Source organism: Hemicordylus capensis, chromosome 11, assembly GCF_027244095.1.
Source record: "Hemicordylus capensis ecotype Gifberg chromosome 11, rHemCap1.1.pri, whole genome shotgun sequence".
Taxonomy (NCBI): Eukaryota; Metazoa; Chordata; class Lepidosauria; order Squamata; family Cordylidae; genus Hemicordylus; species Hemicordylus capensis.
Window position 1 is genome coordinate 836,173 of NC_069667.1, and position 144,179 is coordinate 980,351.

Below are 144,179 nucleotides of genomic sequence, written 5' to 3' on the forward strand. Positions count from 1 at the left end.
AGCTGAGAAGAGTTCTCTGAATGTGACACACCAAGAGGAGTCCGCCAGGTTGGACCGGCCTGTGTGTGGCCTCCTCTTCTCCTGCACTGACAAGTGCCAGAGTCTGCTTCCACGAAGTCCCAAAGAGCTGGCGGAATGAGAGAGAGGGAAGGCGCTCAAGATGGCTCGCTTGGTCCACTGACAGTTCCGAGGAAGGGGGAGAGATGACAGGCGCCATCCATCAGCACGTGAAGGAACTGAATCCGAAGGGGCTGGGGGGCTGGGAAGGAACAGCGACGACAGGAAGGGATGGCCTGGCTGAATCCCACTTGGGAAGAAGCATGGAATGGGCAGAAGGCGTTTCCAAAGAGGCCAGCTGTGAAACTCTGGTTCCTTAACATGGGTAACTCCTTACTGGACAATGGGTCAAACAGAGAGTTTCCTCCTTTGTTCTGGCAGCGCTCCTGTGCCTCAAGCAGCTGAAGTGCAGGCAGATATCCAACAGGGGGGCCTTTCTCAAACATTGCAATGCCATACACTCTATAGAAAGGATGGGGGTGGACTGGGGGTGGAGAAGCACCATATTGTAAAGAAAGGATAGAATCTAAAAGGCTAGAAAACCGAGGAAGACCGGAGTCTTCCACAAAATCATTATGGGTGACAATACGAGGACTGAAAGGAAATGTGTAACTAGGGGCATGGTATCACCCTGCCGATCCAAACAGTGTCTGGGAGTTGCAGAAGAATATCAGGGAGCCATTAAAAGAAATACATAGCTGTAGTAATGGGTGACTTCAATTACCCACACAGACACATAGACTTGGTAAATTTACATTCAAATAATGACAAAGAGGCCAAATTTCCAGATATGCTGAATGACTGTGCCCTAGAACACTTGGTCATGGAACCAACCAGAAAGAAGGCAACCTTGGACTTAATCCTGAGTAGTGCACAGGACCTGGTGCGAGTTCTTGGTGTCATGGAACTTTTAGGGAACAGCGACCACCATGTGATCAAATTCAGCATATAAGCAAGGAGAGAATCACCAAGGAAGTCTAACACAGACCCTTTGAACTTCAGAAGAGGAAACCTCTCTAAAATGAGGAGTTTGATTAAAAGAAAACTGAAAGAGAAAATCAGGAGAGTCAATTCACTCCAGAATGCATGGAGTTTATTTAAAACCACAATAATAGAAGCCCAGTTAGAATGCATACCAAAAGCAAGGAAAGGTACCACCAAGTCCGAGAGGATGCCAAAATGGCTAACAAGTAAAGCCAATGAAGCTATAAAGGGGAAGGAGAATTCTGAAATTGGAAGGCCTGCTCAAACGAAGAGAACAGAAAGGAATAGAAACTCTGTCAAAAGGAATGCAAGGAGACAATAAGGAAGGCAAAAAGAGAGTTTTCGAAATGTTTCACTTACAGCATCAAGGGAAATAAGAAAAACTTCTTTAAATACATCAGAAGCAGGAAACCTACCAGGGATGATGATGAGAGAGTGAATGGGATTATTAAGGAGGATATGGAGATTGCAGAGAAGTTAAATGAGTTCTGTACATATATCTTCACAGCAGAGAATACTGAGTGTATACTTGTGCCTAAACTGGGACAGAGGTCCTGGTTCTCAGGGACAGAGGCTAAAAAATTGAGTCAGATAGAAGTGGTGATGGATGACATTCTAAATTGTTTGGGGAAATTAAAAATTAACAAATCACCGGGGCCAGATGTCATCCACCCGAAAGTCCTTAAAGAACTCAAATGTGAACTTGCTGGTCACCTTGCAAAAATATGTAACGTATCCCTACAATTAGGCTCTGAACCAGAGGACTGGAAAGTAGCCAATGTAACACTGATTCTCAAAAAGGGATCCAAAGGCTGGTTAGTTTAATGTCCGTGCAGGGCAAATTGATAGAAAGCATTCTCAAGTATAAAATTGTTAAACATATAGAAGAGCAGGCCTTGCTGCAGGAGAACCAGCATGGCTTCTGCAAAGGTAAATCTTGCCTAAACTTTTTGAATTCTTTGAGTGTCAACAGGTGTGTGAATAAAGGTGAACCAGTTGACATAGTATACTTGGACTTTCAAAAAGCTTCTAACAAAGTTCCTCATTACTCTTGAGAAAACTTAGCAGTCATGGGTTAAGGGGACAGGTCCATGTGTGGATTGGTAACTGGTTGAAGTACAGGAAACAGAGGGTAGGTGTAGTGACCAGGCTCCCCTCCCTCTAAAGAGTTAACTGGAAGTGAACCCTTGTCTTGATTGACAGGCTGGTGACCTACAGAGATTAGCCAATCAGTCCACTGGGGTGGGTGGACCTAGAGAACAGTTGCTAGGAATTCTGGGAACAAAAAAGGAAGAAGCTAGACTGGAGGTGCACAAGGGGACATATGGCAATGCAGAATGATGCAACAGGATGACTGGAGATCTTGGAAGATAGAACTGCAGGGGCTTGATTCTCAACAGGAGTTTGGTGAGTTCAAGGAAAGGAAGCCTGGGCTTTGGCTTTGGGAAGATTAATTTAGGGGAAAGTTTGTTTAGTCAGACTTTATGTTAGGGATGTTATATTTCTTTGTGTGTGTGCTCTGCATATTCTGGATATTGTTCTATTATAGTTTACCTGCAATTGACTGAAATAAGAAACACTAGCCTACGCTCAATACACCTAGGGCATTTCAAAAGTCTCTGTAAACATTTAAGCATGCATTAAGACAACCTATTTTTGTAATCTGACTTAGTATTCTTAACTGTATCTAAAAGCTGAGAAAGCCTCAGATGGAAGCAGTCTGTAGTAATTGAATAAAACTGGTTTTTTAGTTCTTATCTTTTTATAAGCCTCTCTGAGTTGGTTTTTAACTCAGGAAAAGTGTGTGTGGGGGGGTGTTATTTGGTGCAAACATGTCCTCAAATGTTCAGAAGCTATCAGTTTTCTCACCATGTGTAGGCTTGCACATGGAAAACATTTGTACTTGTCCAAGAGCCAGATTAAGAGAATTTTTCTTTCTGGGTTGTATCCCACCTCAAGCCCAGAGAGTTTCTGTAGACAAAAGCGGTGGTGATGGCAGCATTTGAACCTACCAATCATACAGAATAGTTTTAGGAGAAGCCTAGCCAGGCAGCTCAGCAGGGATGATTCAGCATTTCTTTCCCTCACGTGAGTTTGCTCTGAGACAAAGGTTTTAATCCGCTACAGTAGGTATAAATTGAGTTCTTGAAATGGAGGGAAGTAAGAAGTGGGGTCCCCCAGGGATCTGTACTGGGACTAGTGCTTTTAAAATTTATTCATAAATTATCTAGAAGTTGGGGTAAGCAGCAAGGTTGCCAAATTTGCAGATGACACCAACCTATTTAGGATAGTGAAACCCAAAATGGATTGCGAGGAGCTCCAAAAGGATATTGCCCAACAGGGGGCGGGGCATGGACAACATAATGACAGATGCAGTTCAGTGTTAGCAATTGTTAAGTGATGCATATTTGGGGCAACCACCCCCCCCCCCCCGCCCAACTTCACATATACGCTGATGGGGTCTGAGCTATCGGTAACTGACCAGGAGAGAAACCTGGTGGACAGCTCGTTGAATGTGTTGACACAATGTGTAGCACCTGTGAAAAAGGTCAATTCCATGCTTGGAATCATTAGGAAAGGGACTGAAAATAAAATTGCTAATATCATTATGCTCTTATACAAATCTATGGTGTGGCCACATTTCGAGCATTGTTTACAGATCTTGTTAGGAATAATTACTTATACAGAAGATTATTTCAGGAGCTAACTCACTCCCATCACAGCAGAAGTTAACAGGGTCTCTGAGGCAATAGCTTGTAAATGATAAGTAGGGAGATTCATGTAAGGTTAAACTAATCTACTTTATTCAGAAGTCCATGATGATAGGAAAAGACCTATATCGTGGCTACATGGTGCTCAGAGAGAGAGAGCTAGAAGCATCCTGGGAAGAAGAAGAAGAAGAAGAAGAAGAAGAAGAAGAAGAAGAAGAAGAAGAAGAAGAAGAAGAAGAAGAAGTGTTCCTGAGTACATTCTATCCATAGAGGGGTCATAGAGACAGAGATAAATAGTAAAAGAGCAGGAGACCCTGGCTTTCTATCTCTGTTCCCAATGCTCCTAGTGGTCACTAGGGTTACTGGTGCAAAAGGTTGATGCCATCTGGAACTGGATCTCCAACAGTTGGGGTCACCGTATCTTAAGAAGGAGATTGTAGAAGGTGCAGAAGAGGGCAACCAAGATGATGAGGGGCCTGGGGCACTTCCCTTACAAGGTAAGGCTATAACGGTTGTTGTGAAAAACCTCCCTCGTCATCATCAGCAGAACCCCGGCCACCTCTTGAGTGCTGCTGCCCTCCTCTCGCTCCCCTTGGCATTAAGCAGCAAGAGTATGATTCGTTCACTTGCTGGGCCCTGCTTGTGGTGGTGGTGGCAGCGGGGGTGTTTTTCTCTTTCCATATATCACCGACATGCCCTGCTACTCTGGAGCGAAGTCTATATTTAATCGGTCTATTAGCAGGGCTCCGTCTGCTCATCTCCAGAGTCGAGGGGCTCCCCCCACCGCCCGCATTCTCCTTTCTGCCAGCAGCCCCTTGCCATCTCCCTCACAGACTGCAGGAAGACACATGCTTTATTCATCAGTTCATTATTTATAGGGCAAGGTCTTTGGTGTGGGACTCAGACGAAGAGGCTCCTGGACCACTCCGGCTTGCTTCCCAAACACATATTTGTTTGTTGGCTGAACTGTGGCAAAGCTCTTGCCTCAGCGCCGTCAGGACAGCAAACGGCAGAGGAATTGTTTGGGCTCCAAAGGGTTGAAAAGGCTCTGCTTTGATTCCTGTGGCGTTATTGGCATTCCTCTTTCTTGGCTTTGCTCTCCAGGCCTCTTCCTCCATCCAGAGGGACAGCCCTGACCAGACCCTTGTGAATAAATGGCTTGTAGGAGGAATGACGAGTGTGTGTGTGGGGTGTGGGGGGGGAATAGCAACAAAGGAGCACAGAGAGAAGAATGCAGGAGGAGTAAAGAATTCGGAGCTTCCAGCTGGGATCTTCTGAAGGATTATGCCATCTCGGCAGAAAATGCAACGCCTGGCGGGGGTGGGGGGGCAGCCTTGTTTTATTTCTTCTAAGTGAGTCCAGACCCATGTCCAATCTTGATGTCAGCAGAAATATTTCCCCTTCTGTACCTGGGGGAGGGTTGATTTGTCTCTTCCCTGCCCACCCCCCATGGAGAACCATCAAGCCTTCACTGGCTTTTCTCTTAAGGTAGTATGAAACCTTGGGTCGTGCCAACCATGTCACCTCATCCACAGTGAGGGCACACCATGCGCAACAAGTCTCTGAATCTGCTCTGGAAGTCATGTGATACACTTCCCAATCCTGCAGTATGCACTGTAGCTGACTCCGAATTTCTTTTAAAAACACAGACCCTGAGTTTCACAATTTCCTGAAAGCAAGTGAAATTTATCAGAGGGTTCCTGCACATCCCTAGAGCTGGCAGCAAACTTCTAGACCATGTGAAATCTGAAGCAAATGACAGGGTTCTTCCCAAAGGGGATTGGCAGGGAATGTTCAAGACGGGCTTCTCTAAGGCAAATGGAACTTTCCAGGGGATTTCTACACATGCCTGGCACATGCCTAGGAAGGTGATTGTAGCACACAGATACCCTTTCTGTTCCTAGCACAATCTTATTTCCATCAGATATCAGGGCAATTCACAACTAACCATAAACTACAAAACCACAAAGAACTGCCATCAGTGAAACATGGGCCATGCCAAAGAGCTAATTTCTAAAACTTACCAAGAGCGCTAACCAACAACAATAGCACTTAAAAGCCTAGGAGAAGAGAGGAGTCTGTGTGTGGCTCCCAGCAGAAAACAGCAACGGTGCCCGGTGAGCTTCTGTGGGAAGGCAGTTCCACAGGGGAGGCACCACCGCCAGCAAGGCTCTCCAGTTGCCCCCACGAGAACCTGAGGGGGCATAAGCCGATGACCCCAGGAGATGTGCAGGCCAAGCTGGGAGCAAGTCTTGGTAGCCCTGCCTTTTGACACTGCCATCTTTAAATTTCAAAGAGATCGACCTAAGCCCTGCATGAATTGCCTCCTTTCTCACTGGCAACAAAGCAATGGGGGTTGGGGGAAGGACTCTCCCTAGCAAACTGTCCTGGAGACGGACAAGAACAAGGCTGGCTGTGTGGTTCCCCCTTTCCACATCGCTCCACCCCAGCTCCTTCATGTTCCCAGGGGCTTCGGCATGTTCTGTGGGACTGAGACATGATATTCTGAAGAGCCACTTGAGCCTAGACAAAAAGGGGCTCCCTCTCAAAATGGCCTCCTACAGTTTGGTCCCAGAGTGTTCAACAACTGGATCCTTGAGCAGATCGATAATCATTCTATGGCCATTAATACTATCTGCAGCTCCTGTATGCTGTCAGTAGAGAGGGCCATGAAGAGGAAAGACAGGTCTCATGCTTCATAGCTGGGACCGACTGACCGAGATAATATTTTGTGCTTTAGTGAACCAAGAGCATTGTGGGATGGACCATCTTCCTCTGAACAGAAGGTCAGCTGGTGGTAGCCCCACTGGGAGGATCTGGCTTGCAAAGCAGTTTTTTCCTACCGCAAGGCTGCACCACTAAAACTCCCATTATCCCTGACTATTGGTGACTGTGGCTGGGGGTTATGGGATTTGTAGTCCAGCAACAGCTGGAGGGTTGAAGTGGTGCTGCTCTGCCCTACCCTAACAGCCCCGACCAAACTTTATCAAGGTGTGATTAAATCTTTCAGCCACAGTTGCACTTGCGAGGAGAAGAACTTTGCTTGGTTTTCCAGTGTGTGATAAATGGTGCACCAGGATGGCGTTTGATGGAGCTGGTGCCTTGTTGATGTGCATGTGTTGAGTGGTATGCAGTTTAAAAGGTATTACTGGTTTTTACTCTAACAAAAATAAAATCCCTGCATTCACTCTAAGCATTGCCCAGCCAATTTTTCTGGCTTGTACACACACACACACACACACACACACACACACACACACCCCTTGCAATCAGTTGGGCTGGGATTTTGCCCTTACATCAGTACCTGAGTAAATTCATAATCATCAGCTCCCAGACATTCCAAAAAGATACATTCTTCTTCTTCCTCCTCCTCCTCCTCCTCCTCCTCCTCCTCCTCCTCCTCTTTTTTAAAATTTGTGGCTTGAAGTCAGAGTTGGAATTACCAAATTGATTTTAAACTCAGACTCCGCTGACAGACTATTGGCAACAACACCCTCAAGTCTTCAGCCATTCATACAAAATAAAAGAAGAAGAGGAGGAGGAGGAGGAGGAGGAGGAGGAGGAGGAGGAGGAGGAGGAGGAGGAGGAGGAAGTATATTGATGAATAATATACCTTGATGTGCAGCTGCTGTTTACTTAATGCAATTTATGGGCAATGCAATTCGGTTTTATCAGGGAGTTGCAGCTTTGGAAATGCTCTTTTGGCTGGAGTGTCTGATCTGCTGGGAGACTCCCCACCCCCACCCCCCACCCCCGCTCTGTGAGGATGGCACACACACACACACACACACACACACACACACACCCCATTTCCACCCATCACATTTGCCTTCAATCCTGACTGGAGCTTGAACGTCAGTCATTATTGATTCTAGATGTGATACGATCATTTCAAAGAGGCTCTTTCACATGAACCAGCAGAAGAATTTTAGGGATGCTAAAAGAGCTTCAGTAAGGAAGATCAGTGCAGCTTGATCTGGGGCCAGGAGTTCAGGTCGTCTCCCCTCCATTGCTGTCCATTTGGTTCCACGCTCAGTGCAAGGGGCGGCTGCTTTTGACCAGTGGCGGTCCAGGCGCACCTGAGGCAGGCAGGACACCAAAAGCTAGCCCCTCCCTTTATCACCACCGCTTGGGGTTTGGGGGTGTGGCACCTATATGCAGGGGCTCTGTCGTTGGGGCAGTCTATCAGTCTGAAGCACACGATGGGTGGTGGGCGGGAGAGAAATCCCCATACATCTGATTTGCATCTCAGTCCACTAAGTGGTGGGAGATTCCCTGCAGCATTTCCAGTTTTGGGCTTCAATAATGCAAGGCCTTCCTTGTCTGTCTGGGGGTGTGAGGAGTTCAGTTGAATCAGTAGTGGCAATCCAAACTCTATTAAGGCCTTTTATATGCTGCTTTTTGGTCATATGGTGAGTGACCCTCAGAATGCCTCGCAGCAAAAACCCAAACAAAACCAGCAAAAGAACTGGCATACCATGTTTAAAAACAAGTAAAATCTATTAAAAGCATACATCATAATACCACAGTGGCCCAAACCACTAAAATACCACAGCAGCAGATCAAGCCCAGCTGAAAGTTCATCCAGGAAGGCCCGTTCTTCCCGATAGAGATCAACAAAGGCTTCTCCTCGGTTTCAGAGGCTGGCATCACTGCCAAGGATGTGTCACCCCAACATCTAGTTCTTCAACCTCAGATGGGGACGGGACACTGGTCAGGAACCCAGTGAGTGGCCCGTATCTGGCGACTGCACATGATGAAACTTGAGGAGAGGGACCAGGCAAGGGAGAAGAGTCCCCTCTCCCAGCATTAAATAGACACTGGACAGGATTCCAAGCACTGGGTATCTATTTCCGTGAACCCAAAGGGGCTGCGGGCTACAGTTTCATAGTTTCACAGTTTCACTGTCTGTCAATTGGCTTGGAAATGGAGAGGAATTTCCGAGGCCATGGAGGTCTGGGGGGCGGCTGCATGGTGGTGCATGGTGCATCCAGGGGTGGGTGGGCTGCATGGTGGCCAGGCCCGCCCTGGAGATGGAGAGAGACGGGCCTGAGTTTCCATGGGGGTCGGTCGCCCAGAGAGGCCCTTCTTGGGGAGCAGGAGGAGGCAGGCACTGGCTGAGGACGGAGCTTTCCCTGCCCATGTGGTGCTCCAGCCTGGAGCTCAGGAGATGGAGGTGGAAAGAGCCGCAGCAGCCGGGCAGCACTGTGGATGCTGTTCTTGGTTTGTTGCTGGCCTCTACCGCTTTGAAGTGTTGCACTGTTTTTTTCTAGTTTCATTTGTTACTCTGAATTGTGTCATTGATTTGGTTTCCTGTTTAACATTGTAAACTGCCTTGAAGAGAACTGTATTAAAGCCAATTAGTAGAGCCAGCATAGTGTAGTGGTTAGAGTGTTGGACTAGGACCGGGAAGATCTGAGTTCGAATCCTCATTCAGCCATGAAACTCACTGGATGACTCTGGGCCAGTCATATATCTCTCAGCCTAACCTACCTCACAGGGTTGTTGTGAGGACAAAAATAACCATGTACAGAGGAAGAGCAGGATATAAATGTAATAATAATAATAATAACAACAACAACAACACTTATTAACTAACAAACAGCTTCCAGTTGAACAGAAAGGAAATTGCCCGAACACCAGAGGCACAAAAGACCAGCTGCTGATTGACAAAATGATTTCAGAAAACTGCAAGAGAAGAAAAACAAATCTAAGTGTTGCATGGATTGACTACAAGAAAGCCTTCGATTCATTGCCTCACACATGGATGCTAAAATGTTTAGAAACAACTGGTGTCAGCAAAAACATTCAGATATTTATTTTAAAAAGCAATGAGCATGTGGAGTACACAGTTAACAATCAATGGCGAGACACTTGGACAGGTTAGCATTAGAATGAAGCGTTGGCGCTTACCTGAAAGATCATTTTCTTCAGAGGTACGGGTTGCATCCGCAGCTAGGATGGGTTGTCTCGACCTCCTGCTCCTAGACAGGGCCAATCAAGAACTTCGGCTCACAGCAGGAGGGAGGGGCAATCCCCTGATCTCCAGTTCATAGCCAGCTCTAGCACTGCTCCAGAGAAACCAAGTCAGAATTCAAGGTAAAAAGAGTAATAAACAGATAGCCAGGCAGAAAAAAACCAGCGAGAACAGCTGAAAAGAACTCGGCATGACCAACTCAACCCCTGCAAGGGGTACCAGCCACCCCAGAGCGAAACTGCCCCACAGATACATAGGAGACAGGTGGGAAGGTGGATAACAGGACAGCAGGTTAAACAGCCCAGACAAAAGACAAAGCGGGTGGGGGCGGATGCAACCCGTACCTCTGAAGAAAATGATCTTTCAGGTAAGCGCCAACACTTCATTTTCCTTCAGAGGAGGGTTGCATCTGCAGCTAGGATGGGACCTACCAAAGCCCCTGATATACCGGGTGGGAGCTTTGAGGTCTGGCTCAGGGAGAAACCACCTGCTGCAATACTCTTCTCCCAAAGGCCGCGTCCGCCGAGGTCCAATCGTGGATCTTATAATGCCTCACGAAGGTGGAAATAGAGGCCCAAGTGGCAGCGCGGCAAATGTCAACCAGGGGAGCCAAGGTAGCAAAGGCAGCTGTAGAGGCTGCGCTCCTGGTGGAATGCGCAGTAATCCCCTCTGGGACTGGAGTTGCGGAACTGATGTATGCCAATCTAATGCACTGGCAAATCCAGCGCGACAAGGTAGTAGTGGAAACCTGTTTTCCCAAGGAACCCTCCCGAAACGAAACAAAGAGGGAGTCCGAAACCCGAAAGGACTTGGTGCGCCGTAGGTAGATCCTCACTGCCCTGCGCACGTCCAGCTTATGCCACTCCCGCTCCTTGGGAGAGGAGGGGTTAGGACAGAAGGAGGGCAGCATGATCTCCTGAGCCCTGTGAAACACAGAGTTCACTTTAGGGATGAAGGAAGGATCTGTGCGGAGTAGCACATAATCCGGGTAAACGAGGCACAATTCCTTACGCGCAGACAGAGAACGAAGGTCTGAAACCCTCCTTGCAGAAGTCACGGCGACCAGAAATAAAACCTTAAGGGATAAAAGGCGTAAAGAAATTGACCTCAGAGGTTCGAATGGAGCCTTGGTAAGGGCTCTCAGAACCAGATTAAGGTCCCAGGTAGGGAACCTATGAACTGGGGGAGGATTAATAATCGCGGCCCCCTTGAGGAACCTTCGCACATGAGGATGCTGAGCTAGTGAAGAGCCCTTCAGAGGTATCACAGAAGAAATGGCAAAGAGCTGACGACGCAGGGTATTAGGGCGGAGCCCTTTGTCCAGGCCTTGCTGGAGGAAGCGCAAAACCAGGCCTACAGAGGCTGATTTCAGTGATGCACCCTGAGCACTGCAACATCTTGAGAAGATCTTCCAGGTCGATTGATAGACTCTGACTGTGGAAGGCCTCCTGGATGCCAGGATCGTGGCCTGAACAGATTGAGGGTAACCACAGGCCACTAGCGCCTCCCGCTCAACCTCCAGGCGGATAGATTGAGCCAGGCCGGATCCGGATGAAACACTGGACCCTGACTGAGCAACTGGCAGTGCGACCCCAGCTGGAGAGGCGGTTGGGTGGACATCTCCACCAGGTCTGAAAACCAGGGCCTGCGTGGCCAGTGAGGGGCCACCAGAATGACCTCCGCCTGCAACATCAGGATCCTTTGAATTGTCTGCGGGAGGATTGCGAACGGTGGGAAGGCATAGATCAGCCCCTGAGGCCTCCGGAAGGTCAGAGCGTCCACTCCCTCCGCTCCCGGAGATTGGTACCTGGACAGAAAACGAACCACTTTGGCATTTTCCGGCTTTGCGAACACGTCTATGTCCGGCTGACCGAAGCTTTGGACTATGTGCCTGAAGGTCAGAGGATCCAGAGACCACTCCGCCGGGTCTATCTGGGAGCGGCTTAGCCAATCCGCGAGCATGTTCAATTTTCCGCTGACATGGTCCGCTTCCAGTGACAGGAGGTGTTGTTCCGCCCAGGTCAGGAGAAGGGAGGCTTCGTTCATCAAAACCTTGGACTTTGACCCGCCCTGCTGAGCTACGTGTGCCTTGGCTGTGGCGTTGTCCGTGCGTATCAACACATGACGGCCCTGAACTACTGGAAGGAATTCCAGGAGGGACAGGAGGATCGCCCTCAACTCGAGCCAGTTGATGGAATGGGAGCGTTCAGTCTCGGACCAAAGTCCTTGTGCCACATGTTGCAGACAGTGACCGCCCCAACCCAGAAGGCTGGCATCCGAGGTCACCTGGATTCGTTCCAGTGGGAGGAAGTTGGTCCCCCTCGATAAGGCTGGGGACACCCACCACTGCAGGGATTGAACAATCCGAGGTGGAAGAGTGATGGGGAGCCTGGAGCGGTCCATCACCTGGGACTGATATCTGAGAAGGAACCAATGAAGCGGGCTCGAGTGAAACCGGCTCCATGGCACTATGCCCAGGGTGGACACCATGCGGCCCTGCAACTGGGACAGGGCCAGAACGTTGGTCCTGGGGCAGGCAATTAGAGAGCGGCAGGACGCAATCAGGGAATTCCTGCGTTCCTCGGACAAGCAGACTGTCCCCTGTACCGTATCGATCACGGCTCCCAGGTGAAGAACCCTGGTCTGAGGGGTCAGGGAACTCTTGGGCTTGTTGACAATGAACCCATGGGCCTCCAGCATGGAGAGGGTTAATTGGACATCCTTGTGGCCCCTGTTGAGGGAGGGGGACCTGATTAACAAGTCGTCCAAGTACGCATACAGGTGGACCCCCCTGGTCCTCAAGTGCGCCACGAGTGCCACCATGATCTTGGTAAACACTCGAGGCGCAGTCGACAGACCGAAGGGGAGAGCCCGGTACTGGAAGTGGCGTGCCGAATAAGCAAACCTGAGGAAGCGCCGGTCCTGGTTGTGGATAGGCACATGAAGGTAGGCTTCCTTTAAATCTACCGAGGCTAGGAAGTCCCCCTGCTGCAGGGCCACTAGGATGGAACGGAACGTCTCCATGCGGAAGCCCCTCCTCCGCAGGAACCGGTTGACAAATTTTAAGTCTAGAATGGCTCTCCACTCCCCGTTCCTCTTGGGAACCAAGAAAAGGATGGAATAAACTCCCTTCCCTTGTTCCCCGGGGGGGACAGGCTTGATTGCCCGAATGTCCTGCAGGTGAGAGATGGCCTCCTCCATCAGGTGGTGCTTGGAAACCCTGTGAGATCGGGGGGAGGGAAGGAACCGGTCCGGCGGTTGCGCTGAAAACTCCAGAGAGTACCCTGTAGAGATTGTTTACAATATCCAGGAATCGGAACAGGTCCGAGCCCAGACCTGCGCAAATTCCCCCAACCTGCCCCCCACTCTGGAGGAATCCGGAACCGGAAGGCGGGGGCCCCGAGGGGAGTCATTGGGATTGGCTTTGTTTGAAGCCTGGCTTAGCTGACTGGCCAGACTGCTGGGACCTGCGAAAGGCATTGTCTCGGAAGGAAGATTGCGCCTTATTCCAGTTAGACCTATCGGGCCTGCTATGCCTGGGGCGAAAGGAAGACCTGTAGCCCTTAAATCCAGATGAGTAGCTCCTGCGGTCCTGACGTTGAGAGGAAGGCATGGATGGCATGGCCTTCCTATTATCCTTGGTCTGAATAAGGACAGGTTCCAAGGCTTCACCAAAAAGCTTTCCTCCTTTGAAGGCAGAGTTGGCAAGGTTAGCACGAGACTTGTGGTCAACCTTCCAGCTCTTGAGCCACAATTGGCGTCGAACTGTGATATCGGAAGCCTGCGCCCTGGCGGACAACTGGGCAGCATCTAATGAAGAGACTGCCAGAAATCTGACCGCTTTTCCTAATTTATTGAGACCTTGGCGCAGCACGGGCAGCTCAGGAGGGACCATGGGGACAAGTTCCTGCACCCACAAAACTGCCGCCCTTGCAAAAATAGAACTGGCAACCGAGGCTTTGATGGAGAGGGCATTTGCCTCATGCGATCTGCGCAGTGCAGCGTTGCATTTCTTGTCTTCTATGTTTTTTAATGTGTCTTCTCCTTCCTTAGGGAGTACTGCTCCTGTGACAAGGGAAGCCACCTCCGTATCTACAAAAGGCACCCTGAGTTTATCAGAAAGCGAGGCGCTTGGGTTGTACATGCGCCTGACAGCAGAAGGGGGCCCTTTTCCCTCAATGGGTTTGTCCCATTTGGCCTGGAAGAGGTCCAGGAAAAGCTGGGGACAAGGAACAGCAATCTCCTGACCTTTCAGGGGAGGCAGCACAGAAGGGTCCCCCTCGGTGTCCACTGGGGTGGACGGTGTCACTTCTCCCAAGCGAAGGGTTTTCCTGACCTTGTGGAGCAGGACAGGATAGTCTGCCTGTGAGAACAGCCGATAATTAGGCTGGTGAGATGCGGAAGGGTCTTCCTCATCCCCGGAGAGCTCCCCCTCCTCCCTATCTGACCCTGAATCCTCTGACGGAGTAGGGAGGTCGCGGGGTGCTGGACGGGGAACCAGCGCGACCAAACGAGGAGGAGGCGGGCCACAGGGGGATAGGGTAGGCGGACCATCATCTGAGGGAGCGGAAGGACCGGGAATAGGAGCCGGGCCCTGGGCCGCAGACAAAATGGCCACCCCCGGAGAATTGGCAGGAAGCGGCTGAGCGGGGAGCGAAAATGGCGCCGCGGGCAGTTGGGCGGGAAGAACCTGCTGCACCGCAACAGATTGGAAGGGCCAGGGCAGCCTCTGGAGCTCCTCGGCCACCACACGCCGCAGGAGCGCCACAAAGCGGGGAGGGATGTCCTCCTCCTCCTCAGAAGCGGCTGCGCTAATCGCAGCGGCGGCAACGCTGGGCCCGGTGGCCGGGCAAAAACATTTAGTGGGAGGGGCGGAAAGGGAGTCCCCGTGCCCCGATCCCCCATGCACCGCAACCCCGGGCTCACCAGAAAGATCTTCCACAGTCTCTGATCCCCGCTGCAATACAGGAACGGAGGAATCGCCCCTGCAGGAATCGCCCCCACCCCCTTCAAGTGGACTTGTGTGGGCGGGCGACTGGAGAGGAGATCGGGCCCTGGAAGCACGGGGCGCCGATGGGGCTTTTGAAAGCTTCTTGGCATTCTTTGCAGCCTTGGCTGATCCTTGGGCCCGGGTATTGAGCGCGGGAGCAGAGGCCGCAGCCCACTGAGCCTGACACACAGAGTGTGCTACCGAGTCCTCAGAGAGAGAGGGAGAAACCTCTCTCTCCTCGCGTTGAAGCTCCATCTCCGCTAGGGGTATGAAGGGAGCCGCGAGAGGAATGGGTAATAATCAGCCTGTTTGTCTTCTCCCCTTGCTCTTTACAGGTACACAGCCGAGATATAGGCAGAGAGTAAGGCCACAGCAAGCAAAAAGAAGGAGCAGCGAAGAAACGGCCCTGCTGGAGCGAGACAGGGCGAAGAACTGGAGATCAGGGGATTGCCCCCCCTCCTGCTGTGAGCCGAAGCTCTTGATTGGCCCTGTCTAGGAGCAGGAGGTCGAGACAACCCATCCTAGCTGCAGATGCAACCCTCCTCTGAAGGAAAAGAGGCATTTTCCAAGGGGATTCACTATCCCCTCTGTTGTTTGTAATCGCCATGAACCCACTTTCACAAATACTAAACAAAACAGGCCTCGGATACCAAACATCTAAAACATCAAGTCAAATCAACCATCTGCTGTACATGGACAATCTGAAGTTGTATGGAAAGTCCCAGCCGGAAATCGAATCACTGCTAAACACTGTCCGTATATTCAGTAGCGATATAGCAATGGAGTTTGGACTAGACAAGTGTGCTGCATTAATAGTGAACAGAGGAAAAATAAGAAAAACAGAAGGAATAGAACTGCCCAATGGAAGCAAGATCAAGAACCTGGAAGAGAAAGAACCTTACAAATACTTGGGCATTCTCCAGGCTGATAACATCGCACACACTGAAGTTAAAAGAAAAATTGGAAGTGAATACATCAGGAGAGTTAGAAAAATCCTCAAGTCCAAACTCAATGGCAGGAACACCATACAAGCCATAAACACCTGGGCTATACCTGTTATCAGATACAGTGCAGGAATAATAGACTGGACCCAGGCAGAGCTAGAGAAGCTAGATTGTAAGACCAGGAAAATCATGACCATCAATTGGCTTTTGACACAGTTTCTAGAGGCCGTCTTTGGTCTAAATTGGCGGCTACTTCTATGGACTGAAGGCTTCTACTCTTGCTCATCAAAATGCATGAAAATTCCTTTTTAAGAGTGCGTTTAGACCATGCTGGTAATCTTACAAACTTAGTACCCATTAGGAAAGGGGTGCAACAAGGGTGTGTATTAGCCCCTTACTTATTTAACCTTTTATATTAACGATTTGATAGTGTTTGCAGACATCTGACACTCATCCGCCAAAACTAGCTAACAAGAAAATCCCAATCCTGATGTATGCTGATGATGCAGTAATACTATCTCAAACTAGGGTTGGGCTCAAAAGAGCGTTAGATGCCTTAGCACTTTACTGCAGAGAGGAGCATCTACAGATCAATTACGACAAATCTAAAATTATGTGCTTCACCAATAAAGTAAAAAAAATTGTATGGATGCTAGATGGACATCGACTAGAACAGGTAAATCAAATAAAATATTTGGGGGTAATTTTTCAACACAATGCTGGGAAATCAGCACATATAAGTATGGTCACAGAGTCGGCAAAACGTAGCACAGCAGCAATCTTAAGATTTTTTAGAACTCAGGGTGCAGGCTTCATACCAGCTGCTTTAAAGCTCTATACTGCAAAGGTCATTCCGCAATTATTGTATGGTATACAACTAGGTCCATACTCAAGGTTTGACACTCTGGAAAGAAGCCAATCAGGGTTCTTGAGGAACTTATTTGGCACTCCAAAATGTACAGCAAATGTGACTTTAAGGACAGAGGCTGGCTTTATAGCAATAGCAATAGCACTTACATTTATATACCGCTCTATAGCTGGAAGCTCTCTAAGCGGTTTACAATGATTTAGCATATTGCCCCCCAACATTCTGGGTACTCATTTTACTGACCTCGGAAGGATGGAAGGCTGAGTCAACCTTGAGCCCCTGATCAGGATCGAACTTGCAACCTTCTGGTTACAGGGCAGCAGTTTTACCACTGCGCCACTAGGGGCTCTATTATAAAAATAGAATCTTGGGCCTGGCTTCTGATTATTTATTTCTAGTTGAAAATACATCTGCGACCAGTTGGTTTAATTCCTGAGTTTCTCTCAGTTAGTCCCCAGTCACTATGGTGTGCTACAGTAAGTATGAAACTCACCTCTCTAGGCTTAGACCCAGCTCAACTGCTGGAACTGGGTCTAGTGAATGTGAAAAGAGTAGTGAGACAACGCTTTGTTGATATTGAGATCCAAGAAAACTGGGCTGCGCTTCCAGAGTTTTATAGAGTTATAAGAACTAATACCTGCTCCCCTGCTAACTGGGCAAAGAGGCACCTTTTACCGTGGTGATTCTCTTTATTTAGCAGGGGGAGAGTAACTGGCCCTATTCACCCCCAGCACAGTACTTCCAGTGACTGTTGCTGGTGTGTGTCTTATGTTTCTTTTTAGAATGTGAGCCCTTTGGGGACAGGGAGCCATCTTATTTGTTTGTTATTTCTCTTTGTAAACCGCCCTGAGCCATTTTTGGAAGGGTGGTATAGAAATTGAATAATAATAATAATAATAATAATTATTATTATTATTATTATTATTATTATTATTATCTTTCCCCTGCAAAATATCTGTCGACAATTACTTTCGATGGATATTCACGAGAGTAAGGGTTAATTCCTTTCCATCTGCACTTCTAGCTGGGAGGTTTCAGGGTTTGCCTTTAGAAGAACGACACTGTAGTTGTGGGTCAGGAGATACAGAAACTGTTGCACATATCCGTCTCCACTGTAAACTCCATTTATATCCTAGGGAACGTCTTATTGTTCCTTTAATATGTAAACTGGTAGATCAATCCGATGATAACCTTGTAAAACATCTGCTTTCAGATAAAGATGCTTCAATTTCTATTTCTGTAGCTAAGTTTAGTTATATTGCTTTTTAAAGGTATAATGGGATATCATCCTAATTTTAAACTGTATATATATACAAACACATTTTAATGCTTACTAGTTTTTATTCTCTGTTTGGTCAATGACTGTAAATAAAACTACAATACAACAATACATGACCATCAATCATGCTCTGCATCCCCGCAGTGATGTCGATAGGCTATACCTCCCTCGCAGCTCAGGTGGAAGAGGAATGCTGCAAGCCCATCAAACAGTAGAGGAGGAGAAAAGAGGCCTTGAAGAATATATAAAGGACAGTGAAGCAGATGCACTTCAAATGGTCAAGAACAAGAAACTATTCAACACCAATGAAACAAAGCAGGCCTACAAGAAGGAACAAGTCAAGAACCGAGCAGAAAAATGGAAAAATAAGCCCCTGCATGGTCAATATTTGCACAATATAAGTGGAAAAGCAGATATCACCAAGACCTGGCAATGGCTTAAGAATGGCAACTTGAAGAAAGAAACAGAGGGTTTAATACTGGCTGCACAAGAACAGGCACTAAGAACAAATGCAATAAGAGCAAAAGTCGAAAAATCCACAACAAGCAGCAAGTGCCGCCTTTGTAAAGAAGCAGATGAAACAGTGGACCACCTAATCATCTGTTGTAAAAAGATCGCACAGACTGACTACAAACAAAGGCATGACAAGGTAGCAGGGATGATACACTGGAACATCTGCAAAAAATACAAGCTACCTGTAGCCAAGAATTGGTGGGACCATAAAATTGAAAAAGTTGAAGAAAATGAAGATGTAAAAATATTATGGGACTTCCGACTACAAACAGACAAACATCTGCCACACAATACACCAGATATAACTGTAGTCGAGAAGAAAGAAAAACAAGTCAAAATAATCGACATAGCAATACCAGGGGATATCAGAATAGAAGAAAAAGAAATAGAAAAAATCACCAAATACAAAGACCTACAAATTGAAACTGAAAGGCTGTGGCAGAAAAAGACCAAAATAATCCCAGTGGTCATTGGCGCCCTGGGTGCAGTTCCAAAAGACCTTGAAGAGCACCTCAACACCATAGGGGCCACAGAAATCACCATCAGCCAATTACAAAAAGCAGCTTTACTGGGAACAGCCTATATTCTGCGACGATATCTATAACAACAGCAACAACATTGACAATAAAATTCTGGCATCCCAGGTCCTTGGGAAGGACTTGATGTCTGGATAAAACAAACCAGTCAATAACACCTGTCTGACTGTGTGAAATAACAACAACAACAATAATAATAATAGGCAGGCTGAAAATGGGTTGAAGAAAGAATGAGCTGGAGGAGAAAGAGCCAATATGGTGAGACGTAATTTTAATAAAACTATACCGGATCGGTCGTCGCCCAGGTCAACAAGGACCGCGCCAGGTGCTATAGTCCCTGGACATCTAGTGGCAAGTGGGCAACAGGACTCAGGATCTTCAGTTGAGCAACCAGGGCTGGAGACTGCAAGGTTACTGGAAGAAATGTCGCTTAAACAAGAAATAATAGGCAGGCTGAAAATGGGTTGAAGAAAGAACGAGCTGGAGGAGAAAGAGCCACAGGACTCAGGGCATGGCTCAAGGAGCCCCTTCGGATCCCAGGCAGCCCCCTGCCCCCGCCCCTTGCTATGTTCCAGGAGTCCTGCCCTGTGCTTGGCTCCATCTCCTTCTACGGAGGGAGAGGCGAGGTGTGAACAAAGAGTTCCCTCTGGCGATTCTGCTCTCTGAGATGCTCCCACTCATCTCTCAGCACCAGGATGGTTCACTTGAGGAGAGAAAGACATTGGCATGTGTGTTCACGGAGGAGGTCCCTGGATTATGTCGACCCTTGCTGTGATAAGAGGAGGCCTGGCTCTAGAGACCCAGACACTCCCGGCCTCCTTCAGAGGAACAAGGGCACTTTATTTGTTATCCAACTCATAACAACTTATTCTCTGGGTGGCTCACAACAACACAACACTAAAAACGTTCAGTTAAAACACAGAACAAAAAATTACAATACAGGTGGGCCTCGTCACCCATGGTTCCGGCAACCGCAGTTTCACGTATCCGCAGACGGGTCCTAGAGTCCCTGTTTCTTTATCCACGGTGCAAAAATAGGTTTAAATCCATCTATTTGTGGTGAATAAGCCACCATTTTAGAGACCAGAGCCATTTTGAGGTTCTTTCTTTAAAAATTACTTTTCTTTTTGCTGAAAATTCAGCTGATGGGGGGGGGGCGTTCTGGGGGCATTTCTAGAGACCTGCAGCCCTGGAGAGCATACTGTGCAGTTCTACTGTTTATTTCTCCCCCTTCCCACCTTTTAGGCATTTTAAGGCTGCTGTCCCCTGCGAACTGAGCAAAGAGGCACCTTTTCAAAGAGGTGATACCCTTTCTTAAGCAGCGGGAGAGCAACTGGCCCTAACCAGCCCCAGCACAGCATCCCTCCAGTGGCTGTTGCTGGTGTCTATCATGTATTTCTTTTTTTAGATTGTGAGCCCTTTATGGGACAGGAAGCCTTTTTTATTTATTTATTTATTTATTTATTTATTTATTTATTTATTTATTTATTTAAATTTATTTTTATCTATGTAAACCGCTTTGGGAACTTTTGTTGAAAAGCAGTATATAAATATTTGTCGTGTTCATCTTTATGTTGTGGGGGAGAACCTAACCCCACAATCCTCATAGAGTTACGGTTTCCAGGGTTTCTGTATCCATGCTAACTGGTGGGAACAGAAGCCCCGCAAATAATGAGGGCCACCTGTATAAAATAGAAAATACAAAATGAAAGATCTATACAATCTGAAGCAAAACCAGAGTATTGAACAAAATTCAATACAAAACATTTTAAAGCTTTTTTTAAAATCAATTTTGAAAACCTTGAGTGAACAGAAAGGTCTTCACCTGGCATCTAAAGGAACCAAGGTACAATGCCAGGCGAACCTCACTGTGGAGGCTGTTCCATAGGTGAGGTGCCACCACCTCAAAGTTCCTCTCCCTAGTCGCCACCCACCTCACCTTGTTCGGCAGGGAACAGGGCTTCTGAAGAAGATCTCATGGTTTGAGCTGGGACATATGGGACAAGGCGTTCCCTCAGGCAACCTGGTCCCAGGCTGTTTAGGTCTTTAAAGGTTAAAACCAGCACTTTGGATTGGGTCCAGAAACAGACTGGGCGCCAGTGCAGCTGATGAAACTCTGGTGTGATATGAGCACAATGCTCAGCCCCAGGATAGACATAGACATAGACATAGACATAGACATAGACATAGACACACACACACACACACACACACACACACACAATCTAGAACCTCATAGTCAGCCTACGCAGCCCACTTTGCAACACTCCACGTCCCTCCCACACATTATTCTGGGTTTCCATGTGCTCAGCTAATGTCCAGCTTTCTTGCTCCTTTGTTCTAAGGGGCAACAGGCTCATCCAGTTGCAATCCCCTCCCAAGCCGGATGTCAGAAACTAGCTTATCATGGCATTCTTAAAAACAAACAAACACACTGGTTGTCGAACACACTGATAACTGCAGATTCCCCACCAGGTTGGCTGCTCACATCCTTGTCTCCTGGGAATTGACTCTGGTCAACATTCTCTGTCCTGATGCTGCCTTTTCTGCATCGGTCTGAGGGCCTCCGCCATGCATGGATTATTGCCTGACTAAGAGTCTTCTGGACTGTTGACAAGTTTTATCGTGGAGCTGCTGACTAGACTAGACAAATGGAGGCCTTTTCAGAGTCAGAGACGTGGCACTGCTCAGGCTCCTCAAGGGGAGGATGAATGGCTTTGATGGCTTCCCACAGGCCTCAGATATTGGATACCCAGGAGGGGCAGCAGGGATGCTCATCAGACCTTGCAAGGGAGGAGGAACGGATTAAGGGGAGAATGGAAAATCCCTGGACCAGAGAAGACCCAGGAGTGGGAGGCTCCTCAGAGAGAGATTTCTTTTCCAAGAAAGGGCTGTGACCAAGTTAATAGGACAATGATTAGTCTTCTGGGAGAGGAGGCAATGGATATGGCAGAGATTGGTCGGAAGGAACGGGCAGGATGAACCTGGGCAGAGATGGTTTCGGACACAAAGAATTGTTCCAGACAGAGTCGGGACACAGGGGCATCTGCCCTTCTAGATGCCCCTTCCACCATATCCAAAGTGAGGGAGCAGGAACTGCTCAAAGACTTTTGGATCAAGTAAGGAATATTGGCTAGAGCTGTTGCTTTGGAGGACCCAGAACATCTAGTTCCCCTGAAGTTTGGCTGTTCACTCTTAAGAAGGCCATTGTCAAGTATTAGTCACTCAAGGGTGGTTCTGGAGTAAGAGAACATCCTCTAGGAATGAATGGCTTGCAAAGTGTTGCAACTGCTTTGTAATGTTTATTGCCGCAACGTGTCATGTCCTAAACCCGAAATCATTCAGAACTGGAAATTCACAATGCACTAATCATTTTGGCTCCATTCCCTAAGCAAATGAGAGAGCTGTCTGTCTGTCTGTCTATCTATCTTGCTGTCTCCTAGAAGGCACAGTTGGCATGTTAATGCCCACAAGAGGCCCAAAAGGAGCACCTGCCAAGAACTTGAACATGCTGTGAGGGAACAGGCAATGTCACCCAATATGGCAGGAGGGCAGGAGTTTGGTGGGAAATCTGGAAAGGGCAACCCAGGTGCAGAGAGATGGGGAAGGGATGTGGGCAGGAGGAATGCAAGAAGACAAGAGAGAGGCAAGTTTGGCGGCTGCCCTGGAAGGTTGCCTAGAAGACTCCTCTTTGTTTCTAGATCCATGGTGAAGGATAAGGATGTCAGCATGGTGGGGGTTGGCTAGCAGGCATTAATCCACTGCTTAATGTCATACAAGATAGAAAGAAGGTAAATCGGAAGAACAAGATGGAAGGGGGGGGGGAGCTGTGAACTGCATCACCTCCATTCACACCAGTTACCCAAACACTAGCAATGCTGGATTCAGGTGGCTGCTGAAACAGCAGAGATGGGCCCACATTAGGGTCTCCTCTTGAGCAGTGGGCCTCAGATCTAGGAGGTTGTTGCTGAGAAACTGCAGGAAGCAACTTTAACTGAGAAACAAGAGTTTGATATTTATTACTGGTCATACATAGGTTAAGAAAACAACAAACTAACAGTCTCTTATGGGGAGAGAAGGAACCTTGCAGATAGCAAGTGAGGAGGAGACAAACAAGCGCCGTGACTCAAGCCAGGCACAGATACATTCAAACATTTGCAAGCATGCCCCACACCACGAACTGAGACAATGTCCATGGCAAAATCCCAACATAGGTCACATAAGATGTAGTATGGGAGAGAAAACAGGAGCATGGAAAGCAGAGAGGGAGAAAACGAGGCCCCTCCAGAGAGCAACGATGCTGGAATCTTGGTATCGTTAGTGTCATCAGTGAGGCAGTATTACGCTGGCAGTACAAGGTAAAGGTGAAGTGTGCCGTCAAGTCGGTTTCGACTCCTGGTGCCCACCCACAGAGCCCTGTAGCTTCCTTTTGGTAGAATACAGGAGAGGGTTACCATTGCCTTTCAGCATCTTCCTCTATTGCTGCTGCCCGATATAGGTGTTTCCCATGGTCTGGGAAACATACTAGTGGGGATTCGAACCGGCAACCTTCTGCTTGTTAGTCAAGCATTTCTCCACTGCACTGCTTAAGGTGTCTTAAAAACCAGGCATGGGATTGGAAGATTTAGCCCAGAGGTGGCCAACCTGAGGCTCTCCAGCTGTTGCTGGACTACAATTCCCATCACCCCCTGCAGCAGTAAATTGCTGTGGTTGAGGGTGAGTGGGCCATTAGCATCTAGGCACTTTCGTACTGCCCATCACTGACTCCAACACAAAGCTTGTCAGTGCCTTGTCCATTTACATTTGGCGACCGGCAAACTAATGTGCAATTGCAAAGAATTCAAGAGTCGTGATTATCTGCGTGATCCAGCCAAGCAGTGCCAGGAAAGTGCCAGGCCTCTCCTTGTGCGTAGCTGGAAGGCCACGGTCGTGCTCTAGCTACAAACGAGAGAGTCCTTTTGCACTGGCGCCATCTTTTCTATCCCGGTTCATGTACAAGTGCAAGACAGGGACACTCCTCCCATGCACATGTGCACACACCCACACACCCATACATGCCCTGGGAGGACAGAAGAGAAGAAGGCGTCCTGAAGCCAACAATGTCCCAAGGAAGCCAGGACAGCAGTTATTTGTTTGCTCAACATGTTTGCAGAGCAGGGGGGGGGCTCCTGGGGACTCCCGAAGACGTTCACTAAGAGGAGGTGATGATCTGGCATCAGCAGGATCCCATCGCTCCTCAGGTGGATGAGGAAGGCCCCCAGTCCTGCCCTGAGCAGTGTTAATAAGAAGCTGGGTCCCTGATGAGCCACATGGCAGCCACTGGGGCTGCTGGGCGGTGGTGGTGGTGGGGGAGATTAGCCAGAGACTGCTGTGGCTTCGATCTCAGAGAATGAAATGCACACAATGCCCTTCGACACCCCCCCCCCCAAACACAGGGATCCCTGAAGCTCGTCCCTCCCCTCTTAGCACCAGCCGTTCATACCAGTCAACGCTGGCACATGGTTCTTTCTGCGTGCGCGTCTGTCTCTCTCCATCCTGGAGAGAATCGCTGAGGCAGCCGGTTGGGGAGTTTGGAACCAATTAAGCTGCCCTTTTAAAAGAGTTGTTAATCTCCATTATTAAGACAACTTCACTGTGGAGAGAGCAGGAGGGGGTGGGGAGGATTCCCACTGGAATGTTGCAGGAGTTGAGAGATGGGGCAGGCAGGGGGCAGATTCTAACTTTGTTTAAGGCCAACGATATAACTCTCTGGTCTTCAGCACAAGGGTTTCCCATAATCAAGAACAGGAGTAGGGCCCTCCTAACCCTTCTCCCTGCCCCTCCAGCTTTTGTCCAGCTTATATGTAGCAGAGATTTTAATTCCATTTCAATCAGATTATATAGGATGATGACATTGGTAGAATGTGTTGGGTATGGACAAGACAGAAGACAGAGCATGTTGGCTGCTAGCCACTGAGGTCTTCGGCACACCATAGTAGACCTTGAGGCGATTCTCACAATCACCCCAAAGTGGGCTAAGGGAGCCTAGTGTGCTTTTGGGCGATCGTGTGCTGTAACGGGAGTTGTGCGGTTCCCGGCAGCTAGCTGCCCTAAATACCCTTAGCCTCCTGGGCTCGGGGGTCTCTTCCGGGGGCCACACTGCTCCTGATCCCCTCAGCCCCCACCAGCTCTATTATGGCGCCCCCACCGGCAGTCGTGTGCGCTGCCTTCCAATCATGTAAACCCCCTTACAGCTCCTCTCCCTGATCGTGAGACTTGCCTCCTTGTTTGTTGAACACTGGAAGAACAAAATATCTTGGGGTGTGGGTGAAACCCTTTGGAAGTCAAGAAACCTTCTAATCTAGTCCCAACTTTGAAAGACCACTAAGTATTTGTGCAGCTCCAAAGAGCTGAGGAATGGCCTTGTTCGACCTTGAGTGGCTGGAACAGGGTGGCTATCTCCAGTTTCATGGTTTCTGGCACCACTTGGGTGGTTCCCAAGCCACATGTTTTGATGGGGTTCTGACACTTCAGACACAAGCTCTGTCAGTCAGGCTCTCTCCTTTCCTTGTAAACACAGGCTGCTGCCTGCTACTTTTATATGGAAAAGAACCTGCCACCACAGTGATCAGAAAATGAATGGATTCCTTTAGAGGGAAGAGGCTTTGCTCTATGTTCTGACAAATGTGAATGTTGCTTCTTTCCACTCTGAGTCAGGCATTGGCTTGTACCAAGAACCTTCATGTCTCTCTGCCAGAAACTCTGCAGTCTACTGTGTTTGAAAAATACATGCAGCTTCTGCTCAGTGAGGGCAGGGAGTTCCACAGAGCTCCCTGCCTTCCTTGTGGGCTGGATAGGGCACTATTTCTTGCTTTTGTTTTTCATACATCAGGGCATTTTCCAGATTACACGCTGCAACGTACTGGCAACGTGTCCACTAAGTGCCCCTCTGTATGGCCCGTATTTCCACTTCAGTGTTGCTGCATTGTCAGCAGGGTGCCATTCACATTTCCCATGCCTTGATTCAAATTTTAATGGTGTGTTTTTGCCTACAACATTGTAAATGTGCTGAAGGAAAGTGGCTGCATTTTTCCTCTGTAGGGAGCCTTGCCCGGCATTTTATGCATTGTAGCGCGTTGCAGTATGGACAGTTGTCCCCATCCCGCCGAGCCGTGCTTGCTTCTTCTGTCCCCTTGCCGTAGGGAGAGAAACAGGCAGGGAGAAATCTCAGCTTTCCACTCCTTTCCTCCGCACAGATCCCAAACCCCACACTTCCCTCCTCCTCCGCTTGCTTCCAATATAACTTGAGCTTGTCAAGATGAAAGGGGAGGGGATAGCAGCTGATCAGATTTCTGAATCCAACCCTTTCTCATGTACTTTTTACTGAAGAGGAAGCCCATTTAACTAAATCATTTACTTCTGTGCAATCCCACTTGCTTACTACAAGGCAAAGGGCAGGGTGGGAGAACAGTCACTTACTTAAAAGGAAGCCCATTAAACTGAATCATGATTCACTTACTTCTGTGCAATCCCACAGTCCTCACCGGAGGAGCGCTCCCCTCCCCTCTGCGTCTTCCCTCCTATTTATTTATTTATTTATTCATTCATTCATTCCTCTGGAAGTGGGCCAGTTCCTGTCTTTTTCCCTTCCTGGCTCACCACAGGATTCCCTTTCGCCCCCCCACCCGCCACCCTTCACATAAGCAGTTCCCTTGTTTCATTACTCCAAGGGATCTCCTCATGCACCCCACTCCCCCTCTTTCCCTCCCCCCACCGCCAGTTATTGCTTGCGCAAAACTGGAATGATGCAAGACAAAGTTAGATTTTTGTTTTGGAATGGTGCTTCCCCCTGCTGGCGGAATTGCGCAAGGCAGCCGAGAAGTTACCAAAAAAATAAAAATCACATCACACAACCCCTCTGCAACTCCATTGGCCCAAATGGAGCAGGAGAGGGGCAGATAAATGCATTTCAAGAAGAATATGGACAGTCCTGCCTTGAACACATGTTGCAAAGGACAGAAAATATGAATGGCCACCAGCCTACAAAGAAGCACTGAATCATGCTTTACTCTCAGTTTTAAACCATTGCACTATTTCATCACAGTTTGCAACACTTTACGCATTGCAAATCTTGTAGTCCAGAGAACTCCCAGCTGATGCAAAGTGCCTCTGACGAGGCCCAAGTTTAGGGACTGTCTCAGTGCATCAGCTGCACTGGCCACCAATTCACTTCTGGGCACCGTTCAAAGTTCTGGTCACCTCCTATAGGCCATAAAGTGCTGAGGACTGTAGGACCTAAAACTTGCCTCCCCTTCATATTAAACCTGGCTGCTATTGGAGGTCATCTTGCACATCCTCCCTTTGCATCCCAAGACATAGCTGATGGCAAGGTGAGAAAGAGTCTTTTACCCATCTCCTTGCCCCAGGATGTGTTCCCATCCCCACCTCTACTGAGGTCCCATCGCCATCCCTGGAAGAGGATTTTCCTTGGGTGGGCCTTTCAGCTGTCTGCCACATACGTTTTGGTCTGTGTCATAAGAACCCATTTTTGGGTAAGAACATAAGAACAGCCCTGCTGGATCAGGCCCAAGGAAGCCCATCTAGTCCAGCATCCTGTTTCACACAGTGGCCCACCAGATGCCGCTGGAAGCCTACAGTTGAGAGGATGCCCTCCCTCCTGCTGTTACTCCCTTGTGACTGGTACTCAGAGGAATCCTGCCTGAGGCTGGGGGTGGCCTATAGCCCTCCAACTAGTAGCTGATGATAGACCTCTCCTCCATGAAGTTATCCAAACCTCCTTTAAAGCTATCCAGGTTGTTAGTTGTCACCACATCTCGTGGCTGAGAATTCCACAAGTTGATTATGCATTGTGTGAAAAAGTACTTCCTTTTGTTGGTCCTAAATTTCATGGCTATCGATTTCATGGGATGACCCCTAGTTCTAGTGTTATGTGAAAGGGAGAAGGATTTCTCTCTGTTCACTTTCTCCACTTTCTGTCACCTTGGCTCTTTTCATTTTCAGCTGCTGCTTTTGGTATTTAATGAATTGTTACCCTTAATGTAGATCTGGACTTGTTTTCGTCTTGTCCTATTCCTATTCTTGTTATGTTTTATTACATAAGCTGCTTTGAGTGCCTTCGCTCTGGAAAGGTGGAAAGGTAGAGCACAAGTCCTCTAATAAATGAAAATGAATAAAATTTGAGATGCTTTCCAGTGAAAGTATTTTTCATAGTTTAAATATAGTTTAATGTAGTATCTTCTGTGCATCCTTTGAATTCCTCAAGCTTATAAGTGTTGCCCAGCTCTGTGTTTCTGCCGTGCATGTTCCCGCGGTGTGTACGAGTGAGCGCTTGTGGGTGTGTGGAAGCACATATGTTTGTGCTTGGGTTACAGCTGTCACAGCCCTCTTGGCCTGGTGGTGCTTGGCAAGGGTGCTTCTTCTCCGCCAAGGCCTCACGTCATGCTTTGCATTAGCCCAACCAAATTACAGCTTCAGTCTTCTCAAGTTCAGTGTGGCTCCTTCACCTCCCCACCGGCTGGGAGCAGCAGTCACGGGTCTGAAGCGGTCCTCTCGCTCCCCGTTATTTATTTATTTATTCCCACCCACACACCCCCAAATGTTAATGTAAGGAACCACTTTCCATCTGGAGCCATGTGGAATTTTTACATTTGAGATATTTAACCTGACTTTAATTTGAGTCGAAACGTCTGATATTTCTAATAGTAATAACATGCCCTGGATATAGAAGAAAGGGGTGAGGGGAGGGAAAATACACCAAAAAGCTCTTATTGTTCATTTCACAGAAGCATTCCAGCCGGTCTCTGTTAAACGACTCCTGGCAGACTAATGCGTGGCAGACGGTAATGGAGAGGCTGATCAGATCTGGGGAGCTCCAAATCACTGGAGCGGTGGCTGAGGAAGTGGGTGTCCACAAGTCCTCTGATTTCAAATTCCCCTTCTGCCCATCTGTGCGAGCACAACACAGCAAGCTGTCTCCCTTCTACAGCAAATGGCTGCTAGAGTCAGGAGAAGGCTGGGCCACTCCTCTCACTGTCTGTGTGAAATCATCAGCTGCGGCTGAGCCCCACCCCCCCACCCCCATCACACAGGAGTGCTCCCAAACATCAGCAACTCAGGCCACACAAAGCAGAGAAGGCTTGTATTTGGCAGGCACTCCCTAATTCCATGCACACCCTCTTTTTTCACCCTACGGGCTCCCAAAGAGCACATCTAAAATGACAATAAAATTCAATTCAAAATTAAAACAGTACAACCATCAAATCAAATGACCTAAAGGAGGAGGTGAACCTGCCTCTCACCCCAGCTGTTTGCAGCATTTCCTGAAGGTCCTGAGATCAGGTCAAAGCAGGCAAAGTGTCCACAGGATCATGTTCTGCCTTCAGTTCCACAGAGATGAACTCTAGAAGTGCTAGCAAGAGCACCTTCCTGAGGTGTGAGGATTCCATCCCTGTGGTGTGCAGTGCTGGGATTCCACATGAATGCAGTAAGCTTCCCTTACTCTTCTCCCCCTGCCCTTGCCATTGTGGATACCCTTGACTGGCTCCAACAGTTTCCCCAGTGGGCCTCTTGCCTGGAAGTGTTGGGGCTGACACACAGAGAACCCATGGATGAAATCAAAGAAAGCACCAAACACAGAAATGAAGGCGGGGGAGACCTCCAATGACCATTGATTGCCCAACTTGTCACATATGAAACTCTTCCTGGGGGCAACCAAAATGGTTCCCCATGCCATCCCGCATCATCAGAGCACCAACCTTCCTGTGCCCATTTTGGTGCTCTGTGCCGAGTAAGGGCCATCCTTCTTGGCCAGTGCTTTCTGGTTGCTCCCAGCTGCTGACTGTGAGCTGGACATCATCCTTCCCTGGCCTGCAGGTTCAGCAGTGGCTGTGGCTGTCCACGGCCCCAGAAGTATCGGAACTTTCTGGCTCGATGTGAGATGCAACCAGACCGAGCAGGCGAGAGAGCCTAAGGACTGGCCCCAAGTCAGGACGCAGGGACTGCTCTTTCTCGGGACTGATCGGACTTGACAGATTGTACCAAGGGTTTATTTTTAAAAGAGCAGTGCGATGTTTCGGAAATGTATTCTTTCAGTCCAAAGAAATGTGAAGAGTTGTCGTTTATGTCTCCTTGAATGGAGACGGCATTTTACCTTGCATATATCTCACTGTGCTTTTGAACTCTTGACATCTGGGGGATTGAAAGCTGGATCAGCTTCTCAGCTAGTTCACAACATTGTTGCAAAAGCAAAAGGAGGTATGGGATTGGTGTCTGGCAGGCCGAGGGGCCCCAGGCCGGCTTTGCTGACCACGTATCACAGACGGAATGTCTGGAACTTGGGCTGACTTGCCCAAGCAGAAGGCTGAGTTGCCAGTCGGGGCCCAAGAGACCTTTGCCACAAAAGCGAGAGCTTCCACAGTCTTGCATTTTGTCCAGGTGGTTGAGACTGTTGCTCCTTTTCGGTTCCTGCCTGTCAGGGCCCAGAGCTTGAGCAGGCTCCCCTGCTTTGCATCTGTGAGATGGTCACTCATGTTCATGCTGGCCTCTGGATTTTGAGGCCAGCTGGTCATGAAGGCAAGGAGCTGCAAGGATGCTCTTGCTTCAGATTGCCAGCAGGGCTCTTTAACCCGTTGTCCTTGTAGGGTGGGTCACGTGCAACAGACATTTTGGATTGTTTTTCTGAAATAAAGGCGTGGGATAAGAAATAGTGGCTATGGAACACCAGTTGCAGGAAGTGGATCCTGATGTAGTAAAGCCTAGAAGGTGGTGGACAAAAGTACTTGGAGATGTTTCTGTCTCACACCAGGTTCCCCCTGCAGCAAGCAACAGTTTGGTCTTTTGGCTAAAATGGCCAAAGAAGGCACCCACTCCAAAGGAGATGATTCTTGTTGCTGAGCAGTAATGGACAGTGCAGCCCCCACATACCCCCACACGGGGTGTGTGGGTATGTGTGTGTCTTACAGGCTCCGATGTTAAGAGGAAAGAGCACATCTTATTAGAATCATTCCATTCAGACTGCACAGAAAATGGTTCTGTCTACCGATGCCTGACAACGACGAAGGATCAGCAAAGTCATCAGAGGATTAGTGTTTCTAGCACATGATGGGTAACCAAATGGATCTGAGAAAGCAATGAGGTGGTGGTGCTGAAGTGTAAATGAATCTGTCATTTCTCCCTGATCCTCTCTGGAATAGTGAGTAAAAACAAACTGGCAAGCATCTCTTCTGTTTTCTGGTACATGCTGCTCTAGAACGCCACATCAGGGGCAGTAGTAGTTGCTTCTTTTTCATCACTGGTCTGGAACTGGAACAGTGTGGATGGTTAAAAATACCATACAGAATCAGTTGTGCCCACAGGATGCCTTGCAAGAGTGGAAAAGCATCTCTGTCTGCCCATGCATGGTGACCCCCCAAACCTACCCCGTGCCTTCTTGCCCTCTCCTCCTCCAGTCCCCTGTACTCCATCCTACCGTGCCCTGATCCTCAAGCAAATAGTGGGGTGGGGGGAGGACAGAGCACAGCAGACTCTAGTAGTGTGTGGAAGCCCTGTTGCATGGGCAGAGTTCTGATCATGCGGCTTTGGATAAAATCCACTGAGCTGCCTTGTCAGGTGGGGCCAAAGGCAGAGTGGAAGAGCCCACAGATGGGGCCTGAGTCTTCACATTTCCTGTACTCCCCTCCTGCTCACTCCGCATTTGGCCACTTTGAGGTGACACAGAACAGCAGATTTGGATTCCACGGAGAACTCCATCCATGGGAGGGACAGCCATTTCGATGGGGATGGGCACCCCTGAGGAAATTCAAGAACCTTATCAAAATTACTTTTGCTTTGCTTGAGCAGAAAAGACCAAGGAGAGATGCCTGGAACCCTGAAAGTGGACTCTCTTTTGCTTTCCTCAAAATGCTGCGAGTAGATTGCCTGAGCAGGAATCTCTAAATTCACTTAAAACATCTTTTAAAATATTTTTTGGACTAAATTCAGTGTCAGTTGGGGATGAATTCTTAGATGTTTCTCCTGGGGAGGTACCCTGAATTTGGCTACAAATTTAACTTCTTCAACCCTACTTTACAGGAAGACTCTCGAGCGGGTCACAATAAATGTTTTAAATAGTAAAACAATAATCACATCAACAAACATCTAGCAATGGCATGGCAACATCTAGTAATCATATACCCCGGAGCCCCCTGAGTAGGATATGGTACAGAGTGTCCAGTTGTAGAGTCAGCTTGGGAGGCACCACTGACCCAGACACCTGGTGACCAGCACCACCAGGAGCCCCCAGGCTGAAGAAACCTGAAAACCCCAGTTGGTAACACCTCCAGGACCAATGAATCGGCCCTGCCCTTGGCTTCTGAGGTTGAGGAATCTCCTAGTCATGATAGAAGTCCTCTAGCACTGTCAGAGTAAATGCCTTTAAAACAGAGCAAGGCCCCTTTAAGAAGACCACACCTTACTCCTGGAAGAGACGGGGCCAAGTCACCCTGCCTGAAGAGCAGGCTATAAAAACCTTCCAGTTGCTCACAGACGCTGCTGGAGCAACTTCCAGCTCTGTTTCTGTGAACCAGCTCTGAGCCCCCTGAGGAGCTCCGGTTGTGGCCTCTTGCCCTGGGAGCTGTCCAGGGTCTGAGGCAGCCTGGCCTTTCTCCCCAAAGAGCCTGGGGCAGTGCTGGAAGTAGATACAGGTAAAGTTGCACCGTTGAGTTGGTGTCGACTCGTGGCGCCCACAGAGCCCTGTGGTTGTCTTTGGAAGAATACAGGAGGGGTTTTCCACTGCCATCTCCCATGCAGTATGAGATGATGATGCCTTTCAGCACCTTCCTATATCAAGCCGTAATTCACATAGCCATACAAGAGCATCATTAAAAATGAGGCCAAGGTTTTAACTAAATTTCCAGTTAGGAATGATCTCACCTTACCCAAACTGTTTTTGCTTCCCTTTAAAAACCCTCCAGAGTCTCCAGAATTGGGTTGGCATTTCCCCATGTTCTGGAGACCCTTGTGCAGATCAGACCCTCCATGTTCTGGAGACCCTAGGACAGAACACTTGCTTTGCAAGCAGGATGGTCCTGGTTTCATTTGCTGACATCTCCCATTAAACGGCTCTCTGGTATCAGGGCTGCAAAAGACCTCCCTCGGCCAGAGAAGTTGAAGAGTTGCTGCCAGTCAGAGTAGAACGCTACTGGACTAAAGTGTACTGAGGTCGGACCTGACAGAAAGCAGCTGCAGGCACTGATGCACAAGAATCCTCTTAAAAAGACTTAGTATTGCTACAGGGCTTTAGCAAGTTCAGCTCAGCGCTTCACATACATCATAATGCCAGTGTTAGTAGCCTGGTATCACAGAATTCTGTTGTCATGAATCCCAAGTCCGGCACGAAGGAGTCCCAGGATGAAGGTATCATGCCCCCTGCCGGAGCTGGACACCAGAGGCTCTCGAGGTGAAGTGGGTCATGACCCCTGAGCCTGACTCTGACCGAGAGAACTCACAGGACAAGGCAAGCTTTGAGGGGCCCTCAGCTCCACCAATGGAAATGCCAGCACCTGCTGAGCCCCTCAACACACCTGTGTCCTCTGAGTTGGAGGATAACCCTTAAGAGCTTAAGAAATAGGGTGCAGCCCCCTTAAGTCATTCCAGGCTCAGGTGGGGCTGCAGTGCTGGCTCTGTATTGAAGGACTCCTCCGTTTGCCTCCACCGTTTGCTGAAGCAACTTCGTTGTGGATGTGTGCGCTCCTGCTCCTGGTTTCTGACCCTTTGCTTGTTTTTGGACTTTGACTCTGCCTGGCCTCTGGCTTGTTTGACTTCGCCTTGCCTGCTGCCACCCACAGTGTATTTCCTGCCACACCTGACCTGTCAGGTATGATATCCCTCTTCTGAGGAACAGCTCCCAATGGCACCTTGTCAGCCTAGAATTTAAACAAATGATCTGTCAAAATACAATCTGAATCTGGTCACTCTGGGGGCTGTGTGTGTGTGTGTGTGTGTGTTTTGGTGAACAGAAGTTCTGAGCCAGTTTGTTATGATTTATGTATGGATGATTCTCCTTCCTGGGTCTTTGTGGAGCTCTTGACAGACACTGGTGACCAATGAGTGCCCCCCCCCACTTCCGAGAAAAGTGCAGTGAATAATTATTCATCTTAAAAGCCAAGCTGAGGGAGTCCTGCTCCTTGACCCTCAGTCATTGTCTTGCTTGCCCAACCAGAGAAAAGGCGGCAGGTGACTTGGAAGAAGAGCCCTGCCCCTTCCTTCCGCATGAATACCAAACAGGTGAAGCAAATAAGGTTTTACAAATAATTCAAAGGCTGGAAATAATTCATCCAAACTGTTCACAATGTCCTTATGAATAATGGATCCACTTGAAGAGAATCAGGATCAGCTAACAAATAATTCACACATCTGAACGTGGCTTTAATTCACGGGGAACATTATTCCTCCTGGATATGGAGATCTGTACTTTGGGCACAGAGAATGGGTTGGCACCACTTCAAGCCCCGGATGATACTTGCATTGAAATCATCTCGGGCTGGTGCTTGCAGACCAAAAAGAGCCTTGCGCTTCGGGCCAGGTTGGAGTTTCCCACCCAAGGCAGGGCTTCATGGTGGCTGCCTCTGGGCCCCGGCCTCCACCTGCTTCCAAACTGTTCTCCTTTCCTAGGCCCTCCTTGCCTCACACGTCCGCCTGCTCTGCCACTTGCTGCTCACTCGGCCTCTGCTCTCGGCCTGACCCAGTTGCTGCCAGAGGCTTTGCTGCCCTCACCACACGGCAAACTAGCTTTTCAAAGGCTGGTGAATGTGCGGCTTTGCTGGGAAGTCTGTCAAGCCAATGGCTGATGTCAGTTCTCAATTCCACCGGGTTGGGTTGTTTGCAGTGGGGAGGGAGCAATGGCTGCGCCAAGCCCCTCCTCAGCTCCTTGCAACTCTCCTTGTCAGGAATCTCCACGCAAATGGTCAGTAGCAAAGCCTTCCGACTGGAATCCTTGCAGCCCCACTGAATGCAGGAGGCAGTCCTGGAGACGTAGGGGATATCACATTCCAAGAACATTGTAAATGTTGCTTACGATGCCCATGTGCTTGTGTTTTTACTCGATCCAGCGGTTGTGGTAGCAAGCATGACTTGTGCCCTTTGCTATGCAGGGTCCACCCTGGCTGCATAAGAATGGGAGACTAGAAGTGTGAGCACTGTCAGATATTCCCTTTAGGGGATGGAGCCGCTCTGGGAAGAGCATCTACGTTCCCTGGCAGCATCTCCAAGAGAGGGCTGAGAGAGACTCCTGCCTGCAACCTTGGAGAAGCTGCTGCCAGTCTGTGTAGACAATACTGAGCTAGATAGACCAAGGGTCTGACTTGTCACTCATCTTCCTCACAGCTGCGGCCTAGCCCAGTGCAAATGACTTCTTGGCCTCCTGTTTGCCAGTCAGCGGGTTCAGTGGTGCTTCTCATCAATGCGGATGCTTCTAGGAGTCCCTTGCAGTCCTCAGCTGTCGTGTGATCTGCTTTGGGGCATCCCTCCCTGAGGACGCTCCTGCCATCAGAAAGGGGAGCTCATGAGTGCATAGGGCCTCTTCACTCCAAGGGACACAGAATAGGAGACTCTGGGAGGGGTGGCAGCAGTTAAGCATCCAACATGATGGCTTAATTTCCCAAGGCACACTTCAGCCAGTCTCTCTCTCTCTCTCTCCATCATTTCTGGAGCTGTTGCTCTAAGACATTCTGGGAAAGCAAGGCCATTGTGGCAGAGCCCTGTGAGGGAAGCAGCCTCGCTCCTTCCACCAAGGACAACAAAGTGTGACCATGAGCAGATCGTGTGGATGTGGGAGGCATCACAACTTGTCTCCTTGAAAGGGGGCCTTGAGAGGCTGCAAAAAAAGAACCGCTCCCCACACAACGTGCAGCAGGAAGAAGCCATGGGAAGCCATGGGCAAAGTACCGAGCAAAGCCGTTGTTGAGTGTGTCTAACAGGAATCCTGACCTCCGCAACCCACTCTGGCGTTTTCCTGACTTCAGCCCTATTGTGGGCAGATGACTTTGAATATGGTTTATTTATTTCTCTTGGCATCAAAACCAGGAACCTGGATATCAAAAGAGACTATCAAGAGGCCACTTCCGAATTCCCTTTCCTCTTTGAGCTGTGCTCATACACGGCTGCCCTGTGCTGCCTCCAGCCCCTTTGTTAGCACAGCCAGCGGGGTGAATGTTGATGGCCTTAAAACAATACACTCTGCTGGCCCGTGGTCGGCAAGGTCAAACTCTATTACTCTGCCTGTCAGATGAGGCACTTCAGAGGAGGAAAATGCCTCTCTCATTCCACAATAAATAACAACAATGAGAAAAATCTCCATTTCCTTTGCATGCAGATGTGTAATCAAGATCAGATCTGGAATAAATCTGACTCTTAAAAAAGGATGATGTGTCCAGCCTTTCCATGTTGGCTCAAAATCCTCAAAGTGGTTAACACCAAGGAAAATTAAAACAGTAAAGCAATTGTAGTCAAGGCAACCAATTATAAAAAGCAAACACTGCCAAGAAACGCAGACTGAAAAATCAACAAGCACCGGGGGGGGGGGTGTAAGTCAAATATTGGAAAGGCCGAGAATAAGAACATCTTCTGTGGATGATGGGAAATCCTCAAGGAGGGGGCCCAGCAGATCTCCCAGGTAGAGTTCCACAGAGAAGAACCTCTTCCACATACCTCTGGAGGTGGTGGCGGCAACAGAACTGGAGAGCTCTGTTGCCACATGGCAGTGAGTGCAGCCTTGACAGGGGGAAGAGGTTCCGCTGCTCCCCCCGGAAGGCAAATGGTAGGGGTTTGGGCTCTCTGGATCCAAAGCCTGAGGGATGGAGGTCTTGGGGTGTGATGATGGCACATGGCAGTTGCCTCTGCTCTAGATGGTGACAGAGTTCTCTTAAGACCGCTGTCTGCAACACAATCCTGTCCTTCCCTGGAAGTCTGAAGCCAGCCGTGACTTAGTCTAATCAGCTGACCTGAGTGCATCTAGTTGGTGTCAGTTGCAGGGGAGCAACAGCAGCAGGAGGGAGGGCGTGCCTCTTTCAGCTCTTGCTGCCTGTAGGCTTCCAGCGGCATCTGGGGGGCCACTGTGTGAAACAGGAGGCTGGACTAGATGGGCTTCCTTGAGGGGCCTGATCCAGCAGGGCTGTTCTTATGTTCTTAGGTGTGCCACCCGCCTTTTAAAAATAGCCTCATGATTAATGATAAGGGATTAGGGCAGGAGCTCATGACCTTGGCTGGGTCTGGATGAGGCTTGGTGAGAGCCCAAGTCTGAATCCTTTCTCATACAATGGCACTCTTTTCCCTCCTCCTAACGATGCTGGGGCAATTGTACAGCTGGTGAAGGAGAGGAGGAGAATGCCCCTTGGCTGGCAACCCTTTCTTAGGACTTAGGTGCCAGTGGAAGGGAAGATTTCCATCATCTACCCCGACACCAACAGACAGAGTCTACTTGCTGCCGCTGCCGCCACTACTGCTACTCACTAGCAGGAAGGAGCTCTGGCCGACCATCATGAAGCCATCAATGTGTGATCGCACAATTGCTCATTGAGATCAAGATGGCTGGTCCATTCTTCAGAGACCAACCTAAGCCACTGCTCAGTTTGCACTGTTTGAAATATCTCAGAGTGTTTCTAAGACTGAGTATTTCAGTCTCGGGCTGTGTGGGAGGTCTGAAATTTCCCACCGCTCCCTTGGCTCTCTCGTGACCACAAAATCTGCATTAATGCCTCTCTTCCTCAACAAAACCCCTGGAGGTCAATGGAGCCTAGACAGACACTCTAATAGGCCCCAACACTGCTGGTTTCTCTCTTGCTCAGAGGTGTCCCACTGAGCTGCATAATGTTGCATTTCTGCCGGCCTCCATCTCTAGTGTGGTGGGCCAGAGAATCCACCTGAGGCCACCAGCTGACGCCTTCTGGAAGGTTCCTTCATGCCGATGGGAAGTGTGTATTTATTTCTTTTCCTCTCTCTTTCCTTACTGCCCCCACCCCCCGGCTCCGCTCAGGAACGTGATGCTGAATTTTCTGCTTGGAAAATGCCGGACCTATTTGAACAGGTTTTTCTATTCCCCGATCACTCACCATCTCCCCATCACACAACGTATTGGCTTTTATTTATTTATTTAGACTGCGTCATTTTTCTTTTGGAGAAAGATGGAGCAATGTGCTGAGTGAGGCAGGCCTGGAGAGCCCTCGCTGCTCTGCGTGAGTCACTGCCTTGGGCGGCCGCTGAGCTCTTTGGCTTCCTTTGGTTTAATCAGAGGATGCCTGCAGACGCAGTGGACACACAGGCGCCCTTGTTCCAGCCAGCGGTGGGGCTGCTGCTTCAGGGAGGCAGCTGGCAGGAAGTGGTGAGGAGGGCTGGCCAGGGCTGGCACTGTGCTTTCCCCCTTGCTGGACCCAAGAAGTTGAGGTGGTTCTCACAACCAGCCCGGGGCAGCCCAGCTGGGGGGAGGTGGGTTGTGAGAAGCAGCGGGGTCCTCGCGGGTCCCTCCACGCTCGCCCACCTAGCCCGCTTGAGGAACACGGCTGCTAGCCAAGGCGAAGGGCGCACTTGCACCCGTATTCTGGCGACCGGGTATCGTGTGTCACCTCGGGCTGAGTTCCGCCTGAGGAGACACAGAGATGGAAGCATCGCGCACCCATCTGACAGGGGAATTCCCAGTGCAATGTGTGTGTTGCGTGTTGCATTGTGGGATAACCGGAGCCTGGAACAACAGGTTCCGGCCCTGGATCCCACCGTCCTGCTCTGTGCCTCACAGGGCTGCCTGTGTGGGCATGTCGGGGGAGTGCCAAAATCAAATAAATACAATAAATAATAGAAATAAAGAGCAGCCTTACCCCCCGCGTCCTCCCAGCCCACCTCTGGTGACCACAAGAATCGCCTCAGTGGCTCCTAGTGGCTTGTGCCTGCAGAGAAGGAGTGCAGCCCTGTGGTTGGACGCATGCTTGGCACGCAGCAGCAGCAGCAGCAACACCACGTCCCAGGCATCACCATTTGCAAGGACCCTGGATGCTAGCAGGGCTGGGAAAGGGCCTCTGCTTCTGAGCTGCTGCTGAGCTGATGGGCCAATGGTTCACTTTAACGGAGAGGAGAGCTGGTCTTGGGGTACCCAGCATGACTTGTCCCCTGAGCTAAGCAGGGTCTGCCCTGGTTGCATATGAATGGGAGACTAGAAGTGTGAGCACTGGAAGATATTCCCCCTCAGGTGATGCTCTGGGAAGAGCAGAAGGTTCCAAGTTCCCTCCCTGGCAGCATCTCCAAGACAGGGCTGAGAGAGATTCCTGCCTGCAACCTTGGAGAAGCTGCTGCCAGTCTGTGAAGACGGTACTGAGCTAGATAGACCAATGGCCTGACTCAGTAGATGGCAGCTTCCTATGTTCCTATATTTTATAGAAGGCAGAGTCCTGTGTTGGTACTACAAAAGAAAGGGCTGTTGCTCTGTAAGATTGGCAGTGCCCGTTTGTCTCATGTGGTAGATTCCTGGTCCATTCCCCGGCATCTCAAGTTGAAAGGCTCTCTGGGAGCCAAGTTTGGATAGCAGCTGCCACTGAACGCAGCCAGGACTGATCTAGATGGATCAATGATGAGAAGTGCCATCCATGCCAAAAGGCATCTCTTTGTCCAACATGCTGCATGTGGACCCTGTTGCAAAGAATGTAGAAGGAAGCAAAATCAACTGGATTTCCGTATGGCCAGCCGGGCCTCATTTAGAGTTGGTACCAATATTTCAATGGAGTGAAATTTGAAGCAAATTTCAAACTTCCTTCTGAGGAAAAGCATCTAAGAATTGCCAAGTGGAGCCAAATGGTTTTTGTAAGAGAAGTGAACTTCCTCAGGGGGTTTCTGTACATCCCTGGTCTTAACAGAGAGCCAGTTTGGATCATATTTCCTGGAGCCAAACAGAAAAGGATAAGCTTGAACCAAAATCCAATTCCAAATAGTGTAGTGAGTGTGTACAAAATTAAATGATCCTCCCCCCTGGATTTACCTCTTCCTGGGCTTCCCCCTCCCCCAGGGTCCTTACTACATTTTAAAGGGGGGAAATCTCCAAGTTGTGTGTGTTTTTAAAAAAGGAAATACACTCCATGTTTGGCAAGCACATGATAACAGGAAGCCAAAGAGAAAGAAGAAAGGAGAGGCATGGAATGATTTATTCCCGAGTGCTACTTAAACCGGCAAATGGCGCAGCTGAGAAGTAACCTTTTCCTAATCACTTCCTATGCCACTTTGTTTCCCATCAGAGGAAAGATGGAGAGGGAGAGATGATGCGTCTTCATCGGCTTGAGAAGAGAGTGGCATTGGCTGCTTTCTTCTCCAGTGATTGGGTCCCTCGAGGGCTCCCTGGCTCAAATCCCTCTGTTTGTGCACCAAAAATGCTTCTCAGTTGAACCAGGACTCAGAAATACAGGGAAAGGTTTTTAATCTCCAGGGCCAGCTGAGACCGAGAAAGAGACACCTGCCGACTTCCGCTTTGCAACTGGGAGGAAAACCAAGTGAGACTTTGCTTTCTCCATTTTGTTTAAATAAACTCTTATTATTTCTAGTTATTATTATTATTATTTTCAAGAGAGAGTGGAAGAAAGATGAAGGAATAGCCTGGCTTTGTGTTGTGCAAAGGAAAAGACACCCTTCCTTTTTGATGGTAGTTTCACACCTCCAGCCTCAGAGGCAGGATGCCTCCAAATATCTGTTGCAGGGGAGCAACAGCAGCAGGAGAGAGGGCAGGCCCTCACCTGTTGCCTGTGTGCTTCTCAGAGGCATCTGGTGGGCCACCGTGTGGAACAGGATGCTGGACTAGAGGGGCCTCCTTGGGCCTGATCCAGGCCAGCGGGGCTGTTCTTGTGTTCTTATCATGTAGAAAACCTGTCGCAGAAGGGGCTAGGATAAAACCCCATTCACTGCATGATTTCCATGCACAAGCAACATTTTTAAAGGAAGAACACTGAAGCAGTCTGAAGTGATATTGCCAGGCAAGGACTCTATCACATGCTGAACTGATCCTGTGACTAAAGGACACGCCCAGCCCCAGGGGAAATCAATGGGTCCATGGTGGCAGATTAGCCACGCTATCCAAAGGGGGCTGTGCACTAAGCAGGACAAGGGTTCCCTTTTGGAAATATGTCAGGGAGCAGGAGGAGGGCTGTGTTCTGAAGTTCTGGCTCGAGCTGGCATTTCCATGTTCTCTCTGCAATGACTAATGAAGTGTAACAAGTCCACTGGTGCAGGAACCCAATACCCACATGCTGTCAATGGGAGGGCAGCTCAGTTTCTCTCTTCCGACCAAGGGAAGGTCTCCTAGGACAAGCACAGAGCTTATGGTGCCTGTTCAATTCCTTCATCATTAACCTTACAAGCAAGAGGGAAAGTGATCACTATCCCCTGGACAGGGTTAGCTTTCAGAGGGAGTGGCTGCTCCATATGGTTGAGCTGCTGATTCCATTCCTGCCTCCCCTTTTTGGCCAGGGTGCAAGTGGGGGGTTTCTGCCTCTTGTTCCTGTCTGGCCAAAGAAGAGCGTTCTGGGCCTTTGAGGACTCCTCGCCCATCAGCCGTACCTTCTGGGATAAGGCAGGAACCCGATCAGCTGTGAGCACAGCTCCTATTGGACTGCAGAGAGATATTTTTATCTGTGGATTTTGAGATTCCTTCCTTGCTGTGGATCCAGCCGTTATGGCACCATCAAGAATTGGGTTGAGCTGCAGCCAAACGTCAACAGCCTGCAAATCCAGCCTGGTGCTGGGGACCCGCGGAGAGCCTCCGCCTTTGACTCTGGTGTTTTCTTTCCAAGCTGTTGATTCTTTCACAAGGTTAAACACATATTTTAAAACCAAACCACAATCCCAGCCAGTCATTCCACTTGGAAGAAGTGAGTACAGTTTTTTTGGAAGAGATAACAATGACGCTTTTGTTTCGATCTTCCATTTCCTCCCACCCTCCTCCTCCCTCATTCCATCTTTCCCAGCTCATAAGCTGTTTCATGACATTGCTTGAACCCACAAAGAGTTCAGGATATTGAACTGAGCCTCCAGGCTGGGGGCATCAGAAATGGGAGGAGACAGCACAGTCGCCTCAATGGCAGGCAGAAGTGAAATGCAGGGAAACCTTTCCATGTCCATCACATGCCATTGGAAGACCCTTGGCTGAACCAGTGGGTTGTTGGGTTCTTTTCTTTTTGTATGTGTGCACAATAATTCCATTCAGAGGAGAACCCAGAAATAGTTCTGGGCCCTGCTACGTAGGATGGACACTGAAGCCTCTTCTTCCAACTGCATTTCCCAGTTTTGATCTCCTATTAAATACTTCCCATCTTGTATGGTATATACAAACATAAACACACTGAGACATATTATGGAAACTTCAGGTAACATCAGAGTCCACAGTTTTCACCCACAGAGATGCAAGCTTAAGCATGAAGCTCCTGTTTGTTTGAACTCCTGAATGATTACATCTTTGGGAAGTTCCTCTGCAATGTTCATTCAAAATAATGTACAGTTTTGGTCAGCAGCTACTTGAGATGTGATGGGGGTGGTGGGGGAGGTCTCCTGCCTAGCTCCCACCTACCTCATTCCTTGCCGTGGGTGCCATTTTCAGCATATGCTTTCATGAACGACTAGAGTCCATTTTGTCCGATGCAAAGTAGAAGCCTCAGTTGACAAGGGTATGTGGGTGTGCATGCACGTGGATACAGAAAGCGGGGGAGGGGGGAAGCTGGGTCAAAGGACTGTGGGATGGAAGAGAGACCATTATGCTCACTAACAATGTAAGAGAGAAGTACAGTGATGATTCACAACAGCACTGATAGTAAACAAAGAAGTTTTCCATCCTGACTATGCTCAGTTAATTAATTAATGCATGTATTGAGACAGGAACAATGGCTTCTGACTGGTGGAGTCTGGATGGGTGGGCCCCGACTTGGGAACAATTAGACCCAATGGCTCAGGAATGCAAGAGGCACAGAGGGTGACTCTTCTGAAGTACGAGATTGCAATGATAATTTCATCAGCAGTCATATGTGATCCTACAGCCTTCCCGGCTGAACTCCGTTCCCAAACGTATGCAGTGAGACAAGAAGCCCCCATCCTTGTGCAAGCCAAAACAAACAGAATAAACCTCCTCGTACATTCGAGTTCAGGGGTGTCCTGTCAGAGGCTCCCTTTGAAGTTCCTGCCTTGTAAAATGATGGCTCTTGGGTCAGCAGCACAACAGCCTGTCCTGGGAGAGGGAAACGTGCTCCCACGGGTTTCGGAATGCTGCCTTCTTTTGGTATCAGATTTGTGTCCACTTAATTATTCTTAAGAGTAGCCACAGTATCGAGTCAGACTCTCAATGGAGGTGAATGTATTTCTTAGAAGCAAAATGCTATTTTAAAAACCCTCACAGTTTTGCCTTCTGTGCTTTATAGCAAAGCCTATGAGATCCAAACCCATCATCCCTGGAATGGCCTGGTAGTTAACATTAAAAGTGTCCCTTAATCTGTAGCTGTGATCCCAGTCCCAGAGAGACCTGCAAAGATGCCCCCCCCGCCAAAAAATGTTCCACCCAGGAGCGCGCGCGCACACACACACACACACACACACACACACACACACACACACACCCTCCCTTTGTGCTCTCAGGCCACCTTATCTGAGTCCTGGACTGCTGGAGCCAGCCTGGGAACCTCCTTGCCAAAGCTTTGGGAGACAATGTGGGGACAGGAAAACATTCTGCGGCATGTAGGGCCCCTTGCCACCCTCTGACAGTGCACTGACGCAACTGGGCCTGCCCCAAAGCCAGCTTGAAGTGTCAGTTTCCTCCAGGACTGTCTGGAGCTGAGAGGCCACCACCCTCTCAATCACCTTGCCCTACTAACCAAAAGCGAGGCAATATTATTATTTTTATTTCACACAGTCAGACAGGTGTTATAGACTGGTTTGTTTTATCCAGACATCGAGTCCTTCCCAAGGCCCTGGGATGCCAGAATCTTATTGTCAATGTTGTTGCTGTTGTTATAGATATCGTCGCAGAATATAGGCTGTTCCCAGTAAAGCTTCTTTTTGTAATTGGCTGATGGTGATTTCTGTGGCCCCGATGGTGTTGAGGTGCTCTTCAAGGACTTTTGGAACTGCACCCTGGGCGCCAATGACCACTGGGGTTATTTGGGTCTTTTTCTGCCACAGCCTTTCAATTTCAATTTGTAGATCTTTGTATTTGGTGATTTTTTCTATTTCTTTTTCTTCTATTCTGCTATCCCCTGGTATTGCTATGTCGATTATTTTGACTGGTTTTTCTTTCTTCTCGACTACAGTTATATCTGGTGTATTGTGTGGCAGATGTTTGTCTGTTTGTAGTTGGAAGTCCCATAATATTTTTATATCTTCATTTTCTTCAACTTTTTCAATTTTATGGTCCCACCAATTTTTGGCTACAGGTAGCTTGTATTTTTTGCAGATGTTCCAGTGTATCATTCCTGCTACTTTGTCATGCCTTTGCTTGTAGTCAGTCTGTGCGATCTTTTTACAACAGCTGATTAGGTGGTTAGATGATGATGATGATGATGATGATGATGATGATTTTATTAATACATGAATTAAGCAACAACACCATTAACTGCTCTGAAGAACAAACCAGTGAAGAGAGGGAGGGAGGTCGCTGAGGCTACAGCCAAGGTGCAGGGCGCAGGAGAAGCAAGAGAAGCAGCAGTCAAGCGCGGTCAATGAAGAGAGCAGGGAGAGGCTGGGTGGCAGGCGGGGAGGCAGAGCTGTTAGACAAATGAGGGAAGAGTGCGGAGAAATGGCTTCCTTCTCTGGGTGGAGGTGGGCTGCTGAGCTGTTGGAAGGGAGGCCATGTGGATGAAGGGGAAACATTGTGTCCAGAGGTGGCTGTCCCTGGTCTTCCAGTGGGCGGCCCCCAGGGAGGACATGGAGACTGGAGCAGCAGGCTACTGGGAGAGTTCTGGAAGCAGAACTTTCAGCTCCTGGATCCCATCGTAGATGGGCGCTGGAGACTGAAGTTGCCAAGACTGGAAGAGACACCCCTTTGAAATCCTTCCCAGGGAGATTTGGTTGGAATTAACGGCTTGGGTCCAGGGTACTTAAGAGAGTGCCTTCTCTGTCATGAACCCTGCCGCCTATTAAGATCATCTGGAGAGGTCTGGTTACGGTTGCCGCCAGCTCGGTTGCTGGCGACCCATGACTGGACCTTCTCTGTGACTGCCCTGGGGCTCTGGAATGCACTCCCTCTTGAAATAAGTGCATCTCCTTCGCTACTTGCTTTTAGAAAGAACCTCAAGATGTACCTGTTTTCCCAGGCTTTTACTGAAATTTTAAATGTTTTAATATATCTTTATCTTTTGAGATTGTTTTTTTTAAACTTGTTTTGTGAATTTTAACCGTTTTATATTGTTTTACATTCATTATGCTTTAACTTTGTACACTGCCTAGAGATGTCTATATCAGGTGGTCTATAAGCATGATTAAATAAATAAATAAATAAATAAATTTTACTGATGGTTGGATATGGCAACAGCTTAAAAGCCTCTGTCTTAGAGCCAGCCTTTGGGGTCAGAGACTCTCCCTTTTGTCCTGGGGAGAAGCTGGCTGCCCTCCCCATGGGACAAGGGTAGAGCTCTTTCCCACTACTCTAGAGAGATGGGTCTAGGCTTCTGGCCTAATTGGTTGAAACCTTAAACATTCTCATTCTCTCTCTCTCTCTCTCTCTCACGCACACGCACACACTATACTTGGGAGATTGCAAACCTTGAGTGCAAGGGATACAGTGAAAATGAATCTTGCTTGGAGAGTTCAAAGAGAACAAATACAAAATGGAGGGGCCCCCCAACCCATAGGGCCAAAAACTGAGCTTGGTGCACAGGTGGGTCCCTCACCTGATAACCTGAACCAATAGAAAAATGGAGCTGAAAACCTGCTAGGTGAAATCTCAATAACAAAAAGACAAAATGCGTTTTGGGCGGTATAAAAATATGTTAAATAAATAAAAATGCCCTTTGGGGGCCATAAAAAGGCGATTGGGTTGGCTATCATGGTTGATCCATTAAGGATGTTTCAATGAGGAAGACAACATAGGGGCTTGTGACCAATAAGAAAGAACGAAAGTACTGGAAAAGCTAAGCTGGAGACTATTTATTTATTTATTTATTTATTTATTTATTTAACATTTATATCCCCCTTTTCCTCCGAGGAGCTCAGACTGGAACCTCCTGGAAGAAGCCTCCAGCAGTATGCATGCCACCAGGGCCTAAGGCTAGAACCCAAAAGGAACAGGACCATTAAGATACTTTAGTTCAGGAATGTCAGAGAGGTTGCAGAACCATTCTGGACGGAGCTGAGCAACGGAGACTGCATCTGAGGGGAAGTCTCAAACTGTTGGGAAGGAACCGTGCAGTCAGCCTGATCTTCATGCATCAGAGATCCTGTATTGGACTCTCGTGGTGGTAAAACACACTTGCCATGCTTTCCCCTTTTTAGGGCTTCCTAGGCATCCCAGAACATCTCATTGTTCTCATGAGAAACCTACACACAGGACAGGAAGCCGCAGTCTAGACGGAACATGGTGAAACAGACTGGTTCCAGATCGGCAAAGGAGTAAGACAAGGCTGTATACTTTCTCCTTCTTTATTCAGTTTATATGCTGAACATATACTGAGAGAAGCTGGATTGGAAGAAGATGAGCGTGGTTTTAAAGTTGGAGGAAGAAACATCAATAACCTGCACTACACTGATGACACCACTCTGATAGCGGAGAATGTGGATGATCTGCAAGCTCTAGTAATGAAAGTCAAGAAGCACAGTGAAAAAATGGGCCTAAAAGTAAAGAAGACTGAACTGATGACAACGGGTACAGCAACCAGCCCTAGAACTTATAATGCAGACATTGAAGTGGTGGATAGCTTTTGCCTTTTAGGATCAATCATCAACAGTAGAGATCAAGCAGTCAAGAAATATGCTGCAGACTAGCACTTGGTAGGGTTGCATTGAAGGCCATGGAAAGCAAATTTTGATGCCGTGATGTGTCTATACCTACAAAGATTAGAACTGTTCAGACAATGGTTTTTCCCATGACACTCAATGGATGCGAAAGCTGGACTTTGAAGAAGCAAGATAGAAAAGGCATTGACGCTTTTGAACTTTGGTGCTGGAGAAAACCTTTGAGGAGACCATGGACAGCCAGGAAAACAAACAAATAGACCATAGAACAAATCAATCCAGAATTTTCACTTGAGGCACAAATGACCGGTCTCTAACTATCATACTTTGGACACATTATGCGAAGACCCAGCTCCCTGGAGAAGTCCATAATGCTGGGGAAAGTTGAAGGAAAGAGAAGGAGAGGATGGCCAGCAGCAAGGTGGATGGACTTGATTACGGCAGCAATGAATGCATCACTGAGAGATCTTAAAGGCCAAGTTGAAGATGGATCATCCTGGAGAGAATCTATCTATGTGGTCGCTAAGAGTTGACTCCAACTTGACAGCACTCAATCAATCAATCAATCAATCAACCAGGCTCTTTCAAACTCCAATGCTAAAACATTGCCTTATTCCGGGACACACTTCATAGACACATGATGCCAACCATGTGAAACACTCCTATAGGAGTGTCAACCAAAGTAAGGGCGGGGGCGTGTTGGATTTGGGTTCCAGATCCTGTAACACCTCTATCATGAACATCCCTCTGCCCTTCCAGCCTGCCATGAACGGGTGGAGGTTGGACCTGGATGGGAAAGACCAGACCTCACTGCATGCATAGAAGGCACCCATCTCAGGGGGATTAAACACTCGGCGGGCCTTTGGCAGTTTCAGCCCAAATCCTCCTCTGGGTGGCCCTTGGCTCCTGATCTTCCTGGGGCCTTTAAGCTTAGGAGAGAGGATGGAAACTTGGGGTGGAAGAAGAGCCCGGCTTCTCACAAGGGACACTCCTGGAATCTGCATGTTCTGGAGAGTTTGCCAGAGTAGAACTCTAAAGGTCAGTAAGCTGTTATTCCTTCCGAAGGATGTTTCCGGAATTTTGCAAGCCAGATGAGGGGAGAGCTTCCTACCTTTTCTGTCTTTTTCTAGTTAAAAGCACATGGGCGGGGGGGGGGGCTTTCGCTCCCCCCCCCAACATATGAAATCATCTTCTTTTCTTTTTCTTTACAAAACTGCACAGTTGTGAAATTCTTTTGCTCGGCAGGATTTGTTTCAATTTCATATATACCACTTGATGTTGTTATTATCCAAAGACTTCCACAGCCTGTTTCTGATAAAAAGATTAATTATTTTCAACTGATTGCCCCTCTACTCTTAGAGGGGCAGACTCCGCCGCTCATTTTGCCCCTCTTCTGCACCATCCACTTTTTGTTGTTGTTGTTGTTAGTCTACCTTAGGGTTTGGTCCCTCTTACCCCCAGATTTCCAGAGTCATGTGTTCCATTTATTCCTGGCACATCTTCATTCAACTGTGGGTGAGGGAAAGGGGGACTTTGCTTTGTTTCAGGGTTGGCTACTACATCATCCTGCCGAAAATGGAGGCTCACACGTCTCCGTCGCCAGCCCAGCATCCTTGGGGATTGTTCGGCTCTCGGTGATAAACTGCCCTCTCCAGCTCTGCCCGCCTAACAAATGAACTGTGTGTGATGGGGGAGGGGCCGTGGAGGCTCCAGGCCTGGCCTCTATCCATCATGCTGCTCCGGAATGACGCCCCACCACACACTTTCACTTGGTCTTGACACATTTCACACAGGGAGAGGATTAGCACTTTGGGGGCAGAGGCGAAAGGAGCTTGAGGTGAGGTGGGGGGCTGAAAAGCCACTGAGTGACGAGGCCCCTCTGACCATCCTGGGGGGTCAGCTTGCAAGTGGGGAGCGTGGGCGACTGGGTCCATGGGAGGCAGAGGCCTGCAAGGGTCACTGTACATGTGTTTTGCATGCTGGGGATTGTCCACATGGGCCTCTGGCAGTGAGTAACACCGGCAGGGCCCTCTGGGGAGAGGGGGAGAGTTAATCCAAAACAGGGGTTGGTGCAAGAACTGATGTTCTTTGATCTGTTCTACTAGAAAGGACCTTTTTGCTCCACCAGGGAAGAAAAGATGCCTTTTCTTACTGAAGGCAAATGTGCCCACAGATAGAAATGGTCCTTTCCCATCTGCTCGGCACAAACAGGCCAGGAAAGGTCTCCTTTCTCTGCTCTTCTGCAGATGCAATGCAGCTGCTCAGGTACAACTTACTCATGGCTGCAACATGACACCCAGCATGTCCCGCAAAAAACAAGCAGCATGTATATGTGTTGGGGGTGGTGGTGTAGGGACTTTCCCACAGGTGTGACATGCATCCACATTTGCAGATGGCAAGGCTGGAGGGACTTTTTTTGGCCTTTTTTGGGGTTGGGGGGTGGAGTGAAACTTACTGCACTCCTCCTGGCAGCTGCCATTTCTGTCCACAGAAGCCCCAGGAACACGGCAGGGTCATGACTCACCATCATTCTTGGGGATTTTTGTGGGGGAAATGGTTGGCTGCTAATCAGAAGCCATGAGGAGGAATGCACACACACACACACACACACCCCTCCCCATGCCACAAACAGGTGGTGGCAGCAGCAGTAGTGAAAAGGCAAGTTCTGGTCTGTCACCCACTTTCACCCCCAGCCCCCTAACTGGACCCAATTTCAGCAAGAATTTGTATTTGTGGCAGCAGCGAAACCATGGGCAGTGATTTAGCAGAGGAAGCCCCGCACACCGCCCGTGTCATTGTGTGAGTGTCACTCTGCACCTTCCCTTTGCCCGTCTGCACAAGGGCCAGAGGGCCAGAAGCCCTGGGCTCCACTCCTTCTGCTCACCCTATTGATGCTGTTTACACCAAAGCAAATGCTTTGTGGCATAGCGAGCTCGAGGGAAGGAGAAAAGCAAAAAAGCATGGTGGGTTTATTTGTTGTTCGATTTCTATACCGCTCGTCATTTAAACAATCTCAAAGCAGTTTACAATATAATTAAAACAATGCACAAGTAAAATACAAAAGTGCAGCTATTAAATATAAACATAAAAATAATAGCTGTATTTAAAAGTTTAAAGACCTATATAAAACAGTGACCAAGCAGTAGCAGTAACAACGGTACTCTCATATGAAAGCCCGGGTGAAGAGCTACGTCTTTCCTTTCCCCCTAAAAACTGCCAAGGAGACGGAGGAGCAGATGCCAGCCGGGAGAGGATTCCAAAGGCTGGGAGCAATGACCGAGAAGGCCCTGCCCCAGGTGCTCGACAGCTGAGCCTCTCTCACTGTCGGCACGCAGAGCAGAGCTCTCTCTGATCTTGTCAAGCAGGCAGAAACCCTTGGGAGCAGATATCCAGGACCCAAACTCTTAAGGATTTTAAAGGTCAAAACCAGCACCTTGAATTGGACCTGGAAACAAACTGGCAGCCAGGGCAGCTCTTTCAGAATGGGTATGATGTGAGCCCAGCAGGCAGCTCCAGATAAAATCCTAGCTGCCGCATTTTGCACTAGCTGCAGTTTCTGAATATTCTTCAAGGGCAGCCCCACATAGAGCACATTACAGTAATCCAGCCATAAGTGACCAGGGTGTGGGTAACAGTGGCCAGATCTGCTTTCTTGAGAAAGGAATGCAGTTGGCGCACTAGCCGAATCTATGGAAAGGCACCCCTGGCCACTGCCTCCACCTGAGCTTCCCAAAGCAGAGCCAAGTCCAGCAGTACCCCCAAGCTGTGCTCTTGCTCTTTCAAGGGGAGTGCAACCCCATCCAGAACCGGTAGAATCCCTTCATCCCAACTGGCTCTCCTACTAACCAACAGCACCTCCATCCTGTCTGGATTCAATCTCAACTTACTAGCCCTCATCCAGCCCATCACAGCCTCCAGGCCCCGATTCAGGACATCCACTGCCTCCCTAGGATCAGGTGGTAAGGAGAGATAGAGCTGAGTGTCATCGGCATATTGCTAACAACTCAGTCCAAGTCCCTGGATGATTTCTCCCAATGGCTTTATGTAGATGTGGGACAGCATGGGGGACAAAACTGAGCCCTGCTGCGGGACCCCACAAGCCAATGGCCAAGGAGCCGAGCAGTGGTTTCCCAGCACCACCGTCTGCATCTTTCCCTCGAGAAAGGACCGAAGCTACCCGAAAGCAGTCCAATCCCCATACTCAAGAGGCGGTGCAGAAGGATACCATGGTTGATAGTATTGGAGAGGAGAGCTGGTCTTGTGGTAGCAAGCATGACTTGTCCCCTTAGCTAAGCAGGGTCTACCTTGGTTGCATCAAAATGGGAGACTTGATGTGTGAGCACTGCAAGATATTCCCCTCAGGGCATGAAGCCGCTCTGGGAAGAGGAGAAGGTTTCAAGTTCCCTCCCTGGCAGCATCTCCAAGAGAGGGCAGAGAGAGATTCCTGCCTGCAACCATGGAGAAGCCACTGCCAGGCTGTGAAGACAATACTGAGCTAGATAGAGCAATGGTCTGACTCAGTATATGGCAGCTTCCTATGTTCCTACGTTCCTGTGTATTGATCACTGCTGAGAGGTCTAGCAGAACCAACAGGGACACCCTCTCCCTGTCAAGCTCCTGGAGTAGGTCATCCGCTAGGACAACCAAGGCAGTTTTAGTCCCATATCCAGGATGGAAGCCAGATTGAAAGGGATCTAGATAATCTGTCTCACCCAAGTACAGCCTCTGCAGCTGAGATGCCACCAGGTGCTCTGTCACCTTGCCCCCAAAGGGAAGGTTAGAAACAGGTCTGTAATTGTTCCGGATCAAAGGAGGGCTTTTTAAATAGTGGTCTCACCACTGCCTCCTTGAGGCATGAAGTCTCTCTGCCCTCCCTTAATGAAGCAGTCAGTGATTATAGCCTCCAACTATCTGTCCATACCCTCCCAGGCAGATTTTATTAGCCATGAAGGGCAAGGGACAAGAGCACACGATGTCGCCCGCACACTGCCCAGGATCATGTCCACATCCTCAGGCTGCACTAACTGAAAACAATCCATCACAATAGGACCAGATGCTACCTGAGGCACGTCTGCTGGAGCGGCCAAAGTCCTGGTGTCCAAGTCAGCGCAGATGTGAGCAACTTTATCTGCAAAGTGGTCACCGTGGGCTATAGATAGTTCCTCCCCCATGACACAGAGGGGGATGTGTGAAGCAATAACTTTGCAACACGAAAAAAGCTCTGCTGGCTGGCACTGAGCAGATGCACTGGAGGGGAAAAATTGTTTTAAAACCACCCCCACCACTATGGAGTAGTCCCCAAAATGGGTTCTAGCCTGTGTTTGGTTGGATTCATCACGAGTCTTCCTCCAGCACCGTTCCAGCCATTGTCCAAGCTGTTTCATTGCCCTAAGCTCCTCAGAAAACCAAGGAGCAGAACAGGCTGCACCAAGCTGGAGAGGGTGCTTAGGAGCAATCGCTCCTGCCAAGTGGATAGGGCCCTGATACCAACTGAGAGAGGCCCATTATTGCCATGGCAGCCCTGAAGTCCTGAGCCACCCCTAAGCGGGGGGGGGGGCTCATCATGGACATTGAAGTCCCCCAAGACAATAAGTCAGGGGGAACCCACCACCACCTCCAAGACCACCCCTGCCAGCTCAGGTAGGGAGACTGAAGTGCAGCAGGGAGGTCGGTACACCAACAGAATCCACCCCACCCCCTATCTTGGAGGCCCACCCTCAAGGACAAACACTCACGATCAGGAGATTGCCTAACTGGGCACCTGGAAAGGGGAAAGGTCTCAGGATAAATGACCACCACACTCCATCTTCAACCCTCAAGGTGGGACTGCTGCAAGATGAGGAAGCCTGGAGGACAAAGCTGAGAGTGACCAACCCCATCCAGCTCATCCAACCAGGTCTCTGTCACACATACCAGGTCAGCAAATCATGGATGAGAGATGGGTTTCTTTCCCCCATTTACTGACCTGGCATTCAGCAGCATGACCCTAATCCTTGAAAGAATGCTCTTTCATGCTCCCTGGGGCTGCAGGATTGGGAGAAGAGCCAGAAAAAGGAACAGACTTCAGGATAATATGCTACTGTTGGTAGCATACTCTCCTTTATCCTGAGCACAGAGCTGGCACAGGATACAGTCCAACTCTCTTAGCACACTGAAGCCCCACTGATTGCAGAGGAGAAACAAAAGGGCATGGGCCTTAAACCTGGTTTCCCTGCATCTGGGACTCCAATACCCTCGACCTTTCTTCCTCATCTGTAAGAACGAGCTGTTTTATCATTTAACTAGGGAGCATTGAAACTTGGGAGCCGCAACCTGCATTCTGAAGGGGTTCAGTCTAAGAAGGGGCCACTGTGCCACGTGGCATTTCTAAATGATTGTGTGGCTTGAAGCTGTCCTGGGCCACAAAACAAAGGCTTCGCCTGCCTCTTCCAAATCTCTCTCTGCGCTTAAGATCAGCCATAAGCAGGAGGGAAACAGGCAAGAAGAAACCTTCTTAAGAAAAACCTACATTTGCAAACGCCAGCTGCAGGCACAAAGGCACAGTTGTGAATGCTCAGTGATTGACCAGCTTTCACACATGTCTTCAGAAGGAGGCTGGTATTTTGCTTTTTAAATCACACTTCCGCATGATAATTTTTTGTGCTTCCCCCTTAGCAAGTTTCTCATGAGCTTTCAACAAGCCAGAAACATTCTGCCACGCACTCCTTGCTTGCTTGCTTGCTTGCTTACTCGAATGATAGTGTGAAACGTCGTGAAATCAAGAATTCACACTGCCTCCGTCTTAACATTCAAGTGTGATTGTGGCAAGCAAAGTGACTCGGCAGGCAGAGGAAAAAATAGCGCTGTCACAAGAACATCTCACAGTTCCACACTGATGCCTCTCCTCTCTGGCATGCAAATGGATGGACATGTTGCACTGTTCACAACTTGGAGCCTGGTTGCTGTGTCTGCTGCTAAGCCAGCCCTGGTTGGTCTCTAGCAATCAAGCTGCGTTTCTCCTTGCTCCATCTCACGCCTTCCCTCACCACCACCATCAGGAAGAACATCCCAGGAACAACCAGATTCTGACTCTGCGGCTGCTGCTGCTGTCTGAGGCAGGAGAGATGCAAGCCTGTGCTTTCATGGCCAGGAAGGGGAGAGAGAGGCGCAGTGACTAGTTTGTGCCCGCAGGAAGCCAAGCATCACAGCTGAAAGCAAAACTCAGGAGAGCAGCAGCAGATCGGGACAGCGACAAAAGACCCGTGTTGCTGCTGTTTTTCTGGTCCTAACTATTCTTGACACAGCCCCATGAGAAGTTGGCTATTCAACTCCGGGCATGGCAGCAATCAATCAATAATTCACAAGTAGCTGCTTTGCTACCTTAAAAATGGAGGCAAACAGCTACGGCAACTGGATAGGACACGAGGGAAGCGGAGAGAGAGAATTTGAATCTCTTCCATTTATCCAAATAAAAGGAACTTCTTTTGCCAATGCTGCTGAGTGTAATCTCGCATCTGTCTGGTTGCCTGTGGTACATACCCCATGAAAAAGGGATTGTACTGCTTGGCTTCTAGGAATGCCTCTCTCCTAAAAGCAACCTCCAGCCACCCAGTATCCAGTCAAAGTTGGTTTGTAGTCCTTTTTACCCCCGTGCATTACAAGTCAAATTCTTGGAGAACAGATCTACTAGCACTTGCCAGGAAACCACTTACAGTCAGGAATTCCAATTAATCCAATTTGCCCAAATGTCTGGAAGGAGGGGATGCAGTCAAAAGAGCCCAGAAATCACGGATGAGCGGGGGGGGGGACTCTTCCTTTTTTGTCCCATGGCTAGAATAAAGACTGGCTACATTCAGATCATTCTGAAGGATGTTCTGAGAAAAGTCTTAATGTTCTTAGTGGTCATGCTGGAACAAAGAGTGGGGTGGTCTCCTCAGTACGTCTGTTTTTAAATTTGACAGATCAATCCTACCCATATCAGCAAGTGGCCCCTCTGTTGAGTAACTGACTCCCCATACCCACAGTTGCCACAGGCCCATGCAATGCCTGAGAGCACCCACAGGGTACAGTTTCCCTATAAGTTATTGTTCGTAGGCTGAGGTTACCTAGCTGAAATGCAAAAGCTAGCAGTCCTTGGTAGCGACAAGGTGGAAATAAGGGCTATCAGCTCCACTGTATGGAACTGTGATGTTTTGTTGCTAGGTAGACAGGCTCAGAGTTTTAGAGTCTGCTGGAATTCACAGGAGGGGAGAGCAGAGAATGAAGAATAACAAAAAACAAAACAAAACCCACTCATCACAGGGGGGAAGTAAATAAGGCGTGCATGCAACCTGCTTCCCTTTATTTATTGGATTCATTCATGCCTAGATGTATACCCTGTCTTTCTTGTAAATTACAGCCCAAGGCTGCTCACAATACAAAAATATACTTTAAATCACAAACAAAACCCAAAATGCAACAAATAAAAGAGCAAGCAAAAACAGGTATAAAAAGAATGGCCCCAAACTGCTGGCACATCCCGCTGAAGAAGGCTGAGATGAGCCAAATCCATTTTCCAAGTGGGTCACTGAGGCTGAAGGGGAAGGGCTTGTTTGGGCCACTCTAAGAGTCTGTGGTTGTGGAAATTTGAAGCCAGGTCCACTGGAGCCATCCTTCTCTGTACTGAATAGTGAAGGATCCATAGACTCCAGGAAACAGATCACTGATGCCCTCCCCCAAAGGCTCAACGTTCTGGCTTATGAATGTTGCTGGCAAATGCTCTCTGAATGCTCTTTGGAGGTACAAAGCTTTGCCAGATATTTTGTGTTCTGCCCTGCATTAGCATTGTCAGCTGAAGACTTGGCTGTAGCATTCAGCCGTTGACAGAATCTGTCATGGAGCATTTCCAGACAGCAGGTTGGGTTAACCCCCCAAAACTGACACAAAAAGTGGGGGTGTTTTTTTTAACCCCGGACATAAATCAGGCTCCACTCCAACATGCAGCAAAAAACCCAAAATGTGTGCGAAGTGCTTCCCAATAGGTCACAGGGACTGAGAGGTAAATCTGGCCAATATGTGACCTCACACCCTTGAGGGGTATAGCTACAATTGAGCAGATGGGTTCAAAGGACCTGCCCCCCCCCCAGTTCCTGAGGGCCCCCCTGCTCCACTCCTCTCTATGTTCTTCATTATTTCCCTGACTCCAAGGGACACCAGGGAGAGGGGCAAACACGGACCCCCTCTCCCCTAGCTGAGCCCCTGGCAACCTCCATCCCGGAGGAGAAGTGAGCTAAAAGCCCTATCTGGAAATGCTCCTGGTGGCAAGCAACACTTGATATGTGAGGAATGGCTTGCAGTGCAATGCAGCACATGTTATATTAACGTAATTCATTTGACCAATTCTGCAGTTCAAATGTTAGCTTGACATCAGCATTTCAAAATCTGACGAATTTCCAAAATGCATCATGGTTGCAGAAACTTGCAAAATATCATGTTGATATCTTAGGAGACCTTAAGAACCAGTGCCTCTGTCCTGTATGGAACCTGCCCAAGTCTTGAGATCAGTCCCAGAGGCACTACCTTCTGTCCTGACGTCATTAGAGATTCCGTGGGCAGTTAAAAGGGAAAAGGTCTTTTGGGTGGTAGCACCAAAACGATTGAACGGCCTTGGAGATCAGCCAGGCTTCCTCTCTGCCTGCGATTTTGAGACATTCAAACAGACCTTTAATGGTTAATGCATGGCTGTTTTTAAAATTCTGCTGTCTTCTGTTTGTCATTGTAGATTGTGTTCGAATTGATTGTTGCTTCTTACTTGTTTTTATATGCCGCCCTGAATGATATTATAAATATGTATATACCGCTTTTCAACAACAACATTCTCAAAGCAGTTCTCACAGGAAAAGGAATGACAATTCACTTCCCTGCCCCAAAGGGCCTCTGGGAGACCCAGGAACAGCCCCTGGGTAGGGTGCTCGCTTGGGGAGAATGAGGACCGTCGTTCTTCCCTCCCTGATCAATCTAAAAGAGACACAATTTTAAACGGTACCTCTTGGCCCAGGCAGCAGGGAGTATAATTCATTACAGAAAAGTAGGATGCAAATTGCATGAATAAATACATACATAATGGCGATGATCCTTTCTATTCAACTGGGGAACATTGGGATATTTAGGACCAACAAAAAGAAGCACCTTTTTCACACAGCGCATAATTATGTCTATGGAATTCTCTGCCACGGGATATGGTGATGGCCACCAGCTTGGATGGCTTTAAAAGGGGCTTAGTCAGATTCATGGAGGACAGGTCTATCGATGGCTACTAGGTCTGGTGGCTATGGGCCATCTCCAGCCTCAGAGGCAAGATGACTCTCAATACCAGTTGCAGGGGAGCAACCACAGGAGAGGGGGCCTGCCTTCACCCCTTGCTGTGGGTGGGTGGGCTCACTTCCATGTGAGAAACAGGATGCTGGGCTGGATGGGTCTTGGGCCTGATCCAGCAGGGCTGCTCTTATGTTCTTAAACATCCAGGCAATGGCTGGGAAGGAAGGAGGGCCTGGTGAAATGTGTGCCCAAGTGGCGTGCGGGATCTCATAGGGAGTAAGTTTCATGCCCAAAGGCTGGCTGTGGGATGCTGATCCTTGGGAACAGGGTGAGGAGGTGCGGCTTGCTGCTTGTGGTGCATTCTGGGACATGTGCATGAAGCAAAAGCATCGGCCCAGTTGGCCCTGCTCCTGCAAGAGGTATAGACACACGGAACTGCCCTCCCCTCCCCTGAAACCCATCTCCAAAGCAACTGAGCACTAAAAGGATTTGTGGACAGATTTGGCAGAGAAGATCTCGTCTCTACTGCAGTCACCAGTTGCCTTCCGGAGGGTGAGGAATGGATGCCGGAGCTGCCTCCCAGCTGTTCCTCCAGCCCAGATGTGACCCAAACCTCTGGGTGTTTGAGGCTGGGTGGTGAGAGCTCAGCAATCTGCTTTGCAACATGCAGAAAGGGAAGCGGGGAGGGCGGGGGGAGGGCCGTGAGCAAGCCAAGCCTGCCCACTGTGACCTCATTCTCAACATTATTTGTGGCCCAACCTGGGTGTATAATTCTAGGAGATGTGAAGAAGTGAGGCAAAGGGGAATTTTGAGGCCTTGCTACAGTGGACATGGGGGACGTGGGATGGGAGGATTCTGTGTCTTCCCACCTGGAGAAACTCAAGCAGTCTGCAGCTCTGGGATGAATGAGGCCGTGCTCTGCTTCTCCGTGGCCACCTCTAGGCTTCGTCATCAGGCCTGCTGAAGCCGGTGGAAAAGCTCAGGTGCATCGAGTGGCTGATAGTGACCGATCAGAGCTGGGCCAGCTTCTCTGTCTCATGAGGAGGCCAACTACATTCTAGGCAATACTCAAACCTCTGGAAGGAGGTTTGCAGGGTGAGGGGGGGGGAATTTACAATGTTCATGGTTTACAATTTACAGAATACAAGGTTAAAGTGAGCAGAAGAACTATGTAAGAGACATACATGCCAAAACAAATTTTAAAAGAATGAATGGAAGGATTTGGACATGTCAATTTACAATGCAATTAAAGATGTAACTTCAGAAAAAGAACATTTGTATATATCAATTTTATTGTATTTTCTCACAATATGAAAGAGCTAAAAATAACAAATAATTAAAATGGGACATATCTAACAAAAATCATCCTCTCTCTCTCTCTCTCTCTCTCTCTCTCTCTCTCTGTATGGACAATTTTGACACACTCTCAAACTCCTCCAAGGGTTTATAAAAATACAGTCTGTGCCAATGAGGATTACCAAAACGGAATAAACATCTTTATATTCTGCCTTTGGGTCTCAAATGGGACCCCTCCAGGTGGCTGACAATCACCAACAAACCAATCAATAAAATAAACTATCAAACAAGCAGCACGTCACATTAATTAAAACGCAGAAATAGCAGCAGGGATCAGCCGGCGGGGGGGGGGGGGGCACACTCCTCAAAGCACAGAAATGCCCTGAAAGAAACTCCTGCTCACCAGTTTGCCAAAAGCACCTCCAGAAAAGGCACGATGATCCTCCTGGGGCAGGAAGTCCCCCCAGGGTGAACTTGCCAAATTCAACCCTTGTACATTGTTATTAATTTAAAATATGCCATTAAGTCAAAATTTAATTTTAAAATGCATTTCTCAAATTTTAAAAATTTAAGAATTCCAAAATTCAGCACATGCTAAATTATGCTTCCACTGGACATCCCATAAGAACAGCCATGCTGGATTAGGCTCAAGGCCTTTCAAGTCCAGCGTCCTGTTTCTCACCATCACCCACCAGATGCCTCTGAGAAGCCCACAGGCAAGAGGGGAGGGCATGCCCTCCCGCCTGCTGTTGCTCCCCTGCAACTGGGATTTAGAGGCATCTTGCCTCTGTGGCTGGGGGGTGGGGGGTGGCCTATAGCCCTCAGACCAGTAGCCATTGACAGACCTGTCCTCCGTGAATTTGTCCAAACCTCTTTTAAAGCCATTCAAGCTAGTAGCCATCACCACTTCCCGTGTTAGAGAATTCCAAAGTTTAATTATGTCTTGCAGGAAGTTTGGGACTTGGATTCAAGCTCTTGCGGTGCTTGACTCAGTCGAAATCTGAGTATTCTGCTCATGTCAATTGTCTGCAGGAGTTCCCCAAATTTCATTAAGATCACAAAATTGCTCTCGGGGGTGGGGGCGGCTCTCACAGCGCAAAACTGCCACTGAATGTCACCCAAGAAAAACCAAGGTGAGTTTGTAAGGGTCCTGCTGGCATCTGCAGGGTTTTTCAAGGAAAGTAAGAAAGAAAATCCAATATGATTAGCAATGCCTCTCATATGGTTTCCTAACTGGGACGCATGACCTGGATGTATGCCACAAACAGAAGGGGGTAGAAATCAGGGAAGAGTGCTTCCATTTTGCTTGCATGAATCCAGCCGTAGCCAGCTCCTTTGCTCTCTTTGAAGTACCTGCTCGGCCTCACCTGGCCTCATGAAGCTGTCATCAAACAGAAGAGGGTCCTGGGTGGCTCGGTAGAGTTTCTTGGAGTCATCAAAAATATTGCGAACCCAGCACAAGAGAGGGCAGAGTCTGAACAGGCTTCAGTAGGACCCAGCAGAGAGCAATGGTGACTCTGAAGCCCGTCTTCTGCTCCTAATGGGTCTTGGCTCAGCTGTGTCTGATTTAGACATTTTTTACTAGTTGTTTTTAGTGATATTCAAGCAGGTGAACCACGTCCCACCCTGAAAGAACACAGACGGATGTATGAAAAGCATTAACTTGGAGCGGGGCGGGGGGAGTGGGGAGCAACAGAATTGTGCAAGCCATCTGCTATTGCCCTACGGGGATGTGGGGAGCTTCGCTCCTTGTTTGTCTGTCTTTGGGAAGGGACACAAGGCCAGTTCTCCAAGCTGATTCTGTGGTGGCCACCTCTCGACTTCAGCAGTCCTCAGCGGATAATATGGCATCTTCACCTCAAAGCCAGCAGTTACGTTTGCTGCACTCATACACTAGAATATACCTTCCACCCTTCACCACCTTCTCTCCCTACCCCATGGTCTGTGCACCAGTAAAGTACTGATCCTCCCAAATACATACAGAGATATATATTTTATTATTATTTAGTTATTATTATTTAACGCATGTACATACAATCCTATATACAACCTCAGTTTGGTTTACGATCTAAACAAACAGCAGCTAAAAAAACCCAATCATATAAAACAGATTAAAATTACTGTAAATAAAACTTTAAAACATCATAAACTAAAAGCCTGATAAAACAGGTGTGTTTTCAAAAGTCATTTTAAAACAATCAGAGATGAGATGTGCTCCAGAGCCTTGGGGCAACCTTAGAGAAGGCCTCATTTTGAGTTGCCATCAAGCGAGGTGCACAGGAGGACATGTGGCCATAAAGGTCGGCTGCTGGAGAATAACTCTGCAGATCCTTGAAAGACAGGAGGTCAGGAACCTTGAATTCTCATCAGGGGTTTGGTGAGTTCAAGGGAAAGGGAAGGGAAAGTTTGTTTAGTCTAGGGGAAAGTTTGTTTAGTCAGACTTTGCATTAGGGAAGTTATATTTCTTTGGTGTGTGTGCTCTTCATATTCTGGATACTGTTCTAATGTAGTTTACCTGCAACATAATTGAAATAAGCTAACCTACGCTTAATACACCTAGGGCATTGCAAAAGCCTCTGTAAACGTGCATTAAGACAACCTATTTTTGTAATCCTATTCAGTAATTCTTAACTGTACCTAGAAACGAAGAAAGCCTCAGATGGAACCGGTCTGTAGTAATTGAATAAAACTGGCTTATTTTAGTTCTTATCTTTTTACAAGCCTCTCTGAGTTGGTTTTTAAATCAGGAAAAGAGAGGGCAGGGGGAGTGTAACATCATCCAGAACAGCCACATGCAAACCACTTCCTAAGTTCTAGCTTCCCACAATGAGTTCCTCAATCTTATTTGGATTGAATTTCAGTTTGTTCTCAATCATCCAGCCCATCACCGATTCCAAGCAGGCATTTAGAGAGGTTAAGCCATCTCCTGATGAAGTTGACATGGAGAAATATATCTGGGTGTCAAATGATAGCGCCCAGCACCAAATCTCCAGATGATCTCTCCCAGCAGTTTCATGTAGATATTAAAAAGCATATGGACCTCTTCTCGGTGATGCAATCTGAATAGCAATATCTGAGCATATGTGCTCTCAGCTGTGCATTAAATGCATTGATGTCTTTATTGGAATGCCATGCAGTGCTCTTATTGCCGAGCAAACATAGAGGCTAGTCCCACGATCAACAGAAAGCAGGATAAGGGAGCTTAGCCAGCTTCTCATGGAGCATGGGAACCACTGGGCTTGCAGGCGAGCCTGGTGCTTCCAAGATGGCTAGCCTGCCTAAAACACCCTCCCCTGCAAGCAGCCTCCCGGGTTTGGGGATCTCTCCAGGATGCCCCCCACGCTTGTGCGGGGCATCCTGGGACTTCCGGGGAGTGTGCGGCTCCTGATCCCTGCAGCCCCTGCTGGCTCCATGATGGAGCCAGCAGTCGTGATGGAGCCGGTACTCAATGAGGTCTGCAGGGTTTCTCTGCAGACCTCATTGAGGAGCTTCACAGCAATCGTGTGAAGTGCCTCATTGTGTTTTAAAAGGCTGGTCTTTTGAGGTGACCCGAGTAGGTTTCCCCTGTCAAGCTTGCTGTGGAGGATGTGAAGGACCCATGCCAGATTAGATGGCCGTTGACTTTTCAAGGAGCCCCACACAGAGCTTGCGGAGGGCAGGTTGGGAATTCCATGTTGCCACCCGGGTCAGCTTCGACATTGCCATGAGATCATCAGTGCTGTCAGACCCATTATTATTAATTAAAGGTGAGTCCAAGGACTGTAGACCTGTGATTGTTGCCAGTGTTAGTACCTTTTAGTAGTGGTGGTGGTGTGTGTGTCTGTGCGCTGCAGTCAACTTTGTACTAGCTGTGAGTCAAATAAAACTTTGTTTCCCCCCAGATAAAGTCTACAGACTGTCAGCCCTCCCATTTTTTGTGGGGCAACTTGACTTTCCACTGAAGTTGACACTTTCTTTGGGTCCAGCACTTGATGGCTTTGGCAGTGGGAACAGAAAAGTGTGGATCTTGTTTGAACCTTCCCTTGAGAGGCTGCTGTTGTTTGTTTGGGGGCTTCTCATGCCAAAGAATAGCAGACACTTGAAACATGCATGCCTCCCACACATGCTCCCTCCCAGCACATCTTGTGCCCAAGCCCCTTGTCACACTGCAGGAAAGCAACAACAAAAGATCAATTCCCCAAATCCTTCATGACCCTACAAAGAGAAATGACAGGGGTCTTCTCAGCAGCCTCCATTTTCCAGGGCTTGAGGGCTCTTTCTGTTTTGTGCAGACCCTTCAGGTTGTAGTCCTAAATATATACTATTAAGGGTCTGATCTGAAGCATGTTTACTTGAAAGTAAATTGCATTGAGGCTAATGGGACATCGATCTTCTTTGTAAGTGTGCTTAGGATTGCAGCTTTAACTAGGATGTAAGTTCCACTGAACTCAGCAGGGCTTACTTCTGACAAAACATGATTAGGATCAAGTTGTTAGAGATAAAGGGCTGGTTTGAAATGGTGGAGGGGGGTGGCATAAAAGTAACCCTTTGGGGGCAATTTTCCAGGAAGTATTGCAAAAGCAGTCATCTATTCAGGCAGTTTCATTTGTCCTCCGTGGTTTCATTGTGTCCCTGGTTGACTAGGATCAGTGACAAATCCAGCCAGTGTTTCCCTTATGTTGAATGAGCTTCCTTTACTTCTAATGACATCAACACGAAGGTGAATCTGTTCAGCTATATAGCACCATAAAGGAAAGGAAAGATGGTGCCACCGGGTCAGTGTTGACTCCTGGCGACCACAGAGCCATGTGGTTTTCTTGGTAGAATACAGGAGAGGTTGACCATGGCCTCCTCCATGCAGCGCGAGATGATGCCTTTGCTGTTGTCACTGAAGGGAGCATCCGCTTCCAGCACCTTCCTATATCGCTGCTGCCAGATATACTACTACTTCTAAATTTATATACCACTCGTCAACCAAAGTTCTCAAAGCGGTTTACATAGAAAAATAAATAATACATCAAGAAGATGGTTCCCTGTCCCCAAAGGGCTCATAATCTACAAAGAAACTCAAGGCAGACACCAGCAACAGCCACTGAAGGGATGCTGTGCTGGGGCTGGATAGGGCCAGTTGCTCTCTCTCTGCTAGAATCACCACTTTGAAAGATGCCTCTTTGCTTAGTTAGCAGGGGACTATAAATATATATTTACTACGCACACAGTCTGGGATGCACACCAGCAGGGATTCGAACTCACAGCCTCTTGCTCCCTAGGCAAGCTGCTTCCATGCAATAGCAATAGCAATAGCACTTACATTTATATACCGCTCTATAGCTGGAAGCTCTCTAAGCGGTTTACAATGACTTTTTAGCATATTGCCCCCCAACATTCTGGGTACTCATTTTACCGACCTCGGAAGGATGGAAGGCTGAGTCAACCTTGAGCCCCTGGTCAGGATCGAACTTGTGACCTTCTGGTTACAGGGCGGCAGTTTTACCACTGAGCCACCAGGGGCTCCATGTCGTCAAATTCACTACATGATCCCTGATTGGCTAGGCTCACTCTGTCAAAGGCTTCTTTCCCTAAACAACAAAAAAGAAAGCACCAGCAGAAGACAGGGAAACCAATGGTAGTGAACAGCTTTGGGGGAAAAGGTGGGCAAGAGTTTCAGGGGAGGAATATTCCATTCCTAAAACAACAACAGAAAACCAAAACAAAACCAAAAAAAACCCACCCTCTATTTTCACCCTGAAAATAAAAATGGGTGAACTGAACATGCTGTGTAACCCTATCAAAGAATTATTGTGGACACAAGAAAATATATCGCACATACCAGGCCAAATAATTCTTACCAGTGTATCTGGCTTAGAGGAGAGCTGGCCTGGTGGTGGCATGCATGACTTGTCCCCTTAGCTAAGCAGGGTCCACCCTGGTTGCGTATAAATGGGAGACTAGAAGTGTGAGCACTGGAAGATATTCCCCTCAGGGGATGGAGCCGCTCTGGGAAGAGTATCGGAAGGTTCCAAGTTCCCTCCCTGGCAGCATCTGCAAGATAGGGCTGAGAGAGATTCCTGCCCGCAACCCTGGAGAAGCAGCTGCCCGTCTGTGAAGACAATACCAGTCTGTGAAGAGCTAGATAGACCAGTGGTCTGACTCCGTATATGGCAGCTTCCTATGTTCCTATGAGTTCTGCTATTGCAAATCTTATCAACTGAAATGAACCAAATTTACAAAAATAGATTGGAAAAGATTATGAGGAAGAGTAATTTGAACAGTCAATATTTCTCATTCATAAATGCAAAATGTGGGGAGGGCGAGAGAAGAAAAAAGGCAGCCCAGTTTTCAGGCTATGGGGTGGTGAAGTCAGCTGGAGGTATGCATTATGAGAAGAATAGGAGTACTTGGGCATTGGATGACTCCCTCTTAAGGTCTTGAGATGAAGGTTACCTTGGTTGGTGTGATGCCCTGGATTTTTATCGACTCTCTTAGAAACATTTGCACACTTCAGCAACTTTAATGCTAAGCAATGAGGCAGAGTAGTCGAGCTGGTGTCGCTTCCGTGAAATCAACCTGGCAATATTAAGCCGCATCAGCTGGAAATGTGTCGTATTTCTTTGCTTGACTTTGTCTGCATGGAGAGAAGGCAGCAGTTTTGCGTGTTCCCCCCTTCTGCTTTCTTGCAGGCAGAGAGAGCCAAGCCGTACAATGTGGGCGAGACTCCCAGCCATTTCTTCCCATTGCCTCACTGGCCTTGGCTTCACTCTCTAGCTGTCCAGGAGGCTTCTCCCTCATTTCCAGGGGAGTCCGGGGCAGAGGGAAAACCGAAGCTGACATGTTAGCAACTAACCCCACCACCACCATGTGAGACATTTTCACCCCAGCTAATTCTTAGGTCCTGGGACTGCAAAGGTTCAAGGGGCTCGGCTTTCCCGAGTGCCACTTAACCAAACCGCATGTCGTCCACTCACATTTTGGCAAATGCATCCCTGTGAACTGGGCAAAGAGGCACCATTCAAAGTGGTGAGTCTCTTTATAGGAAGCAGGGGGAGAGCAACTGGCCCCCTCCAGCCCCAGGACAGCATTGTGACTATTGGTTGCTTGTCTCTAGCTTCTGGGGTTTTTTTGTGAGCTGTTAGAGGGCCGGGAACCATGTCTTCTTCTTCCTTATTCTTTTCTGTGTAAACCACTTTGAGAACGCTTTGCTGAAAAGCAGCCTTATTACTAGTACTCAATGTTGTGAGATCTCACAGATGGAACAAAGGTCATTTGGATTGGCTGCCCGTGTACTCAAGAAGTCCATCTTATTATTTTCCTGACAAAAAATAAAAACCAATAAATAGAAAAGACAGACACATATCGAAGCTCCTCCTACTGTGTTGGAGCCTCGTCATTTCTACCATTATGGTCAACTTATGCAGCCACTTTTTCTCTAATCTTTTATTTTGTGGATCCAGAGTATCCCCCCCCCCGCCCCCGCCGGCTTCTAATGAGGACCAGAAGAGGCCTGCTGCTCACAGGCTTTTGACAGGTGGTGGCCACTGGAGGTGTGAATCCCCTGCCCACTTTGGGGCCCGTTGGCAGCCAAACTCAGTGCAGCCCACAAAGGAGCATCTGGCAAGAAGCTGCTGTGTGCAGGGTCTGCTAAGGCAGACATCTTGCCTGCTTTGGGGGAACAGCTGCTGCTGCTTTCACTTCTAGCACTAACTGCCTGGGTGGGTGGGTGGGTGTCTGCATGTCCAGGATGAGCTTGTACACTGATAAGCAAAGAGGTCTTTTGGACCTCTCTGCGGCTTTTGATACCATCGACCATGGTATCCTTCTGGGTCGTTTGGGGGATCTGGGAATAGGTGGTACTGCTTTGCAGTGGCTCCATTCCTATCTCTCTGGTAGATTCCAGATGGTGTTGCTCGGAGATAGTTGCTCTCTGAAATGAGAGCTATTGTTTGGTGTCCCTCAGGGCACCATTTTATCTCCAATGCTTTTTAACATCTACATGAAACTGCTAGGTGAGATCATCAGGAGGTTTGGAGCAGGGTGTTATCAATACGCTGACGACACCCAAATCTATTTCTCCATGACATCATCATCAGGAAATGGTATAACTCCCCTAAATGCCTGCCTACAGGCAGTAATGGACCAGATGAGGGATAATAAATTGAAGCTGAATCCAAGAAAAACCCTTTACAACTGATAATAAAGGGTCATACTTCAAGAGACGTGATAGATCTTCCTGTTCTGGATGGGGTTGCACTCACCCCAAAGGAACAGGTACACAGCTTGGGAGCGCTTCTGGACCCAGGCCTCCCTCTAGTTTCTCAGGTTGAGACTATAGCCAGGAGTGCTTTATATCAACTTTGGTTGATATGACAGCTGTGTCCCTTTCTTGAAGACACTGATCTCAGAACTGTGGCACACTCTCTGGTGATCTCTAGGCTTGACTTCCGCAATGCGCTCTATTTGGGGCTGCTTTTGTATGTGGTTCAGAAACTTCAGTTGGTCCAAAAAGCGCCAGTTAGATTGGTCTCTGAGGTTTCTTGGAGAGACCATATTATGCCTGTTTTAAAGCAATCGCATTGGTTACCAATAGGTTTCCAGGCATAATATAAAGTGTTGGTAATTGCCTTTAAAGCCCTAAATGGCTTAGGACCACGTTACCTGGGAGAGTGTCTTCTCTCTCTCCTACATGACCCCCACCGCACACTAAGGGTCATCAAGAGAGATTCATCTCCGGATGCTGCCAGCTCATCTGGCGGCAACTTGGGAGTGGGCCTTCTTTGTACTTGCTCCTGGGCTCTGGAATACGCTCCCTACAGCCCTTCATGATTCAACATCTTTACCTGCCTTTAAAAGAGCCCTTAAGACACATCTTTTTCGCCTGGCTTTTAGTAATCCATGAATGTCTTAAATTGGTTGTTTTATTTTGTTTTTTATTGTATTTATTTTTGTGAACCATGAACAAAGTGAAATCCAATCAAAAAGACAATTAAATGGGATTTCATCAAACAAGCAAATAATATTGCAAAAACAACCAGAGAGTGCTCTCCTAACAGGGAGGAAACGTGACCCTGTCATAGCTGCTCCTGGAACTTCCTCCCACTTGCAAGAAGGCGGGGGCCACAGAGCAGCATTTGTGTATAAAGCTATGAACCAACATGGAAGCTGTATTTTCCTCAAGCTGGCCTTCCCCACAGGACTTGAAATCCAGGGTGTTTTCTGGACTATGGGATTTACAACAGGTAAAGCGTTGCAAAGTATGACGGAATAGTGCAATGGTTTAAAACCAATAGTAAAGGCTGATGGCTTTCATATTTTCTGTCCATTGCAATGTTTTTTTCAAGGTAGCACTGTCCACATTCTCCTTGAAACACGTTTGTCTGCCCCTCCTCCTGCTGCATTTGGAGTTGTGGGGGGATGACGTGAATTTTTTTTGGTAACTGCTCGACTGCCTTGCACAAATCTTCCAGCATGGGGAAGCACAGTTCCAAAACAAAAATCTAACTTTCACTTGCATCATTCCAGTTTTGCACAAGAAAAATCGGACGGGGGGGAGGGGGAGAAAAGAGAGGAAGTGGAGCGCATGAGGAGATCCTTTTGAGTGACAAAACAAGGGAACTGCTTATTTGTGTTTGGGGGGGTGGAGTGAAAGGGAATCCTGTGGCAATCCAGGAAGGGGGAAATACAGGAACTGACACGCTTCCAGATAGATAGACAAATAAATAAATAAGTAGGAAGGAAGGAAGAGGCAGCGGGGAGGTGAGTGCTCCTCCTCTGAGGGCTGTGGGATTGCACAGAAGTAAATGAATCATGGTTGAATTCAATAGGCTTCCTTTTAAGTAAGTGTCTGTTCTCTTGCCGTGCCCGTTGCCTTGTAGTAAGTGGGATTGCAAAGATGTAAATGATTTAGTTCAATGGGCTTCCTCTTCAGTAAAAAGTGCATGAGAAAGGGTTGGATTCAGAAATCTGATCAACAGCTCTGCCCTTCCCTTCTGTGTAGACAAGCTCAAGTTATATTGGAAGCAAGTAGAGGAAGAGGGAGGTGTGGGGTTTGGGATCTGTGGAGAGGAAAGGAGGGGATAGCTGAGATTTCTCCCTGCCTGCTTCTCTCCCCGCGGCAAGTGGGTGGAGGAAGCAAGCATGGGCGGGGGTGGGGTGGGGAGAACTGTCCACACTGCAACACGTTACAATGCATAAAATGCGGGTCAAGGCTCCCGACAATGGAAAAATACAGCTACTTTCCTGCAGCACATTTACAACGTTGTAGGGCAAAAACGCATCATTAAAATTTGAATCAAGGCATGGCAAATGTGAATGGCACCCTGCTGACAATGCCGCGACAGTGAAGTGGAAACATGGGCCATACGGAGGGGCACTTAGCAGACACGTTGCGAGTACGTTGCAGCGTGTAATCTGGAAAACGCCCAGGTGTCTCTGGGGCACTTGAGAACAGTCTGGCACGGGACAAGTTCCTTCTTCATGGCATGCAGAATGTCTGGACAATGAGGAGCCAGTTGGAGGCAAGAAGGCAATGATGACATTTTAGCTAATGGAGTTACAGCAAAGATGTTATCCACAAGCACCAGAGAGCTCCCTAATTATTCCTGATCTGCCTCTGGAGATTTCTTCCTTTGCTGAGTTTTGAAATCCACTGCCTTTGTGTTAATAGCGGCAGCAATTTGGAATGAATAGGCAGCAAATCACCAGGCAACCACACTGACAATATGGCAACTCCTGAGCACTGGATTACATAGCAATTTCCATGCAATATCGAGGTTATTACATAGTAAGTGCCATGTCATTTCAGGCTAAATGCATTATTATCACTTCTGCTTGACAAATCTACCTGGCAAATTCAGCCTGCAAAAAAAGGATGCAAATTTCCTCAATTTATTTGCTACGGAAATGTTCTGCAGATTTTATTTGTGTGAGCTTCTAGTGCTGCGAGTGATAATGTAGTAAGTAATTGAACTGGGTTGCTTAGCAGCAATTAGTCCAATAACTCATATGATCTTTTAAATTTTTTCTTTTGAATATATAATGATGCAAACTCAGAGAGCACAAAATACTGAGAGGTGACTCATGGCTCATGTGCGCATGTACACACACATACACACACACACGTACAGTACTGCCACAATTGCTTGTACGTTTCTGTGGAGAGCCCATGGATGCCGCCTTTGTCCCTCTTATTCTAGCCTCTCCTCTCTCACATCCATTTGGTCACTTGCTGGCTTCTGAGGGTTGGAGGAAACTGTGGGCATTGGGATAGGTCCACCATGTGTACTTCACCTGTGGAAGTCATGTGATGATTCCTCTGCAGCTCCAAACAGGCGAAAGTGCATGGGGGAGGGGCTCTGTCCTGCGCATGGAAAACCTGGCTGGGCACTGAATGGTCTTCTCAGACCCCAGACCTTGTCCAAGGCATGTCTGCAGCTTGTGGCCCTCAGAGAGCAGCACAGCACAAGGATGGAGACAGCACAGGAGCCACTGCTGGTTTCCTTGCCTTGCCACCATAGCAGCTCTTTGGCCAGAGGGAGTGGCAGAGCAAAGCTCTCTGTTTCTGTTCCAGCTGAATTACACCCCGATTCTTTTGATTTCCATCCCTTCTGCTAAAACCCCCCTGATCGTTTTTATGTCACTGGGGGAAAAATTCCACCTTTCAAAACATATCTAAATAGGATGTCATTACATATTTCTAAAGTATTTTCACATATTTCCTATTCAAACAGCTGGCACAAGAATACATTGCATTTAAATACACACACCGCAAATGTACAGAAAGTATAAAATCAGTAAAAATCACTCTGTTTCATAGAATCTGGCCCACTGGGGAACAGGAGGAGTCCAAAACCACACATTCCTTCATGGACATCTTTAGCAGTTAACGCTTTGCTCAGTCAGAGCCAGCAGTCCTAATGGTGGATGCATTGCCTCTAGTGCACATGTGAGTAACTGCACGCACATGGATGTGAAAGCACCATGTCATGTACCAATCTCTCATTGACCACCAAAACAAACCGGGAACTGTTCCCTGCTCACAGTCCCAATAAGAACAGGGCTGAGTGGAAACAATTTGTTCCGCCCTGAAGAATTCTGGCAGAGAGTTTTGCCAAAATGCTGGAGCAGATGACATAAAATGGACTGGATCCCACAGTCAGTTCCAGGCATGCACACAAAAGCCAAGCTGTCTTCATCACCATGCCTGATCTGGAGTGTGCGGCAGGGCTAGTGCAGGGAATGAAATGCCTGGGTCTCCTCTGACGTGGACAATATGTTTCGTGCATGTTGGTCTGGTCATGATGATGTGGGCATGTGAGGGTAGCCTGTACAGAGTCATGCCCTAGGCCATCGCAGAAGGCAGCCTGGCATACCCCAAGCCCACAGTGCAACCAGAGGCTGGTGAAACCTTCTTCCAGGTCTTCTCACAAAGCAGAGCGGGAGTGAGTTGGTCAATCTGGAAATCAAACTTACAGCTGTATCAGTGGCGGTTGGGGGTTCCTGGGATGGGGGTGGATGGCACTAGGCAGGGAAGGGGAGGGCTGGAGCCACAGCTAGTGAGAGGGGCCGCCAGTTGTGCGAGGCGGAGGCAGGACTAGGCGGGGGTCTTAGCAATAACTGGCAAAGCGTAGATTTGGAGCTAACAAGTGGGATCAAAATACAAACACACACAAAAGCACACAAATCTCAATTGCTCATCAGCAAGGTACAGAGAAATATGGGAAATATCAGGTCCTTTATAGTGCTTAACAGGACCAGGGGTGTAGCTACAATTGAGCGGATGGGTTCAAAGAACCTGGGGCCCCCAGCTCCTGAGGGTGCCCCAGCTCCACCCCTCCCTGTTTTCTTCACTAACTCCCTCACTCGAAGGGGCCGCCAAGGAGAGGGGTGAACATTGGCTCCCTCTTCCCAGCTATGCCCCTGAACAGTGGTATGTAGATCTGTATCTAACACGGCAGGATCAAAACACAAGTGCGCGCATGCGCGCGCACACACACACACAGAGAACTGTACAAGCCACAAGTAGAGCACAGACCAGTTACAAAAGGCTGCTTCTGTGGAGAGCAAATGCATTCTGAAGTCACCAAGGCAGCTCTGTCTGCCTGATTATTTCAAAAATGAATACTAATACGTAATAGTAAATTATAACAAGAAAGAACTCTGAGCCAGAGTGGCACAGAGGTCAGTGTGGTGAACTAGACTGGGGAAGTTCAAATCCCCATTCAGCCATGAAACTCACTGGGTGAGATTGGGACAGTCACTCATCTCTCAACAAAACCTTCCTCATAGGACTGTTGGCAGGATAATATCACCCTGCGCACCCCTCTGGGCTTCTTGGAGGAAGCACAGGCTATATATGTAAAAGTAAAGAAATCTATTTAAGCCACAGGTAAAGCAGAGACCAGCTACGGAAGTGGAAGACAAATGCATTCTGAAGTTACAAGGGCAGCTCTGTTGGCCTGTTTCAAAAATGATTCATACATAAATAAAACAATCACAGGTTTTTCAATAGTGCTTGCTGCAGCTATAAACCATCTCCTCTAACTTAGAGCACACCATGGGAAGCAAAGATGCATGGGGACACCCTCACTCTACTCCATGCCTGCTGAACAGCTCGGTGCCACTCTCTGCATGCCTTGGGTACCCACCACTTAGCCTGGGTGTTCCTTGCCCAGGGAACCATAACCCCCAAAGGATATATTAATTTTACAGATCCTGGTCACAATCCAAAGAAAAACCTGATTAGTTCTCTGCATAGCAAATGGATTTTCAAAATTATATTCCTTCCAACAGAATCCATTCCTTCTATATACCACACCCACATGGAAAGCCACTTCTGCAATTATCTGAAAGGCAGTTTGGACTCAGAAATCCACACATGTGCTCTAAAAGAACTTTCTTGTTTCTTATGCAAATTTCTAATCTAATTAGTATAGTCTTATAGTTTGCTGTTCTTTCCGAAGTTTTATGGTATGCCACGTTGCGAATGGGCCATAATGCTTTGCAAACATCCAGATCAGAGAGCAAAGGAGAGAAAGCAGAGGTTTCATTTTCCCCCAGCAAACAATCAAACACAAGCAAAGAAGCTAGCAAAAGTTAGGACTTACCAACAGCCAGCCAGTCTATTTGCTCTCTACAGAAATGGTGATTGGATTCTTCTGAGCAGCTAAAAGAAAAAGACTTTCCCACAGACTGGGCACTCTGATTGGTTGCCTGAGGAGTTAATTATCCTAGTCCCTGCCCAATTGGTGATAAGGTGGTCCTAGGACCACCCACTTTGCAAAACAAAAGTGAGCATGCGTATTGGATCCTTCCTTATTAATATTAATATTTTACAAATCTAAGGCTTTTCATTTGTTCTTTGAAGTTGGTGCTACCGCTGTCCACCTCACAACTCTTAAAGCAGCAGCCGGCTGCAGGCAAGAGCAGCAGGGGTCAACAGAGGGAGGCGATAGGTGGACAAAATGGAGGCCGAGACAACATGGCTGACTGAGAAATTTAAGGTGAGCACTACCCACCTTGACCATAAATAAGATCTGCCCCAGAACTGTATACTGCATACACATACATGGACCCAAGTCCATATTTATTAATTTTTCCTGGCCGCTCCAATGATTTCTACATATGCTACCTTTTATCAGATCATGATGACAAGATCTCTTATGTCATTGCCTGGTTCTGCCTAATTGTCAGCGGAATTCGTAAGACCAGGCTGTGTAGCTGAGCAACCAAGTGTCACTATCTCCCGAGGATAGCTGTTATAAACTGAGTTGGTCTTTCTCTTCTTGCCTTCCTACAAATGATGTTGGTGTTTCCCCACAATATGTGTAAAGGTTTCTATGAATTTTAAAAGAATTTTAGGTATGTTTATTTTTTCCTTTTACTTATTGGGTGGTCAGTGGCCAAAATAAAAATTACTACTGCTGCATGGACCCAAGTATGCCATAGCTAGTGGTCTGGGGCCTGAGCTCAGGGGCAGAGGATCCACTTTCCATGCAGGAGCTCCCAGGTTCAAGCCCTGGCAGCATTTCCAGGGAGGGACGTGCGAACAGGTTCGACGTTCAATGCGTTCGGGGTTGAACTGAACCATCCCCTGTTCAGTCCAATCCTGACTGCTCGGGGGTGGGTGGGTTGCGGACCTGTTTGTTTGTCCTTTTAATTTACCTTAGCCCCTTTGGGGGAGTTGTTGGAGACAGCGGGGGTGGGTGGGTGTCCGCGGAGGTTCGCCCTCCCCCACCGGCCTCCCTTGCAGCCCAAACTGGCCCATTCGACCGGCTCTTTGGCCCATTTGGGCCTTCCCCCTCCAGCGCAGTGGCCATTTGGGAGGCTGCTGCACCTGCAATTGGCCTCTACATGACTCAGGCCAGATCTCCCCGGCTTCGGGTTAAGTTTTCTCTTCCTGCTGCCTGCTTAGAATCGCAAACGGACGCCTGGCAAACCATTGCCCGAGGCTGGTGCCCCCCCTCCCCCCGATCATGCAGAGCTGATGGAGACACTTCCAGAATGAGGGCTCGTATGTTAGATCCTGGCTCAGGCACAGACAGGTATGGTGGTCTCGAAACCCTGGGGCAGGCTGGAGTTTTAAGCCAAATAAATATAGCAAACTCAGTTTCAGCTTTCCCAATTCCTCCCTTCACGTTTGAAATTTCATTTGAAACAACCTCCCCCCACCATACACACTTAATACTACAAATCCAAAAATCTCATTTTGTAGACATTTTGTTACAATGTTCACCCCCCTTCTCTCTGTGTCCCTTTATAAATGCTGTAGCAATTCTAGTGCCATGTAATTATTTTACGGGCAATTATCTTGTGTGTGTGTGTGTGTGTAAATGTTCTTCTCCAGGAGCGACGCATGGTATCGTGAGATCAGCAGCAGCCTCTTGACATGATGATAATTATCCCTCTGCCGCTTTAAAGATAATTGTAATCTAGAAGGACGTGTAATTTGCCTAAGCCCTTATATGGTATTTGGATGGATGGCTGGAATCAGAGAGCGTGTCTGCCCGCCTAGTCGAGGAAATGTACACCACTCTAAACTGCACAGGGGCTGCAACCAGAGAGAGATTAAGGCAGGGGACTGAGCCTCGAGTCACCAGGCAGCAACACAGGAGGGAAGGGAGGGAGGGAGGGAGGGAGGGAGGCCCAGCTCCCCCCCTCCCCGGGTCCAACTCTCCATTCCCACTCCTCAGTGCCATCCACTAAGGGGCCCTTGGCAATATCCAGGGTGGCCACCATATCAATGCCAAGTGCCTTTGCCAGCTATATGACAGGCAGACATTAAACTGGGCAGATTTCTCCTAGCCAGATGAGGCAGCACAGGAAGCTTTACCTGCTGTATTCCTTCTTGCCATGCGACTCTTAGACGCTTTCCAGATTAGCCCCTGCAACAGGGTCACGGCGTAGCTTTGCAGTGGGCTTCCACACTTCCTGTGTTGTGACACCGCAGTCCCGACGTGGACAGCAGGGTGCCGTTCACAGTCCCAATGCCTTATTTCAAATTTAACTGCTGCGATATAGTGCGATGACGTCGTTCATCCGACGTAAAGAAGTTGCTGTTTTTGCGGGCTGTTAGTTTCCGCGAGACTGCTCCCCCCGCTGTTTACGTTTTGAATGCGATTTGCCTGAATGGAAGCATTTTGCTGCTGTTGAGCGGCTAACTGGAAAGCGCCCTGGTCTCAAATGCACTGGAGCCCTGCCAGAGAAAAGGAGCCTTTAGGGTTATCATGAATGAACAGTGCACAACCTTCAGGATTTTCATGACCAGGCACTGCACTAAACTTTGGGTGCTGGGGATGGTGGACAGTATCCCATTTCATTCACCAGTAGCTTTGCCAACGGAGTTAAGACATCGTCGTAAGTGCACATGGCAATCTTAGGGCCTTGTCCTGTTAGAAAGCTTCGAGGGGAGATTTGCTCCAAAGGAAGCAAATGGCGACTGAAGCCGACGCGCCATTGGCATCTCTGGCCAGCAGTGTTGCTCCCCGCATCAGAGCTCTATGTGATGCAGCGGCTGTATCTGACGCTGCATACAGAGCTCAGCAAAACACCTTTGCTGGGGTCCTTTTGAGTCATGCCCAATTTATTGGTCTCCTCCTCAGAACGTGCCTGTATGTACCCGAATAGAAGGACAACTCTGAATTTAAGATGGCTCCCTTAAAACAGAGAGGTGAAAGACAGGTTATACCTGTATTTACCTAAAAGGACAACTTTGACATTAAGATGACCTCCATAGGGATGTGCGAACCAGCTCGACCTCCATACAAGAAGAGGCAGCCTCCGTTGCTCCCAGGGAGGGTCTCCTCTTGAAGAGGCAGCTTCTGCTGCTGTTGCTGATGCTGCTCCTCGCGGAAGCGAGAGACGAGGAGTCCTCATTAGGTAAGCCTGACTTGGTTCTCCCCCTGCCATTCTTCTCGGCGTGTTTCCTTCTTCGCCTCTCTGTGCTGGGAGTAAGTGCTGCGTTAGGGAAGATAAATGAGCTTTATTAGCTGTTTATGGAAGAAATCAGAAAATCTTCATCAGTTGCCTCCTTGCCTGCCCTGCAGGCTCCAGTGGAGGGGAGCAAAGAGTGCTGCTGGCAGAGCCCCACCACCCTGCCCCGGTGGTGATCCATGGGCTCAGCCAATCAGCAGGCCTCTTGCAGGATCCTGCCCTCCCAGGGAGCAGGCGAGGACCTGGGGGCTGTGGGGGAATGTCACCGCTGCTCCGCTGCTAATGGGAAGCATCCTTCCCTTCTGAACCGCAGCCGCGTGTTCTGCCCGGCTGGTTGGCAGGCGAACAGGCAGAACGGCTGGCAGAGCTGCCTGCAAGCCGTGGGAGGCTAATGCTCAGCAGAACGGCTGGGGACCGTGCCACTCCGTCCACTCAGTGCTGGGGAGCCTTCTGGTGCGTCAGCAGCAACTCCGCAGTTAGCCTGAGCCCGCTGAGAAAGGAAGGAGGCTGCAAACACACACACACACAACTCGTTCAGGCCATATGTCCTGGTGGGGGTGATGAGGGTTGCCAGGTTTCAGCCTGGACATCATGAGTGCCTTTTTTGGAAGCAGCTCCTCAGCAGTGGAAGGCAACACACACACCTGGGCTCTTTATGACCTGCTCCCCCTTTTGACTCTTTCCCCACTCTCTCCTTCAGCAAATATGAAAGGATGTGCAAAACCTCCCTAGAAGGTTTCACTAGGTGGTGGTGGTGGTCGTTGTTGTTGCAAAACTCTTGGGCATAGGAAGCTGCTTCATACTGAGTCAAACCACTGGTCCATCTAGGCCTCTACTGTCAACTCTGACTTGCAGCAGCTCTCTGAAATCTCAGGCAGAGAGAGCTCTTTCTCAACCATGCTAGCTGAGCTCCTTTAACTGGAAATGATGGGGACTGGACTTGGGGTAGGAGGAAGAGCTGCCCCCCCAATGCCCCTGCTGTCCTTGCCGGGGAGGGGAGCTGCGGTGGCCATCTGGTGGCCAGTCAGCTACTGCACTTGCTGGTCAGCTCGGCAGCTGCAGGGGAGGTGCCGTCGGGGAGCCTAGTAAAGGGCTTTCCCCCAAGAGAGACCCCCTGGAACTTGGTAGTGGGGCCAGGCAGGGATCTGAGGTGGGCAAGATCCAGAGATGGAGCCATGGGAAGAGGGATGGGGCAAAGCCAGAGGGGAAGAAGGGAGGAGGGACGCAGCCAGTTGTGGCTTCATTTCCACACTCGACTTTCCCGCCATTTGATGGAGACCCTGCTAGGAAATCAATAAAGTTTAATGGAAGAAGATCCAACTAGATCCACAGAAGGAAGGCAAAATCTTTAACAACAATAATGCTGGGTATTTGCAATCTAGTAGTGCTTTCAGGTGTCTTCAAGACCCCATTGCAGTTGCATGGGGTGGGGGGAGGGGAGGGGCCAGAAGGGCGAGAGGCTGACCAAAGTCCCTGTCCGAGTTCAGGGCACGGTTGGCACCCAAGCTGTTTGTTTAAAGTGAAATTTGAAGCAAATTTCAGAATTCCTGCCAAGTGGACACATCTGAGAAGTTTTAAGGGAAGCCCATGACTGATTAATTTTTCCAGGGGAGTTCTGCGCACACACGCACACACACACACCTGTTCATGGGTCAGATGAGTTATGACGTGAGGACTTCTGATTTGTAGTTTGTCTTGGTGGGTTTCCTTCCCCTCCTCGACATTGATGGAGGGAAACTTGGGACCTTACAAGGGCACCGTGGTGGAGTGGAGCCTTTTCCTTGTCTAAGCGCTTCCTTCCTTCCCACATCCCTAGACCCTTTAGTCATGGAATCCTCTTTCCCATGATCTAGGACAACTCCTCACACTTTTGCGAAGTGCAGAGACCCAAGTCTGACAACCATCCCCATGTTGGTGTCTTCAGTTGAAAATCAGCCTCTTCTGCAGATTGGCGTTGACCTTGCATACCTGGCTAGAGGAGACCAGAAGGGTTCTGTACATTAACGGCAGGAGGGTGGGGGCGACTTCAAAGGCCCTGCATGTCTTCATTGAGCTGTCATTAAAAAGAATCCAGGTTTCCGTTACAGAGTCCCAGGTTGTCCGATCTGAGGACATCTCTCAGGGCAAGCTAATAAATCTTTCATCTCCTCAGGCTGCAGATCTGTTAAATGCCTTACACATGTATGTAGAATACTGTACATGTCGTGCCGCGGTCAGTTATGAAACATGGGAGTTAGTTGTGTGAGAGAGTCTTCACAGAGGCTGGTGCTTTCACTCGGAGACTCTGTGAGGTTGCAGACACAGAGGGGAGAACCCGAGGGGAGGGGATACAGCCAGTCTGGTCTACTTGACCACAGGGGGGCAAATGCACTGGGCCAGGAGCGAAATGGAAGAGGGCCCAAGTCAAGCATGCACCGTGGAGTCCTGTTGTTCGTGGCATGAACCCCTTTGCAGACAATGCAAGCAGAATGCTAGTGCCCCCCCCCAACCAAATGCAGCTCACCAGCTTTGGCAACCAAAGGGGGCTTGAGGGACCTCCTGGCTTTCCTGCCTGCTTTGGAGAGCAAAACTAAGGGTATTTGTCGAGCCCTGGACTGGTCACAACATGTGGCGCATTGTGGGTTAGGCCGTGTTTGGCTCAGCCTCTGCAGTCACATTCCAGGGCCGCTAAAAGTCCCGGGCCTTGACCTCCAAAGGTGACTGGCCCTGCCGAGGCGGCTCTGAATTCCCACGTCTCATGGATTGGAAGTGGGCATTCAAACAAGTGCTCATTTTGCATTCTGGGATGGTAGCACAAGAAGGTACAGCAGCCTTCAAGCTGAGAGAGATCTTGGCCACATCCAGCACATCAGGGCCTAGATCTGCCTACTGTGAAGGTCTGGTTCTCCTCCTCACTGGATGGGTGCTGCTGGAGCAGGAGTCCCAGGGGTCTCCCTCTTGCCTTCTCTGGAGCCACTAGTAGCTTGCAAACATCTAGGGTTGGACTGGGGCCACTGTTTGAGGAAGAAGAAAGAAACACAACGGGAGGGGAAAGAGAAGGGAAGGGAAGCAAGACAAAGAACAGGAACTTGGAAGACAGAGTCCAGGGTAGCTGGAAATGCACCAGAGGCAGGAGCAAGAGCAGAGCCTAGCAGGCCCGGGGATGGTCCAGGGGCACCAGTGGGGGAGGGCGGGGAGAGGCCTCCCTCCACCTTGTGTGCTCATCAGGCCAGGTGTGACTTTCCCCCAGGAGCCTCAATTTCTGGCCAGCTCACTCTCTCTACCCACCAAGCATCTAACCTGCCATGAAGTGGAACACAGGAAGCTGCCACATACGGAGTCAGACCCTTGGTCCGCCTAGCTCAGTCAGCACTGACTGGCAACAAGAAGCTCTTGCAGGCTGCAGGCAGGAGTCCCTCTCAGCCGCCCTACCCTAACCGGGGAGCTTCTGCATGCAAGCAGGCAGGGCCAATGGCACTGAGCTATCCAGCGTTCACCTGTATTAACCGATCCAAATGCAAACCAATGTGGACACTGCTTAGCAAAGGGGACAATGCATGTTTGCAACCACATGCAAGTCAGGCACACACTTTTACCTTCAAAATCAGAAAGAGGACCTTTGATTTCTGCGCTTGATATTGCTACAGTTATTGTGAGATACAAAAAAGTCACCACACCAAATGCTTCAAACACACAACGGTTTTTGCAAATTGATCTGGGGTATATCCAAGAAGAGATCTTTGAATTTTGATCGTCTGACATTTCTTTTTTTCCCTGTCTCAGTATTCAGACGTGGCATCCGTGTGTGTGTGTGCGCGCGCGCGCGCTCGCACACACACGCACACACACACGCAAAGGAGGCTCTTTGACGCTCCAAACAGCCCATTCCTTTGCTTTCTGCAATGGTGACCACTCAAGAGGCCGCATCTTCCTCTGAGGGGAGGGAGGAGGCTGTGGCAAGTGGCCATCACGAATGTCCAGGCCGCTACTAGAGCTGCCATTGGGATGGGATGGTTTTGCAAACCTGCTCCTTCACAGCCGCCTGTTATCCATATTATTCTTAAAAACCAATCTGGGTGCACAAGCAAAACCTTATTCACAGTAGGCCAGCCTTTATCTGCCGGTTTAGACAGGAGCTGGCAGCTGCAGGGTTCTGTAAGCAATACTGCACACACACACACACACCTTTTTAAAAGAGAGAAATGAAATGAAATGAAATAAGGTTTGGTGAACACATAAAATGTGTGTCTGAGCAAGCGCTTAGCAAGAAGCATTACTGGTCTGCAGATTGAAACCAGACTCAGGAAAAGAGGACTGTAAAGGGTTTTCCCCCTCTCCGCCCCACAGGCTACCCTAAGAAATTTATGTCTCACCCACTCCATCATATCCTTCAGGACTACTCTCTTTTTTTGTAGCCATCTTGGGAGAATTCTCCCCCACCCACCCCCTGCCCGGCCCTTATGAAGTCCACTTCATGATGTCACCTGGAACAATAATTCACTCGCCTCCCGGAATTGTGCTCGGCAGAGAGGGTTGTCATAAATAATAGGCCAGAGATGGGGAGACGTTCGAAAGGAGGCTTTCCCCAGGGGAAAAAATCATTCTGACATCTGAAAAAGGGAAAGGGAAGCCAAAATGGATTTCATTAGAAGGTGAATGAAAAACCACAATGGTAAAAAACTAAATGGGGCAGGGGAGGAACCCACCACCACAGCCTTTTGGGAGGAGGGCTTGCTGAAGCCTTGCTGAGCGCCCTCCCCCAGCAACAGCCAGAGGACTTCTGGGTGCCGTGAAACTGCCGCCGAAAGCAGCACCCCAGACCCCACACGGCTTCGTCATCTGCCCACCTTGGACCTGTGAGGTGAGGTGATCATACAGTGAGTTGCCCTGCCACAGGCAATGTGGAGGCAGGGAAGCATTTATTTATGCAGTTGACGATGGATATTTGTTTTAAATCCAGCTTTGCAGTCCAAAATAGAAAAGCATTCATAAGTTTCAAACAGAAGCATCAGCACAAATAAATACCAGCATTAAAACAGATATTAAACCATTTGCAGCAAAAGGACTAAGCGAGGTATTCACCTGAGAGCAGGGGAATACCCGAATGGGTGCCCAGTGATCCTCTTGGGAAAGCCTCAAGGTGAGTGGCCCTGACCTTAAAAGGCTTTCCCCAGTTGGGGTCGTCCTTTGTACCTGGTCTTGCATTGATCTCCTGGCCTATCCTGGATACTGGACAATGGACACTAGTACAGCCAGACTGGGGTGACACTTCCCTCTCCCAAGATCCCCCCTCCCATTACTCCTCACCGACATTGAAATGAAGCCCAAACTCACCTTGCTGTATTTGCTCCAATGCAGCCCTCTTCACTCTTGCTTCTCCCTCCTGTCGCCCCATCCACGCTCCACCTACTGTCAAAATGTAGGTTTTAAACTCAGGGGGCAGAGAACTATGAGTTTGCTGCTAGCACTGTGCAAAGTGGCATCTGCCTCGGTGGTGGGTGTAACTCATTTCTGTGGATAGGCCAGAGAAAGTATAAGGGGTTTCCCCCTCGCAACCTGTGAATCCTTGTCAATAAACTCCAGCAAAAGACAAGGAAGGGGTCCATCTTTTCTTGTACTGTACGATGCCTTTGCCACAACCACTTGTCATCAGGGAGACAGCCGGAGCTCAGCGGATTCACATGTGCCACAACCAATCATACGTGAACAGAGGAGAGCTATTCTTGTGGTAGCAAGCATGACTTGTCCCCTTCGCTAAGCAGGGTCCACCCTGTTTGCAGATGAATGGGAGCCTTCACAGCAGATTCGCAAGACATTTAATTTGGAGATGAAATGGGACAGTCTACATGGGGTCAGCTCCTCTCCGCAATCCCTGCCAACTTTTTCTTGTGTGCGTTCCTACAGCTTGTTCTGGGTTTTTCCTCCAACCAATCACAGGCAAGAGACCTTTTTGTTGTTGTTAGTTTGACAGAGGGAGCAAGAGGGAGTGTGTGCAGAGTGAAATTGGCGACAGACGTCTCTGGAGAGGAATGTGACTGTCGAGAGTGGGACATGGGAGGTGATGTGACACTTAGCTAGGCACCTGTTTGTTACTGCTGCTGCTGCTTTTGAGTCACCCCCCTCCCTGTGGGAATGAGCCGCAGCACCTTCTTGCCGGAAGAGCGGGCACTGGAGGGTTAAGAAGCCATCGTCCCAGGTGGCTTGTCATGGAGAGAAGGGGCTGCTGAAATTCACTGAAACTGTTGTGCAGCTTTTTCTCTTTCTGCCTCTCTCTGCCTGTGCAACAGCAAGGGGAGCAGAATGAGGCTGGGGAGAGGAGGAGGAAGCTTCATGAAGGAATTTTTGGCTTCTGAGTTGAGAAACTGGCATAGGTGTGCATCCCAGCTTGGCAAAGATCTATTATTTAGCGCTCAGAGACTTTCGTGGGAAGCAGCAGCTGCTCCTCCACTGAATCTTTTGCAGAAAACTTGTGTCTTCCCTGGTATCTCCAACTCAACCCTCCCCCCCCCTCCCGCCAGTGATCACACACTGCCCAGTGATGCAGAACCAGCATCTTGCATGCTCCTCCCCTCCTCCTCCTGCTCTGCGGTGGCCCAGTGGTGGCAGTGGATCCTCTGAAGACCCCCTTGCTTGGCTTTCAGTTGGTTTCAGACGGTGTTTTGCTCAGTGCTCGGGAGATGGGAAGTAATGATAGCTGGCACCCAAACTGAACTCTGCCCCCTGTCCTGCCCCCAGTGCTTGCAATTGCAAATCACTCAGAGCAGAAAACACACTCCCCTTCATCGTGTTTTGAAAAAAGCCGAATTACTGCCAATGGCCACTCCACACATCTCGGGAGAAGCGGCAGGGGATACCAGAAAGCTCAGGTTAAAAAACAACAACCTGCTGCTGCAAATAGAGGATTTCTTTTACACTGGACATAATTCGGGCCAAGCAAGAATGCATGGTAATTCTTAACAGTAATTTGGGGGAGAGCAGAGTCGGGTATGTACTCGTCCCTGATAGCCTGCAGGGACGTCGGGGTAAACAAAATGAATATGTGGACTGACACACTCCAATTGAGAGTGGATTCGAATTAAAAGCCCTGTCTGTAAAGCCTCCTGGGCATTCTGTAGAGGCAGGAGTGTCTTCTCTGGAGGACTTGCTGTGTAAGCAAAGCATGGAGCAGGAGCAGGAGCAGCAGCAGTGGGAACAGCAGAACAAGCACACCAGCTTAAGCATCCCCTTCCCATCATGCAGGGAAATCTCCTCCGTATTCTTAGAAGCAAACCCTCCACGCTGCAGGCCCCTGCTCGGCTGCTCCCAGCCAGGCCCCACAGCACAGGGCACAGATTAGCCCAGGCAGTGCAGGGGTGGACTGCAAGAGGGCAAGGTGAGTTGACAGGCAAGAGGCGGGGGTTGGCTGGGACTCTGCACAGCCATGCAGGAGTGGGGAATGGGGGTCCTCCCTGCCTGGAGCCAGGAGAACATTGGGTGTCCCTCTTCTCGGCAATGGTAGGGCAGCCTCTGGGGACAGACAGCTGTTCAGAGGCTCGCAAAGCAGACGGCCAGTCCCAACAGGACAACACTTGTGTATCTGCTCCCTCCAATGCAGCCAGGTCAGTCCCAGATGCTTCAGGAACCCCTGTCATGGTGGGTCAAAGGAAACAAACCGTGCTGTAGGCAGGAGAAGCATTTCCTCTCTCAGTGCCAGAATGCAATCAGCTCTCCCCCCCTCCCCCTCCTCCAAGTGCCTGAGATTTGGTTACTCAGGGTTTGGTGTCATCATTAACTTCCAGTCTCTGAAAATAATTGCCTTTAAAAGAACAAAAATATATATTGTGTGTCCTTGTCAGTGCCTCCCATAGTTCACACTTTATTCTTTCTGAACCCTTGGATAAATATCATCCGGTCTGGGAAGATTTACTGCACCTGACTTTTTCCAGTTGTTCCACAGCTCCTTCCTTGGGGATTTGAGTCTCTGTTAAGGCCATATTCCCATTTCCGATCCATAATGCCTTTGGAATGGAGTGTTTCCACCTTGTCTTCTACTGTAAAAAGCAGCACAAGGAAGGAAAATTCCCACAACTTCAGAGTGGTTTCATATTGGTCCACCTCACTTCAATGGGCAAGAGTCCTTGTTTGTCACAAGCAGGATTCTGTTCTCTGGCCGAATAATAAACTGAAGGGGGAAAAACCTCTCTGGATATTCTCCAGATTTGATTTTCAGGTCAAAAATACTGCCTTTTTCTGATTCGAATATGCCTGCAGGCATAATATTCACTTATTTGGACATGAGGCAGCTTCCTATTTTTCTATCACTCCTATGACAGGGAGTAAGCATGTAGTGGTAGAAAACAGAGAGTAGGTCACATCTCCATCTGACCATATGCAACATGCTACGATGCATAAAATGCGGGTCAAGGCTCCCTACAATGGAAAAATACAGCTACTTTTCTGCAGCACATTTACAACGTTGCAGGTCAAAAACGCATCATTAAAATTTGAATCAAGGCATGGGAAATATGTATGGCGCCATGCTGACAACACAGCGACACCAATATGGGCAATATGAAACACGAAACACGGGCAATGCGGATGGACACTTAGCAGATACGTTGCAAGTACACTGCAGCATGTAATCTGGAAAACGCCCTGGAAGGGAGTGCATCCTTTCACACTTCGGCTGGATTCTCGCCAAAGTTCCTGTGAGAACTTTGGGAGAACTTCACACACAATTCAGATTTTTCCTTCCGAGTTTAAGCTTAGCTTGCTTTATGTCCAGGGTTTTTTTTTAAAAAGCCCCTATATTTCAGTCCCTTTTTCCGAGATAAAGTGAGAGAGGCTTGCAGTCAAGCTTTTAAGATGCAACTAGGAAGCTGTCTTCTGGAATGCCCCAATTCTTATTTGAAGTGGCTTCACTCGTGGCAGACTCCGAGACCTGAAACACTGCATGAAAAACTCCATGGGGAGCAGTTGCCAGTCAGAGAGAGTTAATACTGAGCTCGGCAGACCAAGGGTCTCTGAATTGGTACTAGGCGGCAGCTTTATGAATTCATATGGAAAATACTAGTATGGCTGTCTCTGAATCATTGCACTAATTTTGCTGTACACACTAATTTGTGAGACTTTACACACATAAACATGCTGCCTGCCTGCCCGCAACCAAAACACTCAGTGGTTGCAAGTTGAATAGTAGCAGGGGGGAAGGTAAAGAGACCACCCACTGAAATTCCAAAGCCCCAGAAATGTGCCCCTCTTGACATCTTCAGTTGATCTCCTTTCCCCCCTTTTAGCTATCATCAAGTTTAACAGACCTCATCTTCTCGTAGCCAGAGTGCCTGCTCCCGACAGAATGAGTTCAGAAGACATCCCAAGACTCTGGCTTGAAGAGATTGCAGGCGAATAGCCCAGGCCTAAGCATGTTTTTTTCTGAAGGGAGTCATGGAACTCATTCTCTAATAAATGTGCTTAAGATTGCAGTCTAAGTGTAGGAAAATGTGCTTTTCCATGGCTGGACTACCCCAATCATGAGCGCAATGCACCAGCAAATTTAGATTCCCTCCTTCAGATATAGAGATTTCTCTCAATGAATATTTGCCAGGGGATATCTTACCATGGCATGCCTTTGGTGAGCCTTCCACTTGTCCTGTTTTGTGCACCCCACTGACTCTGAAATTCTGAGAATGTTATCAAAGCATGTGTTGTCTGCCCTAAATATTCCTTGAGAGATTTACACACGCAAGGACCTCCCAATCTGCCTTCTGAACTCACTTGAGGTGCATCTGCATAAGCCATCCCACATGCCCACCCTGGCTAGGATATGTACGGAACCAGTTTTGCCAGTTTGGTTCAAGTCAAACTGAACCCATTCCTCTTGGACCTCTGGACCGGTTCGAGCCATTTTGTGAACTGGTTCAGGGGTATACTGGTAAAGGGGAATTTGATAAGGATCCTCCTTTACCAGTAAATGGGCAGGGGGCTTCCTAAGCCTAGAGAGGGGGGGGAGGGGAGTGTGCAAATACAGAGTCCAGAATTGGGCCTGAGAAAGCCCAAACTGGGCTGCTGACGGTCCTGGCTACTCTGGGGGATGCTGGCGGGGTAGGGGGAGCCACTGCAACTATTTGTAAGTACTACAAACTCCCCTCCCACCCCCTCTAGGCTTCGGGAAGCCCCCCAGCCCCTTTACTGGTAAAGGAGAATCCTCACAAGTTTCCCTTTTACCAGTACACCCCTGAACCAATCTGAACCACTTTGGTTCAAACTGGGGCGGGTCCAGTTCAAACTCAGACCATCCAAACTGGGCCAGTTCGATTCAAATTATGATTCAAATTGAGCCAGCTTGCACACCCCTATAGGCTAGGTTCTGTACATATTTTTGTTTCTCTTGAAATTGTTCAGGTGTTCTTCAGCTGAGCAGGAATTTCCAAATGTACTTTAGGCTTTCACCCTGGGTGCTGAAATTTTGTGGACACTCGCTCTCTGCTGAGTGGTGATGAGAGTTTCACCTCTCCTAGATTTCTGACTTGGTGTGATGAAATTCTCTTTATCACTTGTCCAGGCACACAACATACCTAGCAATGATAAACGTGGCAGGCCATCTTTTGCTCAATGGATCCTTTGCATATGATCTACTCTCTAGCCTCCTTCAGACATTATACAGTACGAGTGTATAGATGTCTGTACCCTCGTATATGTGTTTGTGTGAATGACTGTACCTGTGTTCATGTTAAAAGTGAACGTGGATACAGGCCCTCCAAATGCTTGGAGCAGATAGGAAGTGCACTTCTGTACCTGCATTCAGCATAACATGTGAATGATCTGTACCTGGGGACACTGTATACTCGTTGTACAAGTGTTGAACATAACATGTGAATGGGAGCTGTGTATGCAGAAAGGCGACAGCTTTTGCTGAGTCTTTTCCTCTGCGATGCTTTCTCTCAGCTTCTGCAGAGCAGTTTTTCCTTTTAGGTTTGACTGACCTTGAAGCTCTTGAACTGTGGTGGACAGGCTGGCATTCTAGCACGCTAACAGGCTGGTTTGTGTGACATCTTCACTGGAAGGGCTGGCTTGAGTCTTGTTGGAAGTGTTGGAAACTCTCTGTGGTGAAAGAATCCCTTTCTCATTATAGCAGAGTGCACAGAGGCACAACACAGAGGAAATTTAGTTAGGCATGCGTGTGTGCTGAGAGTAAAGTAACTTGGAGCCAATTCATAGTTTCAAATCAACATTTATTAAGGAACTCCATTCTAGATAGGAAAGTGAGGAGTTAGGATCTCTAATCTATCTATCTAGCTGGATGCAGATGGATTCTGCATCCTCTCTGCACATATGGTGCAGGGAGAGAGGCTTGCCATGTTGCAAGGTAGCAGACAGAAGGGAAGAGAGAGAGGAAGAGGAAGTTGATCCCTAAGAGTAGCAATCTACATTTCAAAGGGATAGCATCAGAGCAGTGGAGAAGGGATGACCAATGTCTTGACTCTCTAGCCCTCTGACTTACTAGTCTGTCCTCCACTGTCTGAGGCAAAGAGACAGCGCAAAGTCCTTTAACTTCCAACAGGAAGAGACCGGCGTGAGTAATCCATGCCAGTGCCTCGAGGGCCACCAGGCAATGTTTGAAAAGTGGGAAGCCAACTCTTGAGGAAACCTCTCCCAAGTCCCCAAGCCAAACACGTGTGAACTTGCAGCCCCTTCAGCACACACACTGAGGTTGCAATGGTGGGGCAGGGGGTGGCCTTGGCTCAGCGGGCTGGCAAATGAGCTCAGAGGAAAGGGTTGCTGCCTCCAGCTGGGATCTTGAGTCAGCCATGGACCAGCTCCAGCGGCAACTTTTTCAGAAAACCCCAACTGCTGATGGGAACCATAAAGAGTGCCCAGAGACGTCTGACCAAAGCTTGCAGGGAAAACCAGAGCTTAGACCACCAGCTTTCCTTCACTGGGCCAGCAATGCCTGCCTCCATGCCGGAAGCAGCCATTTTTCTGAGCTGCCGGCCCACCTCCCCTTGACCTCTTCAAAACGTAGTGAGCACCTTCTCTCTCTCTCTCAGACAGCTGCCGCTGCCCTTGTTTCTCAGGAATACTCCATTGGCATTAAGACTTTATAAAGTGTGTATGTGGGGGAAGTGGGGGGAACTGGAGCATGCCCAAGAGCACCGGGGAAAGGAAGCAGCGAGGAAGAGGAGGAGGAGGAGGAGAGAATCTTCCCACTTTCACCAGAAACCACAGCAGAGGCCAATTTAGGAAGCCATTTTCTACTTCCATAAAATAATAATGTCCCAGGAGTTCACACAATACAATGCATGTTTTGGACTAGGCAATTTAATATCTTTGCAGTTTCCAAGTCTCAGCTAGCAAATACAGTGTTAGGGTGGAAGTTGCACCATATTTATCATGTGACATCTTGACACGATTATGACAATTTTGCAGCCACCAGAGCTGAGGTGAAAGGGAATCCAAGACTTTGGCAAGCAAAAGGCAGAAGAGTTTCATATGGCGGAGGCCCAGCGAGCGATCGTTCTCTGCTTCCTGTGGCACGGCACTGCACAGGAATCTTTCTCGAGCTGGGATAAGGCTCATCATCATGTTGCTCCATCTCAGAGGGGTCACGATTCTGTATCCTTTTCTTTGCCACCTTCTTCTTCACAGCGGAGCTAATCAGACGTGCCTCTTCTGTTATTGTGTTTCAGGCAGAGATGTCAGATTTTCAATGCAACTCAATATTTATACCTGACTTCTGCCCTGCGCCTTTCCAGGGGCTAGTTGTCTATGAACAGTTGTCTATTTTTCCCCCTACCGTAGCTGTTAAAATTGGAATATGATTTGGGCCCTGTGCATACACGATTTGCAATTTCTGGGATGTCCCTGAACTGTAACATCGTTGTTTATTTACTAGAAGTAATCAAAGTTCTTTTGAACACTTTCCAGGTGTGCTTGTGTTTTTTGTAAAGCTGTCAAACTGGTCAAGTTCTAATTGCGCAGTAAACAAACATGCAGCACTCCGGGTTGAGTGAGTAACTCTGGGGATGGGGATTAATCTGAGCAGTGATGGGCGAGCCTGGCCCACTCGGACTCGAGAGTGAGGCTGGGAAGAACTTTTGGACACTTCAGACAAAATAGACAGGAGTGACTTGGAAACAGCAAAGATATTAAATTGACTCTGTCAATGCCCCCCCCCGCCCCCGCTTGCTTGGCAGGCACTGATCATGGGGTGGAGCCTTTATGCGGTCAGTTCCGCCCCTGCTTGCACGCCCTCTCCATCCCTGGCTGTGGTGCAGGCAGGAGGCAGCCCCAGGGCGGAGCCATTGAAGCAGAACTGGATTTTGAAATGGATCCCTGCTCCCTGCTGGGTCCTAGTTTGTGACCAGCTGCACTTGGGTTTTTTTGCGGGGGGGGGGGGGCAGCTAAAGAGAACCAAACGGGGCCTGCTCTTTACAATTCACGTTTCCTCCATTCAATGAATGCACCCGTCTTTTTAGAGGTGAGCATTACAAGAGCCTGAAACTCTTTCACGAGCCCCAGAACGACACCCTTCTCTGGCGTCTTTAGCAGCGAGGGCTTGCTTTTTGCAGGAAGAGGCTACAATCTGTGCAATGAAGCCTTCCCACTCGTGCACATCATGGGCTCCCAAAAAGAACTAGTGTGGGGGCATCTTTTTCTGGTGGAGTTCAGCCATAAGGTGTGTGTGTGTGTGTGTGTGTGTGTGTGTGTGTGTGTGTGTGTGTGTGTGTATAAGCAAAAGCAGGAGAAAAATCGGGATTGTAGAACTATTACAAGCCTCCCCACTTGGGAACAAAGAAGAATGTCTGCTATTGAAACCCACACAGTTTTCTAGGCTGCCTTCACAGCTCTAAGTTGCTTTCTTCAAGGGCAGCAGTCTTTCTAGCAGCAGCTTATGTTTAAGGTAACCTGAGCTTCAACGGATCCCTCTGATACATACAATCTAAAAAAGAAAGAGCTATTAAAGTGATAAGATACTTGGTGAACATACTCTCTGCGGAGCTAAGTTGCAGAGAAAGGAGATAACTTCAGAAGGCCGGTGGGGGGAGGGGAAAGTCACCAAATATTATGTGAATCAATGTTATTAAAGAATCTCTTCCCCATCCTGGCAAGCCTTGGATCCTCAACAACCCCCACAGCTTTATGGTTTATATGTCGGCTGCTTCACCAGAAATGATACGCGACGCATTCTCAGGAGAGGCTTCCGATGTGGTTTGTTCTACTGAATGCATCTTTCAGATCTGCTCCTCCAAGCTCGGCGCAGAAATGTTTCTCTCACCGGCAGACCCCTCCCATACACTTGGAAGCAAGAGGCTGGCCACGCCTGAGGCACCCATGCAGAATCAGTAGGGGTGTTCAGACACCCCTTCCCCAGGAAGGGGTCAGTGGGGCTGCACCCACCAGCCACGCCCCCAGCTGTCCTTACAGCCTAAACCCAACACGAAAGGCTTCTGCAGATGTTAGCAGGCCTGGCCGGTGCAGGACATCAGGGCGGGGCCAGTAAGAGTGGAACTGCCTCCGAGATGCTGGGGGACACGCAGCAAGGGGGGACGTGCTGCCGTCATGCCCTCCTTGTGGGTTTCCCACAACTTCTGCTTGGTCCCTTCGGCAGCAGGGTCTGGACACTGAGTTGGAGCCCCCTCGGGCACCTCCCTGACTGCAGTTCCTCCTTCTGCCACTGGAAGAATGTGCCGGGGACCCTGCTAGGTGCCTTCCAGCTGGAGAGCAGAGGACTGTCTCTCTGGACTGCCATCTCTGTGACAAGATGAGCCTGGAACTTGGGAAAGTTGACTTGAGGTCCGACAAGCATTGGTGCAAGCTACGGAAAGGGGCCTCTCCCTCCCACTTCACATGTCCCCACATCTCCCCCTCCAGCAGCTCCTTCCCTTTTCCTTCCCAGGAGGAAGCAGCGGGGGCCAGCTGTCCACTTTAGCTGCACATCCGTGCATTAGTGACTTCTTCTCTGCTGATGGGCATCTATTATGGATACAGCAAAGTCTTCAAGACCCGAATGGACTCTGCATAATTCATGGCGGTGCTCACACTTTGTCTTAAAAGCTCCGCAAGCTTTTAATGATATACAAAGATTCTAAAAGCAGAAATGTTTGGTTTAAATCTTTTTTTTTAAGTAGCCACAATAGATTGTCCTAACTTGTCCCCCACCCACCACCCCTTTTAATGGACCTCAGAAAAGAAGTGAAAGAGGAGGAGGAGGAGGAGGAGGAGGAGGAGGAAGGGCTGCTCAAGGTTTGCTTTGTAGGCAACTCTAACTGGTCTAGCTTGTGGAGACTGCTCCATGGGGGACTAGTGAGCGGCCCACCTGTAGGTAAGCTGGCCATTTCTTGCATTTTAGTAGCCATTCAGGGAACTTGATGGAGCAGGCCGATGTCCATCCAGTCTCGCATTCTGGCTCCAGGACCTGCTACCAGGCCTTGGCCAAGCTCTGAGACAGGTGGGAGTTCAGTTCTGGGGCAGGCGGATGAGGAGCAAAAGGACCAGAGGCAGAAGACATGGCTGATGATGGGCCTAGCACTCACGTGGGGGAGGAGGAGGAGGAGAGGTGAGGCTGGGGCCAGGTGCAATGAGTTTCTGAATCTGCTGGGGACCCAAGCACTGGAACATTCTAAACAAGGACCAGCAGCAGGGCCCCCATTGGCTCCCCAGGCCACCTGGTTCTTCTTGGGCTGACTGGCTGCAGTTTTCTTCTCTACCTTAGCCAGGGGCTCAGCCGAGATCTAGACCAGCTCCAGATTAGGGCACAGCCTCTCCCTCCCCAAGTTGGGCCAGTCATGCTGGAAGGAAGGCATCGGAGACTGGGTACTGGGAGCCCTGGTTTGAGGTCCTCTCTGGCACTGACCGTGGCCAGTGAGATGCACCTTGGAGGGTGGGGCACCCTTTAGGGAAGGGAATGCACCCCACCCCACCCCTTTGTGGTGATTGCTCAGGAGCAGCTCTGCTCTTGGTCAACTTGAGAGCTCTGTATTTTGAGTGATGATTATTCTAAACAATCAGGGATCCTCTTGTAACTCAGCCTGGAGTTGCACCATCCTGAGTGGAGCTAGAAGAAGAGGAACTCCCTTCACTTAAAAAACAGAAATCAAGATGACAGGATTGTCAGTGTTTTGAAGCCACGTTGGAATCAGTGGGGCTTCATGTAGGTGCCCATAGGACTGGGGCCTACATCTGGCTTCTGCTGACTATGAACTGGCTTCCTTTCTGCCAAGGCTAAATGAGATAACGGAGGCTGCTTTGTGTTTGTCCCACAAGTGCCAAGAGTAGTTCAAGGTTTGGGAGGAAAAAGGACAAAACTCCCCCTCATACTTGGAATTTCTCCTTTCACTTAACTGAGATGGGTATACATTTTTGATGAATAAAGTAAAACAATCTGAAAGCAGAGCTCACTGCCAGATTCTGAAGCTGAGGCTGGAGTCCAGCTTTTTCCCTGCCTTTTGTGAATGAAACAGCAGGCGTGCACAACAGCTACACCGTGTGTGTGTGTGTGTGTGTGTGTGTGTGTGTGTGTGTGTGTGTGTGCTGTCTAAGCTTTCCTCTTGCCTCCCTCCCTCCCTCCATGCTTCAGGTGTCCTGCCTGCTAGTTTCCTTTTACTTCTTAAGTAAATGTCCACATGGACATTCTGAGCATTTGTTCCACCATTATTGTTTGAGGAGGAGGAGGAGAAAGGAGAGCTGGTCTGGTGGGAGCAAGCATGACTTGTCCCCTTAGCCAAGCAGGGTCCACTCTGGTTGCATTTGAGTGGGAGACCCCATGTGTAAGCACGGTAAGATAGTCCCCTCAGGGGATGGAGCTGCTCTGGGAAGAGCAGAAGGTTCCAAGTTCCCTCCCTGGCAGCATCTCCAAGATCTGGCTGAGAGAGACTCCTGCCTGCAACCTGGGAGAAGCCGCTGCCAGTCTGTGCAACCAGTACTGAGCTAGATAGACCACTGGTCTGATTCATTATTTGGCAGCTTCCTACGTTCCAATGAGGAGGAGGAGGAGGAGGAGGATGGAGAGTAGTAGTAGTAGTAGTAGTAGTAGTAGTAGTAGTAATATTTTTAGAAACTGCTCCTGGCACCTGGAGGGAGGGATTTCTTGGTGAGATCATGATGCCTTGGCTCCCCTTGGACTTTCCCGATGCTTCTGGACTCCACTGGCAGTGGCCCAGCAGCAGCTGCCCAGATGCCTCCACCAATCAGCACAGTGCCCCAGCCTCACTGTTTCAGAGACCAGCCAATCAGAATTGTGCTTCTCCAGCTTCTTTTCAACCCTTGCAGATTCCCCACCACCAGAGAGTGCTGTGTTTGGACGGAGTGCAGCAGAAGGTGCTTCTGGAGCTGCTCTGAAAAGGCCACATTTTCCTTCCTCCAAGGGAGATCCATAGAACGGACTGCGCCTGTCCATCCAGCTGTATGGTCTTGCCAATGGCCATTACACACATCAGTGCGGAACTGCAAATGGAAATGATCCCAGAACAGAAGCAACTGTACATAGTAACATTTGCCTCTAGGGATGTCTATAGAGTTTGGTTTGCTTGTTTGAATAATGCATTTGCTCTCCTGGCACCTTTCCAAAGGATACTCACCCTGAGTTGCCCATACCTGATCACAGACATGTTGGGCAGGGCCAGGGGTGGCGGAGCTTAAATTGGTGGAGGCATCTGGGCAGCTGCTGCTGGGCCACTGCCAGTGGAGTCCAGAAGCATCGGGAAGGTCCAAGGGGAGCCAAGGCAGAAGTGTGTGTGTGTGTGTGTGTGTGTGTGTGTGTGTGTGTGTGTGTGTGTGTGTCCTAGAAGGGCCTGGGACTCCCTGGGCTCTCCAGACCTGGCACTGATGACCCGACTGGACATGATGTTCTGGATCAGTGAACCAAGCAGTGGAAGGCCGGCTGTCCAGTGACCCTCACATGGTCTACAGTGACAGCAGCGGGGGGGGGGGGATTGGGAGGCAGCAAAGGTGCTTTTTGGAGTGGGCAAGTTGTGTCCCATATGTTAGATTTCTGAAACAGAAACAGGGGGCAGGTGGGGGCAGGGGGCGCACCTTCTGGAGCCACCCTTGATGGCCTGGGCTGTACTGGGAGCCCTGCCTTCAGCCACGGAATCGGATTCAGCCATTGTGGCTCTTTCCAAAGCCCTAATTGTGCAATTCTTGGTTGAATGTCTTGCAAAGCTCTTATGTTGCAAACCTGTTTTTTTATTTTATTTTTAAAGTGAGTCTGACAGCAAGAAAGATGCGGAAAACAATTCCCTAATAGGAGCTTTCCTGAATTAAATACCATTTTTAAAGTCCCCATGGGTTTTGAAGCACTTTAAATGTGATTATTATTATTTAATTTGGTTCCACATAATTTTTGCTCTCCTCTGAGGCGGCGAAGAGGAAAAAAACAGATTAAAGAGGCAAAAGACATGCAGGAGGAGAAAATGCAAACTTGATTACTAAACACAAACTGGAAAGCAAACACTTGGCTCTCCATGCAGTTCTGTCAGGTACGGCAAGGAGTTTCTCTTGCTAAGCTGGGTCCATCTGAGCGGAGGCAGTGTGCTTAGCCTGGGTGGCCATGAGAGGAGAACATTCCTCCTCCATTCCAGGCTGATTCCCTGGGTTATTTCTGGTAAATCTCGGCCGTTAATGGCCTGGAACCTGCTGGTGGCTCATGTCTGTTCCTGCAAAGCATTCTTCATGCCACTGACTGCTTTACTGTCTTTTGTGGCTCAATTACTGTCTGGGACAGAGTCCTGTGAGTTATGCTGTGCTGCTCAGTCTGTGTTTCAATTACATGAGAAGAACATTTTCAGGGCAATTAAAGGTTTCCACAGCTTGTGGTCATGGACTCTGCGCCGAGGCCTGGAGAGTTCCCCTCAGGGTGGGAGACGGAGGGGAGGGCAGGAGAAGGACAGCAGAGATGCCACCGAGTGGCTCTGGGGAGCTGGCGGGCTGAGTGGAGGCCACACAGAAGGCTTGAAGGACCCACCCCCCTGCAGAGGCGTAACTAGGGAAAACGGCGCCCGGGGCAAGCACTGAAATGTCGCCCCCCCCACCGCCCCCCCACATACTACATTATACTTAGGTTTTTCCTCACAAGTGTCCGCCGCCGCTGCCAAGCCAGGCCACTGACTGGCCGCCAGGTGCCAGCAAAGCAATGCGGGGGGGGGGGCGCAGGCGGCACGGAAGGGACCGCTCGTGGGGAAGGGGGCACCGACGCGCTCCCTTGACTGCTGCAGCGCTGCTGCACTGAGCAGGAAACATTTGTATTAACCAAATTTTTTAAAAAAATTAAAAAAAATTGGTCATGACGGCGCCCCCCATGTGACCAGAAAAGATGGCGCCCAGGGCACGTGCCCCCCCTGCCCCCCCTATAGTTACGCCTCTGCCCCCCTGCCCCCGCCCCCAGCTGCTGCAAGGGAAGTGTCCCAGGGCAGTGCTCCGTCCCTCTGCAAACTTCCCAGCAGCAAAGAAGAGCATGGACCTCTTTCAGGTTTGCAATTCCGAGGATTAGATTTTCAAATGGTCTCCTAAATGCCAAGAAATCTGAGGGCAGCCCTGCTGGATCCGACCCAAGGAGACCTTTGTCGTTCAGCCCTGTGCGAGTCCTTTTCCTAACCTGGGGTTCCCCACCCAGGGCCCCCAGCTCATCTCCTCCAGCCACCACGGCCTGGGGGATCTTTCTCCAGTCACCTTCCTGGCCGCACAGGCAGGAGCTGTAGCAACGTTGGTTGCCCCGTTAGATGAAGAGATCTGGTTCCACTCCGCAAGTCTGTGTCTCCTGGTGCCTCGGTGCGCTTGGGCTGCGTCCACCCAGCAGCCCTGCTCCTCGCTCGCTCGCTCAGAAGCAAGCGCCTTGTCTGTGCTCCTGTTCTCATTCTTCACCTGTCAAGGGGCTGTGATGGAAAGTGAGCTATGAGGACCCCTCGGGGGGAAGCAGTCATTGCGTCCGTCCCCTGCTTCCCCACTGCCTTGCGTTGCCGGGAAGCAGGTCACCTCTCCTTCTCCATCGTATCGCATTTCCAGGACAGCTTTGCCTTGCAGACCTGCCATTCATGCTCGACTGGAGTGCTGCTGTTGACTGCAAGGAGTGCAGCCATAAGTGACGTCTTAATTCACAGTGCATTCTTCTGAAGTTAAGAGAGAGAGAGAGAGACAAAGGGGAGGGAGCCGCTGAAGGTCAAGGCGTGTTGCTGAGCAGCAGACCGCTCGGAGATTTCAGAGGAGAAAGGGCAGAGGCATCGGGGGAAGGAGGGTGATCGGCAGAGGAGAGGGAAAGAGCAAGAGAACCCTGCGCTGCTCACGGGCCACTTGGGGGCCTGTGGGGCATTCAGGGCTGAGCCACCCTTTCAGGAGAGCCATGTGGTATAGCCCTCCCAGAGTGGCAGGACAGGAGTGTGACTGTGTGACTGAGTGTGACCTCTGAAACATGGCATAATAGGGCAGGGGGTGGTGACTCCACCTTTCCCCTGAAATGAAGCCGTGCTTCCAGCGGCTGAGGCAGGATGCCTCTGAATCCCAGTTGGAGGGGGGATGCCCTCACTCACCTCCTGCCGCTGGGCTTCTCAGGGGCATCTGGTGGGCCACTGTGGGAAACAGGAGGCTGGACTAGACAGGCTTCCTTGGGCTGGATCCAGCAGCCAGGCTATTCTTATCTTCTGCTCCTATGCTTAACCTGAGCAAGAGATGCCTGGGGTGACATCTGCCGTCTCTGGTCTGGACTGGAGGCCCTTTCCTTCCATCTCTGGGAACCTCAAGCTCCTACAGAGTAAGGGACACATGCTTCACTCTGCACATACTCAGAGGCATTTTCATCTCTCCTCCATTTGTATTGTCCAGGGTTGATTCCTGGCCAGGAAACAGCTCCCAGAGCTGAGCCCTGGCATAACTCAAGTCCTGCTGAGATGCCGTTCTTGTAGGCTGGGACAGGCTTCTTTGCTGGGACAGGCTTCTTTGCTTGGCAGGAAGAGACTGGTGTTTGATGGGTGCCCACTAGGAGCAGGGCCTTCTCAGCAGAGGCGCTGTCCTTGTAGGAATGCCTGGTCCCCCTAGGTGGACGCCTCTGGTGCCAAGCAGAGTGTGGCGGGGGGGGGGGCTTTCCCAACATGCCTCCAGGACTGGTTGATGCCTCTGTGCCTGAAAGCTGCATTTTTGCCTGTCCAATTAGGTTCTTGAAGTCTCTTTTAAGACAGAGGCCTGACCCCCAGCACTCTTCCATGCCGGCTGCGGTGCTACCTCAGCACAACATCACAAACCACCACTGCCCACATGCCCGTGTCAACCTGCCTCCCTTCTTTCTCTATGTCAACTTTGCTCCAAGCCTTGAGATGAACCAGATCCAAGGTGGTGGTGCTGGTGAGTCTGCTACCCGGCCGATTGAGGCAGGTGCACTTTTACGGCAGTCTTCCTGACTTCTCAGCAAAAGGACAAGGCTGGCTGAGAAGGAGAAGAGTTAAACTGTAGCAGGCAAATGCCTTGGACGATGTTTCACGAGGACGCTGATTACAAATGTGCTGACAGATTCCTGGAATGGAGAGCTCCTGAAACTGATAACACTGTAAGCTTCAGGGAATGAGTATTGCCACAATAGACCTTCAGAATGTCTGCTTACTGCCTGGAATGGTAGGGGTGCCCAAGCAAAGGCACAGCAGAGCAACTGTCAGTGCTTTGGAAGCAAAGGTCCTCATGGGCTAATCCAGCAGGAGAGCCCGTGGTGGGATGAAGACACATTCCATTCACAATGCTTGGGTGCCGTAAGAGTCAAGCACCACTTTCCCAGGAAGTTCATCTCGGGCTCAGAATGTTAAAGCAGATTTGGCACAGGGATGGAGAGCATTCCGCAGACCTGCTTCGCAGTGCTTTCCCAAAGGTCCTTGAATGCTAACCCCTTATTCTTCCTGTTGAGAACTGTGAACCAGGTGTGTCTGCATTTGTTTGGCCATCCATGGGGGGTTCCATTCATGCCGGAAAAACAGACTGAGTGGCCATGACTGGGGATCTGTTTTCGGCCTCCCCGTTCATTGCCACTTGTTTTCATTTTTCAAGGGCAACCACCCTTCCTTAATGGTCTTTTCCCACCACCAACCACGCACCGCTCTATAATGGAGTTTTCTTTTAAGAGCTGCTGCCAGGATGCAGCTGAACCATGAACGTTTCCATGAACCACCATAGCACACATTGCCTACTCCTGGGGCCTGGGGCAATGGAAGCCCCGGGGCCACTGGGGGGAGTGGGAGTGGGATTCTAAGTAGGGAGTGGGGGGGGGGTTCTAAGTAGGAATGTGCATGAATCATGATTTTGCGTGATTCGCAAAACATCTCCGGCACCTTTACAATGGAGGAGAGCAGGTGCAGGCACATGGTCAGCAACCATGCTGGTCATGCAAATGGCTGCCGCACAGGCACGGAGGCCCCGTGTGTGCTGGTATCACCCAGGAGCAACAGAGGAGAGCGCCCCCAGCACACAATGATAGCTGGCGGGAGTGCTGTCAATACAGGAAGTGGCGGCGAGCAGTGGAGGAGCAGGTAGGCACCTGCTTTCCTCCATTGTAAAGGGGCCAGGGATGTGCTGCGAACCGCACTTCGAATCGTAATCTGTGCATATCTGTAGTTCTAATCCCAGGCCAGGTTCTGTGCTGGGGGAGGGTCCAGAGCCCCTCTGAGGGGGCAAGTTCAGGAGAAACAGAAAGCTCAGAACAGATCTGGGGGCTTCCACTAGAAGTGGGGATCTAAGTTGGGGCATGCTGCTCTTCCTCCTCCAGATCAGGGCCACGGTGATAGCAACGGTCTGCAGGGGGAGGTCCAAAACAGCCAGGATATGACATTTCCTGCTGGAGGTTTGAAGGTCCTTCCTGCAGATTCCGTGGAGCATTTGATGAACTAAATCTGTGGGTGGGAGTCCCAGCCATTTCAAGATGCCTTCTTCTGAAATGAAAAGGCACTTGGAGGTTTTTATACTGGGCGTTAAAACATAAAATTGTCCAAATCGTCCCCACGTTCTGGCAGCCCAGGTCGGAAACCTGCAAGCTCTTGCCTTGGTAGCAAGCAACAGTTCCAGGGGGCCGTTTCTCAGAGCACCAGCCAAGCATGCCACAGTCAGGCAAGCCTCTCCTCCTCTGCCTCTCCTCACTAGCAGCGCGTTGCTTGTCACCGCTGGTTTGGATGGGAGTCAGTGTCTCTTGTATATTCATTTGTTTGCCTCTCAGCCCCGGAATGTTTTGCCAGTGGATAACAGAGGATGAAATTAATTCCTTTTTGTTTACGCAGGTGCTAGTTTGAAGAGCAAATGTTATTGCTTGTAAAATGCTTTGCAATTCGTTTTCCAAAATAGCAGCATATCAATAAAACATGGCAGAGTATCCATGGCAGGCCGTGCGGCATCCATATGTGGCTGAACATCAGCTGGCAAGACGCAGCGGCTGTGGTGGACGCTTCCCAGCTCAGTCACCCGTCCAAATCCTCCTCGCTCGTTTTCCTAAATGGCGTAATCCAGCTGTAGACAAGCTGCCTGCTCTATCTTTTGGAGAAAGGCAAAGAGGGGCCCTCCTAGATGTTGCTGTGGAGCCAACAACTGCTTGCCAGCCTCCCCTCTCCCCTGTGCTTTGTTGGGCTCCCTACAAGCCACCCAGGACTTCTCGATTAGGCCCATTGGGGGAGCACACGGGTGCACAGCTTTGCTGTGGAGCTCCCTCTTTGACACCACCAGAAACGAAATTTCTCCACAGTCAAATCTGAAAGTGCATTTCAGGGTTCCTCTGAAAACGGGAAAACTTTCTGCAGTGGTTTCTCCACATCCCTAAGTCAGGATGCACATTCCTGAGAACTCAGTCAAAGACCAGACTTCAGCAGAGGATGTCAGATGCTTTCCTGCTGAACAGGAGTTGGTTCCAAAGTGGGCAGTGGTGATTGTAAAGTACCATTTAAAAATGCCAGAAGGCAAAAGGCCTCCAGGTGAAGCTGGAGTTGGTCATTTCCAAGCAGTACAGGAACATCAGCCATGGCAGTTGTCTGCCAGGTGCAGCATCATGTGCAACTCCTCTCCACCTCTCCTCTCCTCTGTCTTGCCTTCCATGTATTTCTTGCATTGACCCGCCGTGTGAACAAACTCAAGGCCCTGAGGGTGGACCCCCCTTACCTGATCTTCCACAAGATAAAATAGTCCTCTGTCCAGATGCCACCTTTCTCCCCAAAGTGGCTTTTCCTTCCACCACTCTCAACTACTAGTTCTCCCATCCTTCTTTCCGGCTCCTAAGGATTCAGCGGAGTGTAGGCTCCACTCTCTGGTCGTCCATCAAGCCTTGTCTTTCTATGTACATCACCTGGGCTCCTGGCGGGCATCACCCTCCTTATTCGTTTCTTTTGCCAGCTCCCACAAGGGCCGTCCAGTCTCGGCGCCTACCCTTTCCTGCTGGATTGTGAACACTATTCAACTTGCCTATCAACTGGAATGCGAGCCTCTCCCTTTACCTGTGAAAGCTCATTCCACGAGATGTATGGCTACTTTGGTGGCGTTTGATCGCTCCGTTCCTCTGGAAACCATTTGCCAGGCAGCAACCTGGACCACACCACTGTCCTTCGTCCAGCACTACGCCTTGGATGTCCAGGTGTGCAACCATTCTGCTTTTGGACGGACAGTTCTTCAGTCACTCTTCGCTTGTTCCCACCTCCAGGTAAGCCTCAGCTTGCGATGCACCCATAGGTGTAAGGCGCAGACGACCACGACGCAGAACAACAGGTTCCTCACCTGTAATGGTTCTTCTAGTGGTCACCTGTGCTCTTACACACCCACCCTTCCCCACCACTTCTTTGGATTCTTTTTGTTCTAGAGCAGACTCAGAGATGGAGGAGGGAGAGGCTGGCGCAGCCGCATAAAAGAGGAGGGTCTGGGCTCCCGCCGAAATCCTATCAAGCTTGGAACGTTCCGAATAGAGGTCTCTGCGCAGGTGCAAGCCCATAGGTGTAAGAGCACAGGTGGCCCCTAGAAGAAGCAAAGCTATAGGTAGGCAAGCTGTTGTTCTTTAAGCAAGAACAAATCTCTCCCTCATGACCTGTCTGAGGATACATCAAGGATCCTCAGGAAGATGCTGGACAGGGACTCCACTGGATGCTGAAGGGACCAGATGTGCATTCCTCTTTTTCTCTGGACTGTCAAGCAAGGGATAAAAGATGCATACAAGAGCCAAAATTAACTCTATAGCCCTTGAGAGGTGGAACATATATGGTGTTTTATTGCCCAAGCTGAGTCCTTGTTTTCCGCCTGGGTGTGGGTTCACACAATCACATCTCTCTCTCTCTCTCCCTCTCCCTCCCCCCCCCTCTCTCTCTCTGTTTGTACAGCACCCCAAACTTCTGTCTCTGGTCAGTTTACAAGATAAAACAAATTAAAATAGGAATTAAGAACCCTAGAACAATTTAAAACCAGACTTTAGAGACTTTTAAAAAGTTGCCAGAGATGGGGAGGCTCTTATTTCAGCAGGGAGCATGTTCCAGAGTCTCAGGGAGACCTGTCCCTGTGTAGCCACCAGAAGAACTGGGGGCAACTGCAAATGGACCTCTCCGGATGATTTCAGTGGGCAGTGGGCCTCATGGCCATTTCTCCTACATGTCACTAATGTTGCTAACCCACATCACACCTGGATTTGGCCGATTGTATGAAGCAGGCCGGAGTATGTAAAGTGATGTGAACATCTGAATGTGCTGAATTAATGCTAAGTGTTTTTATTATAGCAGTGAGAGTTGGTCATTACTGAGCATACATCACCTGAGAAGGCAAGATATCCATGTTGTCTGGTCACTTGGGTAATAATTTGACAGCCAAGTGAATTAACTATGGAGTTCAGGTGGCTAGAGGGCATGACAGAAGAATGAGATCAGCGGCTCCCGGTTTGGGGTGTGTTTGTTTCTTTAAGAGGAAAAAGGCATACTAGATTCTTTCTCAGAAACATTACTGGAGCATTAAGAGTCCCCATGACCTCCAGTTAGATGCCCACATCTAAGAGACAGAGAAATAACTAGGGAGGAGGGAAGAGAGAGAACTGGAGTCCTGTCTCCCCCTGAAGCGCACACATGTTTATTTCCCTTTTCCATGACTGCTCCAGTTTTAGAGCACGTTTTGGGGCAGTACTGCTTTTGAAGAGATGACGATGGTGCAAGTCACCTCAAAAAGTTAAAATACATTTCAGCAGCCTCAGGGCTGGCTGCCTATCCACCAGGCATTTGGCATTTCACAGCTCAAGATCCTATACAAATAAATAGTTAAAAACTTGAAGCCTGTGCGGAGATAAAAGGAAGCCTCTCTCTCTCTGCTGCTTAGAGGCCCTCGGGCTAGGCCAGTGTGAGTTTCATTTGGCTGAAAAGCTCACAGCTCTCCTGGCTCTGCAGATTTTCTGCTCTTCATGTTGCTTGGGGGGGGGGGACTCCAACATCCCACGCCCTCCCTGCTGTGTGCAAACCTATATCGAGAGGAGACAAAACAGCAGCAAGCAGCAGCAGCAGCAGTATTTCTCTTGGAGAGCGATATTCCTGAGTATATCAAGAGTGTTTGAAAACGTCTGGGGAGTTCCCAGGGCAATTGAGACAACTGGAGGATGCACCATTCCTCCTCCTGCTCCTCCTGTACCTCTCCAGTCTGTCTCTAATGAGGCCCTTGTTATTTTTTCCCATCATGGGGAACTGAGTTGCAAAGAATGAGTGTGCCTCTTGTGGGGCACCTCCAGCATAGGATCCCTGCACTTTGACAAGGTGAGGACTTGTCCCTTTTGCTAAGCAGGGTCTTCCTTGGTTTGCATTTGGGTGGGCAACCACATGTGCGAGCGCTGTAAGATATTGTCCTTAGGGGATAATGGGGCCACAGCATCGGCATGTTTGCTTGCAGAAGGGCCCAGGACATCTCCAGGTCGGGTTGGGAAAAACCCACTCGGAGAAGCCACTGCCAGTCCGTGGAGACCAGGGGTAGGCCATCTTGGCTGCCAGCTGTTGCTAAACTGCAATGGTGGCTGGGCATGATGGGAGTTGGAGCTCACCTTCAAGGTGGTCTATCTTTGCTGTGGACAATACTGAGGCAGATGTCCCAATGGTCTGTCTTGGTAGCAGGCGGCTTCCTCTGCTTCTCTGTCCCTGGAGCCTCACCAGCTGAGGTTGCAACTATGAGGCTAGGGAGATGGGAAGAGCTTCTGCTCTGCTCTGCTGCTTTTCTGCCAGCAACCATCAATGCCGCTTTGCCTTGCACATCCGTTCGTAGGAAGCCAGGGCAAAATGGCACCTGTGGCTGGACACTGGAAAGCTGGGAATCTGCAACAGCCCCGAGGTAGCTCTTCTGCGGAGGTGGGAGGAAAGCTGGATGCCGGCTGGTACGAGTGGCAGGCTGGTGTGTCCAAGAAGCCAGGGAGTCCCTCTCCTCAGTGCTGATTAAACCACATGTGAACACTCTGCACCGCCTCATGCCATGTCTGGGCAATTTTATTGCAATGAAATGATGGAGCCCAATTGGAGGGAACCTGGGAGGGATATGGTGGTGATGGGGAAGGTGGAGGCACCTCCAATAAACGCCCTCGCACTTTCCCATTGCATGGATGGCTGAAGTAGGCAAAAGAGGCCAGATGCAGGACTGGCAAGATGTTTTCTTGGGCCAGCTCTGCTCTCTGCTTGCAACAGCAGTGCTCCCAAGGGGCATTGCAGTGAGCTCGTTTCCTGCTTTGGAAGCAGCAACGCAGAACCAGCCGCCATTTGACCAAAGGATACAATGACCAGCAAAGGCAAGACTGGTCCCAGCTGGTCTGGGTTGCCCAGTGGCTGGCACTTCTCCACCAGAGAGGGTCTGTTTACTCCCAGCCATGCAGCCCAGCAAACTGTGGGGAAGGCAAGTGCACTCTCAGCCTCAGAGGCCTTCCTGTCCCGCTGGTGACGCTTCAGTCCTGCTGCCTCCTTCCGTGCTTGCCAAGTGTGCAGGGCGCTTTCCAGACTAGACCCCGCAACAGGGTTGGGGCGGATCTCGGAAGCCTGCTTCCACACTTCACACATTGCCAATGCCTTGTCTCGAATTGAATCGCTGCAATACAGTGCTAGGACGCCGTGTATCCAGCGTAAAAAAGTTGCTGTTTATGGGGGATTCGTTGCTTCTAGAAGGCTCCCCCTGCTGTTTATGTTTCCAATGCGACTTGCCTGAACGGAGGCATTTTGCTGCTGATGAGCAGCTAGTTTGGAAAGCACCCAGGAGAAGCCCATCTCTGGGACGGGAGATGTAATGCTGGGGCCCTTGAGAGAGCACTGGTTGAGCCCAGCAGCCAGTGGATGGCCCTAGGCCATCTGCAGAGGGGTGAGGGGAAGAGGGGGACCTACCACACAGAGGGAGTATCGGAATGACTGAGGCAACCTCTCTGGGAAATGCTTGGAACACTCCACAATCATGATATACATTGCATCTGTTTATTGGCCAACAAAGTCCCCATGGCAGCTTACAAAAGTTAAAAAATAACACAGGAACCTAGGACGCTGCCTTCTACCGAGTCAAACCCTTGGTCCATCTGGCTCAGTATTGTCTACACAGACTGGCAGCGGCTTCTCTAAGGCTGCAGGCAGGAGTCTCGCTCAACCCCCCTATTTTGGAGATGCCGCCAGGCAGGGAACTTGGAACCTTCTGCATGCAAGCAGGCAGGGGCTCTTCCCAGAGCAGCCCCATCCCCTAAAAGGAATCTCTTCCGGTGCTCACACACGGGGTCTCCCATTGAAATGAAAACCAGGGTGGAAGACCAGCTCTCCTCCCATAAACCACCATCAGGAAACTGCTGATGTTGTGAGGTATATCTACTTTTTAAAAATAATAATTTTGCCACTGTGGACAGCCAAATATGCAGGCAGCCAAAGCAGGTGAGAGGTGGGTTCACTTGGTTTCCCCCCCCCTCCCCACTTTCTAGAGTTTCCTTAGGAAATGTAGGAGTGGCAGCAGTGGAATTCCATGGTGTAAAATGATGGGGGGTGGGGACTAGGGTCTCCATGTCTGAGCATCCTCAAGCACATCAACCCCTTTTGTAAGAGATGCACAAATCTAGCCATGGAAATGAAGGACTGGGAGAGGACAGTCGAGGGAGCTGGGAAACGGTCACCAGGAGCAACTCGGACATTTTAGGTGGCATAAATTGGAAGGTTGCACGAAGAATATGGATCAATTATTCTCATTAGTCAGCAAGGACAGAGCCATAATTAATAGGGGCACAGTTACCCCGATGCAGAGGAACTCCGGAAAGGCATACGTAATTGGACTGACTGTTCAAGCATCAGGAAGTGCTGCCAAGAGGGACACAGGATTCACCTTGTGGGATGAGTGGAGCTTAGAGGTCAGGCGGACGAAGGCTGCTGCCAACATGACGGGCCTATTTTGGTATCTGTTGGGGGGAGGTCAAAATGCACCTCCCGTCTGCAGCAGTTTTTAGACACTCACTGCCGCCCCAGCTGCCTTCTTTCCCTCTTTTGTTCTGCTGCCTCTTGACTCCGTCCTTGTCCTTGGCCCAGCCTGCTGCTTAGTCTGATTTGCTGTGTCAGCTCACATGACTTTGCTGATGACATCACACTGCAACCCCCCTCCCCCCCACACACCTGTGGGCAAAATCACATGCGGCAGAGGAGCTCCCTACAACATCAACACGATGCAAAGACTCAGCAAGGTGGTAACTGGTGCAGCTGCTGGAAACCTACCAATCAATGAGGCCATATTTGGGACAGCCTGCTCTGCAGGATGATGGCCTCTTTGCCGAGAGGCCAGGGATGAGGGATGTGGATTTCTGAAAGCAAAGATGCCAGGATCCCTTTTCACCACAAATGCGGCTTTCTTTTTGAGCTTGTGGAAAACCTGGTACCACCCTTTTAAGGACAGAGGCTTGGTGTCTTATGAGCTCCAGGAAGAGGAGCACCCTAACCCTGCTGCTGCCTCAGACCAAAGCTCTAGTTAGCTCAGCCTCCTGCTTCCCCCAGGGGCCACAGCTGCTTATTTGGTGGGGTGAGGCACTTTACCCCACCCGAATGACTTCTTTAAGTGCTGCGTCATTAGGCTGTTTTCTTCCCCTGTGAGAGGACTGCTTTGTTTGGAAGGTGTTGAAGTATTTTGGAGTCTGCAATCCAGAAGGAATCAGCTGTGGTGGTGTAGTGAGGAAGCAGCTTGCCTAGAGATCAAGGGGCTGTGAGTTTGAATCCCCACCGGTGTGCTTCCCAGACTGTGCCTAGTAAATGTATATTTGTAGTCACCTATATCTGGCAACAGTGATATAGGAAGGTGCTGGAGGTGGATGCTCACTTTAGTGGCATCATCTCATACTGCACGGGAGGAAGGCAATGGTAAGCCACTCCTGTATTCTACCAAGGAAACCACATGGCTCTGTGGTTGCCAGGAGTTGATGCTGATTCGACGGCACAATCTTTCCTTTCCTAATCTAGAAGGAAGTTTCCTTCACTGAGTAACAGGAGGATTGAAATAAGCAGCACCTGAGCATATGCAACAACACCGGGGAGACCACAAGAGCTGGTCTCTGCTTACTTAATTCTAGCCTCGCTTTAATTTGGAACATGGACATGGCGAGGAGTACAACAACAACAACAAATATTTATATACTGCTTTTCAACAACAGTTTCCAAAGCGGTTTCCATAGATAAATAATAAATACATAAAAATGGATCTCTGTCCCCAAAGGGCTCACAGTCTAAAAAGAAACATAGATAGACAGACACCAGCCACAGTCACTGGAGGGATGCTGTGCTGGGGGTGGATAGGGCCAGTTGCTCTCCCCCTGCTAAATAAAGAGAATCACCACTTTAAAAAGGTGTCTCTTTGACCAGTGAGCAGTGGCGGTTAGCAGTTCGGTGCAATGGAGCCAAGGCTCTTCATAGGAATCTGAATTATGAGCAGCAGAGACTCATTTAACAAAATGGCCAGTGGCAGGTTTGGGTGGTGTGGAGGACAGCGATCCCATGGCGCCTCCACGGGTGACAGATCCCACCACTGCCACCACATATGGAGGAACAGCCCTCGATTCCTCCTCACCTTCTTACTGCTGCCACCAAGTGGACTTCGGGTATGGCTGGGTCCACCACATACAACAGCCCTTCACATTGATCAAAAATGACAAAAAACCCCAAACAAACCTCAGTAGGGTGGAAAGGCTTATAGGGGTGGGGTGGAGACAACCAACAAGTTTCTAATTTTTTTAACAAGGAATGTTACTTTAGAAAAATTGGTTCAATTAAAACATTTTTTTTAACAGAAAAAATACAAACTCGAAAGTGTTACTGACAGAGCAGGTCAGGGGAAATAAAAAGCTGGAGAAGCACAATCAGGGCCTGGCTCTCTGCAAGTAGGGACTCAGGGTCCTCTTGCACCTTCTGGCTGGCTTGCTGGGCAGACTCTTTGTTCAGTGCATGGCTCAGGTCTGGGGCTCCATCCAGCCGGGCTCTCCCCCTTCTTCAGGGATTTCAGCTGGAAGGCTTCTCTTCTTCTTCTTCCTGTTGGCTGCTCTCTCTCTGCAGACTCCTACACTCTGCTGCCAGGCACTAGCGGAGCCAGACCGTGGGCGGCCCTGCCTGCCCCACCCACGACGTCTGACATCAGGCACCGGGGGGGGGGTCTGGCTCCTGAATGGGGCCACTCCTGGCCGCACTGTGAATGCAGCACCAGCCATTTAACTCCCGGACAGGGCCCTGCAGCCCCGCTTGGGAGCTAAACCAGCACCCCCCGTGTCTGACATCAGACGTGTGTGTGTGTGTGTGTGTGTGTGTGTGTGTGTGTGTGTGTGTCGGGGCCACGAGGTGCAGCCCCTGAGGGGCAGCAGCCCAGGTTCTTTGAACCCGGTTGCCCAACGGTGGCTACGCCCCTGCTGCCAGGGCTCTTCCTCAGGACTGTTGACTTTACTTCTAGGACTCTTCCTTCCCTCTCTAAACACCCCCAATATATGCACTTCCTCTGCCCATCAGTTCCTCAGCCCAGCCAATCAGAACAAACAAAAATCCCCTCTCTTTTTTAAAATCTCCTTTCCCTCCACAAACCAGCTGTCAACATGCTAAACCAAAAGTGAAACTACAGAAAACCAAGAGGGAACATCTGACCCTGCCGCCCTTCTCCATGCTGCACAGGATTTGCAAGCACAGAATCCTATTCACGATAATGAAGTTTCAGGACTTTAATATAATATAATTCATTTATCAGGGCATATTTACAAGAAGAGGTTTGGGAATATTATTAACAATGCAGGTGCTTATTTACAGAAACCAAGAGCTTCACAGGTGGCATCACTAAAAACTGCACATGGAAGACACCCTGAACTCCTGGGTAGGAGAATGGTTTATGAATCTGATAAATCAAAACTCTACATTTGAAGGTGTTTTTTTTTAATTTGGTGTCCTTCCCATGTGTGAATGTTCTGTAATCTTAGACATCCCATCTGCAATATTTTCCTTGGTAGGAGAAGACCGATCCCCAGCAGAAGAACCAAAATCCTGGGATCGTCAGTGTAAGAAGAAAAATTTTAGAGACCAGTAATGCACACTTATAATCTTGTGTCAGTTCTAGCAGTTGGTTTGAACTAAATAGCCATATTTCCAGGGAGTATAATTCAAACTAAGATATGTCACTTCTCACATTACATGCTGCATTAACCAGATTCACAATTACAACAAGATAAAGACAAAGTTATTATTTATATATTTTTAATAGGAAAAAAGTAGAAGTTAACCTCAGTCTTGTACCAGCAAACAAATTGCTTCTAAAAATAAACACAGTCCAGAATGGATTCTACATCTGATCACACATTCCCAAGGCATTACAAAATACATACATCATATATTCATATCTTGCTAAATCAACCCAACCAGAGTCTTTGGGCTCATTCCTATTTTTCTAGTTAATTAAAATTAAATGTTTAGTTCAAAACAAAGCTCTTAAAGCTCACAACGCTTCTTTTTCTAGAAATTTTACCTGGATTAATACCAAAAACACAATGAACTCCACTGTAATTCAGCTGAATTGAGCAGCCACATATCTAGGGACTAGAATTCTAATGAAAAGTGGCAGTTTCTCATGTTACATGCATTAACCATATTCACAAGGTGTTTTTTTTTTAAAATCCTGTACAGTAAGGAGAAGAGGGTTTTTCAGCTTCCGAAGTGCTTTCGGGATTGTTAAATATGCTGTGCTGTGTGTGTGTGACCTGTAGGGATGTGGACGGAACCGGTTTTGGCAGTTCGGTTCGAATTTGAACCGAGCCACCGGTCCACAAGCCAATTAAGTCGAACCAGCCGGCGGCCTGGTCCTGTCAGTCAAACTGGGTCGAACCGGTTCAGCCCAGTACGAGGGGCTCTGCTTGTAAAGGGGAATCCAGTGAGATAAAGGGGAATCCACTGACAAGCTAAGAGTTCCAAGGTGGGCTGGGGTTGGTGGTGAGAGGACATCTTACTGGCTTTGCCGGCGTGGTAGTGGCAGCTCCTCTGAACCCTGCCGGTGCCCCCCCCCCTCGCAGTAGGGCAGGCTGGTCGTGGCCTGGTTCCAGCCTCCATGAATACGCAGGGGCCTTTTGCATGACCCACGTGCTGCTGGTGGGGAGCACTGGTGGGGTTTAGAGGAGCCACCGCTGAAGGTAAAGCGCCCTCCCACCACTCTCCCCCCGCCCTGCCCCTGGCCACCCTTAGAACCCTTTTCAAGGAAGGATTCCCCTTTGCTTGTAAAAGGGAATCCTCACCCAATTCCTCTTTATACACAGAGCCCCTAGAATCAGGTCATACTGGTCTGCACTGGACTGGGCCCAGTCTGGTTCAAACTCGGACCTTCAAACTCAGCTGCTTTTGTGTGTGTGTGGTTGGTCCAGTTCAAGCTTGAACTGATCAAACTGGTCCGGTTCGAGTCGAACCTGGCTTGAATAGAACTGGTTCTGCAAACCCCTAGTGACATGCTCCTCACCTGATTTGATCCAGAACTTCCCCTCAACAGATCACAGTGTTTGTCTTTCTTAAAAATATATTGATATATTATTAATTTATTTTAAATATTTATATACCACATTTTGTTAAAAACAGCTAAGTCTCTGTTCAGGCTGTGACCTACAAATCTGGTGGTCTCCGACCTGGATGTCTGCAGGAAGGCCCAGGCTGGCCTTTGAAGACCGCCTCTGGTGTAGAATCTTCCAGATCAGACCATGTGCTGCCATTCAGTGATTACCAGGGCTTCAGAGAAATCTGTCCAGCTTCTGAATTACAATCCAGACATTCCGCAGATGGTCACAAATATTACGTTTCATGCAACAATTGATTATCCAAAATAGGACTTCTATCTTCTTGAGAGGACTTCTATCTTCTTCTGTCTAAACATTCTTGGCAAATTATTCTTAGTCATTTGGCTTGAGTAGGTTTCATAACTCAAAAATGTTCACAATCACAGCCCCACTTTGCTTGTGGGCTGCCTTGGGGCTTGTGTTAAATTTGGGTGTACCACATGGCAGACACTGAAAAACTCCTGCCTGTGTTTTGAGGACACAGCTGCCTTTTCTGTTTATTATGAGCCTCGGTTCTTCTGTGCTACTTTCCATCTCTTTCTTTGGTCCCACTGGAAGTATTTTATTCCTCAAAATGCATGACAGAGAAGGTGGAATAAATAATTGCAAAGACCTGAAGAAGAAAAAATGTTGCGTTGAGAAATCCACTTGGGGAACACGGAGATAAAAAAGAAGGGAAGGTTTCAAAGAGCTGATGCAGAAAACAGGGTCTCTTCTGAGCGTTCCGGAGGGAGCCCTCTTTCTCATTAAGGGCAAAAGCAAGTCAGAAGCTAATTGCTGGGTTTGTCGATTTCTTTTTTATATGTGATGATTTGTGGGTTCAGCAAAATAAGTCACTCACTTAAAGGGCCATGCTGCAGCATCAGAACTGTGGGGAAAGCATTGTTGGGGGAAGGCTGAGCCACACTGTCCAGCAAAATCCAACAGGATTTTGTCTGCAGCTCTACAGCACTGCCGTAGCTGGAATACTAGTGCCCGTAGCCTTTACAAACACAATGCCTTAATTACGAGGTGATTAAACTGGTTTATTGTCTGACATAATGTGCTCCCTATCAGGAGCTTCAAATACAGTCAGCCCTGCTACACTTCACACATCCCACCACAACAAGTGAGTTCTTCTTCCCAGATAGCTCGGGTGGGAAAAGCCCCTCCTGCAGCTATTAGCCACTCTGTTTCCACATTACTGTTAAATATGGTTTACTGCAAGCAGATGAACTAAGAAGAATGGGCACAATCTTTGAGGCATTTAGAAAGCTGCCTTCTACTGAGTCAGACCTTTGGTCCCTCTAGTTCTGTATTGAATACACTGACTGGCAGCGGCTCCTCCAAGGTTTCAGGCAGGAATCTTCCCTAGCCCTACCTGGAGATACTTCCAAGGAGTGAACTTGGGACCTTCTGCCTGCAAAGCAGGGCCTCTTCCACAGAGTGATGGCCCCATCTCCTAAGGGAATGTTTAGGAATGTGCAAAACATTTTGAAATCAAAATGTTTTGAAAAGGGTCATGTTGAGTGTTTCGAGGTTGAAACAAAACACCTAAATAAAGGGCCTGTTTTGAGCTCGGAACAAAACAACCCACTCAAAACACTCCATTGTTGCCCAAGGGTAGCTTGTAGGGACACCAAAGTGGGTTGTGTGGTAGGGTATGATGGGTGCTACCTACCACCCAGCCCTCAAAGGAAATGAGCAAGTGGGCAATTTTTTCTTTTTTAACTTTTCCCCAAAATCCCCATAGGATCCTAAGATTACAAATGTGTTAAAAATCACTTGCTTACCTATTTCTTTTGTGGGTTGGGGTGGTAGGTAGCACCAATCATGCCCTACCACACAACCCACTTGGGTGCCCCTCGGAGCTATCCATGGGAAACAATGGGGTGTTTCAAGTTTCCCCATTGTTCCTTATGGCTGAAACACTCAAAAGGTTTCTAGGTTTGTTGGAACAACCGGTTCGACCACTGTTTTTACCATCTGCATTTTTTCTTTTAGCTAGAAACAAAATGCAAAATCTGTTTCATGCACATCCCTAACAATATCTTACAGCAGGCTGCACTCACGTGTAGCTCCCCATCCAAATGCAAACCAAGGTGAGTTCTGCTTAGCAATGGAGACAGCTCATGCTCGCTACTGCAAGCCCAGCTTAAATGCATTCTAGAGAACTGTTGTGAAGGATGTAGGGAAGGCCTCTCAGTAGGGAGGTCTGATTCCCGGTAGGCTGCTCAGCCATGAAGTTCAGGATGTGTCCAACTCCTAGTCTAAGTGACCTCACAGATTGTGGTGATGATAGAAGCAGGGCAGAGCGTGGCCCTGCAGCTCACCCTGGACTCTTGGGAGGAAGGATGGGGTACAGGGAAATATGTAGTAAACATTCTGGCAAATGCCAAAGTTCATAAGTGAGTGTGTCTCAGCATGCTCTACCTCCCACACAGCGGCTCTCTCCAACCCAATGCACTGGTTTGCCAGCCAGCTCCTGCCTGCTACCCCAGGTGCCCAGGAAATCAGAGTGGCTCCCAATCTGAGTGGCAAGCCAATTCTCACAGAGAGAGCGCCACCAGCAGGAGTGAGGCCTCCGTGTGTTGGTGCTTTGGGGTGGGCTGACTTGTACGGGACTCTGCCACTTGAAGCAGGTGCCTGGCACCGTGGCCTGCTGCTAGGCAGCAGTGCAGGCACCGTGGCCTGCTGCTAGGACCTGTGACCTCATCCTGTGACCTGGCTGGGACCCTGGCCCTTGGGCGAGGGTGTGCAACCTTGACTCTGTTCGGGCAGCTCCACTGGGGCTGCAGGGCATATCCTCTCCCAGGTCCAGACTGGGGACGCCACCGGCCAAGACCGTGGTTGGCTGCGGCCTGAAGGCCAGCTCTCCAGCTCCTGCTGCTGACGGGTTGGTGGCTCTTAGTCAGCCAATGGACTGCAGCCAGGCTCCAAAGATGAGTTGTGAAGGAGGCCAGGGTGTGATGGCGAGGGACTTCATCACTCACACTTCATCGTCAGTGCCCGAGGCAGGAAACACACTCTGCAGGAATGCTGGGTGGAAAGGCAAGGAGACCGCTGCAAATATTCGGGAGGGGGGAGTCAAAAAGAGTCTCCCATCAGACACCATTGGGAGGAACGGCTCAGCCATATTCATGGCTCTTTCCTTTCCACAGAGGGAACAATGAAAGGAGAATCAAAGGGAAAGAGGGAGTCCAAAGGAATGGGGTTCCTGAGGGGGCTCCCCTTGACCAAGATGACCGTTCTTATCATTGTGATGGTCTGAACACTAGCCATGGACACTAGCTGGGCTGGCCCCCTCTCTCCTGAGGCTGATCACCAATTCGTACTTTAGGAGCCAAGCATCCTTTACCAGAAGGGAGGGGCTTCTGGGAGAGTGTAGGGTGAGACTTGTTGGAAATTCTCTGTGGTGAGAGAATCCCTTTTCAATATAGCAGAGTGCACAGAGGCACAAACACAGCGGATTTAGTTATGCATGCATGTGTGCTAAGAGTAAAGTAACTTGGAGCCAATTGCTAGTTTCAAATCAATATAAAAGGTATTTATTAAGGAACTCCATTCTAGATAGGAAAATGAGGATTTAGGATCTCTAATCTATCTATCTAAATGGATGCAGATGGATTCACCATCTTCTCTGCACATATTGTGCAGGGCAAGAGACTTGCCATGTTGCAAGGTCAACAGCCAGGTAGGAAGAGAGAGGAGGAAGAAGGAAGTTGAATCCCCTAAGATTAGCAATCTACATTTCAAAGGGATAGCATCAGAGCAGCAGGAAGTGATGACCAAATGTCTTTGACCTTCTAGCCCTCTGACTTACTAGTCTGTCCTCCACTGTCTGAGGCAAAGAGACAGCGCAAAGTCCTTTACTTCCAACAAGACTCACCCTTTCACCCTCCACGCCCCCGCCCTGCCCATATGTGTGAGTGGTGGTGATTCTCTTATACTTAGCAGGGTAGAGAGAGCAACTGGCCCTCCCCAGGAGCACAGCATCCCTCCAGTGGCTGCTGCTGGTATCTGCCCTATGTTTCTTTTTAGATGATGCGCCCTTTAGGGACAGGGGGCCATCTCATTTACGTATTATTTATTTTTCTATGTAAACTGCTTTGAGAACTTTGGTTGAAGTTTTTCTTTGGTATATAAATATCCATAGTACTAATCGTAGCAGCAGCAGCAGTAGTAGAAGCCCCTTGAGGTGGAAGGCTGTTCTGGTGTCCCCAGCTAGTTCAGCTCCATCTAGTGCTCAGCTGTGAGCTTTGTGAATAAACCGACATCTCAAAGCCGCCTGTGATTATCTCTCCTCCAAAGGAAGTCAGAATCTGCGTAGTGCTGCTGCTCCCTTGGAACTTTTCCCTGCTCAGGGAAATGGGGAGTGGGCCACAAGAAACTCAGCCAAGGACAGGACTGAGCAAGGATGCCTGGCCCCACAGGTGGGGCATGAGTCCATGGGCAAGAGAGTCCGCCCGTGCTATTTCCCTTGTTTCCTTTGCCCCACTTGAATTGCCTTTGACCCCAGCTTCCTCCAGGGCTTCTCTCTTAGGTATTTTCCTTCCACCGACTCTTGGCCCCTTTCCCTCAGCATGCTACTGCCATTATAGTTGGGGGTGATGGGAATTGTAGTCCAGTAACAACTGGAGAGCCTTAGGCACGGCCGCCCCTGGCACTGGCAGTGCTCCCTGGTTTCCCAGTCATGTGGAAGATGATGACAAAGACGGTGATGAAATGTGTAGACCACTTTTCAACCCAAGTTCCCAAAGTGGTTTACAAATGAATGAATGAATGAATGAATGAATGAATGAATGAATGGGCTCCCTGTCCCCAAAGGGCTCACAACCTAAAAATGAAGCATAAGATAGACCCCAGCAACAGCCACTGGAGGGATGCTGTGCTGTGGACGGAGAGGCCCAGTTGCTCTCCCCCTGCTCATTAAAGAGAATCACCACTTTTAAAAGGTGCCTTTTTTGTTCAGTTAGCAGGGTTAGCATGTGGAGCAGAGCACGGCCTTTGATGCTTGTACAAGGACAATGCAGATGTGCACTGGAGAGCATGTACGGCATGTCTCCTCCCATGCACTCATTCTGTGTGTGGAGCAGAGGCCCCATGGTCCACATGGCACTCAGCTGTTCAAACACACGTGGGAAGCAACTAGCATCATCGAACCAGTATACTTGGCCAGCCCTCAGTGTTTCCCCCAGGCATGGCTCCTAGGGAGAAGCAGGGGAATATTGGGGGAGGGAGGGGTTTCCCCTTGGTCAGAGGTCCTGCCTTCCCTCCACCCAGCCTATATTACCTTTCTTCCCTATTGAGCACCACAAGAGTACCCTTTCCACCCAGGCAGGTGACACCTTTCAGCAGAAGTGTGACAATCTTGCAGTGTGAACCTGATTTCTGAATGTTCAACAGTGTTTGAAGAGTCTTCCAAAGAGCTCTAGAGAGAGAGAGAGAGAGAGAGAGAGACGCTCTTCTGAAGAGCCTGCGCTTTGACTGTCACAGAGAGGACAGCTCTGATCAGTTGAGCTCCCTTCCACATCTTCTCCACCACCACTAATCGGGATGAAAAATTGGTCCTAATAGATAACACATTGATTATGTGAGCCTTTAAGTCTCCTGAAGTACAAGAGATGAATGATTATACAATTGTCATAATCATCAACACCAATTTAGCAAGGTCTAGTGCAATGATTTTCATCTACAGATCTTTAAAACATGCTTGTCAGAGTAGATTAGCATCGTTAACCCTCCTTCAACAATCCTCTGAAGTTGGAAAGGCTTCATGTCTTGCGCAGAGCAGAGACCAAACTTGCCCCCCCCCCCCCCGCCCGCCCGGAGCAGGGCCTCTTTCCAGCAGCATCCCTGTCTGAAACCAGTTGGGAAATGGCAGGCAGAAAGGGCAAGGGGCTCAAACTGACGCTTGCTTTGCTTCCCAACAATGTTTGTGCGGAGCTGCTGTCTGCCGCTCCGTGGTCTCTTGCGGGGGGTCTGCTCTGAATGCACGTCACTGTGTGCCCATCCCATTCAGGGGGGCAGCTCATCCTCGCGGGCTGGGGGGAGGGCGTCAAAGGAGGCGTGGCGGTCCTACCTGGGTAGGACTGGTCATGAGAACACCCTCGCCGTTCTATTTAGATTCAGACAGGTCAGGCTTCAGAGGCCTAGTTTCCTTCTCTGGGCCTTTTGCAAACCTCACCTGGATTAGCTCCAGATCCTACCCTGTAGGGAGGTGCGCGAAACGCATTTTGCATTCCATTCCAAGCTAGAAGCAGAACACAAAATGCAATAAGGGCGAGCTGGTTGTTCCACCAGAACAGTCCGCACCCCATTCCGAGTGCCATTTAGGATTCCAAAATCACGCTCACAACTTGTGAGGGAAAAATACAGGCTTGAAATGTGAATTTTACGCATTCCAACCCCACTCATGGAGTTAGAGAATTTGTTAACTGTGAGGCTCTGTCTGAATAGTCACTTTATTTTCATTTTTAAAAATTGTTATAAGTAGTGTCAGGCATACAATGGCAAGCATAATCTCTCAGCTTTTTCGGATTTCTGAGGGGTTGCTTTTTTCACATTGAAAGCAGGTTTAGTTATTAAGAACAAATTTCACAAGGATTAAAAGCTCCATAATCAATGGAGGTCTATTATGACTAATTATACCCATGTTTCTGTTACATACCTCCTAATCTTCTATAAATATGTTTATCATAATCAGTTCATTAGCAGGTAACTAAATTAATGCAAAGGATTTGCCACACACGTTACATGTTGGCTACGTTCCAGACCAGGTAATTACGCATTAAATCTCACTAGATCCCTTTCATGTGGCGTTATGTATTTTTGAAATTTTTATCATAAGTTCTGGTCCTGAATAGCCCAACTGGGTTCCTGCTCACCAAGTGCTGCTGCTTGTATTTAATCCTGGGAGAAGCAGTGGATATGTCAGTTTTGAGGAGACAAGATTAATCTTTATGGAGCAATTTGGGGTTGGCATGTGAATTTTTCTCCTACCACCAATGGTTGTTATTTTCAGCCATCCTGAAAATAAAACACACATGGGACTTTTAGTTCTTGTCTCCTCCCAAATGGAGGCTGTGCATCTACATATCAGCCAGATTTACAACCAAGTCGCTACAAGCTATTGGGAAGCACTTCACACATAGTTTGGGTTTTTCATTGCATGTTAGAATGTAGCCCGATTTTATATCCAGGGTAAAACAATCCACTTTTTGCATCATTTTTTGAGGGCAACTTTGAACTCACAGTATAGCCTGCTGTCTAGGAATGCTCCTGGCAGGAGATCCATGCACAGTTGGGGTGAACACTCTGGATTCTGTCACACCAGAACCTCCGGTGTCCAAGAGCAGAATGAACTTGGGCCAAGGGAGGGTCATTTCAGATCAATCCTTTTTGAGCCTGCTTTTCACTTGTTGCCATTTTGTTTTAGGCCACCCTCGACTGCGGGTGGGTGTGATGAATTAGTCACCCAGAACAGAAGCTAGCTATGCCATATAACACATTAAGTACCACCTTTCACTTAATGGAGGAAAAAGAAATATAATTAACTACGTGAAACCGATGGCATAAAAGTCATAACAGGGTAACTTTATCACACCAAAGGTGAATGTGGGAATACAAATTCACTGCAGTCCTTGCCTGCAGGATTTTATTTGTTCCGCCATTTCTGCTGGCTTTAAAAATATGTGGTGTCTGAGCCAGTCTAGGGGGGCAAAACAAGGTCCGCGGAATCTCCTCCTAGAGAGAGAAGCACTTTCACTGAAGCTGAGATGGGGTGAGGGCTTTAGCCATAGCCCTGAGCCCAGCAAGCAGACGGTCCTGCTCAGCTGGCAAAAGGATCCCAGGATCCCAGAATGTATGCCAGGCCTGGCCAACCAGAAGCTTCATAGGGTGCTGGCAGGGCACACTCAGATTGCTCTCAGTGCCAGAGGAAAGCTCCAAGTCAGCTTCTAGCACTGAAGGGAACCCCTAAAGGGAACGATGTTCCATTGCTGCCAAAACGTGGGCTGCACTGTCGTGAATGCCGGAAATTTGGTGCCTGCTGACATTCACATATGAAGACTGACAATCCCAGATAAATTTGGTGGGATTTTCTTATTTATTTAGTATTTATTTTTCTATGTAAACCACTATGAGAACTTTTGTTGAAAAGCAAAAGTAGTATTAGCAGTAGTAATAGTAGTAGTAGCAGTTGTTGTTGTTGTTGTTGTGGACATCCCAGGACTATAATCCATTGCCAGACTATGCTCATAATGACACTGAGGCAACTGACAAGTGTTGTGAATATTCCCTGGTATATTTCTGAGTTTTTAGACATTGTCTGGGATAGTCACATTTTCATGTGAATGTCGACACTCCACACACACACACACACACACACACACACACACACACACACACACGTTGACCAATTATCATCTGTAACAGAGCAGACCTTCCCCTAGCTGAGTTGCCCTCCTGCTTGATGCTCTGCCACTCTTTGCTAGCTGGGACTGGATTCTCTACTCCAGGGGCACTTAAGCCATGACAGAGGAAAAATGCATCCCCAAGCAACAGACTAGTAATTTTGTCCCTGTGGTTACCAACCTCCCCTCCCTCTAAAACGTTAACCAGAAGTGAACTCTGTCTTGACTGACAGGCTGGTTAACTTGAGGGCTCAGCTAATCAGCACACCAGGTGGGTGGGACCTAGAGAGCTGTTGCCAGGAAGAAGGGAGTTCTTTCTTAGAAGAGGCTGGGCTGGAGGTGCTGAGAAGGACATGTGGCTATGGAGGCTGGCTGCAGGAGAATAACTCTGCAGATCCTTGAAAGTCAGGAGGGCAGGAAGCTTGAATTCTCATCGGGCATTTGGTGAGTTCAAGGCAAGGAGCCAGGGCTTAAGGCTTCAGGAAGTTTAGCATAGGGAAAAGTTTGTTTAGTCAGACTTTGCATTAGGGATGTTGTATTTCTTTGGTGTGTGTGCTTTTGCATATTCCTGATACTGTTCTATTATTGTTTACCTGTAAAGTAATTAAAATAAGAAACACTAGCCTATGCACATCCTACCTAGGGCATTGCAAAAGACTCTATAAGCATTTAAGCATGCATTAAGACAACCTATTTCTGTAACCCTACTAAGCATATTTGATTGACTGACTGATTGATTGATTGATTGATGAAGTGCCGTCAAGTCAGTGTCCACTCTTAGCATCCACATAGATAGATTCTCTCCAGGCTGATCTGTCTTCAACTTGGCCTTTAAGGTCTCTCAGTGGGGCATTCATTGCTGTCATCATCGGGTCCACCCACCTTGCTGCTGGCCATCCTCTTCTTCTCTTTCCTTCAACTTTTCCCAGCATTATGGACTTCTCAAGAGAGCTGGGTTTTCACATAATATGTCTGAAGTAGGATAGTTTGAGCCTGGTCATTCATGCCTCGAATGAAAATTCTGGTTTGATTTGTTCTATGACCCATTTGTTTGTTTTCCTGGCTGTCCATGGTCTCCTCAAAAGTCTTCTCCAGCACCAAAGTTCAAAAGCGTCAATACTTTTTCTATCTTGCTTGTGCAAAGTCTAGCTTTTCCATTCATAGTGTGTCACGGGATAAACCACTGTCTGAATGATTCTAATCTTTGTAGGTATAGACACATCATGGCATCAAAACATCCTTTCCAAGGCCTTCATTATAACCCTACCAAATCCTAGTCTGCGGCGTATTTCTTGACTGCTGGATCCTTTACTGTTGACAGTTGATCCTAAAAGGCAGAAGCAATCCATTACTTCCATTCTCTTTCCTCAGATGACGAGCTTGTCTTGTCTACCTTCCACTTGAAAAGCTGCAAATGTGGCAGGAACTATGAAGTAGAACCTGGGCTGTTTCCTGGTGCTTGCCATGTGTGTGTGTAAGCACGCGTGCACACACACAGAGTCAAAGGATTTTTTTCCCCAAGTGTTCTTAGTTGTCGTCACGGGCCTTTTCCGAGTACTGATATTCCCAGAATCAGAAAAACCAGATCTTGACAGGGATGAGAACTCTGGAAAGTGGGCAGTAAAAAGAGAGCAGAGACAGTGTCTCATTCCCCACAGAGACCCCCACCCACCTGCTGAGGATTGTTGTGTCTGCCAGACCTTTTTAATGATTTGGCTGGGATCAGCTCCACAGACCCCTGGCAGCCCCTGCAGATGGGAAACCTTTAAGCTCGGCACATGGCAGGCAGGCAGGGGGGGGTGGCAGTGTGTGCAAGCCCAGGAGGAGCAGACCTTCAGGTGCTCAGTCCTTGCAGAGTGCTGAGCAGGCCCTGAGCCTTTCACAGCTATCACCTCTGAGGCCAACAGTTCAGTCGACAGACTTCTCCAGAGTCTTGGCCGCCATCTGTTCCGCTCATAGAGGGTGAGACCTACGCGGCCAGGCTGGCAGGTAACAGCAGTTTCTGGAACTTGCCGTTGAGCTCCCCCCACCCCCACCAAACCTCTTCAAAAAAACTTTTAATGCTTCTCTTCTTTTTGTGGCCTAGAGGAGGAGAATTGCTCAGAAGCAGCAGCAGCAGCAGCCGCTCAACACCCTGCTGCTGCAGTCCTTCCTGGCTCTCCTGGCCATTCCTTCGCAGCTGAGGAATGGGCCTTCACACAGCTCCTGAGGCACCAGCCATTGGGCACGGGGGTTCTCCTCCTCTTTGCACTGGGGGTGAAGCTCACCAACCCCTCCTCCACACAAGCATCTCTGGATGCTGGGCATCCTGCTTCCTGGACATGCTGGAGCAAAAGGAAGAACTACAAAATCCAGGGTTCTTCTGCAGCTGTTACCAAAAGGGATGGGTCACTGGGAAAGGGGAGAGAAAAGGGCTGCAGTCCTGGAAGTCCCTGGGGACCAGCTCCCTCGGGAACACCCTCCTATTCCAAGGGCCCTCAGTGGGTACATGTGAGAGAATGTCCTTGCATCAGAGGTTTGCTGGACCACACGGTCCCTACTCAGTCCCATGGAGAGATCACTCAGAATCCTCTGCTGTCAGGGGGAAGTCAATGGGGTGGAACCAAGGGGTGCTCCAAGGGGGCCAACAGGAAGCAAAGCTGGAAAAACCCCTTGCCCTTATTCTGCAGCAGAGGGCCAGCCCACTGTCCTCTGCACCGATGGGGAAAGGTGCCTTATGAGCCACAAGCAAGTGCCCAATCGGCTCCCTTCCTCCCACACTGTGACAGAGGACAAGCTGCCCACCATTCAAGCTTCTGAACATTGATGGGCATCCTGCTGCCAACTGTAAAATGGAGCAAGTCCCTTTACAGACAACAGTGAAAGAAACAGAGACCCAAGTGTGTGTGTGCGCTCAGATGCATGCCTGTGTCACATGAACAGGCATGAGAGGGTTCACTGTAGATCTGTCATGGGATACGTGTGCTTTCCGCCTAATATGGGACTGGCACTAATATGCTTACAGGGCAAAACAGCTCCCCGAGCAGCAGCAGCAGCAGCAGCAGCAGCAGCAGCAGCAGCTCTCAAATATCCATTTCCTCGGAGTCTCTCCAAGTCCTGATGTGTTGCTTCTCCAAATCAAATAATCTTCCAAATGGTCGTTTTGCGTTGACTGGTGCTCACTCCTGTCTCTCTACAGCAGGACTCCCATCCGTTGATCTCAGCTTCCCGCAGTCTGTGATGATCAACATTCCATCTGCATCCTCCACAGGCAGGTCCACAGAAACCGGTCTTGTAAACAGCTCCCCTTTTCCACTGAACTTCTGATTATCTGACTCACTTAAATGACCCCAGGCCATTTGGTTCCACAAGGGCTGCACTGCATTTAGCTTTATGCCATTTTATCACTTTTACAAATCAGCTTCTCCTTTTTAAAGAGACCTCAGCCAGGCTGAATGGGTAACTTAACCCTTCTCCTCCTCCAGAAATCTGTTGCAGAACACAGCTCATCTGGGTGCTTTCCAGATTACATCCAAGAACAGCAGTAAAATGCTTCAGCTTTGCAGGATTGTATTAAAAATGATCCCCAGAATCGCAGACTCCTACAATGAGAAAATAAATTACAGCTCTTTTTCTGCAACTGACTTGCAATGTTGTGGCACTAAATTGCAAAGATAAAATCTGAAAGAAGGCACTGGAAATGTGATCGGTACCTTGCTGTCAGTGCAGGGACTGAGGTGTCACAACACAGGAAGTACAGAAGCACACTTAGTAGATCCGTAGTGACACTGTTGTAGGTTTTCATCTGGAAAGCGCCCTGGAAAAAGGAAAGGGAATGTTCAAATCTCCAGCAAAACATAAGGCTCATGGTGGGGTGGGGGTGAGGGGTCGGGGCAGAGGTTCATACATGTATGTTCCATAATTAATGGCTTGCATGTATAAAGGAGGCATCAGGTATTCAAGGAACACAACCGGCAGAATGCCCGTATCCTCTCACTAACCCCTCCCCCAAACAGCCCTTTTCCATGGAGGGCATTCACAACCAGCTTCTTCTGTGTGGGATAAGCCTTCAAGTGTTGCTGCTTTTGGGACAGGGGGTCAATGTCTAGAAGTTCAGGCTGCCTTTTCCCTTTCTCCTTTCCAGCAGCTGATGAAAATGAGTTTGTTCTGTCAAATATTTGGAGTTTGATTTTCAAAGTTGGCTGTTCTCTGTTACCAGTTGCTATTTTGTTGATGTTTGTGGTGAGAATATGGTATTGCATTATCTTCGGTGTGTTCTCCTGCCTTTCATTATCCATCGTACCCTACTCTGAGGCTTGTTCATAAAGCAACCTATAACTTAAAAATGAAAAATGGCCTCTCTGCCCCTTCCAGCGCAATGCTTCTGCGATCTCTGTGTCTCCCTCTCTTGGCTGCATGCTCAGTCAGTGCCTTCCTTGCTTGACTCCTCTCCTCCCCATGGTGATGGGAATTTTGAATTCTGGCTCTTGCTCCCTGGAAAGTGTGACACAGAGAAGGGCTCTTGGAAGACAATAACCGGGAAGCAGCAGCATCGATGTGAGGAAGACAAGAAGATGAGTAAGTATTTTGGCAGAGACAGGATCAAGGTCAGGCTGAGTCTTGGAAGCAACGGCAAGAAGCATTTCTCTAGAAGCAGGAAGCGGAGGGGAAGTAGAAGTCTAGCCTTGGCTCAAGGACAGCTTCTTCAGGGTCTTTGGATTAGGAAGCAAAGGGAATATACTGACCTGAGAATACACACAGTACAGTCAGGGACCAAATGCTCTGAGTAACACTCATGAGCCAGAATAGTAGCCCAGTGGAGAATGGGAGAAGTTCAAGTCACATCTCCTCTATTGTTTCATAATGTAACCTTGGAAGTATTACCAATATTATTCAGTATCCATTCCCATTTCTATGCAAAACAGGCAATATCTGATGGCGACTTGAGTCTATCCCACTACTTGTACTAACTTCAACTGGTTGTAGGTGATAACTAAAGTAAGTAACGTCAAGTCAATTTTGACTCCTGGCGCCCACAGAGCCCTGTTGTTTTCTTTAGTGGGGGGGGGTTTACCATTGTCTCCTCCTGCGCAGTATGAGATGATGCCTTTCAGCATCTTCCTGTATCGCTGCTGCCTGATATAGTAGCAGCGGGGATTCGAACCAGCTACCTTCTGCTTGTTAGTCAAGCATTTCCCTGCTGTGCCACTTAAGGTGACTAGGCAATCACTAGACTGCATTTGTTTCTCTGTTTTGGAGACTTCTAGAGGCAGAAAACCCTTCAACAAAAGGAATCCCAGGGCAGTTCTCCATTCAAAAAGTTCTCTATCCCTTTCAAGTCAATGCCTGGAGAAAAATTACAACACTTTTGCCATCATTTTGGAAGACACCCAAACTGAGGTTCTGCACAATTCACAAGCAGCCTCTGCCAAACAGTGGGAAAAGCTGGCCGTGAACCATTCTTCATCTTCGCACATCACAGGTGTTGGCTTTGAAGCTGAGAGGTGTTCAGTAAGGAATGTGGGTTTGGGGAAAAATAAGTTGGGAATATGGTTGAATTAATCATACTGAGGTGGTGTCCCTAGACAATCACAGCAGGCCCCAACATCTGCCAACAGATCCAGATGTTCCCTGCTCTTCTTCCTGCTCCTCCTCAGATTGCATTCTTTCAGCTTGGTGCTGCCTCCTGCTTCCCCCTGGACCGCTTCTCATATTTTCGTGGCCTTTCTTTGTTTATGCTTGGCAGCTCATTGCTTGTGTGCATGTTTGTTTTTTGTGGTGTATTAACTGTGTCAGGTTTGAAAACACAACGGTCTCGTTACTAATGGAAGGCATGCAGGCACTGACTTGCACTGGTTTGGGATGTGCTTTCGATTAAGGCCGCATGCCGTGCTGACTACAATCCAGCCCCTGATGAAATTTGTCAAGATAATCCAATTGGGATTCCAGTTACCTTGTACGTTTCTTCCTGCCCTGTATGCATTACTGTGGCTTATTCCACTTTGGATGCTGGATCCGTCTGCCAGTCATCCACTCACAGACCATCCGACTGTTCAGAAGGGGTAGGGAAGAAGATCTTCAAAAGAAGAAGAAAGAGGAGGAGGAGGAGGAGAAATTGCATACCAAAAGTATGACGACACTCTCAAGCACACAAAGAAGAGGGAAACATACAGTTTCTAATACCACTGCTTCCTTCCCTTGGAACTGTAGGAATAGCAACATACTAATCACTGATGAAATCATATGCAGCCATTCATATCAAGCTTTCAGTTTGCAGTGTTCTAGCAATATGCATGGGAAATGGAGTGGAAGGGGGGAGAATGAATGGAAGGATCTGAAAGAGGCAGCAAGTGGCACCCTGTACAAAATCTGGAAATGGAACAGTGGATTCATAATGTGATGGTTCCTTCCACATTATGCTTTGGAAGCAAGCCCAAGTAATTCAGAACCCCAAAATCTTGTGAGAAGAATGGAGGAGAGAACTGAACGTTCCACCAGAAAACCTAGTAGAGCCCCTGGTGGCGCAGTGGTAAAACTGCCGCCCTGTAACCAGAAGGTTGCCAGTTCGATCCTGACCAGGGGCTCAAGGTTGACTCAGCCTTCCATCCTTCCGAGGTCAGTAAAATGAGTACCCAGAATGTTGGGGGCAATATGCTAAATCATTGTAAACCGCTTAGAGAGCTTCCAGCTATAGAGCGGTATATAAATGTAAGTGCTATTGCTATTGCTATTGCTAGTGTAAGGGATACCTGGAGGCAGAGCTTAAAACCTGGAGAATAAACAAGACCAGGGACTGCAACACCCCCACTCTACAGCCTTGAGAAATGTCACTGTTTTATTGAAGCTCTTTTGGCTTTCTTCAACATTCCCCTGATGTTCCATGTGGGGAGAGAAGACTCATATTTGTTTTGACCTCAGTGAAATGCAGTGTTGGTGACAAGGCTAAGGACTAGGGATGTGCGGAACGTTCCACAGTTGGAACCTTCTGACTCAAAACAGGCTGAGTAGGAATGTTCTGACTATTCCCAGTGCCATTTTGGACTCCAAAATGGCACTCTTCTGGCCTCTGTGCATGTGCTGTTGCCATACATGTGGTCAGCACCATCATGCAAATGTCTGCCATGCGTTCCAGGGGCCAGAAGAGTGCCATTTAGGAGTCCAAAATGGCGCTCGGAATGTCCCAGAACATTTCAAGTGTTCTAAGATCATTCCATTGAAACAACCGGCTTGATCAGTTCTGATGGAACGTTTTGTGCATTTTGCGTTCCATTCCAAGCTCAGAATGGAACACAAAATGCGTTTTGTGCACATCCCTACTGAGGATTTAACTAGGCAAGGCCCCATTAGAAGACCTCCCAGATCTTTATAATATAGCAAGCAGCAGCAGCAGCCATGTGGGGCTCCACTTCAGATCAGGACCATGGCACTGGGGGAAGGGAGGCTGAACCCTTTGCCATTCCTCCATTCCTCCACACTCCCCACTCAAGTTGCTAAGATTTTTCTCATCTCATTTGGCCCTGAGAAGGATGAAATTATCAGTTCTGAAAGATTTTAAGTCCAACGTATTTCACAGCTGCTGAGGGCCAGGAGATGTTTATTTTCAAAACCAGTTGACCATCAGGAAGATTGGGTGAAGCCCACAACCCTAAGCTCCTTCTTGGGCCCTCTTGGTCTGCATATCCTTGTGATGATTACTCACAAAAGAAACCAAGTCTGGCCTAAACCATTGCCTCCATGATGGAAGGACCACACAGAAGGCAAATGTTCAAAGTTTGGTCTCTCATTTGCTTCCTAGCAAACAATACAGAGCTTGATAGGCAGCCTAAATTGGATCTGGGGGAAATAACTGCTCTCTCCACCCAGAGATGCCACCAGCTCCTCCTTGGCGGAAAGTGGATTAGAACACACCTGTAGCCCCCATTTTGCTATAAATGAAAGAAAAAACATGAAAGCAAACCGGACATCAAAGCCCTCCTGACAGGGAAACTAACCAATGGGGCAATTAATCACTAATTGCCCAGCTGTTCTAAGCAGGCAGCAATGCTAGGCAAAAGCTACAAGGAGAAGGACACTTTTAATTCACATGCAGGAGACCCTGGCTGAATATGGGACTTCACTGTGCATGGACATTACAGAGGGATCCTGGCCAGGAGGAAGGGTCTTGCGAGGAGATACAGGTCTGCATTCAGTTTTGTGCGGAGCCTCTGTGTTAGTCCTGCTTCCTGCTTCCAACAGTCTTGAAATAACTTTAGCAAAAGGCCTGAGAAACAGAAAACAGCAGATTTTTAAAAGTCAGCCAGAGATGGAGAAGCTCTTATACTGACAGGGAGCACATCCCAAAGCCTGGCCTGGGGTAGCCACAGAGAAGGTCTGGTCCGGCATCGCCACCAAACGAGCCGGTGGCAGCTGTAATCGAACCTCCCCACGTGATCTCAGTAAGCAGTGGGGTTCAAGACAAAGAAGGCACGCTCTTAAACCTATACCGGGGGGGGCCTGAAGAGGGGGGGTGAAGCCCCAGATCCCCATTTCTGCTCTAGGCTGGAATGTTGGTGGCAGCCACAGGCTGCGGGGCTCTGGCCTCGCTGTCCTTCTCCTCTCTGAGCAGGTTGCAGCCAGAGGAGGGAACAGCCATGGCTGGGGTGCTGCTGACCCAGCGGCCGCTTTCTGTTAGGATGGTTCCTTCCCTCCCGAACAAGCTCCTGGTGTCTTTGTGCTGCCACAGGTGAGCCTGAGTCTTCCATGACGATCAGTCTCCAAGCAGGGGCTCTTTGTCAGACGTTATGCACATGTTGCTTTTAGTTTGCTCTTGAAAGTGTTTCCACTCTTGATGACTTGCTTGGCGTTCAGGGAGAGCTGGGGAAGCCGCGGCAGGCTGGCCGGCCGGCCGTGTGGGGCTGGAGGCTGGGCGGATGAATCACTCACAAGGCTGGGCTGCTTTCCAGCTTCTCAAGGTGTAAGGACAGTGCAAGCAGGGAGGGCGGGAGGGGTGGGAAAAGGAATCCAGAGATGCCATTCTATCCAGCACGGAGCTCCAGGCCCTGAGAACAGCGGGGGAGGGGGCCAGGGGCCAGAGGGGAACGCAAGTTTAGAAAACATTCTTCTTACCAAAATGATGGGATTGGAATTCCAAAATACCAGCCCACATATGGGGACAAGGCTTGCACACAGAGCCAAGGAAACCGGCCGCCAGCGTGTGCGCATTGCAAGGCCTGCTGAGCAAGGGCTCCGAGGAGGTGGGCCACAAGGCAAAAGGTCGCTCCCGGGCGGGCAGGGGGGGGGGCGCCTGCAGCAGAGGGGACAAAATATCCTGCCTTGTTTCTCACCCGCCCAGTTCCACGGAGTTGTCCCTTAGAGTCATGGGATGGGATTCTTGCTAGTCCAGGAAAACCTGACTGTGCAGCATCGGGACATGTGTAGTATGAATAAGGCCAAGCCTCTGGGCACATGCAGAGTGCCACTCTCTCTCACCACCACAAGCCCCCACTGCAGATTCGGCTCTCAGGCAGCAGAACAAGGTTCCGGCCTGCAAGGCTCTGAGCCTTAAAACCACAATGCCGTTCATTCTACTACCACCACCCAGACTTCCAGAATGCTTATTACTGCTGGTAATACTGTTTACAGAGCATCATCAGTGCTCTCAGAGCTTTACAAGGTTAAATAAAACAGACCCCCCCCCGAAAGATTACCATCTAAAAGCTAGACAAAGGAAAAACAATGAAAGGGGAGAGAAGGGCGGCCGGGTGGGTTGGGAAAAGCAGAGGGTGTCATGTGAACAAGAGCCAATGCAATTACATAGGAACTTAAAACGATTTCATAGAATTAGGGCCTCTGATTGCATTCAATTACAGCAGACCGCAAGCAAAAAACGCGAGGGGATGGGGCTGACTAAGACCAGACCAGCGGTGCCTGACGACCCTGGTGTGGGTCTTCCATGGGAGACCCCTGGGTGCAGCTGGCGCCAGGGTGCAATTGTCATGCTTCTCCAGTCTCCACTGAAGGGCAAGCAGGCCTGCAGAGTCCCAGCTAGGGCCACCAGCGGCATGTACGGCATGACCCCAGGCCCTCTCCGAGTGGGCAAGGAGGCCAAGCATCTAGCAGATGACTCAGAGGGGGAGGCCCCACCAGCCCAGGCACCTGAGGACCCCCTGTGCCTGGGCGCTTTCCAGACTAGACCCCGCCACGGGGCCAGGACACCTCTCAGAAGGGTGCTTCCACACTTCCTGCACTGTGGCACCGCAGTCCCTTCGCGGACATCAGGGTGCCGTTCACATTGCCAATGCCTTGTTTCAGATTTAATTGTTGCAATATAGAGCTAGGATGTCGTATATCCGGCGTAAGGAAGTTGCTGTTTTGTCTGGTTGTTAATTGCTGTGAGACTGCTCCCCCTACTGTTTACCTTTCGACGGCGACTTGCCCAAACGGAGGCATTTTGCTGCTAATGAGCAGCTAGTCTGGAAAGCGCCCAGATGAACCAGAGGGGGCAGTCAGTACCTTTACCAAGGACATGGCCCTGCCAGCATCATTCAATTTGGAGGAGTGTTCCAAGGACCTCCCAGCCATGATGGAGGGCTCCCCAGAGCCACCAGAACAGGCACTTGCAAAACTGGACAAAGCCCCTTTAAAAACCCAAAGTTGTTCCTGGAAGCAGTGGGGCCAAGCCATCTTGCCTGAGTGGCAGGCTACAAAACCCAGCTGTTCACCCCAAGAGTCACTACTGGAGCAACTTCCCCTTTTGTTGCAATGCCCAGCTCTGAATCCTTGTGATCAGCTCTGACTGGGGTCCTGACCTCTTGCCCTGAGAGCTGTCCAGGGTCTGGGACCAGGTATTGCTGATGATCTCTGCCCCAGTTAATGGGAGCTGCATCAGCCCCACCACTTTCTTTACTACAATAACCAATAATAATGTGTGCATATCCCATAATTACATGATACACTTGACACTTTTATAAGACAGCAGTGGCCACAAGCGTTCGCTTCCTGGAAATCTCAGGTTTTGTACAATTTAAAAACAAGTCTCTAGCCCTTTAAACATGACAGACTATATGTGGACAATACCTGGGGAAATCCCCAGAGCCAGGAGAGAGACAGAGCAGGGCTCAGGCTGTGAGGCTGTGGTGCCCCATTGATCTGGGAAACCCTTCACCAAGCAGAATCACGTTGTTGTCTTGTCCATTTATGAAATCTACAGAATTCACCCATATCACCAGATGTTCATTTTCTGGGCATATTTGGATGCTTTTAAACTTGATGCATTGCATACAGCTCTGGAAGACTCCAGATCGGTTCTGCCATACCCAGAACTGAGTGCAAGCCCTCACTAGAACCCCTGCCCTGAAGTAATATAGCTTGTGTGTGCATTACACCCACAGCTTGCTATCTGCATGCAAATCAGGCTAACACACATGCATTTGGTGGTCATGGGAGGGGTTGGTTGGTTGGTTGGCTTGTCTGTCACTTTTTGCACCCAGCTCAGACTTCCTGAGTGACACTTTGTCATGTTCTCTTGCCTCTCTGATTCAAATGTAACTTGATTTAAGAGACTTAAGTCTCTTGACTCCAGCATCCATCGGATTTTGGACCTGCTCTCTTCCACACTCACTAACCACACATCCCAGACTAAAAAGCATCCACAGCAACAGTTGCAGAAACAAGCTGCTTGGCTTCTGTCCATGGATGTGGAAGCCATCCTGCCCAGAGAGTGGCCCAGCCTATGGCCGGCACGGCACGGCTGCTCTCTCCCCCTGATCTTCCTCGCTGCACCCACCGGCCAAGTCTACACACCTGGACAACGGCACTCCAGACTGCAGGTGGCAACAGTGAAGGGGCCTCTCCTCTCTCCAAATACTCCTCCACAAATGAAAAGAAATTCCTACCTACAGAAAAGCAGGATGTCAGAGCTGGGCGAATACCAGGACGTGCTGATTTTCCAGGGGCAGGGAGGGAGGGGTTTTTAAAAAATATAATCTGGTGGACTTTACAGGACAAAAACAGTCTTGGTGAGGGAACCAGTTTTCATCTGTCACTAAGAGTTGCTCTGAGAGGGATTTGAACTGGGCCCACAGTTTATGGGTGTGTTTCCCTCTTTTCCCCTGCACTGCAGCCCGGAGCCAAATCAGCCCCAAAGCTATCAGCAGCAGAGGGGGAAACATACAGGCACAGCAGCATCGGGAGGGGGGATTTGCACTGGGAAATTGCTGCAAGGGGAAAGGGCAAACCCTCCTCTCCCTGTGCATGGCCCCAATCCAAATCACCCGCATGACTACTCTTTGGGAAAGGGTCTCCCGCGTCACATCTAGCTCAGCTTGTAGGCCTTGCTGCCCCCCACGACAGTCCAAAAGGTGGGACCCAGGAGCGCAGCTCCTGATGCCGATGTAAACCAGGCTCCTGCTGTCTCTCTCCCCTCACCCGCCCCCAGGCAACAGAAGGCGCTGTGGCTGGCCCAGCCGCATCGCGTCGCCTGTCTCAGTCGGGCCAAGGCAAAGGCAAACATCATCCCGCCCCCACCTGCCATCCAGCTCCTGACACATTTACAGTCTCTCCTGCCCCAACACAGGACGAGAGCCAGCAGGCTGGCTGCGTTACATGCATGCAGATAAGACCATGCTCACATTACTCGAGCCGGGCTTTCCGTGACTGGAGAGCATTAATTATGACTAATTCAAACATAAAGAAAGCCCTTTGGTAGGATTCCTACTCCCTCTGCCCCGTGGCCTCCCCCACCTCTTACTCTGTTGTGCATGTAAAAACCCCACACGTTCCCCCCTCCCAGGCCCTGCCTCCCAGGACTTCCCCCTTCTTAGCAGGTCGGCAGATACAGCAGCTCTTTGGAAACTCTTCGGCTCTGGCCGAGTTCCCACCAAAGTTTCAACTCACACTGGATAATATTCTCCTTGCTCCATTGTGGCCGGCAGAAAACTCTCCCTTTTGACACCACACCACACACCTCTGCCTGGCATCAGGATATTTATATGGCTGGAGTCGGCTCTGAGGGGTTTCTCTGGAGGAGTTGGGGATTGATTAGCAGAGAGCAAAGGAAAGGCTGAATGGCTTTTTCATCCTCTCTAGCCCCACGCCAACTCGTTTTTCATCTCAAAGCTCCACTGGGACTATTATAAGCACCAGAAGACCTGCACCCCCCCCCACCACACCCCGCCTTGGAACTAGTTCCAAATGAAACAAATAGCATTACCTTCATTTGGAGGCACTACTGGAGATCTGTGGTGTTTTTTTCTGTGGCATGACATGAATGAAACCAGCCAGCCTCATCCGGTTCCATGTTGCATTTGCTGCAAAATGAATACGCGGCCCAAGACTCTCCTCAGTCTGGCAGACGTCAGGCCTATCCTGGGGATCTCATCCCTGGACATTCCTGGGCTCCGATGAACTCACCTTGCATAGCTGGCAGCCTTCAGCACAGCAAGCGGGGAGCAACCCTTTTCCAGGGCCAAGCATCCTGCATGCTTTCTGCAGTTCCCAGAGAGGTGGTCTGCCTGCTGTTGCTCCTGAGAAATTCTGCACGTCTCATCCGAGATTTCTTCTCCCCCACTGCTGCCCCCGCCACCAACACTCCTTGGATGTGCTGCCCAAGCAGAAGCTTCTGAATTCCTCTCAGAATTCCACCTGAGGAAACATGGGGGGGGGGCAGCCAGACTCCCACCTGCTCCTCGCTGAGCTGCTGTCTCCGTCACCCTGTGCTGCAGGCAGATGATGGTGGCAAGGAATAGAGCAGAGCTCCTCTGCGAAGGGGCTGGTTGTCAGAGCCCTGGAAGCTGCACTCCAAGGCCAGGAGGCGGGGGGGGCACTGACCCCCTCATGGCACAGTCCCCCAACACGGCAATGGTGCTGGCTTGGCTTATGGGTCAGCCCCTGCTAGCCCCTGCTAACTGGGCAAAGAGGCACCTTTCAAACGTGGCGGTTCTCTTTATTTAGGAGGGGGAGAGGAACTGGCCCTCTCCATCCCCAGCACTGCATCCCTCCAGTGGCTGTTGCTGGTGGCTGTCTTTTGTTTCTTTTTAGATCGTGAGCCCTTCAGGGACAGGGAGCCATTGTATGTATGTATGTATGTATGTATCTTTGTAAACCGCTTTGGGAACCTTTGTTGAAAAGCGGTATATAAATATTTGTTGTTGTTGTTGTTATGGGTCAGCAAGACAAGGGCCGAGGCAGGGCTGGGGGCTGCCCTGGAGGTGCTGCCACCTTTGCCTTGTGCACCATTTGTCAGCTGTGTGTGTGGGGGGGTGTGTGTGTGTGTGGGTGTAAAGACCGGCAGCCTGGGCGTGGGCCTGGCTCAGGGTTCCTGGGGCCTGCCTGGAGTTCTCTCATCCCTCACTGGGAACACGTCCGTCTGTCTGCATCCGCAAGGCGGGCCTTGCAGTGGCTGTGTGTCCTCCGCCCTTCCTCAGGGCTGGGAGCTCAAACAGCCGCCCGCGTCCGTATGCAGACCACACCGAATCCCCAGCCCAGCCCTTTGCTCTGAACTCGAGAGGCGGCAGCGGCCCAAATGACGAGAGCTGCGCTTGGCCACGCGCCGCTTGCCTGTCCCGTGTCTTCCGCTCCCTGGCAAATCCCCAGATCCCTTGAATGCAGCACATCTGAGAAGGGGCCGGGGGGGCCTGGATTCTTAAACAGCTCGGTCTGGTGGCCCAACAGGCAGGGCTTCGGGAGCCATGAGCAAGCCCAGTCTCTGCTGGCCCAGAAGCATCGCCCCCGTTCCCAAAGGCCACGGCCAGGCTTTCCTGCACGTGGGGCAGGTGGTCACTTGGGGCACGACCCTGTCCTCCTTGCACGCCGCAGATCGCTGCCTGGACTCTTCCCTCTCTGCACAGCTACATGCTGCCAAAGTCTTTTTTCCTTCTGGCGTGCACTGAGTGGCTGTGCCCCACAGTGGCCTGTCTGCAAAGGGTGAAAGGGAAGCTAGGGAACCCTCATGGCCCTTGAGCAGCTTCTCCGAACCCTGGGAAAGCAAGGAGCCTCCTCAGCGGCAGCTCTGCACGTGACAGGACAGGTTGTGCCGGTACCAGGGGCGTAGCTAGGGGAGAGGGGGCCCCCTGTGTTCGCCCCTCTCTCTGGTGGCCCCGCGAAGGGAGGGAGATAAAGAAGAAAACAGGGAGGGGTGGAACTGGGGGGGCCCCAGGCTCTTTGAACCCATCCGCTCAATTATAGCTACACCTCGGGTCAGTCCCACTCTCAAGGTAGATCCCTTCTCCACAGATCATTAATGCCTGGTGACCTGGAGGAGGGAGCTGGAAGCAGAGTGCCTTTAGCAATGCACACCACCCAGACTTGTAAGGAGAATGAGGGCATGCTATGATGCAGCTTCCATGGTTAGGAGCCAGCTCCATACTAGCTTCCAGTTGGCTTCCGGGGCCAGTTCAAAGGGAATCCCAGTGGTCAGGGAGGAAAATCTCTGAAGGACATCAGCTCCCAGATGGACCTGACCCGTTGCTGCCGTCTTCACTGGAGGCCCACTGTGGCTGCCTCCACCTTCCAAAGTGAGGTCAGTAGCTACCAGAGACAGAGGTCTCTTTCAGATGCAATGCTCGTTGGATATGGAGTTCCAGTGCATCAGCCTTTTGCACCAACTATCCTCATGACCACTAGGGACCTTGGGAGTAGAGGCAGTGAGGAAGGGTCTCCCTATCTGTCCCTACTCTATGACCTCTGATCGGACTCTTTCGCACTTCCTGTGCTGAGTCCCAATCCTTCCTTTCCTCCTAGAGAGAAGATGGAAACATCTCTCTCCCTCCTTACCTATTCATTAGGTTTAAGTCTTTCTTATCCAAGTGTACTTAACCAATAAATTTATTATTTATTTATTACATTTTCTATCCCGCTCTTCCTCCAAGGAGCCCAGAGCAGTGTACTACATACATAGATTTCTCCTCACAATAACAGCCCTGTGAAGTAGGTTAGGCTGAGAGAGAGTGACTGGCCCAGAGTCACCCAGCTAGTATCATGGCTGAATGGGGATTTGAACTCGGGTCTCCCTGCTCCTAGTCTGGCACTCTAGCCACTACACCATGCTGGCTCCACACTAAATACTTAGTATTTAGTTCTACAAGGATCCCCATGTGTTTTTTCTAAATAGCTGCAACAACACAACCATCCTCTGCTACCTACTCTGTAACTGGAGTGTGTGCTCATTCCTTAGTGCTCTGCTGTTTTACCTACTGGGGGTAAAAATTAACAACCTAACAATGCTAAACCCTGGTTTAGTGCCTCATTAATGAGCCTAAGGGAGCCTCGGGTTCAGAAGCTACTTCCTCCTTTCTCAGAGGAAGAGTCTGGAAGTAGGACTGGAAATTCCAGACTCAAAGAAAATTCAGTTTCGGGGTTTCTCTCAAGGAGAAATTTCAGAGAATTCTCTCAGGCATTTCCACCACAACACTCTCTGATAACTACCATGTTCGCTTCAAGGCCAAACCTCAACTCCACATTGCATACGAAGTTGGGGACTGTGGTTATTTATTTGTTTGTTTGTTTGTTTGTTTGTTTGTTTGTTTGTTTGTTTGATATACTGCCCTTCCAAAAATGGCTCAGGGCAGTTTACATCAAAATAAAAACAATTAACATTAAAATTGTTAGTTGGCTTACTAGAGCCAGAATGAACTGGCTCCCGCCACCAAGCCCTGGATGGTGAAGCCAACAGGACTTCAGCCTGCATGGGCACAAACGGTCTTGTCCACTAAGCGACTGTGGTCATAAGTGCCTTGTTTGAAGGCCCAGGGTCTGAATCAGAAGGTGTTGCACTAGCTGCTTATGGAGGCACTTTCTGGAGAAGCTCCAGCCCAGTTTAAAGAAATGTGTGGAGATCTGAATCGAAGAAAATAGCACAAGGAATTCCTGGTCAGGCTTCACTGACCATAGCATTTCATTGTTCTTCTGAAAATCTCCCGTGGATTCCCTTTCCCAAATAACACGAGGAACAGAAAATAAGCCAACCTGACCTAAGGCGAGGTTTTAAATTTCTAAACAAAGAAGGGCGGGCAGGAGGGATAAAGAGATGGAGAAAGGGCAGAAATGACTAGAGGCCCATTGTAGAATCACGGGGGTGGGGTGGGGTGGGGGGTAGGGGGAAGACCATCCATCATTATTAGTGAAATAGGTTATTCCAAGCTGGTGAGGTCTGAATTCCAGCAAGGAAGGGAGTTTCTCTGACAGATGACTCCCACACTTTGACAGCAGAAGGCAATGTTTCGCTCATATCAGTCCCTCTCTTCACTCCACCATAGCTGAAGCAAAACATTCCCAACCTGGGAGAAATCACAACAGATAACACAGAAGGAGACTCTTCCACAACCCTTTTCTCATAGAGTGAATGCTAGACGTGGAAGACCCCATGGTCTTCCCCAGAGCTTTACGTTTCCTGCAGTATTCCGAAAAGAAGAAGTGTGGGAGTGAGTCCCAATGTTAGAGAAGGAGGGACAGCTTGATTAGAAATCGCCTGGAGCATCTAAAGCTCCCAAAGGGCAGGCGGGCACTATAGGCAGACCAGGGCAAGTACTGGCAGCTGTTTCTTGTCAAGGGGTCAGTTACCATGGTGGGTTTATGATCACAGACTGAGACAATAGTCTCAGAATCTGTGATGTCTGTTCATCTGGTGAGAGGAAGAATCACTGGCTTCATATCTCATCTGCCAGCATTGATGAGAGCCAGCATGTTGATTGAGCCAGTGTGGTGTAGTGGTTAGAGTGCTGGACTAGGACCAGGGAGACCCGAGTTCAAATCCCCATTCAGCCATGAAACTAGCTGGGTGACTCTGTCTGGGCCAGTCACTTCTCTCTCAGCCCAACCTACTTCACAGGGTTGTTGTGAGGAGGAACTCAAGTATACAGTACATTGCTCTGGGCTCATTGGAGGAAGAGCGGGATATAAATGTAAAATCATCATCATCATCATCATCATCATCATCATCTGCCCTGCCATGCCAAGCGACCACATGGTGAATCGACATTGGGAGTCACCCAAAGTAGAGACTTGGTTTGTGAACAACCTCCACTCTATGACTGAGTCCTAAAATGTGTGGAGCCATAACAAATAAGTTATTATGTCTATGAGCATGTGCAGAATTGTTTCCCCTTCTCATTGCCACCACATAGTTGCAGACTGTCCTAAGCCCTTAGAAGCAAACAGTTGCACTCTCAGGGACGAGCATGTTGTCCTCCAGCTCTGCTTGAAATCCCAGACCCAGTAGCCAAAGGCCACCTTTGGACATCGTAGGAAACCTGAGGCAAACCCACCTCAGGTTGGCCCTACATGATGTCCGAATTATCGGAACTGCAGTTCCCAGACCCAACCGCAGATCCGATTCCTCCCCTAAACCTCCGATGGAACCCTTGGTTGTGAGTAAGATACACTTATGGAGCGGAGGCTCCAATGTGTCATCCGGATTGCCGGATTATTACGGGAGGAAGCTCCACCCACCTCTTAAATTCTACTGGCTGGTGCGGCTTTCCTTCTCAGGTTGGAGGAAGCCTGTGTAGCCATTTCTGCCCCCTTTGTAGTCTCCTAGACGGCAGATCATAATCATCTGGGCTTGTACCAGGAGACTGGAGGCAAAGTGTGGGTCAGCTGAACCCACAGTTGAGTGTTACGTCCAAAGGTGCCCAAAGTCTGCTTGCAGAAATCACAACCACTGGCCTGGTACCACCTCCTCTTCCCCTCCCCACAAGTACATTGGGCATAACTGAGGCTCTGTGTAAGCATCACTGTGCAAGCATAACTGAGCCTCTGTATGTGTCCGTTCTGTCCATGGAAGCCGGTCCCTGGCCAAGAACATCCAGAGCCTGTGCAGGTACAGCTGGTGTGCACAGAGGCGCTTTCAGAAACACTGCCCACCATGTCGGTGAGGAGAAGGGTCAACAGGTACAATTGTGCTCCTCTTATGTATCTGCACTTGCCAAAGGGGCTGCACACATGAGACTTTTTGTTTCCAGTGCAGCCAGCAATCCTGAGGCGGGGTAAGAGGGGGCCGTTCCCTCAGAGATGGCATTTCCCTGCAACTCTGGGGTGCTGTGTAAAAGGGTTGTCAGGCAGGACAGCACCCCAAAGTCTCCCGCGTGAGCGAGGCCTGATCCACTTCCAGGAATGCAGATCAAGCTTGGCAGCCTCTGTGAAGACACAACACGGCCCAGTCACAGGCCTTTCCCAAAGGAATGTTATAATCTGGCTCTGACAAAGACTGTAAATAATCCCAACCCACATCACAGAGCTGTCTAATAATAAGAAGTAGCAATTAATCACATTCCTCTGTGCCTCTTTGCTTCCTGGTTGTGGCTCTTCTGAAGCATCAAAAGAAGCAGCCCTGAAACGTCTGTCCTCCAACTCTGTCGGGAATCCTCACATCGTATTCCAAAGAGATGATTCTGCAGAGGGAAGAGAGCAATACAAGCACAGGGCTGGGGTGAGGCTGGCAAGAGCCTCAGAGTTGGAGGGCAGAAGCCCAGGTTCAAAGAACACCTGTTTTGCTCTGAAGTCCAGCCTTGGCAAGTCACTTGTCTTGGGCCTGAAATGAATGGATTCCCAGGACTGCTGCGAGGTTCTCTCTGTTTTCTGTCCCTCCGCCAAGGAATTCAAACATGAGACACACCTCTAGGATGAGAGTCTTCCAAGAAGAGTATCGAGAAGTGGGGAAATAAAAGCATCTTCAAATACCGGGAAGCTGGTTCTCTCTTGCAGGTAGGGGTTCTGGCAAAAGAATTGCCTCTGTCTTGTGCCTAGAATAACCTGGCAATCCTGGATCACAGGAATCTAGGAAGCTGCCTTATACCGAGCCAGACCCTTGGTCCATCTAGCTCAGTACTGTCTACACAGACTGGCAGCAGCTTCTCCAAGATTTCAGGCAGGACTGTCTCTCCCAGCCCTATCTGGAGATGCTGCCAGGGAGGGAACTTGGAACCTTCTGCATGCAAGCATGCTCTTCCCAGAGCAACCCGCTCCCCTAGGGCAGCCTATGGTACCCAGGTGTTGTTGGACTACAACTCCCATCCTCCCCAGCCACTGGGAAGATGGGAGTTGTAGTCCAAACACATCAGAGAATGCAAGGATGAGATCCCCTGCCCTAAGGGGAATGTCTTACAGTGCTCACATTGGTATCCCATCCCAATGAAAACCAGGACAGACCCTGCTTATCAAAGGGGGGAAACTGCTACCACCAGACCAGCTCTCCTCCCATCCACACCTCAGATCCCTGAGTTATGGTAGCCACCACCATATTATCCTGATAACATGAAGAAAATTCCCTGGAATAAGCCAGGGTAGGGTCCCAGCAAGCATTGCAAGTGAGAGCGCTAAGCCAAGGGCATGGTGAGGGGTGATTAGAGCGGCCAGATAAAGGCCAAAAAAGGAAGGGGGTGCTCCACTCCATCAGCCCTGCAGGCTGGCTCACTTCACGATAGTGTTATGCATGTGTGGAATAGAGTGGGCAGGCCCATTCCTGTTTGCTTTGGAGTCCGTCTATCCTCTTGGCAGTTCTGGGCAGGCTTGGTGTAGAACGCTGTGGGAATTGAAGCAGTCAAGGACCTATCCCAGAGCTTTTGAAGACTTGAAATGTTGCTGAGGTGCTAGGAACACCCAAAGGCAGCAGCCAACACATCAACGGCATGCCCAAGGCTATCTCCTTTCCACAGATGGCCTCAGTTGGGGAATGTGCCCCATGAGAGCTCCAAGCAGAGCCTCCTCCAACCAAGGCACTGTTCACGGTTCTCAGAGCCAGCCCCAGTTTCCACAGCAGTTGTTTTCTCTCACTGCAGAGTGCAGCCAAGAGGGATCTCTCCGCTAAATAAATTGTGACGGGATGGAATAATTGCACGCGGGGTATTTGGTTTTACGATGAAGAATTATCTTGGCCCAAGCATAAATTCACATGGAACAGACAGAGACTGCTCAGGTGACCTTTTCCCAGAGCGATGTTGGTTGGCGCTGGGTGATAAATGGGGCTCAGCGTCAGCACAAAGGAAAGTCGGGGAAAGGCCACCTGGAGAAGAAGTGAGCTGGGGATGAAAGGCGGCTGCCCTCTTTGGCCTGGAACGTTGGCCCAGGCTGCAACCTGCACCCAAGCAATTTCGCCTGCAGCTGGAAGGGGAGTGTGGTCATCACCAGGAAGAGGCACACCAGCAGCATCAGCAGCAGCAGACATGTGACTGCAGCAGGTATCAAGCAAGCCATTTCTAGGCCTTCAGTCCTCAGTGGCATTAGTTCTGCTTGCCATGAGAGTTCAGCGGCCAGGGAGTGATCAGATGACCAGTCTAATTCCTTCATTCCTCATCAGCTGGTGGGCGCAACTGGCTACTTTGAGCCGTTAAGGGGTGGGTGGATATCCTGCCCTTTCGCAAGGGCTCAAGGAAAGGCACAGTAATATTTAGTCGCGGATATGGGTCCATGGTATTTAAAGATCAGCATCCAAAGAGTGGCTGTTGCTGGCTTCTACCTTGTATTTCTTTTAGATGGTGAGCCCTTTTGGGGACAGGGAAGCATTTTATTTATTATTAATTTATTTTGCCATGTAAGCTGGTTTGAGAACTTTTGTTGATAAGTGGTACATAAATATTTATACTAGTAGAAGTAACATTGTACAATATCCTTAATTTTCCATGCTAGCAAAATAATGCTCAGGGTCATCCAATGCAGATTAGAGCCCTATGTGGAAAGGGAAATGCCGGATGTTCAAGCTGGTTTCAGAAAAGGCCAAGGAACAAGAGACATCATTGCTGATGCATGCTGGATAGTTGAGAAGCCAAAGAATACCAGAAATAAGTCAATATGTGCTTTATTGACTAAAGAAAAGCCTTTGATTGCATCAAACATATCAAGTTGTGGAATATCCTTAGGAAAATGGGTGTCCCAGAACATCTCTTTGTTCTCATGAGAAACCTATACACAGGACAGGAAGCCACAGTCCAGACAGAATATGATGAAACAGACTGGTTCCAGATCAGCAAAGGAGTAAGACAAGGCTGTATACTTTCTCCTTCTGTATTCAACTTATATGCTGAATATATACTGAAAGAAGCTGGATGGAAAGAAGATGAGCGTGGTTTTAAAGTTGGAGGAAGAAACATCAATAACCTGCACTACGCTGATGACACCACTCTGATAGCTGAGAATGTGGATGTTCTGCAAGCTCTAGTAATGATAGTCAAGAAGCACAGTGGAAAAATGGGACTACATTTAAATGTAAAGACAACTAAACTAATGACAATGGGTACAGCAACCAGCCTCAGAATTGACAATGAGGACACTGAAGTGGTGGATACTTTCTGCCTTTTAGGATCAACCATCAGCAGTCAAGAAATATGCTGCAGACTAGCACTTGGTAGGGTTGCAATGAAAGCCTTGGAAAGCATATTTAGATGTTGTGACATGTCTACACCTACAAAGATTAGAATTGTTTGGACAATGGTTTTTCCTGTGACACTCTATGGATGCGAAAGCTGGACTTTGAAGAAGCAAGATAGAAAAAGCATTGACGCATTTGAACTTTGGTGCTGGAGAAGACTTTTGAGGAGACCATGGACAGCCAGGAAAGCAAACCAATCAATCCTAGAACCAATCAATGCAGAATTCTCACTCGAGGCACAAATAACTATCATACTTTGGACACATTATGCAAAGACCCAGCTCCCTCAAGAAGTCCATAATGCTGGGGAAAGTTGAAGGAAAGAGAAGAGAATGACCAGCAGCAAGGTGGATTGACTTGATTACGACAGCAATGAATGCACCACTGAGGGACCTTCAAGGCCAAGTGGAAGACAGATCATCCTGGAGAGAATCTATCTATGTGGTCACTAAGAGTGGACACCAACTTGACAGCACTTAATCAATCAATCATCAATCAATCAGAAGTAACAGTAGTAGAAATTGGAGTGAAGGATTCACAATACAAATAGGCCCTATAAATAGATGCAGGAGAACAGAAAGAAAAACCAAGTTGTGAGAGGATGAGACAAAAAGGGCAATTACAGAATTATAGACAATTGAACTCCCCCCGCCACTCACACACATCCCACCCTCTGTATAAAACATGGAGGATTCTTCTTAGCAAGAAGAGGCGAGAGCAAGAAGGGCTAATTAAGGAGGGGGAGGGGGCGTCTCCCTCTCCTCCTGGGACTCCTCCATGGGAGACATTAGAAGGTCTCCAAGCCCCTCCCCCTTGCCCCAAGCACTGCTCCCTCCCCCTCTCACTCTTTGGGCCTTCCCTGGTGTAGGACTGGAGGCTCCTTGACTCTTGGCCCCCACTGCCTTGGCGGGGGGGGGGGGGTGAGCTTGAGGCACTGCTGGGCTGCTCTTCCCTTCCCACAGCTCTCCACATTTTCTCCTGCGAGTCCCTCCTGACGCAGAGAGACCATATGTGGCCTCCCAAATGTGATGTGGCAGCGAGCCTGGGGGATGATCCAGCTCCAGGATGACGAACCAGAGTTTCATCTGTCTGCATATGTTTCGTATTGGGGCCATTAAAGTCTCCACAATTAGGAATGCTACCAAGCCACAGTGTGAATCCTTAATGGGAAACATCCGCACGGGCAGAGGGAGTTGCTAATGAAGATGCCAGTGCTCCGAACGGGCTCTTCTCGGAGTTGTCATGTGAGCCGGGGATGGCGCCCACATGATGGGGGATCAAAGGGAGAGGCTCGGAGTGCGGGGGTCTCTTTGGCCAGCCCTGCCAACTGATCAGAGTTTCCTTCTGAGGCAGGCACATTTTTTCACACTTGTTTCTCAAGGAATGGTAAGTGCCTCGAGCGATCCTCGTAACTCTGAGACAGTTTCCAGCCCTGTGCCAGATGCACGGCGGTGGGACTTGAACGGCTTTCGCATCTGGCTTGGGCAGCTTTGTCTTTTTCCCAGCATGGCACCCGGATCTGGGGCTTCACCACGGCTCTGCCATGTTTAACTCGGCAGTGTTTGTTCAGTGACTGAAGAATACCAGGTACCCTTTAAGTGGAAGCATCATTGTGCTTGTTGTGCTGCTTGGGATTCTCTGCCTGCCGTTTTTGTTTTTTATGAAAGCCACAAGAGCATTAAAAAGAAAACCCAGAAGCTAAGCAAATGGATTTTATTTTACTTAAATGTGACACAAATGCACAAATGGTTAGTGCATCTCAAAGATAATGGATGATTGACAGCCATAGCGCCTGGAGGGATTTGTTAAATCACGTGGCAGGTTTAAGACGGGTTGTGAAGCAGCTCCCATCAAACAGAGCGGGCGGAGTTTGCTCCCTACAGGGCACCGCATTTGCCACCACATTTGCAGGGAGAATTTGGAGATTCCTGCTCAGGACTTCCGAAAAAGCTAACAACATTTTCTGAAGGGGTGAGGTCTGCACACTCCTAAGTAGCCCCCGGCTTTTGCCTACAACAAAATTAAAAGGCAAATTTACACCTTCCTGCTTATGTGTTGCAGGAGTTTTGGCCTTTTAATGGGAAGAACTGTTACTGGGCTGCTTGAGCATCATATATTTATCCAACTACCTAGGGAGAATATAATTGTAGAGTTTGGACAAATGTTGTGATGGGGGGGGGGCGCTCTCAGTGGAGGAATCCAAAAGGGCATATACAGTTTCTGTTTAGAAGAACATGATATAAGATTGTGGAATATACAACCCTGAATTTCACACCTCCAAATCCCCGCAAGGCTTGATGGACCAAGTCCTGCATTCCTGAAAGGCATCGGCCGTTGCTGAAACTGAGAAGGAGACCTATTTCTGCAACAAGCCTGCCTCTTCTGGGTGCCTCCTCCCAGGGAGGGCACCACGTGCCAGAGAAGCCCTTGCTTGGTTTGGCTCTGGATTCATTAAGCGGGAATATGGACAGTCCTTCCACCCCTACGCCCACCCCCCAGCTTGTTTTGCACCATCAGCAATTCTCAGCGTCTCCAAATCACGCTCCACAGGCATTTGCTGAACTCTTCCTACTATATGCTGCAGGGGGTGTGTGAGTGAGGGAGGGAGAATGCAAAAATGGCCCCTCTCCAACCTGCATGTGGAAGTGCTCCTGCTCACTGCACCACCCTGAGCTTCCCCTGCTTCGTTTTGCTGCGTCATGCGGTTGGTGCCGTATTGCCTTCTGGTCATCTCACTTGGCTTCCTGGCTAGGGATGCGCACAAACCAGATCGCCCCCCCCTTAGGAAAGCGCATGCGTGGCGGCCATGTGCATGCCAATATCGCATGCAGGCTGCAGGGAGCAGTGCTGCAGCCATGCACAGCCTTTTGTAGAGCGAGCGTCATGCCCAGAAAAGTGGTGGGGCGGTGCAGGGGCAGGTAAGAAGCTGCTTACCTGCTTTTGAAGGGAGCCACTCCCTGCCCCGCCCATGGCTGCCGGGCTCATCCCTATTCCTGGCCACCCACCTGCAGTCTACGGGCACTGGAGCAGATCTGTGGTTCTGGTCTGGGAAGTACACGTCTGAATCTCAGGTCTCATTTGTGCTGCCTGCTTGGAGGTTTTTCACACGGGGCTTTGAAAGCCCTTTAAATCACATCTCCTCCGGAATGGAGGGGGTGCATTCACATATCCGCCAGATTTACCCTGAAGTCCCTGCAAGTTATTGGGGAGCAGTTCACACACAATTCGGGTTTTTCACTGAACATTAGAGTGTAGCCCAATTTATATCCGGGGTTAAAAAAAATCACTATTTGTGTCGTTTTGCGGAGACAACTTTGAGTTCGCAGTAAAGCCTCCCAGTAAACCCATGGTAAAGCCTGGTGTGTGTAGAAGTCCCTGAAGATTTGCTCTTGCACTGATCCTGATCCTTGCTTGGGAAGCAAAACTCCTTGACAAACAGCACAAATGGCTCATACTCAAGTGACCCACAACCCCCGCTTCCCTTCCCTTCCCTTCCCTTCCCTTCCCTTCCCTCCCTCTTTCCCATCCAGCATGTTTGTATTTTTAACATTTTAAGCAACAAACTTAAAACAAAGCAGATGTGACAATGAATATTTATCTTCAGCATCTCGGCATGGGATCTTTCTCTTAAACTCGATAAAATCAACTGCTCGTGGTACAGACCAGCATTGCTCCTAATATATGATACACAAGGGGCTGGGTGGGGGGGGGCAGTGAATTAGCAAGAAAACTCAGCATTAAAACTATTTAGAATAAAAA